The sequence below is a fragment of the Narcine bancroftii genome, chromosome 1 (assembly GCF_036971445.1).
Source record: "Narcine bancroftii isolate sNarBan1 chromosome 1, sNarBan1.hap1, whole genome shotgun sequence".
Classification (NCBI taxonomy): Eukaryota; Metazoa; Chordata; class Chondrichthyes; order Torpediniformes; family Narcinidae; genus Narcine; species Narcine bancroftii.
Window position 1 is genome coordinate 398,891,681 of NC_091469.1, and position 144,179 is coordinate 399,035,859.

General features: G+C 41.7%; 2 long non-coding RNA genes across 4 annotated transcripts; one reads left to right on the top strand and one right to left on the bottom strand.

The window, feature by feature from the left end:
• Positions 1–11,043: 11,043 nt before the first annotated feature.
• On the bottom strand, positions 11,044–90,253 carry LOC138751460 (uncharacterized). Its single transcript, XR_011349953.1, has 3 exons — positions 90,161–90,253; positions 87,099–87,258; positions 11,044–11,342 (listed from the first exon to the last, which is right to left on the bottom strand). It is a non-coding gene; the product is annotated as an uncharacterized lncRNA (long non-coding RNA).
• LOC138751461 (uncharacterized) lies at positions 83,017–105,613 on the top strand. 3 transcript variants are annotated; one of them, XR_011349954.1, is made up of 3 exons: positions 83,017–83,110; positions 97,951–98,024; positions 104,649–105,613. It is a non-coding gene; the product is annotated as an uncharacterized lncRNA (long non-coding RNA). The 3 variants fall into 3 exon arrangements; XR_011349956.1 differs by lacking the exon at positions 83,017–83,110 and adding an exon at positions 83,634–83,756; XR_011349957.1 differs by lacking the exon at positions 83,017–83,110 and adding an exon at positions 97,449–97,518.
• The last annotated feature ends 38,566 nt before the right edge of the window (positions 105,614–144,179 follow it).

Here is a 144,179-nt window from a genome sequence, read left to right on the forward strand (position 1 = left end):
GACAATGAGATAGACAACAGACACGCCAAGGCAAATAGTGCGTTTGGAAGACTACAAAAAAGAGTCTGGAAAAACAACCACCTGAAGAAACACACAAAGATCAGCGTGTACAGAGCCATTGTCATACCCACACTCCTGTTCGGCTCCGAATCATGGGTCCTCTACCGGCATCACCTACGGTTCCTAGAACGCTTCAATCAGCGCTGTCTCCGCTCCATCCTCAACATTCATTGGAGTGACTTCATCACCAACATCGAAGTACTCGAGCTGGCAGAGTCCGCAAGCATCAAATCCATGCTGCTGAAGACCCAACTGCGCTGGGTGGGTCACATCTCCAGAATGGAGGACCATCACCTTCCCAAGATCGTGTTATATGGCGAGCTCTTCACTGGCCACCGAAACAGAGGTGCATCAAAGAAGAGGTACAATGACTGTTTAAAGAAATCTCTTGGTGCCTGCCACATTGACCACTGCCAGTGGGCTGATATCGCCTCCAACCGTGCATCTTGGCACCTCACAGTTTGGCGAGCAGCAACCTCCTTTGAAGAAGACCGCAGAGCCCACCTCACTGACAAAAGACAAAAGAGGAAAAACCCAACACCAAACCCCAACCAACGAATTTTCCCTTGCAACCGCTGCAACTGTGCCTGCCTGTCCCACATCGGACTTGTCAGTCACCAACGGGCCTGCAGCAGACGTGAACATACCCCTCCATAAATCTTCGTCTACGAAGCAAAGCCAAAGAAAGATGAAGAAGATTGGCAGCCGATCGGGTGGGGCTTAGTCCATTCAAGTCAGTAGGTTGACAGCCAGCCAGATGTTGCCTTGTCCTCCAGTGCTCTTCTTCAGGTACACAGGTTGCCCCTTGCAGTAGGCTAGTGGTGTATCACCACAGTGGCACAGGTTTCAATTGAAGGAATCAGCTTCTGCCATGTTGCAAGTAAAATTTAAATTTAAATTCACACCAGTACCCATGTCAGGAGCATAAAATATAAGATCATAAGACATAGCAGGAGAAATAGGCTGCCATCTGGGGCTGAGTGGGTGGATGGATCAGCTCATGATTAGAATGAGCAGAGCAGACGCAATGGGCCAATGGGCCTACTTCTGCTTTTATCTCCTGTGATCCCTCTCAACATTCAAAATTCTTCAATGAGATATACATTCCTTCTCCTAAATTTCAACAAGTATTGGCAAAGTGCTGTCAAATGCTCCAGCTATGATGATCCTTGTGGTCCTAGAATCCTCCTTATGAACTGCCTCTTCACATCTTTTCTTAAATGAGGAGCTCACAATACTCCAAGTGAGATCTGACCAATCATGCACAGTATATCCCCATGCATTGTTCCCTAGAACACTAGTTTTTGTGCATTCTTGGGAGTGGCTAGACAGGGATGCCTATCTCCAGCATTGCCCCAACTTCTCTCACCATCCTCTGATTTCACTCCTGACCCAACATCCCTCCCAAACACTAGAGTACCTAACCACGATCTGCTTTCCCCGATTGCTCTCCCTGAATTGATATTGCCTGTCTTCGATTCCCCCTATGGATGTCATTGGATCTGTATTTGGCTCCTCCCATTGAAAAAAAAAGTTATTTGGAAGGTTGAAGATATAAATCTCATTCTTGAGATGCAATCCCTATACATGTGCTCATGGTCCATGCCAGTGTTGCAAGATTCTGATATTATGTTAAAACCTAGTTCCCACCTGCTCCTTCAAGGGGACCTAAGATCTTTCAATATCTGGCATCATTGCATGGCGATTTATGGGATTTTGCTCTCCACAAATTATCTTCAATGCTTCCTTCCATACCTATTGATTGCACTCCAACAAAAGCATTGCAGTGGCTGTAACACATTTTGGAATGTCCTGCATTTATGAATGATGCTACACGAATAGAAATTATTTCTTGCTGCTGCTATGATAATCAATGATTTCAGAGTTGAGTTTTTTCCTGTACTTGTTTGGATTTTATATCGTTGCACTTCCTGTCAGGGAAACTAATCAAAATTAGCCTTTTGTTTTCTCCATTCCTTGTACAGAAGTATTGTGAATATTCTAAATAATCAAAAGCTTTGGCAATTGACACTAGAATTCAAATTTGGATTGGTTATATGGCATATTACACAAGTGGTTCTTTAACTTTCTCGCAGGTTTGTTGTTTCATTAGTGGCATAATTTATTATACAGAGAGTTCTTGATTTCTTTTCAACAATAGGCTTAGGGAAGTCACTGAGATAAAGAATGGAAAACAGCTGAACTAATATCTGCAGGACGTTCAAGTCATTAAATGCAGGTGCTTCAATGATCTATGTCACTTCAGAGATAGATGTTAATTCAGCTGTCTGTACATTGTGAGATTTACTAACTTTTCTAAATCATTTTCTGAAGAATGTCATGACTGTTTGGCATTTCAACCAAAATATTTAGACAAAAGCATTTAAGACAGTGAAAAACCAAACCTCAGGGATCTGGCAGACCAAAGATTTATTTCCTGAATGCACTGACTAGTCTTAGAAAGTATTAATCTGGTCAGAGTTCTCAGTATTAATTTTTATTTAATCTCTTGATTTTAATGCCTTTGACAGTTAAATTGCTTTTGACCATTTATTCCCTTGAAAAAATGAGGCATTTGGAAAAAAATAACTTTTAGATCAGCTCACTTCAAGAGAAATAAATCATGAAGAATCATTTGTTGTGAAACAAGAAGAACATAGGGACCCCAGGGAGCTGTGCTTGAAGGAGGAATTAGTCACAGTTGACCAATGTTTTCTGTGAGTGTATTTCCACTTTGAGAATTAGAGCACAAATCTGCAATTATCTTTTGATTTAAGTTTATCAAAACTGCACCTATCAAAGTACTCAGGATAATAATTAAAGCTACTCAAGGATAGTCATAGGAGGTGAGAATGTTATGAAGAATATTCAACACAAATCTGGCCATTTATTATAATTGGTCCATGTTAATTTCTATAATACAAATCTATGTCCTCTTGTATCTCTTCATCTAAGCATATCATCATAATCTTCCAGTCCTTTCTCTCTCATATTTATCTCAGTTCATGCTTATTCATCTATGCTCTCCTTTGTAATTCCTGCCACATTTCACATTCTAAACATTCTCCAAGTAAGAAAGTTCTTTCAGAAGTTTCCTTTGTAGTATAAATAAATAATTTGCACATACACCCTGAGCTTTGGTCTTCCATTCACCCGTAAATGTCTTTTCTACCTCTTGAAATCATTTTATAATTCAGACCCCTATTAATTAATCTCTAACTTTTAAAAAGAAAAAGACATTGAGCACATTCAATCCCTGTTGATAGATAAAACCTTCCAGCATTGGTATCGCCATAGTGTGTTCTATTTGTAATCTCTGTAATATCATCACATACATTTTTTTTCTGATTATAGATACCAGAACATGCATGTGTGTAGTTTGGCCAAGATTCTGTACAAGTACAGCATAAATTCTTTACTTTTCTGAACCCTAGTATTTGATTTACTTCTTTAATACATGAAGTTGCAAAACTATTTGTGGTTGTTATTTATCTGTACCCCCTTAATCCTGTTAAAATACTACACTCAACAACACTAATATGCACAAAAATAATTTGCTAAATAAAATTTGTATGTATATTAGCCGCATTTTCACATACAAAGGGGTTGTAAGTAAAAATAATTAATCAGAATCAATTCCTAATTAGTTTATAATAAAATCTTCAACTGTGGCTCCATTTAATTATATTATTCATACTGATTAAAAGAGACATTGTCCTCGGCTGTCAGTTCTACATAACCCGCTTTGTTATTACCAGCCATATTTTTATTAGTCAAAGATAATTTGGTGCACTTGATGACTAGAATTAGTCCATGCAGCGAGTTAGGTGACCCCAGAGGAACAAAAAGGAATGTGCAAATTTAAATTAAAAAAAAAACAGATTCCACATAAATCTTTCTAATACAATAGCACTATCTCATTCTATAAAATCAAAATGAAGAAAGATTGTAGTTAGGTTGTGAGTAACTCACAGTGAAGGAGGAAACTTTTCTTTAGTTCTGTCGATTATTTTGTATTTGACTATTGTAACCTTTAAGACTGGAGATTTCCCCAATGTGAGGAGCTTTGGTAGTATTATACTTAGTTCCTGGTTTGTAAACCAGGAGGTTATGAATTTGGAATCATTTTGGAACTGTAAGGAAAGGGAAAAAAAATGCCAGGACAAACACATACAAACATCTAAAAGAAATTGAAGATTCTTCCTGCATGTGTTCTGTAGTTGGATGGCTTGTGCATTATTGCAAAGGAAACCTGATACTGACAGGGTGAATGGGTTAAGAGGTATCCCAGGACCCAAAGAAAATAGTGTGTTTAGCAGTTTCTTGCCAAAATGTTAGAATATCCAGATGTGATGACATCATTTGGAATTATATTCCTGTCTAAACATAACTTGCTGGCATCTGAATTTTCAATTGTGAATACATACATATTTTCACCTGGAACATGAGTCTTGGAGAACACAGTCTTCGAATAGATTTTAATTATTTAATTTAATTCCTCATATGGGCAATAACAGCATGCATCATCGAGCTTGCTTTCATTTATTACAGATGATGTAGTGGATTGTTCAGTGCAGATTTTCTAATTTTAGGAACATGTTATGAGTGTATTATTGGGGATCTGCTGACCTGTTTCAGGCCTCTGCTTTAACTCTGTTATTCACTCCATAAATGCAGCCTGGATCATTGACTTTCTGTTTTCATGTACTGTATATGCTGCCCAATTGTACAAGAAGCATTATTATGAAAGTATAATAAAATGTAAAATATAATTCCATTGCTTCAAATGGAGAACCTCATTGTCAAGAGAATATATTAGAAGTCTGGGCATATATTGAGCTTAGTTTTATGACCTTTAATTTGAGTGGTAGGGAGTTCATTCAAAGCACTTTTGAAATTCTGATATACGGGATATATGCACTCAGGTATATGGACAAAAAAAAAATTCTCAGCTTATATAAAAGGACATTAATGTGCATTGCTCCTTCCAGAAAATTTTAAAGGTCACAGTGTCTTCTGCACTCAAGCTCTGGGTAGCTGTCGTTGTCAAGACATTCTGGTTGAAGAACACTGGTTTGTGAAATCCAATCTGTTATTATCTTTCAATAACTGTCGGTAAATATTTGTCAATGACAGTGTTATTTACAATCTATAGTCGAATAGGAACACCTCAAACCTAAAGAGTGTATGTGGATTCATTGGCTTGGATATTTATGGGATAAATAAGGACCATCTTGTGATAGTATAGGATCCAATCACCACTATATATTTGCATATAGTGATGATGATTGGCTGAGAGCTGTAGCCACACCTACTGGCCATGTCATAAAGGGCTGCACCTAACCAGATTCAGGTCAGTCTAGACTATACTACACTCCAGTCTTTTGTTAATAAAAGCCTTGGTTTGAGTCAACAAGCCTTTGAGTCATTCGATGCGCTACACATCTGTTATGTGGAACTTGGGGGGGTGAGTTAGTGTACTGATACAGGAATGCTTTTGGGAAATTTAAAAAAAAATAGCTTACTGTCAGGTCAAATTTAATGGCAGGAGAAATTATTTTATGTTACCTCTTTTATCTCCACTGCATCCAGGCAAGACTGTACAGCAAGCAGGGAAGTACAGAGGTAATGTGAGTGGTATCATTGGTTGGGAATGGGAGATGGCACAGAAGGATGGATGGTCATGCAGGCAGAGGGTGAAGGCTGTAGGATCTTCAGTGCAATTAGCAGAAAACTGATCTCTGCTGAGAAGGTATCTAATATTGGTGGGGAAAACTGGAAATCTTCAGCAGTTATTGGGGAAAATAAGGCCAAGTGAAACAAATGATCTATCACTAACCATTGTTTGTTTATTTCAAGGGGAGGGGATTGGAGCTGGTGTTAAAATCTTTCTGACAGATTATTCACAATAGGTAGAACAGGAACTTTCACTGATTCCTCTTTATATCTCCTTTCCTCATTAAATGAAGCTCTTTATTAGCAGCTCATCTATTGTCAACTCGGTTGAAATCAGCCTTTTACAATTTCTTAGTCTTTTCATTTCCAATTGCCATCTTGATATACACCATTTTAACTTCTCACTCCTCTCATCCATGCTAACCTCGTCCTGCCTGAAGTTGCACTCCACTTACTTTGCACCAATTTCAACCCCCATCATTAAAACCTGCCTTTGTAGTTTGGCAGACAAGCATCTACCTCGCAGATGGCAGCTCTTGGACACTTCCTTGTACTACCCCTAGACCATGATCCAATCAATTGGAATTGCTGCTAGGTAGAGTTGAGTCTGCATGACTACACCAACTTGCCTGAAGTGAGGAGGCAGCTGAACATCAATTAATTGATAGATTTATGTTGACTGGGAGAAGATGACTTGAGCAGAGGGAGGCCTTTGTGAGTATTAATCATGAACTTTGTATTATAGTCCACCCAATAGCTGAGCTTGAATCCAAATGCATTACAGTATTGGCATTTTATTTGGAGAGCAACTACCTGAAGCCTATCTCCAGCATCACACTCTATGAGAGGACCCCCTAAATTATACTCGAGCAGGACTCGCATGTGAAATAATGCTCCAATGAGAGTAGTCAATGTTTTTGTTCAACCAAAGGTCTAAAATGAAACAGCATTCAGATGTACATTCTACACTTTGGAGACCATTGTGCATCTGGATATGTGTCTATATCCAGGGGGAAAATTATAGATTTTGTCAATTACTTGATGAGTATCTAAGAGAGTTCAGAAATCCATACATATTCCATACATATAATTCCATACATATAATGCACACAGATATTCTGCTTATTATTATTTTGAAAGGTTCAGGATGAAAACATCAGTTGAACAAATTGTGGCTTGACAAGAGAAAGACATTTTTGTTGTGAAAATTAAAGTGATACAGGCAAAGCCCTGGGAACTATTGAAACACCAAGCATAGGGTAAATAGATGACAACTCCAAATTTTGTAATTTAAGTGGAAACTAGACAGCTGTGAATATAATTTCGGTGAGCAATCATGCTCTTGTGTGATAAAAGAAAGGTTTATGCTCTCAGGACTGTTGGTTTGTTTATCGATCATGTTTGGCGGCAGAGGAAAGAATCCTTCAAAGAAATAAACGTTTTGTCAACACAGTCAACTACCATGGATTTTTGTTGGTGTAATATTTATTTTATTCTTTGTTCTAGGCTTACTCGATAGGCATCCTGAGATCAGACAAATAGTTTCTTTTTTTTTTAAATCAACATTTTCCTAAGGAACATGAGATAAAATATAATTTAAAAATAGAGGTAAACTTTTGTTTCTTTCCATTCATGCATAATTATTAAAGAAATTCAGAATTTACTGGGGACTAACTGAAGACCAATCTTTGTCAGGTAAACAGGGAAGAATGTAGATGCTGTGATTTTAGTGCAATACACAATAGTACCATAGAAGCTCAACGGTTCACGTAGCATCTGTAGGAAGCAAAGTCTAACCACGGTTTCGGGCCTAAACCCTTCATCTCTTCATCAGCTTAGACCCCAAACATGTTTATGTTCAGGCCATGTTCATCTGCAGGACCGAAAATAAAAGTCAACTAAACCAGCTAATAGAGTTGGAGAAGAAAGTCAAGCAAATGAAGTTTTGATTGTGACATTGCAATATATATAATCTCATCAGATGAAGTAATGATTTTTTTTTAAAAGCAATGGAGATACAAGGCACAAATGGAAACCTCACCAGAAATGGAGCAACAGAAATCAAAACTTAAGTATTTTTGTGATTAGCTTTAGTTGTATCTAAGATATGTCTGATTCTTACTTGGAAATCTGATTTGGTGTAGGGAAGGCAAAGGTGGCATACTGAAATGATATCTTGTATCCCTCTTGAAAAGATGACATAATTTAAGGGATAAATATCATTTTCTTTTTGAAAGTATGAAGCGCCTATTTGCAAATTGTTGGTTTGAAAATATGAGCTCTCAATCCGTTCTAGTGATGATTCTTGGTTTCACAGCTGTAAAGTTGAATTATATACATAATTGGTGATCTCTTTCTTTTAATGGGTAATTGTAGGGGGAGGAGAGTGGGGAGGTAGGGGAGGAAGGGGGGGTTGTTTTTTAATATATACACATATTGTCCACATATTATTTTTATATGTACTTTGTAATTGAATGTAATTGTGGTTTTAAACTTTTAAAATAAAGTATTTTTAAAAAAAAACAAGAGAAATATGTGAACTCTGAAATTTAAACAAAAATGCTGACAAAATACAAATGCAAAAAAACCCTTATGATGAAGAAGAGATTCCTTTCCCAGTGCCTCATCAATTCCCATTTCCAAGACCTCTCGCATATCCTGAAGATATTGTCTCCCATCGTCCATCTGCCTCTGTTCTCCAATCATTGTTAAGCCTGCATTACCCTGTCACTTTATAAAGAAAAACAAAAGAGTAGGACATGGTCTTAAATTACTAAAATCACCATTCAGTGGGCTTGTGATAGCACAGATCTATCACCAATATATATAGTATATATAGTTACAGTATCTAGACTGTGCTTACAGCGATTGGCTGAGAGCTAAGCCACGCCTACTGTCTGGGCCTTAAAGGGTTGTGTCCCTAGCCAGATTGGATCATTTTGGACTGGTCGGCCACCTGTGAAGAGCTCCTGTCTTTTGCTAATAAAAGCCTTGGTTTGGATCAACAAATCTTTGATTCTTTCGACGAGCTCTACAGGGCTACAATGTAATAAGAAAGAAATGACATTTCTGTTAAGCTTGGTTACATTTAAGTTTTAAAGCAATGGCACCATATTCTGCATGGGGAGAGTTAAAGCTTGAGACAATTCTGCATTCAGTTTCACTGCTTTTGGCCATTTTTTTCAAAAAAGATGCACAATTTTTCACTGTCAGAAGTGAGATGTAATAAATAAAACTTGTAAGTTCATTTTTGAACAAACAGAGCTCCATAGATTTTTGTTACCAAAAGAAAGAAATAATTCCAAAGGGATTTCTGTGCAGTCAGATTTCAAGGAATTTGGCCATTTGACATTAAAATTATGTAAGTCTCAATTTAAAGAGCTGGACAGAATGCTTTGCTGGATCAACCATTACAAATTGAAAGATCTTAATCTATCACAAGGATGCTTGGAGGTATTTTATCCAGTTAACCCTCTTTATTATAATCTCATGGAGCCGATTAGTATGGGGACTGCTAGGATACATCTTATTCATGCTTGATCTTTTTGTTTGACAATGTGGAGCTCTTCTCTGGGTCAGACAAATCATTTTAATGAAGTTTTTCCAACAGTATACAGATGATAACATATCCCAATTCATAGAATATTCACGGGTTAACCAGCCTATGGTCATTTTCACAAATTATTCACACTTCCTAGTCATTGAAAGGTGACTTTGGTTCATGCATTGTATGGCTGATCTGCTCAACATTTTGAGTTCATTGCCAATAAAAACGTGGGCTGTATGAATTGGTTAAAGTAATGGACTCTCATCTGAAAGAAATGGATTGTCTGTGGCATTTGGCTTTTTCATGGATTTTTAAAAAAATCATTCCTTGCTGCAATGTCTGTGTGAAGCAAGGAAGAATATGCAAATATATCCTCCCCATTGCTGAAGGACATTTTTTTGGTGTATTTCTGTCTGGTCTAGACAAAATTACATCATGGCCTTCAACAGAAAAATATGACTGAAATGTACGTCTCAGAAAAATAATATATCTCCTTGACCTATCTGAGTGTTTGAAGATGATGGTGAGTGTTTATTGTCATATAAATCAGTGCAATATACAGATGCAATGAAATTTTTGCTCTCTACAGCAACATAGGTATATAAATCATACTAATAAACAAAAAGTATAAATTAAATTAAAATACATTGCACCTCAAGATAAAAACAATTAATAATTTTTGTAACTGTGCAAAAAATAAATGTGCTGTTTTAATAGAGCAGACAGATTTTTTTCTGGTAGTATGGGGAATATGGAGAGGCTCAAGAGTCTGATAGCTGTTTGGGTGGTTTATTTCTCTAAAAGACAAGTTCATCCACACAATCCGTTCATGGTAGAGAAAAGCTTATTTTCTAAAATGTAACATAATGTCCAATTATTATTCAAGTGAATGCGTCTAGACATATTTAATCTGTAGCTACTGGTAATTAATGATTTCACTGCCTGAATAATCAATATTGTCTTCTGTTCTTTGAAAATCTTGATGAAGCAACTTTTTAACTGGAGTTGTCTCTGTGTACTCAGACCTCGTTTTCAAAGCATGTAATTTGATAATTGTGACACTGTCATAGCAGAGGGATTAGAGTTCTATGGCACATTGGAACTACTGCTTGTTCAACCCTGCTCTTTCTTTTCTGCCTATTCATATGTTTATCCAATTTTCTTGAAACAAAATTGTGTAGAAGGTGATTTTCTGAATAAATCCCAGTGATGGGAAACTTCAGTACAGAATAGAAAATTGTGTGCAAGCTGCTGAGTATATTCTCTGGTGATGACCTATTGGCACTGCCTCAATTTATGATAAAGCTGTATGGTGGGAATCGGATACTTGTTTTTGGACCCATGTTCCCCAGACCCTTTTTGTGATCAAAGTCCTTCTGATTTATCCCTTTACTCTTCTGAAGAGCATGCTGACCAAAAGTTACCACAATTTAATTTAATAATCAGATTAAAAATTCTTTCAATACTTATTCTCTCAAATCTTCCTCAATGATAAAAATCTTCATAAATGTAAGTGATTCTTTTCATAAGAATAAAACTTGATCTTTTTTCTTTGTATTCACAGCATCTTTTCATCTTTAAATTTAAATTTAGACATACAGTATTTTTTTTCCATGGGTATACAGTTTAGCATTTCACCATGCCATCTACATAATACTAAATCAGTGTCCAATTTCCAGGAAACAACTGTACATTTCTGGCAACTGCCAACACAATTTTAAAAAATTCCCTTTGAAATCAATCCAGTTTTAAATCTACAATTTAAAAAAATAAATATGATTTATTTTAATTTGGTTTCCATAAATGCAAAAGATTGGTGTTATAACTTTATATTTAAATCAATTGGTACAATATGGCTTGAGTTGGTCACTTCCTGGCCTCATCTTCTCTTAATTTTTATATTTTATATTTAGCAGATATGGTTGTAGTCATAGAGATCAATATAATTAGGTGATAATTTACTTATAATAAAATCCAGTATGGTTTATATAATTAGTCATTTGCTTTTTCTTCTTTTCTATTTTCTTTCTTCCTTTTCCTTGGTTTTCTTGAGGGTTTTCTGTGTGGGAGAGAAGGGTGGGGGAGGGGGTGGTGTGGAAAACATTAAAATAGCATGTATTGATTTTGACATAATAATTTGGCTATGTCTGTATTTTTTAACATGTCAATAAAATAAAATTTGAAAAAAAAAATTAGACATAACAGGCCCTATCAGCCCACAAGCCCATGACACCCAATTAATCTACATCCTGGTATGTTTTGAATGGTAGGAGGAAACTGGAGCCCCTGGAGAAAACCCACGCAGATCCGGGGAGAACATATCAACTCACAGACAGCACGGGATTCAAATCCCCGATCCCGATCGTTGGCACTGTAATAGCATTGCACTAAATGCTCCACTAACCATGCCACCCTTTGGATTCCCTTTACTGTAATAGAGGTGCTGAGGACAAAATACAATATCACTCTGCCTCAAAATAAAATCCCTTTATTTAATTGAATCTAATGCACACCCAAGTACGTTATGTGAGGAAGACAAGTATCTGCAGGACTGCTTTGAATCACAGTGGACTGGATCACATTCAAGGACTCATCCTTAGACTTGAAGAAATATGCAACATGTGCCACCGACTTCATAAAGACCTGAGTGGAAGAGTTTGTGCCCACATGCAGGTATGGGGATTTCAACAACCAGTAGAGTTGGGTGAATCAGAGGATTCGCAACTTGCTGAGGGCAAGATCAAGGGCATTTAAGGTTGGGGATTCAGATCGCTACAAGAAATCCAGGTACCACCTGTGGAAGGTGATCTCTGAAGCAGTGGCAATTCTGGAGGAAACTAGAGACAGATACATACCATGCAGGTCATTACAACCTACAAAGTGAGGGGGAACACCATAGATGGCTGTGATGCTCATTATCTGATGAGCTGAACAATTTCTATGCCCACTTCAAGAAGAATAACACATCAGTGCCTATGAGAATCCCTTCCAAAGGTTGAGGATCCTGTGATATCTGTCTCCGAGACCGATGTCAGAACATCATTCAAGAAGTGTTAGGTCTGCTTTGTTCATGAATGAGTGAGACAAACACCAGACTGAGTCGAAATCAGGGTTCTTTGTTCTTTATTACCGGATTGTAACACTTGCGACTAACGATGTTAGTCGGAGAATGCATTCTGCCGTTATCAGCAAAATGGTGATTTTTTATACCCTTGGATACGTGCTTAGAACATCATCATATCATTACTTGTCCAATGACTAAAACTGTTGCTATCCTTTCCCTGCTAGCTTCCTGCCTCTCAATCCATCAATGTCTCTCTTATCTTGTAAGTACAAGGATGCATTCACATCTTGTTACAGCCCTGTACAGGGTAACTCCTTACACATTCCCATCTCATGATGTTTTACCTTACAGAAGGTAAACCCTTGCAAGGTGTTGGGTCCTAACGGCATACCTGGCAAGATACTGAAAATCTGTGCCAACCAACCAGCAGGAGTGTTCACAGGCATTAAAAGGGCATTAATCATCTCAATGCCCAAGAAGAATAGGGTGAGCTGCCTCAATGACTATTATCCAGTAGCACTAATGTGATGAAATGCTTTGAGAGGTTGATCATAGACAGAATTAACATGTTCCTAAGCAAAGTACTGGACCCACTGCAATTTTCCTATTGTCACAATCGCTCCACAGAAGATGCAATGTTGTTGTCTCTCCACTCAGCTCTGGATCACTTAGAAAACAGCAACTTATACATACGTCTGCTCTTCATCTTCTACAACTCAGCCTTCAACACCATTATTCCCTCAGTGCTGGTCCACAAGCTTCAAACCCTGGTCCTCTGTAGCTCCCTCTGCAACTGGATCATTCACTTCCTCATCGAAAGACCGCAATCAGTATAAATTGAAAACAATGTCTCCTCCTCACTGACAATCAACACAGGTGCACCCCACGGATGTATGCTTAGCCCACTACTCTACTCACTAAACACCCATGACTCTGTGGCCAGGCACAATTCAAATGCTATTCACAAATTTGCTGATGTCACCATAGTTGTCAGAAGAATCACAAACAGCAATGCGGGAGCATACAGGAGGGAGATAGATCTGCTCATTGAGTGGTGTCACATCAACAACCTTGCACTCAACATTAGCAAAACCAGAGATGAATGTCAACCAGGAGGAAGTCAGGAGAACCCAAACCAGTCCTCATCGAGGGCTCAGCAGTGGAGAAGGTCAAAAACCAAATTTCTGAGTGTCAACATCTCTGAGGATCTGTCCTGGAGCCTTCCTGTCGATGCAATCATGAAGCTTATAAGCGGCAATATGTTTTGAGATGTTTGAAGAGATTTGGTATGTCACCAAATAATCTCATAAACTTCTACAGGTGTACTGTGGAGAGAATTCTGGCTGGTTGCATCACTGTTTGCTATGGAGGTGCCAATGCTCGGGACAAGAAAAAACTCCAAAGGGTTGCTAACTCAGCCTATGACATCACAGGCCCAGACTTCACCCCATCAAGGCCATCTACCTGAGGCAGTGTCTTAAGAAAATGGCCTCTATCTTCAAGGACCCCCACCAACCAGGTCGTGCTCTCTTCACTCTGTTAGCATCAGGAAAAAGATAAAGGAAGGATAGTTTCTTCCGTGCTGCTATCAGACTCCTGAATAATCAGTAAACTAAAGACACTGCCTTACATTGACTATTCGTGCACTATTTTTATTTATTGTTGGAAGGTGATTCATATGAATATTTACACTATGACGTTACTGCAAAACAATGAATTTGTGACTTGTTCATGACAATAAATATTGATTCTTATTATTTAATCCTAACTCAAGGTACACTCACTTTCTTCTGCACTGTAATGTTTATATCCATATATATATCCATATATATAGATATATATATAGATATATATCTATATATATATAGATATATATTAGCTGGGTCATGAAGGTGCAGGCTCGCACAGAGCTGAGAGCCCTGAAAAAAGTGCGAGTATTGCCACCCGTCCAGGCTAACATCACAATGTTCCAAGGGCAGCAAAGTATCCTGGGGGTTGTGCTTATAAGCTCACATGGGAGTTCCAGTAAAATCCATTAAACCAACTTCTGTGTCTTTGTTCATGACCAAAAAAAACACATACATCATAATTGAGTATCATAATTTAATACTCAATCCTGCCTCTTTTTTGCCAGCTCCTCTTTATTGCTACATCATAATTTTTTTCTTGGCTTGGCTTCTCGAACGAAGATTTATGGAGGGGGTAAATGTCCACGTCAGCTGCAGGCTCGTTTGTGGCTGACAAGTCTGATGCGGGACAGGCAGACACGGTTGCTACATCATAATACAACATGCCTAATTGCACCTGCAGCTCTTGAATTTGTTTAATTTTCCATTCATATTTAATTTTTTTTAAAATTAGATCTACATCACCTTAATAGGGCCATCCAGCCCATGAGCTCATGCCACCCAAATACACCCATGTGAGCATTAACCAACTAACCCCATATGTTTTTGTAGCGTGGAAAAAACCTAGAGCACCTGAAAGAAACCAGACACACATTTCTGTAGAATAACTGTTAATATATCTTGGAGATTCTTGAACTGTCTCCTCACCCAGTCCTAAGTAAAATAGCACTATTTCTTGTTCTATTACTATCTATTTCTCCAATCCTAGACATATGGAGTGCAAAGGAAATAAAAACTCTGGACTGCTGGTGACTGGGAGTTGACTGTTTTAATAAAGGATGCCTTGCCAGTTGTGTCTTCATGATGTGCCTCATTAGGTAACAGCACCAGACTGCCAATGGAAAATACAGCTCTGAAATCCATATTGTCATACCAGCCAACAACAGTGACTTCTACAACAATATATTGTTATGAGGCAAGAGGACCCCAAAACCCAGCAGCAATAGAAACTCATCAAGACAAATGGTTACTTAAACAAAAGTTGCTTTTAATTATCTTTAAACATGAAAACAGGATCAAACTTTAACTTATTTCTATTAACTTAACTAACCTAACTTAACCCCCTTCTAATTCTAAGCGCACGTGAATGTAATGTGTATGTAAGTTCAGAAAAGTTATTTGATTTATAGTCCAATCTCACTTCTCATTCCCCCAAGTTCACTGTTTGCATATAATTCTTATACTGTGCACAGATTTTAACATTTATGAATTTCACCAGGATTTGGTGTTTGAAAATTAAATGGCTATTGCTCAGGAAGGTTCTTGTCGGTTTTCAGAGAGAGATTTCCTGTTCACTGGACACCCACCACTGATTCATTGTAATCAGCCACTTCAGTGTTTTGCCGAAGAAACTTGCCCCATCAGCGTTCTCTAGATGATAGCCTCTTTCTTTCAGGTCACCACAGACTTCCTTTTTGTTTCCATTATTTCAAGTGAAATATTAGACAGCCAGTCCTCTCCTCTTGTATGAACCACAATGGCTGTGATAAGGCTGAACTAAGCACTCACAACCCATCTTCCAAATGGGGATTTTCCACAAGCTTTCTGCTGCTGACTGTAAAACTCCAGAACTGAATTCTTGCTCATGTTCTCTCTCTGAGAGAGAGAAAGCCTGTTTTTCCTCACAGTGAGAGAGAGAGTGAGAGAGAGAGAGAGAGAGAGAGAGAGAGAGAGAAAGGCTCTTTTTCTCTGAGAGAGAGAGAGAGAGAAAGAGAGAGAGAGCCTGTTTTTTTATCTCTCTCTCTCTCTGCTAGCCAAAACCATATGTCCCTCTTAGAACAGCAAGTTCCTCTCCAGACAGTCTGTGGCTCCGACGAGTTCTTTCATCTGTTGCCTTTTTGTAAACAACAATCCATTAGTAAAGTCTCTTGGGCTCTCTCCAAAGCTTTTGTAAAGGCTCTTGAAGCCGGACTGTCTAGCTTGAGCAGAGCTCCAGTATTTTAAATGAGATCTGTTTTGAAGTGTTTGTATGTGACCTACACTAAAAAAAAACTGCCCCAATTTATCTCCCAAAAACATATCTATATACAATACAAAGACAACATAATCTGTCACAATATCTAAAGTTATTGCAGATGACTTCATGCTGTGTACTGGTGAACCTCAGGACTGTGCTCAACCCCCTCCTATTCATGCTACTGACTCACAACTGCAATACCAGATCCAGCTCCAACATTATCATCATTTTACAGATGACATGAGATTCGTTCACCTCATCAGCAACAACGATGAGTCACCGACAGAGAAGAATTGAAAAATTTCATGATATGGTATGAGAATAACAAAATGAGTGGACAAGACAAAGGGAATGATTATGGACTTCAGGAGGGCCAGGCAAGATCACCATCCTCTGCATATTAATAGATTGGTAGTGAAGAGAATTGAGAGAACCTCAATCTTTGGAGTGCACTTAAGTATTTTGAACACACAACCTTCCCTAACATGTCAGGAAGAATAGAGAGTGTAACTTGGGTGGCATATGTCCTTTAATAAACTGGCAGCTTTCCCAGGCAGCAGAGGTATAGGAGCTAAATTTGCACAATGTCCTGAACTGAGTTCACAAATCTCAGCACTTATAGATTTAGACATACTCCACGGTAACAGGCCATTTTGGCCCACCTAATTAACCTACACCCCCTCCCCCTGTATGTTTTGAATGGTGGGAGGAAACTGGAGCCCCTGGATAAAACTCACACAGACATGGGGAGAAAGTACAGACTCCTTACAGACGGTGTGGGATTCGAACCCCAGTCCTGATCGCTGGATCTGTAAAGGTGTTGCACTAACCGCTACCCCAACTGTGTCACCCACTTTCTTGCAATCTTGGGAAGAGCAAGTTCTGTACTAAACTATGATGCAACCAGGCAGAATACTTTCTACAGAGCATACAAAAACATTGGTAAGAAGAAATGAGAGCATGCCAAATTTTCCTTAGGCTTCTATAGATGCCAAATTAAATGTCAAATATAGGAGAAGATATATTTAACATGAGGGGAGAATGTTTAAAAGAGATTTGTGTTGCAAGTTTTTTTTTACACCGAGAAAGGCAGGTGTACAGAATGCACTGCCAGTGGTAGTGGTGGAAGTAGACATGATCGTAAAATTCAAGGCACTTGTTAATAGATACCACTGTATATGTATATTACACGTTTCTTACCCGGGCTGGAGGGGTCTGCCTCCCCTCCTAGGTCGGACCATACATGGTCGCAAATCACCTGTGGACATGGCCTAGGTAAGTTTAATTGGGTTCTCTAACTACCTCTGAGGTAGGTCAGGGACCCGATTGGATTCTGATGGGGTTGACCGAGTCACATCCTATCTTACTGCTGTGTAACTGGGGTGTAAAATGTAAAAAGCGAGGGGGAGGCGGCGGCCCCGACCTCGGTAGAGTGAGGCAGGCGGAGGCCCCGGTCCGGGCAGAAAGAAGGAGGCGGCGGCCCCGGTCCGGGCACAGGGAAGGCGGCGGCGGGCCCGGCCCCAGTCTGAGCAGAAGGTAGGCAGCGGTGGCCCCGATCCAGGAAAAAGCGAGGGGGAGGCGGCAGCCCCGGCCTCGGTAGAGCGAAGCAGGCGGAGGCCCCGGTCCGGGCAGAAAGAAGGAGGCAGCGGCTCCGGTCCGGGCAGAAGCGAGGGGGAGGCGGAGGCGAAGGCCACTCCAATATAAAACCTACGACCCAAGGAACTCACTGCCATGTCCCAGCTTGCTTGGCCATGGCACACGAACCATGGGTGTAAAGGGTGGGGCCAGTACTGTGCACACTGCACTCCACCTAAAAGCTCCTTTGCGCAGGCCCGAGGACATGTCCACGTCCTCCTCCTCCACGTCCTCCCCCTCAAAAGATGCTCACAAACTCAAACTAGCATGCTGGAACATCAGAACCATGCTCGACAAGGCTGACAGCCACCGACCTGAATGTCGGTCTGCCCTCATCGCATATGAACTCCTCAGACTTGACATCGATATAGCCGCTCTCCGTGAAGTCCGCCTTGCAGATGTAGGCAGCCTCCAAGAACGCGGCGTGGGCTACACACTCTACTGGTCTGGCAAGCCTACGGATGAATGACGCCTGTCTGGTGAAGGCTTCATGGTCAAGAACTCCATTGCCTCCAAATTCGAAAATCTCCCGATAGGCCACTCGGACCGAATCATGTCCATGCGACTCCCCCTTCAAAACAAGCGTCGCATCACCCTCATCAGTGTCTATGCTCAAACCCTCCAGGCGGAACCAGCAGATAAGGACAAGTTCTACACTGATCTGCGCAACCTCATTCAACGCACCCCTACAGCCGACAAGGTTATCATCCTTGGCGACTTCAACGCTCGCGTCGGCAAAGACTCAGAAACCTGGCCAGGAATCCTGGGCAAGCATGGTGTCGGCAAGTGCAACGACAACTGGCGCATCCTGTTGGAGCTCTGCGCAAAACAGCGGCTTGTCATTACAAACCCCCTTTTTCAGCAGAGGGACAGCCTGAAGACTACCTGGATACATCCCCGATCCAAACACTGGCACCTCCTGGACTAGGTCCTGGTGCGAGAAAGAGACAAACGAGATGTGCTCCACACCAGGGTCATGCCCAGCATGGAATGCCACACTGACCACCGGCTGGTTCGCTGCAAGCTCAAGCTTCACTTCAAGCCAAAGTCCAGGAACAGTAAAGCCCCCAGAAAGAGATTCAATGTTGGAAACTTGCAGTCAGACGAAGTGAGAGAAAACTTCCAGGCAAACCTCAAAGCAAAGCTCAAGGAAGCAATCCGCCTCACGGACTCGTCCCCTGAAACCCTCTGGGATCAGCTGAAGACTGCCATACTGCAATCCACTGAAGAGGTTCTGGGCTTCTCCTCCAGGAAAAACGATGACTGGTTCGACGAAAACAACCAGGAAATCCAGGAGCTGCTGGCAAAGAAGTGAGCTGCCCACCAGGCTCACCTTGCAAAGCCGTCCTGGCCAGAGAAGAAACGAGCCTTCCGTCGCGCATGCAGCCATCTTCAGCGCAAACTCCGGGAGATCCAAAATAAGTGGTGGACTAGCCTCGCCAAACGAACCCAGCTCAGCGCGGATATTGGCGGCTTCAGGGGTTTTTACGAGGCTCTAAAGGCTGTGTACGGCCCCTCACCCCAAGTCCAAAGTCCGCTGCGCAGCTCAAACAGCAAAATCCTCCTCAGCGACAAGATCTCCATCCTCAACCAATGATCAGAACACTTCCAATCTCTTTTCAGTGCCAAACGCTCAGTCCAAGAATCCGCCCTGCTCCAGCTCCCTCAACGCTAGAGCTGGATGAGGTCCTCACCCGGGAAGAGATATATAAGGCAATTGAACAACTGAAAAGTAGCAAAGCAGCAGGTATGGATGGAATCCCCCCAGAGGTCTGGAAGGCTGGCAGTAAAATTCTGCTTGCCAAACTGCATAAGTTTTTAAGCTCTGCTGGGACCAAGGAAAGCTGCCTCAGGACCTTCGTGATGCCATCATCATCACCTTGTACACAAACAAAAGCGAGAAATCAGACTGCTCAAACTACAGGGGAATCACGCTGCCCTCCATTGCAAGAAAAATCTTCGCTAGGATTCTCCTAAATAGAATAATACCTAGTGTCGCTGAAAATGTTCTCCCAGAATCACAGTGCGGCTTTCGCGCAGAGGAACTACTGACATGGTCTTTGCCCTCAGACAGCTCCAAGAAAAGTGCAGAGAACAAAACAAAGGAGTCTACATCACCTTTGTTGACCTCACCAAAGCTTTCGACACCGTGAGTAGGAAAGGGCTTTGGCAAATACTAGGGCGCTTCGGATGCCCCCCAAAGTTCCTCAACATGGTTATCCAACTGCACAAAAACCAACAAGATCGGGTCAGATACAGCAATGAACTCTCTGAACCCTTCTCCATTAACAATGGCGTGAAGCAAGGCTGCGTTCTCGCACCAATCCTCTTTTCAATCTTCTTCAGCATGATACTGAAATAAGCCATGAAAGACTTCAACAATGAAAACGCTGTTTACATCCGGTACAGCACGGATGGCAATCTCTACAATCTGAGGTGCCTGCCAGCTCACACCATGACACAAGAGCAACTCGTCCGTGAATTACTCTTTGCAGACGATGCTGCTTTAGTTGCCCATTCAGAGCCAGCTCTTCAGCGCTTGACGTCCTGTTTTGCAGAAACTGCCAAAATGTTTGGCCTGGAAGTCAGCCTGAAGAAAACTGAGGTCCTCCATCAGCCAGCTTCCCACCATGACTACCAGCACCCCCACATCTCCATTGTGCACACAAAACTCAAAACGGTCAACTAGATTACCTATCTCGGCTGCACCATTTTATCGGATGCAAGGATCGACAACGAGATAGACAACGAGATAGACAACAGACCAAGGCAAATAGCGCCTTTGGAAGACTACACAAAAGAGTCTGGAAAAACAACCAACTGAAAAACCTCACAAAGATAAGCGTATACAGAGCCGTTGTCATACCCACACTCCTGTTCAGCTCCAAATCATGGGTCCTCTACCGACATCACCTACGGCTCCTAGAACGCTTCCACCAGCGTTGTCTCCGCTCCATCCTCAACATTCATTGGAGCGACTTCATCTCCAACATCGAAGTACTCGAGATGGCAGAGGCCGATAGCATCGAATCCACGCTGCTGAAGATCAAACTGCGCTGGGTAGGTCACGTCTCCAGAATGGAGGACCATCGCCTTCCCAAGATTGTGTTATATGGCGAGCTCTCCACTGACCACCGATACAGAGGTGCACCAAAGAAGAGGTACAAGGACTGCCTAAAGAAATCTCTTGGTGACTGCCACATTGACCACCGCCAGCGGGCTGATATCGCCTCAAACCGTGCATCTTGGCGCCTCACAGTTCGGCGGGCAGCAACCTCCTTTGAAGAAGACCGCAGAGCCCACCTCACTGACAAAAGACAAAGGAGGAAAAACCCAACACCGAACCCCAACCCACCAATTTTCCCTTGCAATCGCTGCAACCGTGTCTGCCTGTCCCGCATCGGACTTGTCAGCCACAAACGAGCCTGCAGCTGACGTGGACATTACCCCTCCATAAATCTTCATCCGTGAAGCCAAGCCAAAGAAAGAAAAGATATGTATATTAGTAAATGGAAGGATCTAGGTCATATACAGGCAGAAGAGATTTAATTTAATTTGGCACCATGTTCAGCACTTTCGGCTGAAGGACCTATTCCTGTGTTGTTTTATTTTTTGAGGAAGTAGAGTCATTGATTAATTTTCTTGTGGTTCGACGAGGGCAGGTAGTTGGAGATATCCACTCCTAGGAACTTGAAGCTCTCCAAAAACTTCACCTCAGCAGCAGAAAGGGGTGTGTGCCCACCTCGCACCTCACTCTGAAGGTTCCTCTTGCCTTTCACTCTCCCTCCAATTCAATCTCTTCCAATTGTGCTCTCATTTCGGATTATTTCTGCCTCTTGAGCACCCCAATTCTTCAGTAATAGCCTTGCCTTTATCTACCAAAGCCCTATGTCCTGGAGTTCCCTTCATCAACATCTCACCTTTATTACCTCCCTTTCCTTTTTCAAGTTCATTGTTGCTGATTAAACTAATATTAGGTTGTCTCAATCCTCTTCGATTGTGTATGGGCTCTTAAAATGACTGCAGAAAAGTGCTTGGTCCCTTTCGAAATTTTATATTCCTGAATTGGTACAGATGCATTTCATTGTCTTTGCACAGACGAGCTGCTCAGCTTTCATCATTAGTCATTCTGAACGTGAAGAATAGCAACTAACCTGAAATTTGAGATCAAACATGTAAAGGAAACCAAAATATATCTTTCAAACAACATTGTTGTTCGTTAAGGATAGTTTTTTTTCAATAAATGGTCCTAACTTTATAATAACACAGATCAATCAATCATAGGTAGTTGCTTGAGAATGTGGGTATCTGTACATGTAAAAATATAAAAACTGAAGTATAGTATTTAATTGCTTAAGCCTGTTTTTAACCTCAATGAGATCAAAGATGATCTGTGTAATAACTTTATGCAAGTGCTTTTGTCTCTTATCTCTCATGAACAATATTCTTGCAAGTCTCAAATCTACAATTAACAATTGGCCCAGCATTGATTTCCATTTGTAGCAGAGAGCTTCAAACATCAACCACTTTTGATTGCAAAAGTGCTTGCGTTATTAGGATTATATCCAGGATTTATGCAGGAGCCGGAGATCAAACTAACATTCAATGCCCTGCAGCTGTTGATGCACCATCAATTACTCCAAAAGACTAGATGTTATATCGGAACTGAGAGGCTTTTATTAACAACAGAATGGAGGCCAATCCATGCTGTTCGACTGTCCTGAACTGAGGAGGGAGCTGTGGCACAGTCACCTTTATTCAGGGGTCTGTGGGTGGAGCCCGAAGAACAGTCAGCAAGGGGCATGTCAAGACAAACTATAACAAGTACTAACACAGCCAAAACATATATACAATGGTTTACCACAGTTGTGCCACTCCAACACACTTTTCACAATACAATGGAATCGCTAAGCTATAGATTCTCAGTGGCTGTTTTGGTTTTGACCTTTCAAACAGTCATTTGTTTCCTGCAAACCTGAATGAAGATTGTTCAAGGTCAATCCCAGGTGTGGCTCATCATTAACAATACAATGAAAGGTCACCTTTTAGTGGGTAAGTGTTCTGACTATTTTACTGAGTCATTTTCATGAATAACTTATTATTGTTTACTCCCAGCCATCGACACTATTTTGTGAATATGGCACAAGGTTTGCAAACTAATGTTTTGGTATAAAGCACACTGTGGATGTGTGACTTGTAGTTAGCAAGGGCAGTGCATGATCTATTAACTTCCCACATGTTGTCAATTGACCTTTAATTAGCTAGATCTTGTCCAGTGATGCTGGTTATGTGTGTTATCATCATTTTCAGTCACCGCCCCCTATATGATGGATTAAAACTCTGAGTGTGGTGAATCTATGGAATTTGTTGGTGGGGATGGCTGTGGAGTCCAAGATATTGATATTTAATGAAGAGGTACGTAGGTTATTGATGAGAAAGGAAATCAAGGTTTATGGGGAGAAGATGGGAGAATGGGATTGAAAAGAATAGAAAATCAGCCATGGTGGGGTGGACTTGGTCTAATTTTGTTCCTATGTCTTATGGTGCTATATTTTCCCATGTATCAACTGTATCATGTCTGTGCATGCCTTGAGACAAATTGAATCAGAGAAAGGTTGATGGCTAAATTTTCTGCCCCAGTCAGGTCTGCTATAATAGAGTAACCTGCTACTGTACCAATATAAATTTCTGCAGCCTGGGTCATTGATTTGTGCTTTTTTTCATAAAAGCTTGTTGTTTTCCACCATGCCCTCTGGAATTGTAAATGCTATAAAAGATCTGCTCTATGTTGCTGCTGTGCGGGTAATTTTCTGTTTGACAAATTTGCTTTCATTGTTACTTTTGCAATGGCAACACTGTTCTTTATGTGGTTCAGAGTTTAGACCTATATGCTCTCACCATATATACTGCTTTAATAAAAAAACACAAAATGCTGGAAACAGAAGGTCAGGTAGCACTTGGGGAAAGTGAACTAGTCAAAGAGCATTTGTCAGAACTAGGAAAAGAAGAAAACAAGTTCATTTGATGAAGAACAGAACTAGATGGTGAGAGGAACTCAGTGGGTCAAGCAGCATCTGCTGTGGCAGAAGGTGTAAGTAAATGTTTGGCATTGAGACCATGCATCAGGACTGAAATGGAAGAGGAATGATTGCTGCATGTAATCCCACATAGAAAGGGAGGAAGAGGGGAAGCTATGACCTGTTATGGGATGGTAGTCGAGCTGGCTGGAATGGTACAGAATGGTTTATGGGGTGAAAAGTGAGGACCAAGGGGACTGCTTTGCTGCTCTACACATAATTTGTTGGAGAAAGTCAATGTGTATCTATTGGGGTGGGGGATGGAAAATTTCCTTCAGTCTCTATTCACTTCCATCTCCACCAGGAAGGTCGTCTGGCATTCCAATTCTTTTTAGAGATAAGAGTCAACCAGTTCCCCTGCATGAACATTCTCATCAGCTTGGCAGAATTTTTCCATACCCTCAACAGCTTTACTTCTGACATCTCTCACTTTCTGCAGATCAAATATTTAGCCATAGGTATTTGCATATGCATCAGCTCAGCTGTGCCTGTCTTTTTTCTGCATCCATGGAACAGTCTTTGATTCAAGCCTATTCGGGCACACACCCTCACTCTTTCACTGATACATCAACAACTATATTGGTGTTGTCTCCTGTACTTGCGCAAAACTAGTCAATTTTATCATCTTTGCCATTGATTTCTCCCATCGCCAATTTCTCTTCTACCCCATATGCTGTTCCTTCCTAGGGAGGAGTACTTGGGCTTCCTCAAGCAACAAACAAACAAACCTATTAACTAGGCCACTGTTTAAGAATTCATGAGAAGTCTAATGACTGGATAAAATCTTTAATGGAAAAATATAGTTGCTGACTCTCTCTTCTGTTCTTTCATTCCTCAGGCTGAGCTTGCAACTCTGCACCATTTTAAGTCACTGTGAATTGAAATAATCCTTCAATTTTTCTTCCAAATGGAACACTTTTGATTCTCTGTGCATCTACCAGATTAGTAAGCATGTAATAGATCACAGACCCAATCTCTGATAGTCTTCTAATGTTTGCTGGTAGTAGGGTTCAACACCTGCATAGTTTCAATGTGACCCTTTACTTTGAGGATATGTTTAGCAGTGAAACATTTCCTTTCTGCACACTCACTGTGAAGGACTCACATTTGATTGACACAGACTATGATTTGGAGCATGCTACAGCATTCAGGACAAAGAGCATGCACATTCCTTGGAAGTCAGTAGCTGACACATATCAGATGGCTGTAAAGCTGGCTAAACACACTCCTGTTATTTCTTTAAAAAAATTGGAACTACTTGTAGAATAGAACCGCACATTACAGGCACTTCAGGCCTTGCTGTTAACCTGACCTATATAAAAATACTCCATTTTGACCCATCCCAACCCCACAGCCTATAACATTTTTTTTACATTCATGTTCCTATCCAAGACCCTTTTAAATGTCCCTATTGTGCCAGCCTCCACCACCACCCCCAGCATTCATTCCAGGCACCCAATAATCTCATGTATTAAACAAAAACTTGCCTCCACTCACCTTACTTAAACAGATGTCCATTGCCATTGCCTCCCAGGGGAAAAGGTGTTGGCAGTCCACCCTGTCTATGTCTCTTGTAATTTTATACACCTCTATAAAGTCACCCTTCATTCCTGTCACTCTGAAGAGAAAAGTTTGAGCTTAGACAACCTTTCTTCATAAGACGTGTTCTCCACTCCTGGTGACCTCGTGGTAAATCTCCTCTGCACCCTCTCTGAAGCATCCATATCTTTCCTATAATAGCGTGACCAGAACTGAACACAATTATTTAAGTCTGAACTAACCAGAGTTTTATAAAGCTGCAACATTACCTTGCACTTGTTGAACTTGATTCCTCTGCAGTGAACTGGGATTCACTGGTATTGTGTTGTACTGATGGTTAGCTCTGCCTCCATCTGCTCACTTATAACCCTGGTTTCCCGCCTAAACCAGAACTCTTCTGAAGACTACTGTTGTAAGCCAATAAAAGTGTTTGTTCTCCCTCCAGTCGTGAGAGCTATTATTCATGCTACAATTCTATTGGCTTATTCCCTAACAAAGGAAGCGCAACTCAAGCCAGGTATAATACTGATAGACCCTCTGTCACCCAATGTGGCTAAGGAGTTCACATACTGGCTAGACTGCTTCCAGGCCTACCTGAATGTGACCAGAGACATCTTCCACACCGATGAACTCAGGAGGTCCGCACTTGTTTCAAGGGTACGAACGAAAGGGTATGCAGTCATTAGGGACTGTTCTATGTATGATGCTGCTATCGAGGCGTTGAAGGCTAGGTACCTGAAGTCACAAAACAAGGTCCTAGCAAGGCACTGACTCGCTTTGCATTGCCAGTGGCCAGGAGAGACCATTGATGATAACTTACTGGATCTGTGGACGCTTACCAAAAAGTGCAGGTATGAAGCAGCTACAGGCTGCTTTCATGAAGAACAGTTCCGTGACACTCTAGTCGCAGGGGTCCGCTCGAGGTACATGAGGAAGTGACTGCTTGAGTCAGGAAAGAAGGACCTGGCGAGCAATATCCGGCTGGCCAAATCGCTGGAACATGCCAAGCTTGAGACCAATGACCTCACAGCCAGTGAGCTCACTCACCCAGGTAACCCCTTCCAAGGACCGGCTGCTCGCGCTACCTTAGCCCTAACAGCTGCCGCTTCCCATGCTAGGGAAGGCTTTTTCTGCTGTGAGCCAACATCCCCAATCTCGCTGCCTGGCTAAAGACTATGTGTTCCAGCTGTGGCAAGAAAGGGCATTACTAACAGGGTTTCTATCTTCCAGAGGCAGATGGACAGAATGGTGGATGCATATGGGTTGAAGGCTACCTTCCCCTACCTCGATAATGTCACCATCTGTGGCAGTACCCTGGAAGATCATGACGCCAACCTCCAGAGTTTTCTCCATGCGGTAAAAGCCCTGAACCTCACTTATAACTCCGATGAGTGCATGTTCAGGACTAAACAACTGGCTCTACTTGGCTACATGGTGGAGAATGACATCATTGGCCTGACCCCGATAGGATGTGCCTCTTAATAGAGCTCCTCATCCCCAGGACCACAAAGACTTTGAGGAAATGCCTGGGGTTTTTCTCATATTATGCCCAGTGGATCCCTCAATACGCTGATAAGGTTCACCCTCTTTTACAAGGCACTAATTTCCCCCTCTTGGCTGAAGCCCAAATGGACTTTGACTACCTCGGCAACCACACTGCAAAAGCTGGCATGTACGCGGTGGACGAGAATGTACCTTTCCAAGTGGAAAGTGGCACTTTGGACATAGCCCTGGCTGCTACCCTCAACCAGGCAGGAAGGCTAGGTGCATTTTTTTTTTGCGGACATTACAAAGCCACGAGCTCCAAAACACATCAGTGGAAAAGGAGGCTCAAGCCGTTGCAGAAGCCACAAGGCACTGGAGACACTACCTGGCTGGTAGAAGATTTACACTCCTCACTGACCAGCGCTTGGTCACATTCACGTTCAATAATGTCAAGAGGGGAAAAATCAAGAACGACAAGATAGCTGCGTGAAGGATAGAGCTCTTCACCTACAATTATGACATTGCCTATCATCCAGGAGCCTTTAATGACCCTCCAGATGCCTTATCCAGAGAAAGCTGTGCCTCTGCACACATAGGCCGACTGTGATCTCTATATAATGAGGTCTGCCATGAAGGGGTCACTCGCATGGCTCATTTTGTTAAGGTGCACAATCTACCCTACTCCATGGAAGACATCAGGTAAGTGACCAGGTTCTGCCAGGTCTGCATAGATTGCAAGCTGCACTTCTGCCACCCTTCAAAGGCACACCTGATCAAGTAATCCAAGCCCTTCGAATGGCTCAGTGTCGATTTTAAGGGACCTTTCCCCTCCATGAATGGGAACACCTTCTTCTCAATCATTGATGAGTATTCCTGCTTCCTGTTCACCATTCCATGTCCAGAAATGTCCACTTCATCAGTCATAAAGGCCCTAGATTCCATTTTCGCCCTCTATATACATAGTGACAGGGGCTCATCCTTTATGAGAGACGAGCTACATCAGTACCTGCTGGTGAGGGGCATCTGTCCAGCAGGACCACTAGCCACAACATCTGGGGGAACAGGCAGGTTGAAAAGCAGAATGCCAAGGTCTGGAAGGCTGTCAAACTGGCCCTGAAGTCAAAAGGCCTTCCAGACTCACACTGGCAGGAAGTCCTCCTTATGGCACTCCATTCCATCTGGTCGCTACTATGTACTGAAGCCAACGCTACTCCTCACAAGCTCCTATTCACTTTCGAGATAAGTCACCATCGGGAACTACACTCCCAACTTGGCTCACCATTTCCAGTCCAGTCCTTCTCAGGAAGCACGTGAGGAGAAGCAAGACCGACCCCCTGGTGGACATGGCAATCCCACGAACATCTATGTGGAGTACCTGGATGGCAGGGAGGACACTGTCTCCATCAGGGACCTGGCACCTTCTGGAACAGAGGGTCCATTGCCTCATTTGCCCTGCGAACCATGGAGTTCATTCATGCCATGCCCCATCAAGGCCTTGGGGGATCCGGTTCAGGAGGAATGTGCATCTGCCTCCACCATTGAGCCAGAGACCCAGCCTGCCTCTCCTCACTCACAAGGGGACCAGGAGTCCAAGGCTCCCCGGTGCCAAGGTGCTAGACCAGTATCTCCAGACCTCCTGACTGCTTAAATCTGTAAATTTATAAATTACTGTATATTTTTCAACCATTTTTTTTCTTAACCCATGTTCTCTGTCTTCATTCACAGACCCTAAATTCTGCAGGAAGGGGTGAACACAGTGAACTGGGATTCACTGGTAGTGTGTTGTGCTGATGGCTGGCCACACTTCTTGGCTCAGCCCCCATCTGCTCACATATAACCCTGGTTTCCTGCCTAAACCTGGGACCCTTCTGAAGACTATTGTGAGACCCTACCCTCAGTTATAAGCTAATAAAAGTGTTTGTTCTCCCTCCAGTCTTGAGAGCTTTTATTCACACTACATCCCCCGAATAGTGCAGGCCAGCACACCATATGCCTTCTTAACCACCCTTCAACTTGTGTGGTAACCTTGAGAGATCAATAGATGGACCCCAAAATCCCTTTGTTCTTCCACTTTTAAGTATTCTCTCATTAATTATGTACTCAGCCTTCAAGTTCAATCTACAAAAGTACATCACTTTACACTTAGCTGGATTGAACTTCATCTGCCACTTCTCCTCAACTCTGCATCCCAACTCTGCATCCTCTCTCTATATCCTGATCCTGTTGTAACCTTTGACAATCTTCTACACTATCCACAACACCTACAAACTTTGTACCATCTGGAAACTAACTGATGTCCTCTTCTGCCTTTATCTAATTTTTTCAGAAAAAAATCATAAAGAACAGGGGTCCCACAATGTCCCTGTAGAATGTCACTGGACACCAACCTCCAGGCAGAATACATTCCATCTATTACCACCATCTACTTTCTGTGCACAAGCCAATCCTAAATCCTCTCAGCCAAGTTTCTATGGATTCCATGATTCATATCTTAGGAGCAGAGACAGGCTATATGACCCTGCATTTTCATAGCTAATCCTAATACAATTTTTCTGCCCACTCCCCATACCCCTAATCTCTTCTAATAGTCATTAATCTGTTGATATCGGGATTCAATACCATCAATAATGTAGCCTCCATAAGCTAAAAGTGTAGAGAATTTGAATCTTCTGGGTAATGCTATTTCTATTTATTTCAGCAATACAGGTAGATGATTCACAATTTATTTTCATATTGATCCTTAGCTTTAAGCTCCTTAGCTAGGTTAAAGCTTCTTCCTACATCTTTGTCAACAAATTCTCTGAGTATTTTGTAGGTCGGCAATGTAAACACTCTTATTCCTCTGGAGAGCAGAGTCCTCAGCTTCTCAGTCTCCCTTCATAGGGCAAACCTCCATCTCAAGAACCTGATATTTTTCTCAAAACTGGAGGACATTTAGCCAATCATGTCCATGTTGGTTTCCAGTGGAGAAATCTCATTAATTCCCTTCGCCTTTTCCTTATTTTGCGGTCTTGCTGCAAGTTAGTCTTGCTCACACATGCCCATCAGTTCCCCTTTGATTCTTTTAGCCACTACTTTAAACTGAGAAGTTAGATCCAGTAGCCATTTCACCACTTTTGGATGGAGATCTGAGCAGCCAAGAGTAAACCCACGTGGTCGTGGAGAGGTAAACAAGAAAATCAGCCAATGCTGAAGTGCAATGCAGTGCACAAGATTGGGGTAGATATTCTGTAGTTCACTCAGCATTCAGAGGAATTAAAAGGCTGTTGACGTTTCTTGCCTGATCACATCTTCAGGAGTCCTGAAAATCAGGCAGATGTCTGAATTTTTTTTAAAGTGGGGAAGGGGTGGGGAAGGAGCACAGGTAGTTGCAGGTGGGAGGGTAGAGGAGAAAATAGCTCCGAGAGGGCAGAGGGTCAAGAAGGACAGTTCTCTGTTAGTAGAAGGAAGGGAAGGATTGGCGAGCTGGAGGAGACCGGAATAGAGAAAGAGAGAGACCAGGTGTGAGGGTTAATGGAAATTGGAGGATGCTATTTGATTCCATTTGATTGGAGACTGCCAAGATGGAATATAAGGGGTTGTTCCTCCAATTTGTGGGTGGTCTCAACCTGGCAGTACATGAGGCTTTGGACAGACATGTCAGTGAGGCAACGGGGTGTGGAACTGAAGTGGTCAGGTACTGGGAGGACCTTGCTGTTGCAGTAGACAGAGCAAAGGTGCTCAACAAAGCAATCATCTAGGCTGCATCTAGTCTCTGATGTAGAGGAGGCTGCACTGGTAGGACCGGATGCAGTAGATCAGTGGTTCTCAACCTTTCTCTTTCCACTCACATTACCACTTTAAATAATCTCTATGCCATCGGTGGTCTATGATTAGTAAGGGATGGCTTACAGTAGTATAGACCCAATTGTTACTGAAATATTTCACCTGAGAAAAAATTGTCATTGGCCCATTTCCTTTGGAGTTGTGAAACCATTCACATAATGAGTCAATTAGGTACATTAAAACAGTGGTTTTCAAACTTTTTCTTTCCACTCACATACCATACCACCTTAAGCCATCCCTTACTAATCACAGAACACCTTTGGTATAGGGAATATTTAAAATAGTATGTGAATGGAAAGAAAAAGCTTCAGAAGCACTGTAGTAGATGATTCTTACAGATTCTCAAGTGAAGTGTTGTTTCACTTGGAAGGACTGCTTGGGGGCCCAAATAGTTGTGAGTGAAGAGGTACAAGTCCAAGTCTAGCACTTCTTGCAGTCAAGGGTCAATGGTGAAAAGGGATGAGTGGACAAGGGAGTTGTAGAGGGAATAAAGTGGAGAGGAAGGGGGTGGGGGAAGAAGTTTCTGGTGAAGGATCCTCTTGTAGGTGGAGGAATTAGTGGGGAATGGTGTATTTGTACTGCATGGACACAGAGAAAATGTGCAAACCTTGCACAAGTAATGCCTAAGGTCAGTATTGAGCCTCAGTACTTATAGCTGTGAAGCAGCAGCACCATCTCTGTTGTCGTAATGGATCTTTGAAACACACTCTTTAAGGAGTGTGTCTTCTTTCTGAAAGGGGATCAAAGTTGTCACAATACTTCAGAAGTTTCCTCCTCCAGGTATTCTCTAATTGTAGTTGGATATTCCTACTGTTGTACTTAAATCTTCTTGCAACTAATACTGTTTGCATCCAATGGCTGGCTGCACAGTATGTTCTTTGGCTTGGCTTCGCGGACGAAGATTTATGGAGGGGGTAAAAAGTCCACGTCAGCTGCAGGCTCGTTTGTGGCTGACAAGTCCGATGCGGGACAGGCAGACACGATTGCAGCGGTTGCAGGGGAAAATTGGTGGGTTGGGGTTGGGTGTTGGGTTTTTCCTCCTTTGCCTTTTGTCAGTGAGGTAGGCTCTGCGGTCTTCTTCAAAGGAGGTTGCTGCCCGCCAAACTGTGAGGCGCCAAGATGCACGGTTTGAGGTGATATCAGCCCACTGGCGGTGGTCAATGTGGCAGGCACCAAGAGATTTCTTTAGGCAGTCCTTGTACCTTTTCTTTGGTGCACCTCTGTCACGGTGGCCAGTGGAGAGCTCGCCATATAACACGATCTTGGGAAGGCGATGGTCCTCCATTCTGGAGACGTGACCCATCCAGCGCAGCTGGATCTTCAGCAGCGTGGACTCGATGCTGTCGACCTCTGCCATCTCGAGTACTTCGACGTTAGGGATGTAAGCGCTCCAATGGATGTTGAGGATGGAGCGGAGACAACGCTGGTGGAAGCGTTCTAGGAGCCGTAGGTGGTGCCGGTAGAGGACCCATGATTCGGAGCCGAACAGGAGTGTGGGTATGACAACGGCTCTGTATACGCTTATCTTTGTGAGGTTTTTCAGTTGGTTGTTTTTCCAGACTCTTTTGTGTAGTCTTCCAAAGGCGCTATTTGCCTTGGCGAGTCTGTTGTCTATCTCATTGTCGATCCTTGCATCTGATGAAATGTTAATCGATGTATAAACACATTGTTCCCCTATTGTCCTAGCAGGTCATTGCTCACTCACTCAGCTTGTCACTATCTCCTTGAAACTTTTTTTGCATTCTCATTATTGAGTCCTTCTCAGCTTCATATAATTTGTAAACTTGGAATTATTACATTTGATCCACTTTGGCAAATATTTTTCAGATTGTGAACAGCTGTGACCCAAGCCTATGATACTCAACTAGTCTCAGCCTGGCCAATGGACTTTTTTAAAAATCTGCAGATGCTGGGGTCCACTGATCTATAGGAAGTAAAAGGCAACCAACGTTTCGGGTTTGAGTCCCTTCGTCAGGCATTGGCATTTGGGGAAAAAAAGTGAATAATAAGGTGGGGCGTTAATAGCGACCTACAATTTCCATTAATTCCTTCCCCAGTCTCTCTCTTTCCATACACCTGTCTCTTTTTTCCAGCTCCACAGCCTTCCCTTCCTTCTCCTATCCAAGAGCGACCCTTCTTCACCCTCTGCTCTGTCACCTCAGCTTCTTCCTTTTCTTCCCTCCCAATTGTATCCAACTATTATTTTTTATCTGTTAGCCTATGATCCTCCCCTTCCCTATCCTCCCTCCTCTCCTCCTTCCCTCCTTCCACCTTTTAATTCAGACTGTCTTTCCTGATTCCTGGTGAAGGACTCAGGCACAAAACGTTGGTTACACTTTAGTTTGTATGGATACTGCGTGTTTTGCTGAGTTTCTTTAGCTCTTTTGTGTATTGCATGCAGCTTGACAATCTGAAAATAGTCATGTTTTCCTGGTCTTTGCTTTCTGTCTGTTAACCAACTTACAAACCATGCTTCAATTTTATTCTCTGCTTGTATGCTCTAACATTGTTGTCCAACCACCTAAGTGGAATCTTAAGGGAATCGTCCTGGTGCTCCCCCATCTATTTGTATCAGATACATATTCATAGTGTACAAATTAATCCAAAATAATTTCCCTTCCATAAATCCCTGTGACTTTACTCAATCATATTATTTTCTGAGTACCTTTGTATCTCTATTATATTTGCTGGATCAGAGAAAACAAATTATTTAGTGAATTGGGCACCAAAAGTCAAGATTACTTTTTCTCTGCAGGTCTTCCAGAATCAGTTTATTTCAGGGCAATTGCTTTGCCCTCAGATATCTTTCTCTCACGGTCCTGCTCCTGTTCATTTGTGCCCTGTGATGGATCCCATCCAACCTGTTACCTTTGGTTGTAATATATCGCTATTCTTTGTTAAGCTATCCCATCCTTTCCAGAGTCATAAGCTGGACCGAGAAAAAGAGACGAGCAAAATGAGAGAATATGTTAGAAAATGGCAGTGGATAAGCAGCAAAATTTTTCAGAGCTATGCTGTCTAATGACAGGACTCCAGCATGAGATGGATCACCTATTAATGTTGTCTCCAGTTGATCCTTGAATGTCTGGTATTTCATTATATCATCTTCCCTCTTAGAGAGGGCTCTAAAGGATACAAATGGATGGGTGAAAGTTACCAGGCAAAAAGAAATTAATTATTACTCATGTTGACAGCAATGAGGGTGTGATTAGAACAAAATGGTGCACAGTTCCTCTATTCCTGAGAAAATAAAAAAAGATTTGAATGATTAAGAAGTTCTGTGCCACTATAAAAACAGAGCCAGGTCCTATACATTGATATGACGGCACAAATGAAGTCTAGTCTTGAGAGCTGTGTTGCACATGTCTAGGTATGGTTTATCTTGCTACTCAAGGAGAAGGCAGTCAAGCTGCAACCCCTCTGCTGCTTCTCTGTCATCATGGCCCTGAAAATAGATTTTGTAGCAGTGATCTCAGAAAACATTAACATCAGTCGTAGAAGAGTGAAAGGGTACTTTGCCATATGAGTCATTTCACAATGGTGCCAGCTGAATTGTAAATTCTCATCTGGTTGTCATAAAGATTTTTTTTATGGTGCAAACCCATATTAAGGGGAGGCAAGGCAAGTAGTGTAGTAGTGCTGCTTGGCGCCATGATGTCAAACATCTGCACCGAGAAGGGAAAGAGGCCTATACCCAAAATGGAGACTTAAGAGCAGGTAACAGCGCTGGTGGAGATCTGTTCAAAGCTGTCTTAGGACTCAGGCAGATCTCCTACGCAACATAATTAACCATATTAACTATATGATTTTAAAAATCGCACTCTTGGGTTGCAGACTGACGACATCATCATGATGTCATCAGCTCACCCCTGCTCAGCTGCTTTCAGCGGCATTGCCTTCATGGAGGAGGTGGATCGACCTCACTCCGCCTCTGAGTGTACCCCCCCTAGGCGTATTGGAATTCGTCTGCTGAATCTGCCCTTGGAATTTTCTTCAAGATAAGTGAAGTGATGTAAGGGCAGAGAATATCTGCCTTTACATTTGCTTATTTTTTCCACTATAAAAAAGGCCTATGGTTGGAAACACACGGGCAACGAGCCAGTGAGATAAAAATTAGTCCGAGAAATGGCTTAAGCTTCAAATGGATGACATCCAAGGGGACACATGGAGGGTGTCTTGATGAAGGTTTTTGGCCTGAAATGTTGACAATTCCTTTTCCACCACTGATGCTGAATTTCTACATTGATTTGCTTAACATTGGTCACAAGCTGCGTTTATACAGTTCATACAAGCTTAAAAATAACTGATGTGAAATATTAATTTTATTTTTTTAATCACTGCCTGACATTCTGATTATTTCCAATATTTTATGCCTCTATATCAAAGAGCATGCCTGAAGTCAAGCAAACAATCTCAGAATATTTATATTGATAGTAGATACTCAAAAAAAATATGCACAGTTTATGTTCTGTCAGTCAAGTCATTTTTGAGGTACAGTGAGGTGAGTACTTTATTTTTGAGATACAATACTCATTTAGCTTAGTGGAATAGAGGATTTGATGATACAAATTAGACAGAAGGTTCATCATGAATGTGTTTTATGACTCCTTGCTATTGCCATGGTCTTTTGCAGGCATGCAACTAATAATATTGAGCTAGCCTTGCTTGTAGCCAGCTATTACTATTTCTGCAGTTAGCAAATGGACTTCAGGTGAAGGTAAGCAAGCCCCTGCACATGAGATCATCTTTCCGATTTGTTGTCAGAAGAGCTTTTCAAGTTCAAGTTAATTATCATCCGATTGTGTCTCTGATCAGAGATATTTGGGAATTTTTAAATAAAACCTAAATTAAAATTTTTTAAATAACCTGATGAAATGAAAAGTTAATAATGGTAATTCGTTAAAAGCTCAGTGAAGTGAAGAACAAATGACAAATTTGTCATTGACATGAATGGAACTTTGCTGGTTGTACCATACATCACTGATGTAAAGCGAGGGGCCAGATATAAAATGTATCTTGCTCCTCAGCTCAGCAACTTATTAAATGCTCTCTGACTCCAGCAGCATGATAAGTATAGCGGTTAGTGCAACGCTGTTACAGGACCATTAATCGGGACTGAGGTTCAAATCCCGCACTGACTGTAAGGAGTTTGTACATTCTCCCCGTGTCTGTGTGGGTTTTCCCCGGGGGCTCTGGTTTCCTTCCACCGTTCAAAAAAATGTACAAGGTGGTTGTAAGTTAATTGGGTGTAATTGAGCGGCACGGGCTGATGGGCCGAAATAGCTTGTTAGTTACTGTATGTCTAAAATTAAATTTAAATTCAAGCACAGAATGAAAACTCAGTTGTGTTTTCCAGCATAATCCTTACCTCTTCACCGCAGTGCACAAGTATGGGAACCCAGAACAAACTGCTGCTGCTCTGCAGCTCAACACTGATGTGTGATTGAACCATCAGAAGTGTGGTCATACCTTGCCCATTCCTCAGATCCACCCACAGTAGACGAGCCCTCTGGTCTGTCCTGCCTGAGCACAGTTGTGATATTTTCCCTGTCAGGCAATGTCATCCCCTTGTGTATGAAGCAATGGAAGCCTGGAACATTGAGTTGCCAGTCCTGCCCCTCCTGCAACCAAGTTTCACTAATAGCCATTATGTCATAACTCCACGGAGGGGATTGGCTGATGTAAGTAATGGGGCTTAGATGTTTTAAAAGGGACAGCATGGAAGGTAAAAGAAGGGGCAGTAGTATTGCTGGTCAGGGAAAGTATCACAGCTGCAGAAATGATGCTGTGGAGTGAGCATCTACTGAGTCAGTGTGGGTGAAAGTCAGAAATAAGAAGGCACCAAACTCTGTATTGGAAGTAGTCTTTCGGCTTCCAAATATCCCTCAGAACACTGTGGAACAGATAAATAAGCAGATTTTGGAATGCTGCAGAAATAACGTGGTTGTTGTCATGAGAGACTTCAACTTCCCAAAATTTGACTGATACCTCCTTACTGCAAGAGGGATAGATGGGGTAGAATTTGTCAAAATGGTAAAGTGTTTAATTAGGGAAGGGCTAATTATGATGGAGTGAAACAAGAAATAGGGAGAATAAATTGGGAACAGATGTTCTTGGCAGAAAGCAGAGAAGTAATGTGAAAGGTGTTTTGGGATGACTTGAGTGGGGTTCTGGATAGGTTTGTTCCACTGAGAGTGAAAGGAAGGTAGGATAAGGACACCGTGGTTGGCAAAATAGGTGAAGCAGCTGGTAAAGAGGAAGAACGAACCATACATTAGATTTAGGAAGCAAAAAAAAGGCTCAAGAGAATTATATGGTATTTCAGAAGGAATTTAAGAAAGATCTTAAGAAAGATCTTTGAAGAGCTAGAAGGGGACATAAGAAGGCCTTGGCAAGTAGGATTAAGAAAATCTGAATGTAATCTCTGCTTACATGAAGAACAGAAGATTGATGAGAGTGAAGGACAGGGTCGACACCAAGGGGGGACATCCACAGGCATTGCCTCCCATTCGAGGTGCTGTACCACCATATGGTCACAGCTATCATTCGCCATCAGACCCACCCCCGCCCATATCGCGTGTGGGTCAAGCATCACTAGCATCTAGCTTGACCCACACTTGCGACTCTCCACCCGCCGCAGGCTGTATCACTTGCGTGCATCAAGCGTAACTAGTAGCTAATGAGCCTTGATGCCATAAAAGCTGAGCTCTTTGCACCTACATTGGAGAGGAGCATATGATGATAACAGCAACCCAACCTTCCCCCGCTGAGTGTGGTTATAAGCTTTGCACTGTTCCCCCCTCTAACACGCTAATGCCCCCTCAAACATTAATTCTGGCATCAACTCTGGTGAAGGATGAAGGATGCAAAATGTGCCTGGAAGCGGAGGAGGTTGGTGAAGGCCTATCTGCATACTTTGCTTCAGTATTCACCAGAAAAAAGGAACTGGATCAAGGTGAGGTCAGAATTAAATAAGTATGTTGAGATTTAGAAAGAGGAAGTGCTGGACCATTAGGTTTGATAAGTTCCTTGGATCTGTCGAGAGATACCCAAAGGGAAGAAAGAGTTTTCTTGGGCATTGCATATGATATTTACGTCCTCCTTGGCCACACAGGAGATGCTGGAGGATGGGAGAATGGCAAATGTGGCCCCCTTGTTTAGCATTCCAGGAATTATTGACCAATGCGTTTTACATTAGTGGTCAACACATGATTGAAAGTCTTCTTAATGGCAGGGTTTACAAGCATTTAGAGAAGTATAGTCTCCTCAGGGATAGTTACTGTTGCTTTGTGAGGGGAAGGCCATGCCTCACGAGCTTAATTGAGTTTTTTGATGAAGTAACAAAATAAATTGAGGAAGATAGGGTAGTAGATGTGGAGTATTTGGACTTTAGTTAGGCATTTGTCATGGTCACCCAAGAGATATTCAGTGAGAAAGTTATGAGGCATGTGATCCATGGAACATCAGCTGTTTGGATTCAGAATCAGTTTTACAAAGTTTAGAGGTGATATAGATAGTGTTGAAGGGTGTTGTAGTTTATAACAAGATATAGACTGGTTGCTAAGGATTCCTTGGAGGATTTAATCCAAGGAATGTTTGCTTGTGGAAAGTAAAAATGTGTTTTTTTTTTCCTTTCCCTTTATGAAGATTTTAGAGGCAAATCATGTGACGCTGAGTGGTTGGAGGAGAATTAAATCGGTTGAGACATTTCCATTGTGACTTAAACTCTCACTCTGCAATAAGATTATCATGGTGACCTAGTTCTCAGAACTTGGATTGCAATGACTTACATGATACAATACTTTAATTGTAATAATTGTTACATGAGTAGTTCCAATCTTGATTTAATTGGGGAAACCTTTTTGGATTAGATCTTGTGCCAGACTTAAGATATGAATTTTTGTCCTTGCTAGGGAAAGTTCCAATATTTCAATCCATAAGTACTCATGATCTTAAAAGCAAGAGAGGGAGATGGATAAGAAAATAAATATCTCTCCTAATGTCTAATCTTCTCACTCTCAGAAGCCAGGAGCAATTATGTAAACATTCCTGCTTCAGATCCTAAATTTTAATATCATGTGGTTTGCTATTGGTTCTCATTTGTTTACGTGTAATCTCGGGCAGCTTTTATGTCCCCATGTTGCTTGGAAAGAGCAAAATTTCTGTTCCTAATTGGTCTTCAGTTGTTCAACAGTTCTTGCTGTAAATCTCTGTGGATGTGTCCCAGGTGATGAACGGAGTCTGGTTGTGATAACTAAATGGTTGAAAACTTGACAGCACGTTTTGCCTGATTGGATGTATAGAATTTCCAGATGGGAAATGGGGCAGGGTGTTGGATGGTGATATCCATGTGTCAGAAGATTTGGGGTCATTTAAGGAGAGGGCCAAGACTGAAAGGGTACTTGAAGAGTGAGTATGTGGAATAAACTGCCAGAAGAAGTGGCAGAGGTGGTTATAATTATACATTATAAATAGTAATTAGGTGGATGAATCAAAACTATTTAGAGTGATAGGTGCTAAATGAAAGCAAATTGCACGAGCTCAGGGAAACAACTTGGTGAGTTAGGATGAAGGTTATGATTCTTCTAAAATAATGGAAAAACATTCATTGTATGAATGTGAGGGGAGGTTTATTGGAATATTGGGAGAAATGATTACAAGGTAAATTTGAGGGGAATGAACCATCAAGGTGCAGATGATTTTTCATCCCACATAAAGTATATGTTTTGGTACCTTCTCCCCTATTTTAACCTGGTCCAGTCTGGTTTTTCCCTTATTTGATAAAAATCTGATAGCTATCTTAATTGTGCTGCTCTATAATAATTCTTAAAGTTTGGTAGCTGTAGGCCCCCTTGTTTGTACCATTCTGTTAATTTATCTAGCGCTATCCTCGGTTTCTCCCCTTTCCATAAGAATTTCCTTATTATTTTCTTTAGCTCCTTGAAGAATTTCTCTGTTGAGGGAATTGGTAATGATTGAAATAGGTATTGTATCCTTGGGAAGATATCCATTTTAATGCAATTTACCCTTCCTATCAGTGTTGGTGGTAAATCTTTCCAATGTTCTAAGTCATCTTGTAATTTCTTCATTAATGGCTGATAACTTAATTTGTTTAGATGGTCTAGATTATTATCTAGTCTAATACCTAGGTATCGGATTGCTTATGTTTGCCATTTAAATGGTGATTCTTTCTTAAACTTTGTGAAATCCGCATTATTCATTGGCATTGCTTCACTTTTATTTGCGTTGATCTTGTACCCCGATATTTCTCCACATTCCTTCAATTTCTTATGTAATTCTTTTATTGATAATTCTGGTTCTGTTAAGTATACTATGATGTCATCTGCAAATAGACTGATTTTATATTCCTTGCCTTTTATTTTATTTTCTGTTCTTATCAGTTCTGCCAAGGGTTCTATAGCTAAAGTGAACAGTGAGGGAGATAGTGGACAAGTCCAATATAAGAAGTAAAGAATTAGGCCTCAAGTTGGATGAAGCTCAAAAAAGATTTATTATGATAGCCTTAGCTGTAGCAAAAAAATGTATAATGTCAACCTGGAAATCAGAAGAGAGTCTGAGAGTACAGCAATGGTACATAGAAATGAATAAATGTATTCCATTGGGGAAAAAAATAAAGTCACAGTATTCGAACAAATTTGGGAACCGTACACGGAACACAACAGAGAGGCCCTACCGTGGACCTCCACGGAATGAGAAGAAGAAATGAACTGACTCAATGTGTAAAAGTAGATGACACAATTTTCTTGTTTATTTTCATTGTGTGATGACATTGTTTAATGGGTTTATTGTATTGTATATGTTGAATGTTTAGTGGGTAGGGAGGGGGGAAAAGGAGAGAAAATGACACTGTGTATATTCAAGAGGGAAATGTTTGTGTGTATTTTGATTAATATGGTTCATAGTGTGAAAAATTAAAAATTAAAAAAAATTTAAAAAGGTGCAGATGATTTATTTCTGCATTGTATAGAAATACAGAAATTCCTAACAAACTACATCTGCTCTTTTTTTAAGCCTTCACTGAATTCTAGCGATTTCATAAGTATATTGACAGCTATAATTTAAAAGAGTAGATTGGAAATTTCACAGTAGGCTGCACTAAGTGTAAAGATCTCCAAGGCTTGTGGTGAAGCATCAGGCATTAACTTACTCAGCAGCATGCACATAAATAAACAGAATTTGGCGTTAATCTTATTCTCATTCAGTCTGGTGTCCATATCATCAAACTGACAATATAATTTTCTGTGTGTGAAATTGGCCAATATATTACTTCAAGATATGGTGGAAGGAATCCGATTTTGTAGAAACTTTTCTTGAGTATATATTCTTCATTGAAGATTGCCATAAATAATTTAATTCATCAGTAAATTTGAGTTATATCAGTTATCATTATAGATCTACATTATGCTTTCTTTTAGCCTGGGAACTTTTGGGTGGGGTTGTGATCGAAACCTCCACCAAATATCCGTGAAACCACAAACCTAGGAAAAGCATATTTATAAATTTCAAACCTAATATTTACGCAGTAGCACATTGTGCCAAAATGGCTCAAAACATTCTACAGAGGGAGTCTGATCTTGTGAGGAAATGTTGCTATTTCTCCATCAACTGGTTCAGGATTCCAAGTGAAATGCCTCACGGCAGCAGTGAATCTAATTGGGACTGAACACGCAAAACTGGATTGGGGGAAATCTTCTCTTTGAACTTGGACCAAGTAAACCTAGTGCAGGAAAAGTAAATCAATCAGCTGCAGAAAGGTAGAATGTTGTGGAGGGACTGTCTACTGAGTCAATGTGGTTTGAAGTCAGAAACCGGAAGGGAGTGATCACTGTATTGGGAGTTCACTGTGGGCCCCCAACTAGCGCTCTGGACACTGAGGAACAGATAGTTAAGCAGAATTTGGAATGGTGCATAAATAAACTTCTAAAGTAGCAGTTAGCACAACAACTTTACAGCACCAGCGATTGGGACCATGCTTAGAATCCTGTGCTGTCTCTAAGAAGTTTAAATTTAAAATTTAAATTCAGACATACAGCAATGATAACAGGCCATTTTGGTCCATGTATCAGTGCTACCCAATTTACACTCCATTCCCCATGTACGTTTCGAATAGTGGGAGGAAACCGAAGCACCCAGGGAAAACCCATGCAGAGACAGGGAGAATATACAAACTCCTTACAGACTGCGCAGGATTAACCTCGGTCCCAATTGCTGGTGCTGTTAAGGCACTGTGCCAACTGCTACAGCAACTGTGCCACTCTGTGTGGGTTTTCCCTGGGGACTCTGGTTTCCTCCCCACCATTTGAAATGTACCAAGGGTGTAAGTTAATTGGGTGGCATGGGCCGAAATGGTCTGTTACCATGCTATATGTCTAAATTTATAACAAGGTCATTGTTATGGGAGATTTCAACTTCCCAAATATTAACTGGCACTTCCTTACTGCAAGAGGGATAGATGGGATAAAATCTGTTAGATGCATCCAAGAAGGATTCCTGATACAGTATGTGGAAAAGCGACTAGAGGATCTTGTACTGGGTAATGAACCTTGTCAGGTGACAGCTGACCTCTGTGGGAGAGCATTTTGGTGAAATTGTCCATAACTCTCTAACCTTTAGCATAGTTGTGGATGAGGATAGTAGACAAAATGGTCGAGTTCAATTGGGGAAGGGCTAATTATGACCAGATTAGGCAGGAACTGGGGTGACTAAATTGGGAACAGATTGGGTTCTGGATAAGTTTGTCCCATTGAGACAGGGAAAAGCTGTCTCAATGGTGACAAAAGAGGAAGAAGGAAGCATGCGTTAGATTTAGGAAGCAAAAGGTCTCATGAGAATTATATGGTTGCAAGGAAAGAGCTTAAATGATTTTGGAGAGCTGGAAGCAAGTAGGATTAAAGAGAACCTTAAGACGTTCTACACATACATGAAGAACAGGGGAATGACAAGTGATGGTAAGGCTCCTTAAGATTAAAGGAGGAAGAGGAGAGGGACCTTGGTCAATGTGAGGTCAGCATAGAACAATGATTCTCAACCTTTTTCTTACCAAGGTGGTATGTGGGTGGTAAGAAAAGATTTGAAAACCACTGTTTTAATCATACCTATTTGACTTGTAATGTGCATAGTTTCATAACTCCAAAGGAAATGGGCTAATGATAATTTTTCTCAATCAAAATATTTCAGTAATAATTGGATCTAGAGCAGTGATCTTAACCTTTCCTTTTTGCTCACAAACCATCTTAAGCAATTCCTTACTAATCACAGAGCACTAATGGCATAGGGATTACTTAAAGTGGTATATGTGGAAAGGCAAAAGGTTGAGAACTACTGGTATAAAATAAGCTTATGTGCTAGAGCATGTTCAAGTTAAGAAAGAGGAAGTGCTGGATCTTCTCAAAAATGTTAGGACTTTTAAGTCCCTAGGACCAGCTGAGATATACCTCAGATTACTACAAGTGTGGGAAGAGATTACTGTGACATTGGCAATGATCTTTGTATCCTGCCTGACCATAGGGATTGAAGCAAAGGTTTGGAGAGTGGCAAATGAGGTCCCCTTTTTTTTTTAAAAAAAAAAGGTAATTTGGAGAATCCTGGGAATTATAGACTAATGAGTCTTGTGGCACTGGTGGGCCAACTATTGGAGAGGATTCTTTGGGACAGGATTTATGAACATTTAGAGAAGATTAGTTTTCTCAGGGATAATTAGCATGGCTGTGAGAGGCATAGTTTGTGCCTCAAGCCTAATTGAGTTTTTGAGAAAGTAACAAAAAAAATTGATGAAAATAGATGTGGTGTATATGGATTTTACAGGTTCTCTCATGGTAGTCTCATTCAGAAAGCCATGAGGCACGAGGTCCATGGAACCCTGGCTACGTGGATTCAAAGTTAGTTTGCCTGCAGAAAGTAGAGGGTAGTAGTTGAAATGTATTTTGCCTGGAGCACAGTGACTATTGGTGTTCTGGGACCCCAACTCTTTGTGATTTTTATTTAAAAAAAAAACCTGGATGGAGAACTAAAGGGATGGGTCAGTAAGTTTTCAGATGATACAAAGTTAGAGGTGTTGTTGATAATGTAGAATGTTGTCATAAGTTAAAACAGGATATAGACAGGATGCAGAGTTGGTTGAAAAAAGTGGCCGATGGCGTTCAATCCAGATAAATAGGAAGGGATGTATTTTGGAAGATCAAGCTTAAATGGTTAATGGCAGGGAAATTAACAGCATGGAAGGACAGAGGGACCTTGCAATCCAAATACATAGATCTCTCAAGGTTTCCGCACATGTTGATAGGGGATTGAGTTCAAGAGTCTTGAGGTAATGTTGCAGTTCTAGGAAACTCTGGTTAGGCCACACTTAGAATATTCAATTCTAGTCACTTTATTACAGGAAGGATGTGGAAGATATGGACAGGGTACAGAGGAGATTTACCAAGAAATTGCCTGGATTGGAAAACACACCTTATGCAAGGTCTCTTTGGAGTGAAGAAAGATGATAGTGGATTTAATAGAGGTCTACAGGATTATGAGAGAGAGAGATAGACAGACATTCAGTGTATTTGCAGGGAGTCTGCTTCTTTTCCCCATACTGTTAGGAGTGATGAGCATTGCTAAAGGCCACTCTTTAGCAGACAAATGAAAATGTTGTGTTTTATCACAATTTTTATATTATTACTTCACAATAAAATAAATTTTGGTCTTGAAAATAGGTTTGCAACTCTTTCCCCCCCCCACCCCCACCCCACTTTTTTTTCCTGCGGGGAAAGTTGCAAACACCAGAGGACATCTGAACAAGGTCAGGGGAGGAAAGTTTTGGGGAGATGTCAGGGGTAAGTATTTTTTTCTCAGTAGTGGGTGCCTGAAATGCATTGCCAGGTGGGCGGTGGAGGCTGGGATAATACGGACATTTAAAAGACTCTTAGACAGGCACAGGGTGTGAGGAAAGGGAATGTTTTGTTTTTTGAGTAGGTTTATGCAGGTCAGCACAACATCAAGGGCTGAATGTGTTGTAATGTTCTATGTTCTTCTCAAAAAGGAGGAATGATTGAGGGTCAAAAGTAAGTGTAAGATCTCCTGTATTTTTTTAAATTAATTGAATTAGTTAATGTTCATGAAGAAAAACCAGTTATGGTTTTGTCCTTTACTGTTAGCATTTTTTTTTAGTTTTATTAATGTTTTTAATTGTTTCTGACCATTTTAGAATGCCAGAAACATTGTTACACTTTCAGAGTTTGTGACATCTGACAGCCAGGTAGGCTGCAGGTTGGGGGTATTTACTTGATTGTCTAAATTTTATCAGCTTTCCTAGGTCCCTGCAATCCAGCTGCATCATCACATAAGGGGCTTCAGGTCATGCAAGACGTAACTGCTGCTTGCACACAGTCTTCAAATTTGGAAATAAAGTCCACAATAGCAGAATGTCAAAAAATTAAGCTTGTAGGTACCCAGTGGATCATCTCTGCAGTATTGGTCCAATAAACATTTGTAGTGCAGAGATTATCAAATATCTGCATCAGCAACGTTCCTGAACAGTCAAGAGATGAATCACTTATCTTCGTTGGTATAGGTTGAAAGGGGAATGTTGCCCTGGACCAGCACTCTTTATCATTATGTACACAAAATTCATTTTAAGTCCTTCAATAAAGATATTGATTGATAACAATTATGGATCAACAAGACAGGCTAAATGACATTGCTTATTTGAATGAAAATAAAATGTTCTGCTTTCCCTCTTTTATTTCCATTAAATTACTTCCCTCTTCTACTGAAGGTGTTGATATTTTGTCCATTACTTCTTTATCATCTGTTACCTAATTTGATGGAGAATTCCTTCTTGCGGGACTGAAGACAATGAAATTTTATCAGTCAGTTGTCCATGAGGCATTATAACTCATCTAATAAACTTTTAAGTGAATGATGAACAATTAGAGCAGGCTCTTGTACAGAGAAACCTGAGAATGTTCATCAATGAATTGCAAAAAAAATCAATTTGCAGGCGCAGTAGGTAAACAAGAAGGGAAATGGGATATTGACTTTCATTGCTGGAGGAATTGAATTTAAGAGTTTTTTCTTCTGCTGCAATTATGCAGGGTACTGCTGAGGCATGTTGATGGTAAGTAACTAAGAAAAATGTATCAAATGAAACATTATTTTTTGGCTCTTATCTCAGTCCTCTCTTTATTGTTTGAAACAACATGATAGAAGCCAATTTCAGCCTTTGACACCCATTCTGTCCAATTAACCTACTTAGTATTATCTGAATATACAAGTTCATCTCAATGAAACAAGGTCATCGGTGCAAAACCTCCAAACATGCATAATAGACATAACACACATACAGACAAATGTTATATATGCAATATGTATATAAATATACAATTAAAAAATTGTTAAATAAATAGTAGTCTCACAGAGTTTGTATGAGCAGTTGCAGAGCAGTCTCAATGCCCATGGGAGAAATCTGTGTCTCAACCTCATGGTTCTGGCTTTGATACTTCTGAATCTCTTTCCAGATGGGAATAGAGGGAAGATGCTGTGTGGTGGGGGGGGTGATAGGGGTCCTCAACTATTTTGTGAGCCCTCCTCTTCAGGCAACGATCCCGGTAGATCATTTCAGTGGTGGAAAGGTAGAGTCCAGTGATCATCTTTGATACTCTTATGGTCCTCTGGATTGACCTCTGATCCAATGGTCTACAGCAACTGTACCACACTGAGTTACAGCTGGCCAAGACTAGAGCTCCTGTAGAATGTTGACAGAATTGCCTGCCTCATTCTTCTCAGGATGTGCTGTTGCACCTTCCTGACAAATGAGGAAATATTATGTGTCCAGGATAGGTCATTAATTAAGTGGGTTCTGAGGATCTTGGGTAAACCTTCTATACTCCTTCCACTACCAAGGTATTAATGATTTTCTCTGTGGTTTTCTCTGTTCCTGCTGAAGTCCACAATTATCTCTTTTGTCTTGTCCACATTTAGACTCGAGTTGTTATTATCACTCTATTTCATGAGATTTTCCATCTTTTCTCTATAGCGTGACACATCGTTGTCACTGATGAGGTCAGCTTCTGTTGTATAAAATCTATAACCCAGAAAATAATTTTGCAAAGTAATGTCATCTGTTAAGATTTCATAGAATCCTAACTTGGGTTTGCTTTGACAGTAGCCAGAAGGAAATTAATTTGAAACTAGATTATTCTGCATTTGATATTTTCACATTATCAAACTGAATACTCAAAGATTCTAACTTTAATAATTTGCAAGTGAGAGCAATAAAATCTGACTCCTTATCTCTGTAGCACATTCAAGTTGGGAAGTTTTTTAAAAAAAAAGGAAAACTAACTCATTCTTTCAGCATCCAGCTGGCTGCTTCTCAATCAATGACCAATTCACAGTATAATCAAGTTCATTTATCCTCTATGCAACTCTCTGGAAGAAATTTGTGAAAGTTGAAACAAAAGTAGTGAATAGCGCTACTTACCAATTTTCTCCCGGACTACAATCCCATGCAGGATTATGCTCGAGAACCACATGTAGGAAGGCTGCAGCAGCGTGAAGTTCAATGAAGAGAAATACATTTGTAGCTCCATCTCCTGACATCTAAGAATCATTTACTATATACAGTCGGTTTGGGGTTTAGTTAAAGGTGGCAAAATCTTGTATTAGATTGATTAGCTAGGTCAAAGGAGATGTATTGGAGATGAGGTCTTTTTTCTAATTAGGAGAGTGAAAAATCTTAGACAAAACTGTGCTTTCTGGACAACAGTGTTGGATGGAAAATCAGTGTACAGCTGAGATGAATGTTTTCTTTGCTCTTTGTATCTGATGTCACTAATGAAAATACTGAGTTTAAATTGGTGATGGACCATGCTGTGATTAAAACTGAATCAGAATGCCACTGCAGAAAATATTTTTGACTTGAACTATGACTCTTGTACAGTTTAAGCTATTAGTTTGATGACATTCACAAAAATGGCATTGTACTCAACAAAAGACATGTTTATATATTAGAATATTTCCAAAGTCTGGAGAAACCATGAAGTTTGCATCTTTAGCAAGGGGAATTAAAACACCAATAAGTTAGTGCAGTTGAATGTAACTACCTAAAATATTGTATTCAAAAACAGGCCATTAGACCAGGTGTTCTATGGATGTGGACTTTGCTCCATTCTTCAATTTATTTTTCTCATCCAACTCCATCAGCATGACCTTTCCTCCCTTCACCATCACATCTTTATCTGGACTTCCCTTTGTTACATGAAATCTGCCTTCAGGAGAATGAATCTAAAGAAAACATCTGATATGGCCAGAGTATCCGGCCAAGTACTGAAAACCTATGCTGACCAACTGGCTAGTGTATTCACTGATACCTTTAGCATCTCACTCTGACAAGGTGTGCTACCCATCTGTTTTAATAGGCTTCAATCATTCCAGTTCCCAAGAAGATTGTGGTAGCCTGTCTAAAAAAAAAGACCAATCAGTGGCATTTTCATCCACAGTGATGGAATATTTTGAGAGGCTAGTGTCGAAGCATATCAGCTCCTGTCCGAGCAGAGATATGTATCCATTCTAATTTGCCTACCACAGCAATGGATTTATGGCAGATGCCATCTCACTAGCACAACAGAAAGCCCTGAGACACCTGGACAGCACAGATGCATACATCAGGATGCTCTTTGTTGTCTGCAGTTCACCATTTAACACCAGCATCCCCTCAAAATTAATAAGAAAATCCAAGACCTGGGCCTCAAATAACCCACTGTGCAATTGGATCCTGAACTTCCTCATCACCAGAGCCCTATCTGTGTGATTGGTAAGAACGTCTCTTCCGCAATCTTAGCTCCCTGTTCAACTTTCTTTACAACTATGTATGCGTAGCTCAGTATGACAAAAACATTATTTAAAAATTTGCTGATTATACCACAGTAGTGGGATGTATAAAAAGGGCTGATTGAAAACTTGGCTGAATGGTGTATTAACAACAACCTCACACTCAATGTCACCAAAACCAAGGAGCTGATTTTGGACTTTAGGAGAGGAAAATCCAGTGATCATTGCGAGATCAAAGGTAGAGAGGGTGAGCAAATTTAAATTTCTGGGAGTCACTATCTTGGAGGACTTTTCCTGGACCCATCATATTAATGGCATTATGAGGAAAGCACATTGGCGCCTCTATTTCCTCAGGAGTTTGGTATGTCATCGGAAACCTTGGCAAACTTCTACAGGTATGCTTTGGAAAATGTGTTGACTGGCTGCATCGTGGCCTGGTATGTGGCCACCAAAACCTCTGGGCAGAAAGCCCTGCAAAAGCTGGTGGACACAGCCCAGTACATCACAGGCAAAACTCTCCCCACTACTGAGAACATCTTCATGGAATGCTACTGTTGGATAACAACAGCAATCATCAAAGTATACACTCCACCCAGGACATGCTCGGTTCTCGCTGCTGCCATCAGGAAAATGGTACAGGTGCCACAGGACTCATAACTCTAGGTTCCAGAATAATTGTACCCCTCAACCATCAAACTCCAGAACAACAAAGTGAATCAGATTTAAGGACTCTTACTTTGCTCATTATTGATTACCAAATTTTTTTTTCTGTTTTTGCACAGTCAGTTTGTTTACATTTCTTTATTTTGTATATATTTCTGTCTTCTTGAGCACAGTTTACAGCTATTGATAATTAGAAATTCTGTCAGGCCTCCGGGAAAAAGAATCTGAGTTGGATGTGATGTTACAGTATGAATGTAATCTGACAAAATATTTGAACTCTGAACTTTGAGGCATTCAATCATTTCCTGCAGTGTTGAGCTCCACATTATCACTGCTCTCTGAATAAAAAAGTTCCTACTGAATCCCTTCTTAGTTGATTACCTAATATTTATGGTTCCCAATTTTTTCTTACTGTGTCAAAATTTAAATTGATCATAATGTTGACAACCATTAGGTTGTTGTTTAATCGTCAGGTGGCATATCTGACTGTCATTAATGACATGAATTGTGTAGATGGTACATTGACATTATCAAATATACAAAGAAAGGAATAAAGGGACAGCCAAGTTCTCAAACTGCTGCGGTTTCCCAGAGAATATCATAGGTTAGCTGATTGATCATGTCCAAATTAATGAAAATATAGACTGAGAGGTAATATATATTGATAGGAAAAGAAAACAAAATGCATTTTTGAAGTAAATCTTTGAATCACCTTCCATTGTCTCACAAAACTCATCAATTTGGGAAGAAAAACAGCTCAAGCTTTGTTTTCCTGTGTGCCCAAAACCTGTGCAGACAATGGTAATTAAATTGAGACCATATTAGTTTTCCACACTGAAAGAAGTTGATTAATATGATAATTAAACACACAGGGGAAACTAAAAACAACCAGACATCACCATCTTCAACTTGTTAGTGATGGATGGCTTGCCACTTCATTAGATGCATACAACTCCAAAAGCACTTCAGTGGCTTGACACTATCCAAGACAATGTAATCTTCTGATACATGACAGATACTGGGGGCATTCATTTAAGGTGCAAGGGGGAAAGTTGGAAGGAGATGTGGAAGGTAAGTTTCTTTTACACAAAGGTGCCTGGAACACCTGGGGGGTGGGGGGGGCACAGTTGGCATAGTGGTTACCTTTACAGTACCAGCGGTTGGGTCCAGGGTTCGAATCAGGTGCTGTCTGTAAGGAGCTTGTATATGTAGGTTTTCCCTCTGGGCTCCTGTTTCCTCCCTTCATTTGAAACAGTGTATAGTTTGATTGGGTGTGTATTAGGCAGCGCAGACTCATGGGCCAAAATGGCCTGTATGTCAATATTCTAAAAACAAATAAAAATTACTTTAATTTTTTTTAAATTAAAAACAGACGACCAAGAATAGTGGAAGAAGCAGATACTGTATGACAGTACCATCTGAAATGTCTCTAGACAAAACACAGGAGTTTGCAGGGAATGAAGGGCGTGTGGAATGCCAGGAATAGATCTTGTGCAGGCAGAAATGATTTAATGCCATTTAGCATCATGTTCCACATAGATATTGTGGGCCAATGGGCCTGGACCAGTGCTGAATGCTATGGCAAGAATTTCAACTGTCTACTTTTGACAGAGTGTACAATTAGTCTCCAGGTGTATTCAGATGAAGAAGAGAACATAGCAGATCAAATACATCATTTACAGCTGACTGCACATTTCAAAAGCAATGATTGAGTAAGATAATTAAAATCCAATGGAAAGGTGTCTATATTGTTTACACAAATGATGCAAAACTACACTTGGAAATGCTATTGTACAAATGTGAGATAATTTTTAACAATACCTACATTGGCATTCATGGTTACAAGTAAAACATGCATCAAGCTTGTTGGCAAATCAATATGTTGTAAGCTCAGACCTTCATCAGACATAGAATTCCATGTGGAAGGAGCACTAGACCAGAGGAAAAGAAAACCTCAATGAAATATTTTACTCAAGATTGACCAGATGTTTGGAGATCTATTAGTTTACAAGAGCACAACTTTGAAGCTGATGTTCAAAAAAGCTCATTGTCATGGTGCAATATTTTTATCCAGAGACAGTGAGAATCAAGTTCTTAAGGAAACAAATTTTAATTATTCTTTGTGATATTCATTGGTTCCCCAACGTGAGATCCCATATGCGCATGCACAGCCATTACATCTGTTGACTTGTGAAGAGCAGCACGTGTTTTTGGCGTGGGAGCAAAAGTGTTGAGTCAGTGGGGAATCGCATTAGAGCGATCCCAAAAGAACGCTAAATTAGTGGGCCTGCAGGAGCATAGCCCTGAGGGAGATCGCAGGAGTGCCATCCACAAAATAGAATCAAACCCCCGAACGAGCCCTCCAGAGAAGGAGGGGAGTGGTTAAAAATTCCGGGACTGCCGGTGGGAGGTTTCCGGGTCCCAATGAGGGGAGGCTCTGATGTAGCCCTCCAGAGACCGGAGAAGATCCGGGACAACCAACAGGAAGTTCCCGGGTCTTGATGAGCCTGAGCCAAACTTAACACATCGGGAAGTGAAGCTGGCGAGAATAATCAGAAAAAGCCTGAAGAAGGGCGTGGACTCTGCACGACAGGCACCCACTTGATCGGGATCTGAGAGTAGGCTTGCCAGAGAGCAGAGGCCTCGACCAGTAATGAAATTGTAAGTTGCCTGGACAAATTAGAGGAACTGGTGACGGCCATGGTGAGCAGGGGGAGGACTTTAATGATTATACATGGGAAGATGATGAAGGGCCATTAATGGAGGCTGAGTCACCCAAATCCTCATACACTGCTCAGGCCAGCCAGGACGAGAATATACCAGCTATTGCCGTAAAGTTTGCAGTATCAAAGGGAATCGGCCAACCGCTAGAGGATGATATCGCAGGGTCTATAACATATATGGTGTCGAATGCTTTTCAGGACACAGTACTAGAAGTACCCCTGCCCTGTTAACTGCCCTCTGTTGGAGGTGCCTAAGATAAACCCCATGATATGGGACAATTTGAAGGTCCCCGCAAGGGCAAAAAACATAAAATTGCAAAGACTACAGGGGTCACTGGTTAAAGGTATCACTGCATTCATACAAACGCTCTCACATGATTTATCAGAGACCCAACAAGATGCTCTAGGGCTGTTATCCCATGTGAACTATGAACTTAATCCCTTCAGGAAGGAGCTGATTAAGCCCACCTAAATGTAAGATACGCTCATTTGTGCAGACCATCTAACCCTGTAACAAAATTTTTATTTGGTGATGATCTCAGCAAACAGGTGAAAGATTTGAATGAGCAGCAGAAGACAGCGGCTGGTGTGGTCAGAGGTTCAAGAGCACAGGCAAGAGACCCTGTTATGTTTCACCCCTATCATAGTTATGCGGGGGAATTTAAGCGGGTTATCTGAGGTGGTTTCCCACTCCAAGTGGCTACAGACAGCAGGTCTTTTTTAGGGCAACGCCCTCTGTGGAGACAGCGGCAGCAGAATTTTCCTGCTCAAAGTGCTTTGCAGAGGTGGGCCCAGAATGCACCAGCCTGCTGACAAGGCAGATCGAGGGAGTGAATACTATGTATTTACAGTTGAGTGCGTTTGATAATTACAAGGCTTTAAAGGATAGCGGTTGATTAATACTATTCTATGATAGATGATGTAATATGTCCACTGTTGCTTCTATTCAGCAGACAATAAAGGGGTATAAAATCGAATTTGACCCACAGAAATCCCCCTCCGATAAGGAGGAAGGGTCTATGTACATATGTGTGCAGTTTGCAACTGACGCAGGCTGTACATGCTGATATCATGGCGTTAAAAAGGAAAAACGGAATTGAATAATGTAGCCATGAAAAACATGAATTTGTATCAAACATCTTCACGCAACCTAAAAGAAGTGGCGGCACTAGAGTGATACTGGATCTATCGGATCTTAACAAATATGTCTTGTACAGGCATTTTAAAATGCATAACATATATTCTGTGATGCCGATGTTACATAAGGGCTATTGCATGGCCTCGATAGATTTGCAAGATGCATATTATTCAATCACAATCTGCCCACAGCACAGGAAGTTCTTAAAATCTTCCTGGAAGGGAGAGCTATGGCAGTATAAGGCTAGGCTGATGGGCTGAGCTCAGCACCCAGCACATTTACTAAGTTACTGAAGCTATTGTTTGCCAAGCTCAAGAAAGAGGGGGACATGGTAATGGGTTACCTAGACAATATTCTTATCGTGGGCAGATCGTTCGAGGAAACAAAAAGGGTACTAGCAGCTACCTTGAGATTATTAAGCTATGTGGGGTTTCTCATGCATCCCAAGAAATCTGTGTTACTGCCTACCAAGTGGTTAAAATTCCTCGGCTTCATTATTGATATCGAAGACATGAGACTTACCCTGCCAGAGGTTAAAGCAGCAGAGGGTTCATGACAGAGAATCGTCCCTCCATATGAAAGGTCACCAGGTTGATTGGGAAACTGGTGGTGGCTTTCCTGTTGGTACAACATGGCCCGCTAAATTATAGGTTCCTGGAAAGGGACAAAATATCAGCTCTTAAGGCAGCTAGGACACATTTTGACAGGTCCATAAGGCTAACTAGAGAGGCCAGATCCAACCTGGTATGGTGGATCAACCACATCTCGCAGGCTTACCCGAGGATCGAAATCAGAAAGGTTGACCTGGAGATCAGGTCAGATGCCAGTGGTGAAGGTTGGGGAGCTATGAAACTAAAGGTCTCTATTGGAGGCAGATGGACAGACAGGGAGGCCTCTAAATCAGGTATTAATTATTTAGAAATGCTAGCGTGGTTTCTAGCACTGAAGTCTTTCTGTGTGAGGAACCTGACATTCATGTACTGCTGAGGCTGGATAACACTTCAGCAGTGGCGTACCTCAATAATATGGGAGGTCTCAAATCTCCTTTCTGTAACAAGGTAGCCCTTGAGACTTGGCACTGGTACATTAAAATAAAAATTTGGATTACTCCCGCCTACCTGCCAGGTTGGATTAACTTACAGGCAGACCTGATGTCCAGAAAATTCAATGATAGCACTGAGTGGATTCTGGGTAAGAAATATTTTAAATTGCTAGCAGGCACCTTTGGCATGCTGGAGATCGATTTGTTTGGATCCAGGCTTAATGCCCAGGTTCTGAGGTTTGTGTCCTGGCTACCGGATTCCCAAGCGGAGGCCATTGACTCCTTTACTGTAGACTGATCAAAATTTAACTTTTATGCGTTTCCCCTGTTTGCCTTGGTGGCGAAATGCCTGAATAAGATACAGGAAGATGGTACCTCGGGATTGATGGTAGTGCCAAATGGCCTTCCCAATGTTGGTTCCCTGTAATGCTTAGGCTTATGGTGGGGAGTCTTTTGGTATTCACAAAAAACAAAGGTCTGCTAATCCAACCGGTGTCAAAGATATCTCATCCATTGCTTCACTCAAGTCTGTTAGATTGCAGACCGATTATAAACACTCTGCAGCCTAGAACTCTGGACATACTATGGGCATCTTGGAGAAAGTCTACTCAAAATCAGTATGCCTCATATGTGGGGAAATGGAAAAAGTACTGTGCACAAATCGGACTATCGGAGGCATACTGACTTTTCTAACCGATATGTTCTATGTGCAGGGGGCCAGTTACAGCGCAGTGAATACGGCAAAGAGTCCATCGGCTGCTTTCTTGATGCTCTAGGACTCTGAGCATGAGATGATGAACCATCCCCTGATCAAAAGATTTATAAGAGGAGTGTGCGCCCCTTTGCACAAACACACTTGCATCCTCTGGTATCCTGACATAAGGAAAGTTGGGATTTAAAGATTATTTTGGACTATCTAAAGCTATTGTCACCAACTTCCAGTTTGGATTTACATAGCCTGTCCAGAGGGCACAAACTTTGTCTCACCTTCATATGGATCATACAGACATTTTGAAACATAACAGGCAAGGGAGAAATGGGACAGAATTTTCATTGTATGGATACGGGGAAAATGAAAGATTATGTGTGTTGGATTGTTTAAAAAGATACGTTGTATGTACAAAACAATTAAAGAGGTATTTCTCATTTAGTCTCGTATGTTATAAAAAACCGCATCAGCTGGTTACTCATCAGACATTGGCCAGATGCTCAGAGAGGTCATGAGAGTGGCTGGAGTGGATATTTCTCAGTTTGGGTCCCATTCAACTAGAGTCACAGTGACCTCAGCAGCTATATTTTGTCAGGCGGGATGGAGCAATGAGAGAACCTTTAATAGGTCTACAATAAACCTTTAAACTCAAAGGGGGCGAGTTTCACGGCTTCCAAGCTACACGTGGCAGATTGAACAAGACCACGGGAAGGGGTCACATTGAACTGATTATGGTCTGTCGGACAACCTCAAGGGGATAAGCCACTGAGCTACAAACTCTTGGTGAACCAACGTATATTGTGAAAAATAATGAGGAGTTAAACAAGCACTTACCTGTGCGAAGTTTGATGATTATTATTCGAGCAATGGGAGTTGGTGAGTCAACGTGCCCACCTAAAATAAACATGTTCACTCACAGGTTCATGTTATGGTTGGTTTGTTTAATTTAGCACATTTAAGTTCAGTGGCTTCTCCCTTCTGGACTGTAAAGGAATTGGTGCGCATGCGCAGATGGGATCTCACACTGACTCACCAACTCCCATTATTCGAATAATAATCATCAAACTTTGCACAGTTAAGTGCTCATTTAACTTTTCATTTTACACAGATAATCAATTGAATATGGTATATGGTTTGTGAAATGGAAAACCTTTGTCATCCAGTAGTCACATTGTGTGTGTTGATCAATTACAGATGTCAGAATGGACTGTAAGAAAATTAAGGTATCATGTAGGATAGTTAGTTCACACAGGCAACACATCAGGCCTGTAAAATCCAGTGTGGCTCAAAACTCGTGTGTACATCACACGGTCACCATCATGGACTTTAAAGGGCCTTCTTGTCTGCAAAGTAAACCAATACCACCACGTCACATTTTGTCCTTTCTGGTCAACAGCAATCCAGCATGACATTTTCAAATGGAGGTTCCCTATCTTATTAACTTTGTTAAATGTTTAGAATTCATCACAAAGTTAGATAGTGATGCCCATTTGATTGATAATTTTGCCTTTGAGCTACAGATGTGGTGAAATACAACATGGTACATTGGTCTGAGCTGTATTCAAGCAGAAGACCATTATGAGGTGGTTCTGGGGTACACCAAGGGGTACTATGAACTGAGATTGCATTGGGAAAATCAATGACTTTGTCCTGCCACTCTGGCAGCAGCTCGGGGCAAAGAGGCCTTTGGGTGTTCAAGCAGGTCTCCAGCTGGAACCTAATTTCTGCGTAATAAGACTGTTTAGGGAAGCAGGCTCACAAATCTATCTTAACAAAACCTTGATATTCCAATGAACCAGGTGGAATGGCAGTTGCACTGCTCGACCTCTTATAATCCAAAGTTTCATGATCAAATATAGAACAAGGCTGAAACTACAAGTTATTGACACACTCAGCACTTACTTTGAAGTTGCTTTCACAAACCCAAGGCTAAGAGTACAAGCACCTGCTGAAGGTCAAAGATCAAAGAGCATTGAGTTGTAAACAACCTCTAGGGTTTGTTGTGACTGCCAGTCAATGAGAGGAAACTGAGGGAGCAAAGGGAAATGAAAAGGGGACCATGGGAACAAAAATATTCAGCTTCAGGATTGATAGCAACCTGGGGAAAGCAATGGCTGGAAGAATAACAGTGCTTTCCAGACTGGCAGAGAAAACGAAATCTGAGTTTATACTCGTAAGGCCTTTATGGAAATAATTGTGCTTACAAGAACCTGCCATCAGTGCTAACACAATAGGTCTGGTGGTTGCCAGTAATTAAAAGAGGAAACAGCAGTGTTCAGTCAGGAAAATAATCGTCACATTAAGTGAATTACAAAGGAAACCCTGCAGCCCTCACACAACCTTACAAAGAGCTTTTTTGTTACCATAAATATATAGATCACTTAGTGTGTCTCTTGTCTGGTTCTTTCTGTATGTTGTTTGTTATTGCAGTAATTTGGCAAGCATTTATATTTTTAGAGGAGGCACTGCACTTGGCAGCCTTCATAAGCAAGAATGAAAAACAAGGGAAGTTAGAAAGACAGCAAACGGCTGACAATTTTTCGTATTTACTTCTCTTCCTCTGGAGCATTTCTCTTTCTTGCTCCAAGCTATTGCAATTGCCCTCTTTTCCAAAGTCATCCATTGAACCATTTCAGTCTGTCCACAATGTCGCTGCCAGCATTTTGTCAGCACTTTCGGGTGAGCAGCCGCCCTAATTGTTCCATTTTCTCCCCTCATCTACCTTGCCCTCTGGGTTAGTTGCAGTTATTTTCTGCTGAAACAGCGCAACACCATTCCCTGAGTTGAGACACTACAAGCTGAAGATAGTGGCATCTGGCAGGAGAGAGAACCAGATGCTGAAGAAACTCAATGGTTCAGGCAGCATCTGCAGAGAAAAATTAATAATTGACATTTTGGGTTAGTGGTCCAGGAGGGTGGAATGAGGAAAGGTAGAGGAAGAGGGGGAGGCTAAGACAGGGGCTGACAAGTGAGTGGTGGATCTAGGTGGAGTGATGGGCTGATGGGGGAGGGGGATTTGGCAGGATTGGGAATGTGGGAAAAAGCCAACCATTTACAGGAGCTTTGCAGGTCAGGCAGCATCTGTGGAGGAAAAGGACATTTTGGGCCCAAAGCCCGCCTCCTCACTCTCCCCACCTGATTCCACCTGCCCATCCTCCTTTCCACCTTGGCCCACCTGTCACCTTCATTGCTTCTCCTCTTCCCTTTATTCTGGTGATCCTTTCTCTCTGCTCTCAGACCTGACAAAGTGAATCAACCCAAAATGTTGATGACTACATTCCCTCCACAGATGTTGCCTGACCTGCTGAGTTCCTCCACTAGCTTTTTTTTGTTTTGCTATTCCCTAAATCTCTGCTAACTCCAACAATCAGTCTTATTGAGACAAAGAAGGAGGCTATACTCCCTATTTTATTTATATCATGCAGTGCATTTTCACTTTATATACCCATCAGTTCCCTTTGGCACTTATCTACCTACATTAGGTGCCATCTACAAGAGCTAATTAACCTACCATAGAACATTAGAACATAGAACAGGCCTTTTGGCTCTTCTAGTCTGTGCCAAACTATTATTCTGCCTAGTCCAACCAATCTGTGCCTAGTTCCACTACCTGTACCCAGTCCATAGCCATCCATACCCCTCCCATCCATATGCCTGTCAAACTCTTATTACATGTTAAAATTGAGCCTGCATTTACTACTTCAGCTCCAGCTTGTTCCACACTACCACCATGCTCTGTGTGAAGAAGTTGTCCTTAATGTTTCCCCGAAACTTTTCCCCTTTCACCCTTAGCCATTGCGATGTAATGAGAGACCAAAACACATTGGGAAGATAAGAAACTCAAGAGAGAATATGCAAGATCCACGCAGAGAACACACAGAAATTGAGTTCACATCCATGGAATTGTGAGGCAAGAGTATCAATGATATTCCACCTGAGTATCTTTCTCCCTCTGTATCTCTCTTGATCACAATATGGCACTTGGTATACCACTCTCAAGTGATGATGCAGTTGAGCTAACCCTTTCCATCTCTACACATGTGCCACCACACTCTGGCACATATCATTATCATTGATATCCTTTTACATGGAACATAGAACAGTTCAGCAGAAGAACAGGTTCTCTGCTTAATATTGCCCTTCTTTGATATGGAGTTCATAATGTACTTCTGACATGTTTTCCACACTAAAGGCCTTATTCTTTTAAAAAAAACTGTGATCTTACTATGTCACCTGGAAAGCAATAAATACAAACACTGAATCTGAAAAAAAACAAAAAAATCTGGAACACTCAGTAGTCAGGCAGTATTTATACAAAAGCAGGCAGAGTGAATGCTTCAGGGTGAACTGTTAAGACTGCTTCCACCCCCCCTCCCCCCTCCCCCAAGGATGTTGGCTGACCTGTTGCGTGTTCCCAGCATTTTCAGTTTTGTTTCCGCAGCTTATTTTGTTTTTTTTTGCTTTCAAGATTACACATATCAGTTATAGTATCCTTAAGTGGCAAATGAGTAAGTTTCATCATGGTTTTATTATTGCTTAATGGAAATTATAAAGCCATTATGGCTTTCAATTTTTTCCTGTAAGTTAACATCAAAAGTGCCATTAAGTGAAAATAAGTATGGATGATAAAAATCATTTTCTTGGAGTAAACATCACTCCATGTATCACTGGCACAAAACAGGAAGAAGAATAATGTATAAAGGAATGTTGGTGGGTTAGCTATAAATATTAGGCAGGATTTCCACATAGTTTAGATTTAAAGTCCTGAATAATTATATCTACATCAACTAAGATCTGTAGGACAATCCCCTTCAAGTTGCCAGTCAAATAGGTTCATAGCAAACATGGACATGAATTTTACCAGAGCTGATGAACACAACTGTCACTTAAATGACACCTTTGATGTAGCAAACTATCCCCAAAAGTGCCAGCAGCCCTGAGGGGGGGATGACTGATTCTACTGTTGAAGTGGTAAACTTTAGAACAAGTTTAGAGACCGAGAGGGATGCAGTATGATAATGGAATTCAACGAATGCTCTTGTGAGCATGAAATGAAACAGATGAAAGCTCTGTCATAATTATGAGTAGAGGATGGTAGATGGGGAAAGCAGGCACTGACAGTAAACCCGACGGTGAATGCAGCACGAGTTCCTCTCATTCTAATATTTTTAAAGTGCATGCTCCCCTTTATATTGGGAATGCTTACCATCTGTTAGGGGAAGCCCACAAATAACAGGACAATACAAAAGGGACACTGTCAGTATAATCCTTCCATCCATTTTCTTTCCCTTTACATCTAGGATTCATGAAAGGATTACTGAAACAACTGTGTCAGTCAATAATGCAAATTAAATTCCCATTCAAATCTCAATTTAGCCTTAAATATTTGTGATTGAGACAATCTGTTCTCTGTTTATCACCTGAGATTAAATGTTAACACACAGTGTTGTATCTCTCCAATGTTAATCTAATGCAGGCTTGGAGTGAGATATAAATTGTCACACTGACTTAATTTCAATTTTACTTTAGTCATCTCCCTAATGATGTGTTTACTAAGTTAATTTGGATCTGGGATCACATTCTAGCTCATTAGAACACTTGGATCAAAGTAACTTAGTCAGAAGAATGGAATTTCAAGTCATTACAGTCAAGATGACTTGAAACTGAAAATAAAAAAACCAAATATTGATACAATTACTTTTACAAGGCTATGTAGTAAAGATTATTCTTTTTTTGGTTATAGCTATATATGCCGTCTTGTAGCGTTTGAATTATGCAGGCGTGGAGAAGAACAACACGCATACCAAAGCCTTGAAGTCGAGACTGGTTTATTGCACTGGCCATCGCATTTATACGGGCCCCAGGCACTAACATCAGGACCCTGCATCATCACAGCGCCGGCCTAGGATTGGCACAGTTCCCCATCTTCCTGCCATACAGGAGGTCACCTGGGACGACGGCAGGTGTCACCCCAAGTCCGCGTGGTTGCCGCGTATGTTGGCCATTTTGTGGTCCGGTCTGCATCTCTGTGCGTGGGCCACTGCATGACCCTTTCCCCAGAACCAGTGATCGGGCTGTTGTCCACTGACTTGGGCAGTCTGCCCTTGTGTCGCGGGGAAGAGGTGGAGACCGACTAGTTGCAATCCAGATATGCCAGTTTCAGGCGGTTGACAGTAAAAGTCTTCTCCTTATTGCTGATGTCAAGGTTGAAAGTGGACCTGTTGCCCCTGATGACCCTATAGTGCCCCTCGTAGGGTTGTTGGGCCGGCCAGTGTGCGCCCCTTTGCACAAACATACTGACGTGTCTTTAAGTCCCTGAGGATGTTATGTTTGGGATAGCTGTGTGGTCGGGTTGCTGTGGGACCAAGGACCCCAGTTTTAACTGTAAGTTCTCAAGGTTGGCCGCGGGGTCATCTGGGCATTTGTCGTGGGCCAAGAACTCCCCCAGAATGATTAAGGGTGTGCTTTAGACCATCTCCGCAACTGAGGTGTTGAAGTCTTCCTTCGGCATGGTGCGAGTTCCCAGAGGTCTGGATGGAGAACCTGTTGGCTTCCCTCAGCGCTGGGCCCTGCTTGCTGTTGCAGGTGTCGAGTCCTGTGGAGGGTGGGACACTTATTTCAGACACCAGTGTGGACCAGGAAATGCCTGCCAGACAAAGAGTCCCAAAAGTAGAGGAGGCTATCATGTGGACTAACCACTGCAGCCATCAACGATGGTTGGCCAGGGAGTTTCCCGGAAATCCGCAGGGTGGACGGCATCGATTGGCCTCTGCACTCCATCACTGATGATAGTAGCAGAATTGTCCTGGGGCATTAGCTTGCCTCTCCACTGGTCTTTGTCTCTCAGGTGGCTTGCCATGGGATCCTTCTTCACTCTCCAAAACATGTCCTCCTGGGCTGCAACCCTTTGAGAATCGCTGAAGTCCTCGTCTATGAGCAAGAGTCGGATATCCTTAGGCAGCTAGTCCAGAAAGATCTGCTCGAAGAGCAGGCAAGGTTTGTGGCCCTCAGGCAAAGCAAGCATCTTGTTTATTAGGGCAGACGAGGACCTCTTCCCTAATCCATCCATATGTAGCAATCAGGTGGCATGCTCGGGCCGGGAGAGCCCAAAAGTGCAGGTTAACAGCACTTTGAGGGCTGCTTATTTGCCTTGCTCCGGAGTCTGCTGTAGGAAGTCTATGACCTTTGCTGATGTGTCTTGATCAAGAACGCTCATGACATAGAGGTAGTGGGTGTTGGTGGTGACAATATGTCAAAGCTGGAACTGGGCCTTGTCCTGCTTGAACCACACATGTCTGCGGCATAAAAAATGTTGGGAGCCTGAGTGAGACCACGTGGATGGTCACTGGCTTCGCCTGGTCTGTCACCTTCGGGTTCAACTGCCGGGATCACCAATGTAGCATTCACACTATGCGAGCGTAAAGAAGAATGACACGCACAGGCCTTGAAGTTGAGACTGGTTTATTGCTTTGATCATTGCATTTATATGGCCCTAGGTGCTGATGACATGGCTTAGTGTCACTGGAACGCCGGCCTAGGATTTTCTAGCATTCCCACCACAGTCTCCATCTTCCCGCTATGCGGGAGGTCACCTGGGACGACGGCCCATGTCACTTCCAGGTCCGTGTGGTTGTTGCTTTCATCAGCCATTTTGGGGGCCGGTCTGTGTCTTTGTGTGCAGGCCACTACAGTCTATTATTAGTTGAAATCCTGAATACCCACTGTAATATTACTGAAGGGCACAAATAGCCAAATGGCATGATAATTAAAGAGTTAACTACAAGCTTCTTTTCATCACTTATAGCACACAAGAAACTTTTTAATGTAAGGCTTTGTAGGCTTTGTAGGTCACGTATAAATCATGTGAAAAGTATCAGAAGCTTGAACTGGGAATAATCCACTTGTCCACCCACCTAAGTTTCCGCCTTCTGAAACCACACATAACTGCACTAATTCTTTGAGGAGACCTATAATCTTGTTAGCCACATGTGAAACAAACCAATTTAGTGATTTTACCAGTGAAGAAATTTATGGCTTAGGAACAGGTCACTTAGTTCACCGCAATCATGGTACTTTTCAATAAGTTTGGCTTGCAGGTTTGTCATCCACAGGTTCTCTTCTCATCTCCACATCAATCATTTTACTTGTAAAAAAGCTGTTGTTTTTAGACACACAGCAGAGTAACGGCCTTCCAGTCCACGTCTAATAACACCCAATTGAACTATAACCCCTCCCCCCACCCCCTGTACGTCTTGAACAGAAACCGGATCACATGGAGAAAACTCACACAGACTTGGGGAGAATGTAAACTCCTTACAGACAGTGTCAGATTCAAACCCGGGATGCTGGCACTGTAAGTTTTATGCTAGCTGCTGTGCTAACCATGTTGTCCATCTGCACTAACCGTGCCACTCAGTTGTTGCAGAACTGTTTAACTCTCAAATGGATTGCATTTGCTACCATCAAATTCATGGGAATCCATGGAAATTGCAAAGATTTCCTTAGTGTCTCCATTTTCACCTCTTTCAAAATCTTGAGAAGCAGGATCATGAGGTCTTGAAAATTTATTGTCTTTTAATCTCATTAGCATAATTAAAATACTTTTTAAAATTAATGCTATACTCTTTCTGTTGACCATTAACACCAGATTTGTTCTTCTCCATTATTTTGGGATGTTTATTTGTGTTCTGTGAAAGCAGACAGCATTTTATTTTCCATTTTCTCTGTCATTTTCTTCTATCTCAATATCCAGTGTAATTCTCGTCTGCCAAGGAGGTGCCCACATGAACTTTTGATAAATGCTTCCTTTTTATATATCTGTGGAAGCTGGTACAGTTTGCTTTTATGTTTCTTTCTGGATTAGTATGTTTTTTTTTCTTTTCCTTGTCAATACTTGTTCGGCCTTTACTGAATTCTGAAAAAAATTCCAGCTATTGAGGTTATTTAGCAAAGTTAAAAACTTTTTTCCTTTGATTTAATACCAATTTAATTTCCATTCTTCCTGATGAGCTTTTGTACCTCAAGAGAAAATAGATTTGTTGTTAACTATGTGTTAATTATTTAAATATTGGCCGGAAATTTCAAAAAGTAATAACAGGCAGTTCAATTTAGTCAACTCCTGCCCAGAACAGTTTTCATTGTTTATATTAAAGACATCCTATTTCAGATTGAATCAAATGACTTATACTCATGTAAAATCCTACCATATTACAATTCCCATTCTCTGAAAGCCTCTCAATTATCTAATTAATACACAGTAAAATAAACTGGTTAGCACCTTAAAAGTCTGACCTTGTAAACCATCTATTGGACACAAAATTAATTCATCTTTATTGTTACTTTGGTTTAGCCAGTCTATTTAAAATTTAAATCACCTTTGATTAATTATGTTCATTACATTCAGCTCTACTTTTTTCTGGATTATACTCTGCCTGACTTTACCTCCATTGCTTGTGGTGTGCAGCTCTGTTTAGTGATTTTCCAAGCCAAGTTTCCCTCCCCCCTCCCCTCTTTTCCCACCCTTTATTATCAGAACTTCTCTTCTGATTTTTTGTTTTGGCTTTCTCTTCCAGAAGCTATACTTCAGACCTACCTTGCCATTACATCTCTGAAGCGGCCAGTGGATTGTGCCCATTTATTTTATTTCTGCCACTTATTGATCTACTTTGTTTTGAATGGTGCATAGTCATTCATGACTTAGAATTTGTTTGTGTCTCTGATGTTAAGTGGAGATGTATTGTTATACTTACTTTCTCACATTTCCTGATACATTCTGGCTATTACTCATTCTTTCTGCACTTCACTCTTGTTTGTCCTTTGGCTTTAACTGTGTAAATTCTCCCCCACTAGAAACCTCCCACCACCACTTAGTTTACAGCCTTATCTATGTCCTTACCTTGATATGTATTAAAGCTAAATACAGAAAAGTGTGGGAGAAAATCAGCAGATGATGCAGCATTCTTCATTGCAAAGATATGTAACCAACGTTTTGGGCCTAGCCCTACGTCTGAGCTCAGACCTAAAATGTTGCTTATGTATATTTGCCATAAAGGACCTTACATGACCTGCTGAGTTTCTCCAGCATTCTTGAGTATTAAAATCAGAGCCTCTGCAAAGTTTCAACGTGCATTAAATCTAAAATTAAAACTTTTGACATGAAATTCAGAAAAGTTCCATTAAGGGTGTGTGATTCTAGTCATCAGTCCATCTCCCTTTGTGAAGCCATAAATTGTAAAGAAAATGCGAGGATGCAGTTGGTTCAGTAGATAGTGCTCCTGCCTTATAGCTCAGTAATTCTGGTTCAATCCTGACCTCCAGTGCTATTCTTTTATTACCACGTGGATTTCCTCTGAGTGCTCTAAATAACTCCAACATCCTTAAAAACATGCTGGTGTGGCGGCGCACATCACAATGCAGGCGAACCAGCTCCGCATTTGTCACGGGTGAGGCAGCTGAGCAGACGCATCAAGATGGCACCGCCGGGTTTTGCTTCCCTCGTGATCAAAGGGATCGCACAGGAACACTTGGCAGTGTCATTACGCCACCACCCACGCAGAGGCAGGACTTGCCGGCCGCCTTGAAAGGCGCAGCGTGGGCTTTTCAAATTAAACCGTTGCAAGCAAAACTGACTCACAGTGTGTAGTCTTGTTCTTTTGCTCCCTCTCTGTAGCTACCACTACAGTTGGTGAACCCCAACGAACCCAAACAATTCTGGACTCTACATCATGGACACTGCAACAGTCAACGCAGTAGCCATGAAATTACTGACTTTCTGGATGCTTCACCCATGCACTTCGTTCAGGCAAGCGGAAGCGCAATTCCACCTCCGACTCGACAATGTTCTATCATGTCAAGAGACCGCAATCAGGGTGGACAACCTGATACACGAACCCCCGGAGGAAGGTAAATACCCAGCTCTCAAGAAGCTCCTCTTAAGTGTTTTCGGCCTGTCCAGATGACAGCTCGTCTAGGAGACAGAGCACCATCTGTCCTCATGGATGAAATGCTCATGCTAGCAGAGGGCCACTAGCCGTGCCTCATGTTTGAGCAGGCTTTCCGAGAGCAGATGCCAGATGACATACAGCTGCTGTTAGCGGACGAGGATTTCTCCAACCCACGCAAGGTCATGGCCAGAGCAGACATCCTGTGGCACACAAAATTTGAAAATGTGTCCGCCATGAACCAGATAACATGTCCCCACCCTAACCGAGCACAACCCCACCCCAGCAAGCTAGCAGAGGCACCAAACACTAACTGGTATCGTTATCACCAACACTGGGGAGCACAGGCATGAAAATGCAGGCAACCCTGCTCGTTTCCGGAAAACGGAGAGCCCCAGCCACTGCTAATGGCCACAGCGGCTGGCCACATCAATAGCCTTTTGCACTTCCCCTACAAGGTTAGTGGCCAATGGTTCCTGGTTGACACAGGTGCCAAACTCAGCATCATCCCACCAACCACACTAAAGGCACAAATGCGTCCACAAGACCCCACGCTCCAGATGGCAAACCACACCACCATCAAAATCTTCGGGTTGCGCAACATGCAAATACAGCTCGGCAACGAAAAGTTCTGGTGGAATTTCACACTGGCTGTGGTGGACACATCACTGACTTCCTTCAGGTGCACAGCTTTCTGTTGGATATGAAAGCCACGTGCCTAGTGAATGCCCGGACCTTCCAAACCGTCCAACTCAAAGCTACTATCGCCTGCAACCCAGAAGTGGCCACAGTGAGCGTCCCTAAAGATGAGTATAGCCACCTCCTGGATGAATTACCGGCTATTCTCAAACCGTAATTCACTTCCACCATGCCACTGCATAGAGTGCTACACCACATACTGACCCAAGGCCCCCTTCTCCACGTCAAAGCCAGGAAGCTTCCCCCAGACAAACTGCAGTTGGCCAAAGAGGAATTTTCTTGAATGCAAGAGTTGGGAATAATCCACAGGTCTGACATTCCATGGGCGTCCCCACTACACATGGTCCATAAATCCTTAGGCAGGTGGCCGTCCTGTGGGGATTACTGCCGCCTTAATGACTCCACCACACCCGACTACTACCCAGTCCCACGCATGCATGAGTTCATCGCCAACCTTCACTGCGCAAAAGTGTTCTCCAAAGGTGATTTGGTGCATGGCTATCACCTAATCCCCATCCACCTGGACAAGATTGGTAAGATGGCCATTATCACCCCATTCAGACTTTTCAAATTCCTCTTGGTCTCAAGGACGCAATGCAAACATTTCAGTGCTTGATGGACGCGGTGGGCAGAGACTTGGACTTTATGCGCATCTACTTGGATGACATACAAATTGCGAGCAAGGTCCACTAGGAGCACAAAGACCATCTCCGCAGACTCTTCACTCGCCTGTCGGAATTTGGATTCACGATCAACATGGAAAAGTGCTGATTTGGAAAAGACTCCATGCATTTCTTGGGCCACACTATCACTGCAAACAGGGTGGCACCATCAGCAGAAAAGGTCGCAGCCATATGCCAGTTCACATGCCCCAACACACTCAAAAGTCTCCAGGAATTCATGGGGATGGTTAGCTTCTACAACCAATTTATCCTGGGGTCAGCTAGCATCATGAGACCACTGTTTGTCATGAGATAGCCGCCAAAAGCAAAACCTTGCATGGACAGAGGAGGCCTTTCACCACAATGTCACCTTGTTGGTTCACCCCAGATCAGATGTACCCATGGCACTCAGCATGGATACATCAGCGACAGCCATCGGAGACATCCTTGAGCAATCCTACGAAGGTCAGTGGAGGCCACTGGCCTTTTCAGCCATCACCTGCGCCCTCTTAAATACCGTGTGTTCAACAGGGAGCTCCTGGCACTTTACCTGGCTATCTGGCACTTTCATTATTTTCTGCAGGGCAGGTCATTCACGGTTTTGACGGACCACAAACCCCTCATCCACTCCTTCGCCATGGCCAAGGACCCCTGGTCAAAGCGTCAACAACGCCACCTATCCTATATATCCGATTTCACCACTGCCATCCGGCATCTCTCCGGCAAGGACAATTTCGTGGCTGACACACTCTCCCGGCCCGCCATCCAGTCCTTATCCCTCAGACTGGACTACTCCCAGCTGGTGCAGGCGCCAAAAGAGGATGAGGAAACAGCCATCACCGGCCTCTGCTTCGAAGACTTCAGTCTGCCGGACAGCCCTGACATGCTTCGTGTGATGTCTCCACTGGCGCACTGCATCTGTTAGTGCCACAACAATGGAGGCACCAAGTTTTCAAGGCTGTTCGTGACCTTGCACACCATCTATAAAAAACACAACCAGTATGGTAGCGCAGAGGTTTGTGTGGCACGGCCTGAGAAAACAAGTCATGCAGATGGCTCGCAATTGCACCCAGTGTCAAGCATCCATTGTCCACTGTCATCAAGACCCAAGGCCATCAATTCAACCCTCTGAAGAGGCAGTTCGAACTGACATGTATACATGTCAACTTCATGGGGCCCACTGCCCATCTCCCACAATGCCCAGTACCTCTTCACAGTAATAGAGCACACCATGAGATGGCCGGAAGCCATCCCTTTACAAGACACCTCAACTGATTCCTGTGCCAGGACACTGCTCGCACAATGGATTGCGAGGTTTGGGGTACAAGTCCACATAACCACCGACAGAGGGGTGCAGTTCACGTCCGCACTGTTGACACTGCTTGCAACGCTCCTGGGCATCAAGCTGCACCGCACCGCCGCCTATCACCCACAGTCCAACGGACTCGTCAAATGTTTCCACCACCACATGAAGTCACCCCTCATGGCCCATTTAAATGCCCCCAATTGGGCAGATGAGCTCCCCTAGGTCCTACTGGGCATCAGAATGGCATCTAAAGAGGATTTACAGGCATCCTCAGTGAAATTGGTGTATGGCGCCCCACTAACCCTGCCAGGCGATTTCTTCCCACCGTCTCGGGTTTCAGACACCGAGGGAAATGCATCGTTACAGGACCTACGGGACAGGTTCGCATCTTTTGCACCCCCACCAACCCTCATACAACAGATGCCGGCCTGCATCCATCCCCAAAGACTCATCAACTGCAGACTTTGTATTCGTCCACCACGGCCCGCATTTCACCCCCCTCCAATGACCTTATGAAGGCCCGTACAAGGTCCTGCACAACTCAGGCATAACTTTCACACTGGACACTGGGGGAAGGAACTGTTCACAGCAGATAGGCTGAAACTGGTACATCTGGAGTTCAGCTAGCAGATCGTACCAGCACAGCCAAAATGCCGGGGGCAACCTCCTAAAGGCATGGTCCCACAGTGCTCAGGGACAACGGGACACTAAAGCTGGTTCTGGGGGAGGGGTTGTGTGGCGGCGCATATCACAATGCAGGTGAACTGGGTTCGTGTTTGTCACGGCCGTGGCAGTGGAGCAGCTGCGTCAAGATGGCACCGCCGCCGGGTTTTGCTTCCCTTGTGGTCAGAGGGGCCAAGCACGCGTACTCGGCTGCCTCGTTACGTCACCACCCACGCAGAAGCGGGACTTGCCGGCCACCTTTTAAGGTGCAGCATGGGCTTTTCAAATTAAACCTTTGGAAGCGAAAATGGCTCACAGTGTGTAGTCTCCTTCTTTCACTCCTTCTCTGCAGCTATCTCTATCTTCATTCTTTGGCTTGGCTTCGCGGACGAAGATTTATGGAGGGGGTAAAAAGTCCACGTCAGCTGCAGGCTCGTTTGTGGCTGACAAGTCCGATGCGGGACAGGCAGACACGATTGCAGCGGTTGCAAGGGAAAATTGGTTGGTTGGGGTTGGGTGTTGGGTTTTTCCTCCTTTGCCTTTTGTCAGTGAGGTGGGCTCTGCGGTCTTCTTCAAAGGAGGTTGCTGCCCGCCAAACTGTGAGGCGCCAAGATGCACGGTTTGAGGCATTATCAGCCCACTGGCGGTGGTCAATGTGGCAGGCACCAAGAGATTTCTTTAGGCAGTCCTTGTACCTTTTCTTTGGTGCACCTCTGTCACGGTGGCCAGTGGAGAGCTCGCCATATAATACGATCTTGGGAAGGCGATGGTCCTCCATTCTGGAGACGTGACCCATCCAGCGCAGCTGGATCTTCAGCAGCGTGGACTCGATGCTGTCGACCTCTGCCATCTCGAGTACTTCGACGTTTGGGGTGTAAGCGCTCCAATGGATGTTGAGGATGGAACGGAGACAATGCTGGTGGAAGCGTTCTAGGAGCCGTAGGTGGTGCCGGTAGAGGACCCATGATTCGGAGCCGAACAGGAGTGTGGGTATGACAACGGCTCTGTATACGCTTATCTTTGTGAGGTTTTTCAGTTGGTTGTTTTTCCAGACTCTTTTGTGTAGTCTTCCAAAGGCGCTATTTGCCTTGGCGAGTCTGTTGTCTATCTCATTGTCGATCCTTGCATCTGATGAAATGGTGCAGCCGAGATAGGTAAACTGGTTGACCGTTTTGAGTTTTGTGTGCCCGATGGAGATGTGGGGGGGCTGGTAGTCATGGTGGGGAGCTGGCTGATGGAGGACCTCAGTTTTCTTCAGGCTGACTTCCAGGCCAAACATTTTGGCAGTTTCCGCAAAGCAGGACGTCAAGCGCTGAAGAGCTGGCTCTGAATGGGCAACTAAAGCGGCATCATCTGCAAAGAGTAGTTCACGGACAAGTTTCTCTTGTGTCTTGGTGTGAGCTTGCAGGCGCCTCAGATTGAAGAGACTGCCATCCGTGCGGTACCGGATGTAAACAGCGTCTTCTTCTACATCACCTTTGTTGACCTCACCAAAGCCTTCGACACCGTGAGCAGGAAAGGGCTTTGGCAAATACTAGAGCGCATCGGATGTCCCCCAAAGTTCCTCAACATGATTATCCAACTGCACGAAAACCAACAAGGTCGGGTCAGATACAGCAATGAGCTCTCTGAACCCTTCTCCATTAACAATGGCGTGAAGCAAGGCTGTGTTCTCGCACCAACCCTCTTTTCAATCTTCTTCAGCATGATGCTGAACCAAGCCATGAAAGCTATCTCTATACTGGTAAGTTAATTCATCACTCTATATTGCCTGCAGCCTAGGGAAGTGACAGATAAATGAGGAGCATGTGAGCAAAGACAAGTTTATAAGGAAATGTAGGGGGGATGAACCTGATGGGAATGCTGTGGGAGCTAATATGCACCATAATCCAAATGCTGTCCTTCTCCGTCATGAGGTGAAACAAATATAATGTGTAAACAAAGAGAAACTGGAGGGACATAGCATATCTGGCAGCATCAATGGAGAGAAATGGTTAATCAGCATTTCAAGTTAGGAACCTCTATCAGTGACGCCTCACCTGCTGAGCCTTTTCACCCTTTCTTTGTTCACTCTCTTTTTTGTTTCTCCTTCTTGTTTTGGTGGTTATGCTGGGGCTAATGCCTTCTTTGTGTGCCTTTACAGTAGGCAAAAATTGGCAGATTTTGTGCTTTATGTACAAGACAATAAAGGAATCTTGAGGCTGCAGTATTTGTGCTTCTCTTAGCAAATATAATTCTCTGCAAATACATTATTTCTTAATAAGATTCTAATTAAAAATACATCAATTCAGGTAATGCAAAATCTGATACCTTGATATCAAGTAAGAGTATTGCATTCAAAATGAGATCATACATAATTGATACTTTTGAAAGATCTATTGTGATTCAAAGATAAGTTTGATATATTTTGATGTAGCCGTTCAGCAGAAACAATGAAGATGGGCAGTTCCTTGTGGGTCCCCTAAACAAGTTAGCATCAGATCAAGCCTGTTGTTTCCTGCCTGTTTTCAGCTAGATATCTTGGCAAAGCAGCTGGAAACCTCATTAGCATTTAAAACTCAGAGACAGGTGATGATGTAATGATCAACAAAATAATTGTGTCAGTATGGCTACCATGAGTTCCTGGTCCCTTTCACAGCGATTGAGGAGGATCTGATAAAGAGCAGAGCACTTTAAATGGTCTCTCTACTCAGATGCTACATAAATTGTTGAGCATTTTTGGCATGTTCTGCTTTTATTGAATTGTGTTGGGTTTTAGTAAATGTGTTGCTTGTCTTCAATTGGTGTCGGGGGTGGTGAAGGCAGTGACATCAGAGGAGACAGCATGATCCTCAAACACTTGCTGTCTCTGCAGGGACTTTCTCCATTGGCAAAATGGTGAGGGAATATGGCAACTCCGACTGCCTTGGAATGAACTGCTTTGTGGAAAACAGCAGACCAACAGCATAGGAAGGAGTAGCAAAGGTGCAACAGCTAGAGGCAAAATAACAAGATTTACATGTGGTTTCAAGTATCTATTCCTTTCCAATGGATCTTATTATTTCTTTGGCTTGGCTTCGCGGACGAAGATTTATGGAGGGGGTAAATGTCCACGTCAGCTGCAGGCTCGTTTGTGGCTGACAAGTCCGATGCGGGACAGGCAGACACGTTTGCAGCGGTTGCAGGGGAAAATTGGTTGGTTGGGGTTGGGTGTTGGGTTTTTCCTCCTTTGCCTTTTGTCAGTGAGGTGTGCTCTGCGGTCTTCTTCAAAGGAGGTTGCTGCCCGCCGAACTGTGAGGCGCCAAGATGCACGGTTTGAGGCGATATCAGCCCACTGGCGGTGGTCAATGTGGCAGGCACCAAGAGATTTCTTTAGGCAGTCCTTGTACCTTTTCTTTGGTGCACCTCTGTCACGGTGGCCAGTGGAGAGCTCGCCATATAACACGATCTTGGGAAGGCGATGGTCCTCCATTCTGGAGACATGACCCACCCAGCGCAGCTGGATCTTCAGCAGCGTGGACTCGATGCTGTCGACCTCTGCCATCTCGAGTACTTTGACGTTAGGGATGAAAGTGCTCCAATTAATGTTGAGGATCGAGCGGAGACAACGCTGGTGGAAGCGTTCTAGGAGCCGTAGGTAATGCCGGTAGAGGACCCATGATTCGGAGCCGAACAGGAGTGTGGGTATGACAACGGCTCTGTATACGCTTATCTTTGTGAGGTTTTTCAGTTGGTTATTTTTCCAGACTCTTTTGTGTAGTCTTCCAAAGGCGCTATTTGCCTTGGTGAGTCTGTTGTCTATCTCGTTGTCGTTCCTTGCATCTGATGAAATGGTGCAGCCGAGATAGGTAAACTGGTTGACCGTTTTGAGTTTTGTGTGCCCGATCTTATAAACAGAGGAAAACATGTACACATTTCTCTGAGAGGCCAGGTTTCGGTTCCTTTGGGAGCCTAAGAGTGAGCTGCATCAATTCTTAGGCTAATCCCTTCTGATACTATCATCACCTGTTGTAGTCAAGGTTGGTAGAGATTCAATTCATTTGTCTACACTGCTCATTATCAAGAATCACAAGGTCTTCCTATACATTTACTAATAAAAGGTGCCTGATCCTCAGCAGCCTGGAGTGCATTTTTGGGCCTGCTTTCCTGTTAGCTACTGTAACTTGGTAATCTTGCCGGAGAATTCCATCACTAATTCTCTTTGAAAGATTATAACCTGCAAGATTACAGGTCTGGAGATAGGAAGTTAGGGCAATTTAAATATCCTATTTTTGTGGCTGACTTAGAATGTTTCTATCATGTAAATTTTGTCCTTTCTAGGATTCTATGAATATTTAGATTACCATTTTACTGTCACACAAATTCTACTTACTGCGCACAGGTGTCAGCATTTGGTAGCCTATCTAGAATTTCCTATCTAGAATTTCTATTAGCTGTTTCCTTGAGAAAATTGATCCATTGAAGTTAATATAATTTTCAATCAGTGGGGATAGGACATAAACTATCTCATTGATCAAGTTGACAAGTTGATTTTTGAGGTGTCTTTTCACCTCCTCTCACATTAGTTTATTGATTTACTCTGGGCCAATCAAGTTAATGTATGTGTGTGTGTGTGTGTGTGTGTGTGTGTGTGTGTGTGTGTGTGTGTGTGTGTGTGTGTGTGTGTGTGTGTGTGTGTGTGTGTGTGTGTGTGTGTGTGTGTGTGTGAGAGAGAGAAAGAGAAAATGAGAATGCTATGAGCTGTTCCCACATTCAGAGACAAAGATGTTAGTGCTGGAAGATCAACAATGCACTTTGGACTGCCCGAATCCATTGATCGCTCAGTGCAACAGGTTATCCATAAGTGAATGCTGCTTCTTGGCACAGTGTAGACAGCAGGAGTATATGATGAGTGACACACTGAAGTTTAGTGCAGCCAACACAAAGGCACTGTGAGGAAGGGTGCAATCTAAAGTCCTCCCAATGCTGGACATGGGAAGGGCTGGTCTTGTGAAAGGGTCTCTCAAACACTTGAAGAGTGTATCTTCCAGAGGCCACACAAATGGTATTGGTGCCTCATCTGCAGAACCCACTCACATTATAAATGTATAGATCTTTTAACATGAATGTATAGATTGCACAACACTGTGAATGCAAAGAAAGCCAAGGTCTGTTTTTATGTTTCTTATATAGCTTTATGTACTTAAGAAAATATAATTCTATAATTGATTTTGGCAGGACTATCAAAATGGCACAAGCCAGAAAGACTGTGGCTTCCAGGGTGCTTGCATATGTACCTACCCAACTAAGTTTTAATTTAAGATGCACAAGAGGGCAGAAATACTGGAATCTGAAGCCAAATATAATCTGCTGGAGGAATGTAGACAAACAGCATCCGTGGGGAGAAAAGGAATGGCCATTGTTTTGCATCAAAGCAACCCCATATTGATACTGGGGAAATGTAGCAGTTCGTGGAAGAGGACCAGGTGGGATGGGTGGAACAGGGACCTCATGTGGGATTAGTGAAGGAGGTATTACATTTCCCCAATTTCAATAAAGGGCTTTAGCTACAAACACTCACTGTTCCACCCGCCACCCACCCCCCCACCCCACCCCCCCACACCCCTCCCCCACCCCCCCCCCCCACCCCCTACTGATGCTGCTTGACCTGCTAAATTCCTCCAGCAGATTGTTTGCCAAAAGACTCAATTTACATTGGACATGAACATCATTCCAACAATAGCCTTATGTTAGCACTCAGGTTGATATGGCAAAGTTAAAGACTCAGAATTTAGCCTCTTTTAATCCACTACTACAATACTGCTGCAAATGCATTAGAAATTCTGATCAAACTGCTCTGGGAAATCCCAGCATTTTCTTCATTATAGCCTTATATATAAGAGGGAGGCATGATGATGTGGTTTAATTTAGTTTACACTCTGGTAAATACTTGTGAACAAATACATTTCTACTCCAGCAGTTCCCTTTGTGGATTAAACAAAGTCTATCTCCCAGGGGTAATCACCATCTGATGTTCTTGTTTTTCAAGAATATTTGTTGCTGTCTCTAATTGCACTTCTGTTATTACAGTTGACTATAATTGTTCAAGACATTGAGTGACAATAATATAATTTGCAATTGAATACTCCTGGTTGCATCCAACACACAAATAATGACAACACAGGAATGGAAATGTAACTGCAAATGCATTTGTGTGAATTAACATTAGCACAAATCTGCGCCATATGTTTGGCTCATTTACATACAAGGAAGCTTCAGGGTAATCACTTCAGACCAGAATATGGCTCTTGATTGATTGATTGTTACCATAAAACTAATTTCCTTTCCTGGAACTAGTACAATCTGCAACTCAATCCTATTCAATTCAGGAAATGATTGACTCAAGTCATTATTTTCATTGTCTCAAATAATCCTTTGTTCAGAAATTCTATGCATCTTAACATAATGATGATGGCAATGATTTCAAATCTCTCGTAAGCATCATTTTAATCTCTGGATTTATTCCTGGTGTTGTTTTGGACTCCACGATGGCTGTGGATGGAAGGGAAGCAGGTTTTCTTGGAAACCCAAAACCAGAATATCCCAATTCCCAGGCTTCAGTAGTATACTTCAAGTCCACCCTCATGAAACAGGAATACACAGATAGCTGCTGGAAAAATGAGTGGCTTCATTCAGCACATTGTAGTGTAGGACATTCTGAATACATCTTGTGACAACTAAATAGGCAGTTCGGACAGTAGAGAGATGAAATAACCCTCTTTTTCTTTGCACCTCTTGACAGTTCCACTCCAGATCTTGAGTGTAAAAGTCTGGGCCAATTAAATCGAGACAGTTAAGATTTAGCTGGACAGTGTTATTTCAAATTGAACTATAACAGCAAAGAAGCGAGCTGCCCACCAGGCTCACCTTACAAAGCCGTCCTGTCCAGAGAAGAAACAAGCCTTCCGTCGCGCATGCAGCCATCTTCAGCGCAAACTCCGGGAGATCCAAAATGAGTGGTGGACTAGCCTCGCCAAACGAACACAGCTCAGCGCGGACATTGGCGACTTCAGGGGTTTCTACGAGGCTCTAAAGGCTGTGTACGGCCCCTCACCCCAAGTCCAAAGCCCGCTGCGCAGCTCAGACGGCAAAGTCCTCCTCAGCGACAAGATCTCCATCCTCAACCGATGGTCAGAACACTTCCAATCTCTTTTCAGTACCAACCGCTCAGTCCAAGATTCCGCCCTGCTCCAGCTCCCTCAACAGCCCCTAAGGCTAGAGCTGGATGAGGTTCCCACCCTGGATGAGACATATAAGGCAATCGAACAACTGAAAAGTGGCAAAGCAGCAGGTATGGATGGAATCCCCCCAGAAGTCTGGAAGGCTGGCGGCAAAACTCTGCATGCCAAACTGCATGAGTTTTTCAAGCTTTGTTGGGACCAAGGTAAACTGCCTCAGGATCTTCGTGATGCCACCATCATCACCCTGTACAAAAACAAAGGCGAGAAATCAGACTGCTCAAACTACAGGGGAATCACGTTGCTCTCCATTGCAGGCAAAATCTTCGCTAGGATTCTACTAAATAGAATAATACCTAGTGTCGCTGAGAATATTCTCCCAGAATCACAGTGCGGCTTTCGCGCAAACAGAGGAACCACTGACATGGTCTTTGCCCTCAGACAGCTCCAAGAAAAGTGCAGAGAACAAAACAAAGGACTCTACATCACCTTTGTTGACCTCACCAAAGCCTTCGACACCGTGAGCAGGAAAGGGCTTTGGCAAATACTAGAGCGCATCGGATGTCCCCCAAAGTTCCTCAACATGATTATCCAACTGCACGAAAACCAACAAGGTCGGGTCAGATACAGCAATGAGCTCTCTGAACCCTTCTCCATTAACAATGGCGTGAAGCAAGGCTGTGTTCTCGCACCAACCCTCTTTTCAATCTTCTTCAGCATGATGCTGAACCAAGCCATGAAAGACCCCAACAATGAAGACGCTGTTTACATCCGGTACCGCACGGATGGCAGTCTCTTCAATCTGAGGCGCCTGCAAGCTCACACCAAGACACAAGAGAAACTTGTCCGTGAACTACTCTTTGCAGATGATGCCGCTTTAGTTGCCCATTCAGAGCCAGCTCTTCAGCGCTTGACGTCCTGCTTTGCGGAAACTGCCAAAATGTTTGGCCTGGAAGTCAGCCTGAAGAAAACTGAGGTCCTCCATCAGCCAGCTCCCCACCATGACTACCAGCCCCCCCACATCTCCATCGGGCACACAAAACTCAAAACGGTCAACCAGTTTACCTATCTCGGCTGCACCATTTCATCAGATGCAAGGATCGACAATGAGATAGACAACAGACTCGCCAAGGCAAATAGCGCCTTTGGAAGACTACACAAAAGAGTCTGGAAAAACAACCAACTGAAAAACCTCACAAAGATAAGCGTATACAGAGCCGTTGTCATACCCACACTCCTGTTCGGCTCCGAATCATGGATCCTCTACCGGCACCACCTACGGCTCCTAGAACGCTTCCACCAGCGTTGTCTCCGCTCCATCCTCAACATCCATTGGAGCGCTCACACCCCTAACGTCGAGGTACTCGAGATGGCAGAGGTCGACAGCATCGAGTCCACGCTGCTGAAGATCCAGCTGCGCTGGATGGGTCACGTCTCCAGAATGGAGGACCATCGCCTTCCCAAGATCGTATTATATGGCGAGCTCTCCACTGGCCACCGTGACAGAGGTGCACCAAAGAAAAGGTACAAGGACTGCCTAAAGAAATCTCTTGGTGCCTGCCACATTGACCACCGCCAGTGGGCTGATAACGCCTCAAACCGTGCATCTTGGCGCCTCACAGTTTGGCGGGAAGCAGCCTCCTTTGAAGAAGACCGCAGAGCCTACCTCACTGACAAAAGACAAAGGAGGAAAAACCCAACACCCAACCCCAACCAACCAATTTTCCCTTGCAACCGCTGCAATCGTGTCTGCCTGTCCCGCATCGGACTGGTCAGCCACAAACGAGCCTGCAGCTGACGTGGACTTTTTACCCCCTCCATAAATCTTCGTCCGCGAAGCCAAGCCAAAGAAAAAAAGATAACAGCAGTCCTCTAACTTTAATTTGGAAACTTTATATTTTTCTTGAGGCTCTGTCTGCCCTCTCATTTGGTTTTAAAATGTCTTTTGACATTATTTCAAAGCAAAATATAGATGTTATTCCTGGAAGTATTGCCAATATCTATCACTAACTTTTAAAAAACGTACTGTAAGAGTACTGATTAGCTGGTCTTTCTCACACCACATTTAATGGGAGAAGTTGTGCCTACATTGGTTGTAATGCCTCTCACGTTACAACTGTGATTACATTTCAAAGGTACTTTATTATGATATATTTTGGAACCTCATATGGAAAACATGTTGCGTAGAAAATAAATATTTGTTGACTGCACTCCACCCTTATATTTAGATTCATTCTGACCACCAACTTGGCACGACTTTTGTGATTCATTTGAAGGCTCAGATGTTTAACAAACTGGTGCACTATTTAATCCATAAAGGTAGTGATCTGTACTCTTTGGAAAGCAGTCAGAGAAACCACAGTTATTCCCAAGTAAAAAAAGGGAAATTTAACCATAATTTCTGCTCCTAATCTATGTTCACTGATTCAGATCATATATGGAAGCAAATTAGGCACAAATTGGAAATAACTTCAATAGCTTATGTTAAGAGAATACATATCTGGGCACATCTGCGATGCCACATGTTAAGAGAGAACACAACAGGAAACTGCCATAATGCCTCATGCATTTTAACAGGCCAGCTGAAGTGAAACAAGCTTACAGCCACAATTGATTGGCTGAATAGATTATCAACACTTAAAAACTGGCACTTTGAGAAACAACCAGATGGATGACATACCTGAGGCCAACCAATGCCTGTGATGAAGACTGAATGAATGAATGAAGCGGCTTCATTCATTCATTCAAAATGGAGACAAGAAGAATGCACAGATGCAGTAAAAGTCTTTCTTGCTGCAGCTTTGCAGGTACATAATTAACATGTAAGACACCACACAAAAAAAAGCAAGATAATAAATAAAGAAATATTCCTTAGAGGTACCAAAACGCACATTTGTCTGCATGAGCTAGTACTTTCTGAGAGGAAGGGGCACAAATGGTGATTAAAAGAATTGGCACTTTTTGTGACTTTAAGGGTAAGTTGGCTGAAGGCAAAGTGTGAGGATCTAGAAATGTATTTAAACAAACACCACATCTCACTGTGAATTGGTTAGAACACTCATTTTACTGCATATAATGATTTCCAAAGAACACCAATAAAAATTCTAAGTAATGCTGAAAAATTGTAATTGATTGAAATGTATTGAACAAATGTCAGCCTTTAACAAAGTGAAGAGATTGTCAGTAAAATGCCATACTACTACACAATAAATAGCTACAGGCGATTAGCTGCTGCAAAGTTTCATTAACCATCTAGTTCTCTGCCATCAAGTTCATGTTAGCATTTCCTGATTGCAAGATGATAATAGGATAGCACTGGTTCACATGGCAGATACAAGCCCATTTCATACCTGTAAGTGATCCTAGGAATTAACATCCAATCGGCCTTTGAAGTCTCTAGTGTGAAAAGAAAATCTTCGCAATGCCAGGGTCAGGTAACGTCATCTTATGCCAGGATAGATGGCCTCAACCCCTAGTACAATCCCTGGCGTCTGCAGATGCTGTTGTTGCAATCAGGCAAGTGTAGAATGGGAAAATGCCTTGTGGGATCCCAAGTTTTTCCATGTTTAGAAATGTGAAGGAATAAAAATTAAAATGAATGAATAAACTTTGCCATGGGAAAGATGCAGCAGGAGAGAGAGAGAGAGAGAGAGAGAGAGAGAGAGAGAGAGAGAGAGAGAGAGAGAGAGGAAATAAATAGCAATAGCAGACAATTTTTAAACAGCGTGGGAAAATTGGTAGTGCTATAGCACACAATTTATAAAGTCCGTGGGGTAAAAGTGATGGTGGTCCTGACTTCACAGAATGCCGAGTGGCTGAGAAACCCCTCTATGACTGCTCCATGCATTCAACCGTGCACACATCCCTTTTCTCTGCCACACAGAATTATGGGAGAGCAGGTCTGCCATTGCTTTTCCATGGTATTTATAAATCGTATGTGATAGTACTACCAACTGTTCTACACTGTATAAATTGTGCGCTATAGCTCTACCAACTTTCCCACGCTTTAAAAAAATTGCTATTGCTTCTTATTGCTAGCACTTTCCTATGGTCCCTTATAAATGTTTATATAGGTCAGCACAACAACAACAACAGGGGCTAAAGGGCTCATACTTTGCTGTACATAAAGCTTAATTATAATTGGGCATGATTAATTTTGTTCAAATATAAGATCATAATATATTGATCAGGATTTAGGGCATCACCAGTAGAAGGTAAGACAGTCCTAACCCTGGGGATGGTTCTTTGCAAGTGTGAAAGTATTCACTGTCCCAGTTAGGAGTGGTCAAGTGTGAAAAGCCAAACCCCCATTCCTATCCTGGGACATTGAAAGGCCGATTACTAATGGGCTTTCTATCTTCCAGAGGTAGATCGACAGAATGTTCGATGAGTATGGGTTGAAGGGTACCTTCCTCTACCTCGATAACATCACCATCTGTGGCCATACCTTGGAAGACCATGATGCCAACCTTCAGAGTTTTCTTCATGCAGCAAAAGCCCTGAACCTCACTTATATCTCTAACAAGTGTATGTTCAGGAATAAACATCTGGATACCCTTGGCTATATGGTGGAGAATGACATCATTGGCCCCAAACCCGATAAGATGCGCCCCTTGTTAGAATTCCCTGTTCCCATGACCACAAAGGCTTTGAGGATTGGGGTTTTTCTCATATTACGCCCAGTGGATCCCTCAATATGTTTGACCTCTCTTAAAAGCCACTTCTTTTCCTCTCTCAGCCAATGCCAAATGGCTTTTAACTATCTCAGAAACCACATTGCGAAAGCCGCCATGCACATGGTGGATGAGAATATACATTTCTAGGTGGAAAGCAATGCTACGGACATGGCCCTGGCCACTACCCTCAACCAGGCGGACAGGCCAGTTGCATTTTTTCCCTTGGATATTGCAAGGCTACGCGCTCCGAAACCCCTATGGAAAAGGAGGCTCAAGACATTGTAGAAGCCGTGAAGGACTGGAGGCACCTGGCTGGGAGGAAATTTCCGCTCCTCACTGACCAGCACTCAGTCGCATTCATGTTTAATAACGTCAAGTGGGGAAAAATCAAGAATGACAAGATTGCTAGATGGAGGATCGAGCTCTCCACCTACAATTATGACATTAGCTATTGACCAGGAGCCCTTAATTATCCTCCAGATGTCTTATCCAGAGGAAGCATGCCTCTGCATACACTGGCCAACTGCGGTCTCTACATAATGAGCTCTGCCATCCAGGGGTTACCCACATGGCTCATTTTGTCAAGGTGCGCAATCTGCCCTACTCCATGGAAGATGTCAGGGAAATGACCAGGTCTTGCCAGCTCTGTGCAGAGTGAAATCTGCACTTCTACCGCCTCTCAAAGGCGCACCTGATTAAGTCATCCAGGCCCTTCAAATGGCTCAGTGTCAATTTTAAGAGACCTCTCCCCTCCATGAATGGGAACACTTTCTTCCTCTCTGTCATGGATGAATAATCCTGTTTCCTGTTCACCATCCCATGTCCAGACATGTCCACTTCGTCAGTCATCAAGCCCCTAGATTCCATTTTTGCCATGTTCGGGTATACTGGTTATACACATATTGACTGGGGTTCATCTTTTATGAGTGAAGAGCTATATCAGTATCTTCTGGCAAGGGACATCACATCCAGCAGGACTACTAGCTACAACCCTTTGGGGAATGGGCAGGTTGAAGAGGAAAATGCCACAGTCTGGAAGGCTATCAAACTAGCCCTGAAGTCAAAGGCCTTCCAGACTCACGCAGGCTGGAAGTTCTTCCTATGGCGCTCTATTCAATCTGGACACTACTATGTACAGCGACTAATGCTACTCCTCACAAGCTCCTATTTAATTTTGAGAGAAAGTTAGCATCGGGAAGTACACTCCTGGTCTAGTCCTTCTCAGGAAGCACATGAGAAGAAACAAGGCCAATGCCCTGGTTGAAAGGGTGAAATTGCTCCATGCCAATCCCACATATTCCTATGTGGAGTATCCAGATGGCAGTGAGGACACCATCTCCATCAGGGATCTGGCACCCGCTGGAACAATTGCCTCAAGACCCCTACGAGCCGCAGAGTTAATTCTCGCTACTCCCAATCAGGGCATGAGGGGATCTGGTACAGGAATTTTTTTTCTGTATCAATGTTTTTTGTCTTCATCCACAGACCCTAAATTCTGCAGGAAGGGGTGAATGCAGTAAACTGATATTCGCTGGTGGTGTGTTGTACTGATAACTGGCTCTACCTCCCAACTCTGCCCCATCTACCCATAATAACCTTGTTTCATGCCTAAACCCTGAGCCCTTCTGAAGACCACTGTAAAATCCTACCCTCAGTTATAAGCTAATAAAAGCTTATGTTCTCCCTCTGGTTGTGAGAGTTTTTATTCACGCTACAATCAGTCACTCTTGAACCAAGAAAATGGGTGAAGCAAATCATCATCTGGCCTGGTTAATGGCTTAAGAAATATTTTCATCAGAATCTCTTTATCTAAAATGCCTGGAGCAAGAGTAGATTACAAAAAAGCAGTGAGTTAGTTAAGGCCACAGAAAACAAAAAAAAGTGGTTTCTATGCCCACAGAACATTCTGCACACCTGTGTCAGTGAATGTGAAGCACTCAGCTTGATACCCTGCCAATGGAAAGGCATTTGTGGAGAAAAAAAGACCAGAAAGTGTATGTGGAAGAAGCCGACAAGTTAACAAACTGACTTGACTATTTCCTCGTTATTTCAGAAGCAAGCAATTCCAATTCATTCACAGAAGAAGGTAAAGTACAGTTAAATTGTTCAAACATGAATTAAATATTTTTAGCATGCCACAGAACTTGGCAAAAACTACTTGGAAAACTGTGAGGGTAATTTTTAACTTTGTTCCTTTGAAGGTCAGCCTCATGCATCAGAAGAATAAAGATTTCAACATTTATCTTTTTTAATTGAATGTAAATAGTTGGAAAATTATTAATAGGATCTCCAGAAATTCTGAATGCACCTAACAAGAACGCAAATCCAGAAACTTATCTTTAATTGATAAATGGTAAGGTACAATCATGGCACACAACCATACTAGGATTTACTTCAAAAATGAGATGAAACTCTTGAATCCATTTGCAGACATTTACTTTAAGCAACTTGTAATTAACATTATTGACTCTCCAGTGACCCAAACACTAGAGTTAAAAGGAGCAATGAGAGAGCAACAAATAAACCAGAGGCAAATTTAATGTTACTTGAACCACTCCTCCTCCTTGTTTCCTTCTCTTTATTCTCCCCCAACCTCCCTAACTGCCTGTTACCTGTGCTTACTGTAATGATAGTGTTCGTGGTTGCAATGCAACTAGCAACGCCTTAAGGATTATAGCTCCCGTTTGACTACATTTGGCTGCCAGCAGAGGGTTGACACAGAGCAAAAGACAGTAAGTAAGATCTGTAATGGAGGCTTGCAGCCTCATGGCATGCCTCATGTGCTGTTTACAATATCTTTAAAGTAAAGAAACTTTTCCTTCATCCATGTGTTGTCTAAGAAATCACACATACAAATACAAGATGAAACACTTACCTTCCTCGAGCACCCCACTCGCTTCCCTTCCTTCCTCCCATCAGAATGGATCTATCTCATCCCCTTCACCCCATCAACTCTTGGCTCCTTTGTTTTCTTCCTTTTCCCACCTGTATTCACCTATCAGCTTGTGCTCCTTGAGCCCCCCCCCCCATTTTATTTGAGTATTCTCTCATTCTAGCAATCCTTGATGAAAGATTTTTGACCCCAAAAAATTGACTGTCTATTGCTTTCCCTTGATACTGCCTGAGTCGCTGAGTGTGTACACAGGAGCTAAGGAATTCCTTTAGATTCATTTGAACACGATAGAACTCAGCTGGTCACACAGGCAAACATCTTCCCATAGTTCCTCCTGAACATGACAAATCACCCAGGATTTATCTCTGGAGTAGTTGAAGTGCAAAGTGGATGACCACATTTTGTGGGAGGTGCTGACTGGAGCCTGGAAATCACAGCATTTATTCAAATGAGGCTTGAAATTGAATCGCAAGTGGTCTCGGGTCTTTTGTACATCCATTAGCCCAGAGATTTTGAGGCTGTTTTCTGTAACTGTATAATTAAATATTTGCTTGGATATTTCTACAGCCTTTCAAAAAGAGCTTTCACACACAAACATTGATAATAGCACAGTTAAAATCTTCTGAGGATATATCGGCTGTTCTAAAGATATTTCAGTCATTCCCTCACATACCTATCCATATGGAATAAAGAAATTTGATTACAACTGTAGCAGGAGCTACATTTGAAGTATTTTGAACAGCTTTTGGCCTTATTATACTTGGTTTGAAGGCACTTCAAAGAAAGTTTACCAGGTTAATTCCCAAGATGTCTTATGGGAAAAGTTTGAGTGTGTAGGGGTTTTATTCAGGATTCAGAGGAATGAGCAGCAAATCTCAGTGAAACATGAGAGATTCCAAAGTGCTTGGCAGAGGAGATGCTGACATAATGTTTCTTCAGTTGGAGGCCCACAGAACAAGGTTTAGTTTCAGAATGGGAGTTCAAGCAGAGACTGGAGACCACAGCACCAGTGGTGAAGATGGTCAAGGTGTGGTCGAGGGAGGCGGAGGAGCGTCTGCAGGACTGCTTTAAATCAGTGGACTGGAACTCATCCATAGTTTCAAAAGGGTATAAATCTTCCCAGTACTCAAGAAAAGTAGTGTGGGCTGCCTCACCTGAACTGCACTAACTTCTGCTGTGACGAAATGCTTTGAGAGGCTGGTCATGGCCAGAATTAACACGTACCTAAATTAAAATCTGGACGCACTGCAATTCACCTGTCATCACAATTGCTCCACAGCAGATGCAATATAGCTGGCTCTCCATTCAGCTCTGCATCACCTTGAAAACAGCAATTCATACATACTGCTGCTCTTTGTCAACTATAGCTCAGCCTTCAATACCATTATCACTCAGTGCTGGTCAAGGAGCTACAAATTCTAGGTCTCTGTACCCCACTCTGCAACTGGATCCTTGATTTTCTCATCAGAAATTGAAACAATGTCTCCTCCTCAGCACAGGTGCACCCCAAGGATGCGTGCTCAGCCCACTACTCTACTTGTTATACACCCATGACTGTGTGGTCAGGCACAATTCCAATGTCATCTACAAGTTTGCCGATGACACCATAGTTGCTGGTAGAATCACAAACAGCAATAATGAAACATACAGGAGGGAGATTGATCAGCTCTTTGAATGGGATACAACAACCTTGTGCTCAATGACAGCAAAACCAAAGAGATGATTGTGAACTTCAGGAAGAAGTCGGGGAACATGACCCAGTCCGAATCAAGGGCTCAACAGTGGAGAGGGTCAAGAACTTCATTTTCTTGGATATCAACAACTCCAAGGATCTGTCTTGGAGCATCCACGTTGTTGTAATCATAAAGAAGGCTCACCAGTGGCTGTACTTTGTGGGTTGTCTGAGGCGGTTGGGTACGTCACCGAATATTCTAGTAAATCTCTACAGGTGTACTGTGAAAAGCATTCTGGTTGGTTACATCACTGCCCAATATGGAGATGCCAACTCCCAGGACAAGAGTAAATCCCAGAGGGTTGTTTACTTGACTTGTGACATCACAAGCACCAGACTTCACTCCATCGAGGATATCTGCATGAGCCACTGTCTTTAAAAAAAGCAGTCTCTATCCTCAAAGACCCCCACCACCCAGGTCATGTCCTCGTCACTCTGCTACCATCGGGGAAAAGATGCAAGAGCCTAAAGACGAGCATTCAGTGCCTCAAGGACAGCTTCTTCCCCATTGCCATCAGATTCCTGAATAATCAATGAACCAAAGACACGGCCTTACTTTTTGTGCTCTATTATTGTTATTATTATTTTATTTTATGTTTTATAGTGATGTCGTAAGATGGTTATAATATGTTTGTTTGCTCTATGATGCTTCCGCAAAATAATGAATTTCATGACTTGTTCATGTCAATAAATCCTGATTCTGATTTCAGTGCAGATGACGGTCATGAACCTTTAGATCTTCTAGTCCATATATCCATGAAGGACAAACCTTTGAATATATTCAAAGCTGAGAAAGAGTTTTGCATAGTAGGATTGTCAAGGTTATGGGGAACAGATGCAGGTGGAATTGAGGCCAAGATCAGAACTGATTGCCTAGAATGCTATAGAATCTGCCTAAATGTAATGGCAAGTGAATATAGGGGTGGATTTGGCTTTAGAGATATAGCACAGAAACTGGCCCTTCTGGCCCACAAGATCATGCTGCCCATGTGACAAATTAATCTACTAACTCTGTACATCATTGGAGAGTAGGAGGAAACCCAAGCACTCAGAAGAAACCGATGCAGGTCACGCGGAGAACATACAAACAGTGTCGGTTTCGAACCTGGATCGCTGGTGCTTTAATAGCGTCGTGCTAACTACTATGCTAATGACGCCTCAGGATTAAGCCTAGAGCCATAAATCTCCTCCTCCAAATCCATGAGGCATCGTCTGCTTGTCAATTCAATGCATTCACTCAGTTAAATATAATCAAAACAAAATAACCGCATGCATGGGTTATTCAGTCCCTTGCTCCTGCTCTGTCACCCAATAAAATTACAGCTGAATTTTCACATCAATGGCACTTTCCTGCACTATTTGTGTTCTGCTTGATACCCCCAATAGCAACAATTTTTAAAAAAATGTTTAGATTTGGCATAATTGGCCAAAATCTATTGCCATACTCACCTTTTAAACAATAATGGTTTTGAGTTGAGCTGTATAGTCATTTTCTGTCAGAAACTGTAATTCTCAAAATTGTTTCATGGAAGGTAATTGTGATCCAATGAAATGCCATCAGAAGTTCAAAGTCCTCTTGGCCTCTTCACTGGCTGGAATCTTTTACTGCCTGTTGGATCATTCACATTGACAAAGGAGGTCAAGCTTATGTTATTGGACAGCTTCCATTTGTGGTACAAACTGTTCAAATTGTGAGTTCAAGACAGCTTAAAAGTAAATTGGATCCTCTGAAGACAGTAATTATACTAATGCAAAGTGGATACCTGACAGCATGAGCTACCCCATGAGTACTTCAACCTACTTTTTAAAAAATTACTAGGCATTGTCACTGATATGGAAACTGAATTTTGTTGCAGCAATTTTATTAGTTTCCTTTGGGATATTAGTGGAGGGACTAGCATTTGTGCTCTGTATTGTGAATCTAATCCCATAATGTTGCGATGCCGTAGTTCTAAAAGTTTTATCCCAGTGGTAAAGGAAATGAGGTAATTTTACTTTTATTGGGGTCACCTCCACCTTGTGCATGTGCAGCTTAATATGGCTGAAGCACTGAAGTGACTGATTTCTGACACAAGTTGCCAATGCTATCCCAGTACACATGTTGATGATTAAATATTCTCTATATTTTTGAGGATGCGTCCCATCCAATCCATTACAGAAAGGAAGACATGCTAAAACTGAGATTTGAATCAAGAAAAGCACCATGGGAAGCCAAACTCCATGTGGCAGTTTATATATTTTCTTTGGCTTGACTTCGCCGTCGAAGATTTATGGAGGGGGTAAAAGTCCACGTCAGCTGCAGGCTCGTTTATGGCTGACAAGTCTGATGCGGGACAGGCAGACACAGTTGCAGCGGCTGCAGGGGAAAATTGGTTGGTTGGGGTTGAGTGTTGGGTTTTTCCTCCTTTGCCTTTTGTCAGTGAGGTGGGCTCTGTGGTCTTCTTCAAAGGAGGTTGCTGCCCGCTGAACTGTGAGGCGCCAAGATGCACGGTTTGAGGCGATATCAGCCCACTGGCGGTGGTCAATGTGGCAGGCACCAAGAGATTTCTTTAGGCAGTCCTTGTACCTTTTCTTTGGTGCACCTCTGTCATGGTGGCCAGTGGAGAGCTCGCCATATAACACAATCTTGGGAAGGCGATGGTCCTCCATTCTGGAGATGTGACCCACCCAGCGCAGCTGGAACTTCAGCAGCGTGGATTCGATGCTGTCGGCCTCTGCCATCTCGAGTACTTCAATGTTGGAGATGAAGTCGCTCCAATGAATGTTGAGGATGGAGCGGAGACAACGCTGGTGGAAGCGTTCTAGGAGCCGTAGATGATGCCGGTAGAGGATCCATGATTCGGAGCCAAACAGGAGTGTGGGTATGACAACAGCTCTGTATACGCTAATCTTTGTGAGGTTTTTCAGTTGGTTGTTTTTCCAGATTCTTTTGTGTAGTCTTCCAAAGGCGCTATTTGCCTTGGCGAGTCTGTTGTCTATCTCGTTGTCGATCCTTGCATCGGATGAAATGGTGCAGCCGAGATAGGTAAACTGGTTGACCATTTTGAGTTCAGTGTGCCCGATGGAGATATGGGGGGGCTGGTAGTCATGGTGGGGAGCTGGCTGATGGAGGACCTCCGTTTCCTTCGGGCTGACTTCCAGGCCAAACATTTTGGCAGCTTCCGCAAAACAGGACGTCAAGCGCTGAAGAGCTGGCTCTGAATGGGCAACTAAAGCGGCATCATCTGCAAAGAGTAGTTCACGGACAAGTTTCTCTTGTGTCTTGGTGTGAGCTTGCAGGCGCCTCAGATTGAAGAGACTGCCATCCGTGCGGTACCGGATGTAAACCGCGTCTTCATTGTTGAGGTCTTTCATGGCTTGGTTCAGCATCATGCTGAAGAAGATTGAAAAGAGGGTTGGTGCAAGAACGCAGCCTTGCTTCACGCCATTGTTAATGGAGAAGGGTTCAGAGAGCTCATTGCTGTACCTGCCCCGACCTTGTTGGTTTTCATGCAGTTGGATAACCATGTTATATATATATATATATATATATATATATATATATATATATATAAGTCCCGCATCGGACTTGTCAGCCACAAACGAGCCTTCAGCTGACGTAGACATTTACCCCCTCCATAAATCTTCGTCCGCGAAGCCAAGCCAAAGAAGATATATATATATATATATATATATATATATAGGAGCCCATGTTTTGGATTTAGGCTTTCATTGTGGGTATATCAGCAATTGCTACATAATATTACATGCTACACATTGTGGAAGGTTGATTTCCACTACCCACCAGACCCCGCCTCCCAATCTTTTCCAGGGAAAATAGCATTCAAATTTATAACCCAAATCATTAGAAGTGGATTTCCGTATGCACACAGTATTATTATCAATTTTGGTGCATTTACACAGCATATTTCTCTACTGACTAAAGTTGGTTATTAAAAAAAATGGAACCAGTGTTCCTGGAAATGATACAAGAGCTCTTATTACTTCAGGATATTGGCAACCTTTGAGCAACTAAGCAAGCTGGATAATAAAAAAAAACAGAGCATGTTGAAGAAATAAACAGAAACCTTGGGAGAGTCAAGCCTAATTATTCTTGCATAAATGCAAAAGAACTGAGAGAGTAGTCTTGAGATTATGAAAGTGCAGTGCACTTTTTGAAGGGAAGTAGCAATCAACGATAGTGCCAGTTTTTTGTTTTGATCTCCAGAGAATGTTTTAGGTGGAAAATTAAATTTGATGATCTCTGAAGAACAGCCCCTGACCTCAAAATGGCTCTGCTCCTTGAACTCATTATTAATTCACGACTCGCCTTCGTTCATTACCCTCCAGCTGGCGGAGCTGAAATTGGAATCTCGGAGTGGGCTATATTGCTTCATAGGTATTTCGAATTTTTCAATAATGTTGATGTTTTTGCTAAGTATCGGGTGGCATAGGTCGAGGTAAATCAGGAAGAATTCAGGCAGAAAAGCAATTTTTGAGATGTCAGCTTTCTTGCTTTTACCTTGACTCACCTTGCTCTAAGTTTATCGACTTGCTTTGCCAGATTTTATCACCTGTTTTTGTAGTCTGTTGTACCTGAGAATCATTCCAAATTGCAGCTTCCTACACCTGAATAATATAGATACCAACAAATTGACGTCATTGGTGGTTTAATTTGACCACTAGGCTAACAAAATTATTTTTACCAATTCAAATTTTCATAAATTGAACATAACTGCTCAGTACCACTTCTACTATCTTTCTGATAACATCTGGAGAGTTCAAATTCCATGACATTCAGATAAGAGCCAGAGAACATTAGCTGACATGCCATGGAATTTTGAATTATTTAGAAGCAACAATAATAAATCTGTCAGATAATGTTTGCGTTGAATATAAACCAGCTTCGATTTGACATCTCTTTTATATTTAATTCTATTTTTTCAGCTTTTTTTTTCTTTTATTATCTGGAAGTAATGGATATTTTCTCAGAACGTTGATTAATTTTTATTTAAAAAATAGATTCTCTTCAGAAAATTTGATACAAGAAATAAATTCTTTCTCTGGTTCATATATTCACTGTGTTGCCAGATTAATTCATTTGTCATGTCATCAAGTTAATACATTCTATGTATGAAGCACAATGCCATACAAGTGGTCTCTTTGAACAATGCACAATCCAAGTGTTTGGAGTGGCTCCTCAGTGCCCAATGGAGGTAGGTCCTTGGATTGCAGTCTTTCCTTATGAAGCATTAGTGTTGGCTTCAGTAAGCTGCATTCCATCCCTTAACAGTTGCATCATCAGCTTGGAATGTGTCATTTTGCCACATTCACTTGCGGGCATCCCATTGTGCGGGAAGACAGGCAGACCGATTGTACCTTCCTCCAAGCAGCAGTAAAGCACAAAAGTTTGCAGATACCATGAGAATTACCATCATCTAATAGCAGCCCTTGATTCTGGTCTTGGTGTTCAGCCTTGGAAACAGCAAGTGGATCAGATAATCCTCTGATCGTGACCAGTTCTATGAAGTCCTTGACTCAGCACATTCAACGTACAATGCACCAAACCTAAGGTCATCAGGCCAGTTCATAGCTTCCAACCAGAAATAAGGATTAATCAATTAAGAAGACTAAAGAGAGTGGCAAATGCTAGAGACCTGGCCTAAAAGGCAGAGACAATGTTTCATGTTGACATTTCACCAGAACTGTGGAAAGTTAGAAAGCAAACCTGTTTTAAGTTTCAGAGAAGGGCCAGGGGTGGGAAAAGCAATGGATTTGTAGTGGAAATCATGGGAGACTGAGTGACACAAGAGTGGTGGTGCCAACTGAGTGCTGGTGAAGGCTTGCTAACTGCAGCTGATCTGTTTGAGGGAGGGGTAAGTAATAAGAAATGAGAGTCTCTATGGATGGCAGAGAGATGAAGGAAAGATTCATTGTGTTTTTCATGATATCAAAGTGGCTGCAAAAGGACTACAGCCAAATGGGTATTTTTGAATGTAGTCAATGTTGTAAAATAACGTGCCAGTTAACAGATACTTTCCTTTGTACTGATTTGGATAAAAGGATTAAAAAAAATAGCCTGGCCTCTGCTAGCCTTCCTTGAAATGTAAGAGATACAGTATTTAAAAAAAAATAAAATGATGGAGATACTCAACAGGTCCGATCACATCTGCAGGAAGATGAACAGAAATAATGTTTCAGATCAAAGCCCCTTCATCAGAACTGATGAGGAAGATGATGGAAACATTATCACTGTTTCTCTTCCCATAGATGTGGCCTGATCTCCTGGAAACTTCCAGAATTTTGTGTTTTTTAGTTTTTTTTAATCAAATGAAACAATCAGACTACAAACACACTGGCTCATGCTCACATTTCGGACTCCAAATCCAGCTCCCGAGGCTTTATGAGGCATTGGTTTTCATGCTTGTGTCACCAGCCCATGGGCACAGAGAGCCACTGAGATCTGATTACTTATTTCTATCACAAAGTGGCATGTCTGTGACCACCAAGCAAGCTCAGGGTGAATCTACATCTCTGTTCCATGTTGGATTTTACAGTCATTACAAGACTAGAACAATGGAACGTTGTGCCCATTGTTACAGTGTTAAAGAAACTAATTAAAATGTTTAATTTGTTTTTTTAAAGAAAACCTTATGTTGTGGGTGGGTTGACTCTACCATCCTATTCAACATTCCAGGAAAAGAAGCAGAACTGATATTTTGTATTCATTATCCTCTTGAGTTTTCGTGACCTTTCAGACCTTTCAGTTATTGAGTGTTGAGCAGACAAATGTTTAAACCTATGAACTCTGCCATCAATATTTGCCCTATTAAAGAACTGGAATAATGTCACTGCATCAAAGGCTCTGCATTTCTTAAAAGGGCAAAATCTACAAGAAAATGTATCATCATAAAAATCACATTTTACTGCAATACTGTGTCCGTTGAAGATCTTGAATGGAACATTACAATTTTTTCACCTAAAAAATTCTTTCAAAATGATGTTCCTTTAACCAGCAGCAATGCAATGGCATTATTAATAATATGAAATAAAGCTGAGACATTAGCCTAATAATATACTTCTCTGTACAATGAAGTTGTGTTGAATAATGTAGTAAATATAGGTGGGGTTGAATGAATTAAGCTGCTTGACTCATGACTATACAAACTGACGTTCCAGGTGGTCCATATTACAATAATAGACCCACTACAATTATTGTCATATCCGTTAATCTAGAACAGTATATGAACAGATAGATTATATGTGCATTCGATTAAATGCTGAAGCAAGATTAAAATAAGCAGCCCTTGCAGAATAAATAAGAGAGTACATTAAATTATCATTTGAATGTGATGCTTCCAGCAGTCACCTTATCTGCTATAAACATGTTCAGGCTTTTACTTAGAGAATGAACACTTGGTGAGATTTGAAAGGACTGCTTGAAAGAGATTCATGAGGGTTAAGTCGTTGCAAAGACTTTGGCAAGTGGGCAATGAGAAGTAGATTCTGTAGGTGTAAAGTTTGTTGAGGAGATGTCTGATCCATTTCGAAATCTTGACCTCTTTAATGAACAAATTGGCGAGTTGTGATGCAGTGATTGAAAGTGGCTGGGAAGGACAGAACGACAATAGCATACTTTATGGGGGCTGAAGAAAATACTAAAGGTGAAGTGGTGAAGGGAGTGAGGAAATTACAAAGAATGAAACCAGGGCCCTTATATCCTTTGAAGGCCTTCAAGTCTTGAAAGCTATCAATCTCTGTTTTGAATGAATAAAGCAACTGAGCTTTCATAGTCAGCTGAAGTAATAATTACAGTGGTGCACCACAATTTTAGTGAAGAAATTTCTCCTCATCTCAGTTCAAGATAGCCTACCCCTTATTCTTAAATTGCCATCCTGATTCTTGACTAATGTATCATGCGATGCATCTAGTCAGTCCAGCTCTTTAAGAATTATGTATGTTTTGATAAAGTGAATTGTCACATTCTTTTAAACTCTAGGGCGGCATGGCTAGTGTAGTGATTAGTGCAATGCTTATTGCTGTGCCAGTGACCCAGGTTCAAATCCGGCGCCGTCTGTAAGGAGTTTGTACATTCCCCCTGTGTCTGCGTGGTTCCCTCCAGCTGCCATAATTTCCTCCCACCCTTCAAAGGTTAAGGGAGATGTACGTAAATCAGGGTATTTGGGTGGCACGATCTCATGGGCCGGAAGGGCCAGATACCATGCTGTATGCTTACATTAAATCAAAATTACACATTGTCCCAGTCCATTCAGTCTCTCCTCATTTCACAAATACACCGTGTTTTCTTCACACCATAATAAAAAAATGTGATAGCATTAACTTTAAAAAAACACCTAGCATAATAAATGAAAAATGTATTTTGATTTCCTTTATGTTCATTCTTTGGCTTGGCTTCGCAGACGAAGATTTACAGAGGGGTGATGTCCACGTCAGCTGCAGGCTCGTTTGTGGCTGACAAGTCCGATGCGGGACAGGCAGACATGGTTGTAACGGTTGCAAGGGAAAATTGGTTGGTTGGGGTTGGGTGTTGGGTTTTTCCTCCTTTGTCTTTTGTCAGTGAGGTGGGCTCTGCAGTCTTCTTCAAAGGAGGTTGCTGCCCGCCGAACTGTGAGGCGCCAAGATGCACGGTTTGAGGCGATATCAGCCCACTGGTGGTGGTCAATGTGGCAGGCACCAAGAGATTTCTTTATGCAGTCCTTGTACCTCTTCTTTGGTGTACCTCTGTCTCGGTGGCCAGTGGAGAGCTCGCCATATAGCACGATCTTGGGAAGGCGATGGTCCTCCATTCTGGAGACGTGACCTACCCAGCGCAGTTTGATCTTCAGCAGCGTGGATTCGATGCTGTCTGCCTCTGCCATCTCGAGTACTTCAATGTTGGAGATGAAGTCGCTCCAATGAATGTTGAGGATGGAGCTGAGACAACGCTGATGGAAGCGTTCTAGGAGCCGTAGGTGATGCCGGTAGAGGACCCATGATTCGGAGCCGAACAGGAGTGTGGGTATGACAACGGCTCTGTATACGCTAATCTTTGTGAGGTTTTTCAGTTGGTTGTTTTTCCAGACTCTTTTGTGTAGTTTTCCAAAGGCACTATTTGCCTTGGCGAGTCTGTTGTCTATCTCGTTGTCGATCCTTGCATCGGATGAAATGGTGCAGCCGAGATAGGTAAACTGGTTGACCGTTTTGAGTTCAGTGTGCCCGATGGAGATGTGGGGGGGCTGGTAGTCATGGTGGGGAGCTGGCTGATGGAGGACCTCCGTTTCCTTCGGGCTGACTTCCAGCCCAAACATTTTGGCAGTTTCCGCAAAACAGGACGTCAAGCGCTGAAGAGCTGGCTCTGAATGGGCAACTAAAGCGGCATTACAATGTTCATTACATTGAGCTTAAATGTATGATCTCTGATTATTTAATAGTGAAAATAATGTTTTTCTGTTTGCTATCTGAAACTCTTGAATCTGTACACTTGTAAATTTACTCTTAATTATGCTTTACAAAGTGATGATCTCTGTTTCATGTTGCCTCTTTTCTCTTGATATCCTATCTTTTTGGTAAAGGACCAGCCAGGATATCACACTGTGCCATGTTGGATTGTTTTTCAGTGCTTGGGAGTCAGATGCTGTAAACTTTGTGAAGAATATAACAGCTGCTGTTTAGACATTCCTGAGGTTAAGAAACTTGAGATAGTGTTATTCCTTGAATTGATGTGCCTTGTGAAGTGCCCTGTGTTGCACAATAATTTTACAATAAATTGGATATTCTATATGGAATGTTGCTATGCATTAATTTGTGTGCTAAATAATTAATTCCAAAGATGCAATCCTAACATCAGACTGATCTGAAAATCTGAAAATTCAGTGTGGAATAAATAATGCAAGGAAAGGAATATTGAGCCAGGTGAAGTTGGAAATCTGGTAGTGAGCTCATGGATAATATACAGGTTAATGAGGATGTAGTATTGGTTATTTTAAAGAGAATAAAGGTGGATAAATCTCTGGGTCCTGACAAGTTATTTTGTAGGACCCTGAGGGAGATAGAGTACAAATAGTGGAGGCTCTGACAGAAATATTTAAAATGTCATTAGCCATTGGGGAGGTGCTGGAGGATTGGAAAGTAGCTCATGTTGTTCTGTTGTTTAAAAAAAGCTCCAAAAGTAAATGGTAATTACAGGTTTGTGTGTCTGATGTTGGTGGTGGGTAAATTAATGGAGAGTGTTATTAGAGATGGTATATACAATTATTTGGAAAGACAGGTATTGATTAGGAGTAGTTAACATGGTGTTGTATGTGGTAGATCATGTTTAACTTAGAGTTTTTCGAGGAGGTTACTGAGAGGGTTAATGAGGGGAAGGCTGTGGATTTTGTCTAAATGGCCTTTGACAAAGTTCCGCATAAGAGGTTAGTTAGGAAGGTTCAAGTATTAGGAATTAATGTTCAAGTAGTGAAATGGATTCAACAATGGTTGGATGGGTGATGCCAGAGAGTAGTGGTGGAAAATTGTTTGTCAAATTGGAGGCCAGTGACTATTGGAGTTCTGCAGGGATCAGTATGGGTTTCATTGTTGTTTGTCATATATATTAATGATCTAGATGATAGGGTGGTAAATTGAATTAGTAAGTATGCAGATGATGTGAAGATTGGCATTGTTGTGGACAGTGAAGAAGGTTATCAAAACTTGCAGTGGGATATAGGCCAGTTAGAAGAGTGGGCTGGAAGATGGCAGATGGAGTTTAATATTGATAAATGTAAGTTACATTTTGGTAGGACTAATCAACAAAGATCATGCATGTCAAATGGTAGACAAATGAAGAATGCAGTAGGACAAAAGGATTTAGGAATTCTGGTACATAATTCACTGAAAGTTGGGTCACATGTAGATAGGGTGGTGAAGAAAGTATTTGGTATGTTGGCCTTCATAAATCAGAGTATTGAATATAGGAGTTGGGATGTTATGTTGAAGTGTATAAGGCATTGGTGAGGCCAAATTTGTAATATTGAGTGCAGTTTTGTTTGCCGGATGATAGGAAGGATATAAACAGAATAAAATGCAGAGGAGATTTACAAGTTGATTGCCTGCGTTTCAGGGTTTGAGTTACAGGGAAATGTTGAGTAGACTGGGACTTTATTCCCTGGAGCATAGAAGACTGAGGGGTGATTTGATAGAAGTATTTAAAATTATGAGGGGGTCAGATAGAATCAATGTGGACAGGGCTTTTTTCCATCGAGAGTAGGGGAAGATTCAAACAAGAGGACATGGATTGAGATTGAAGGGGGAAAAGTTTAGGGGAAGCATGAGGGCTGGTGGGACTGTGGCATGAGGTTCAGCTGAGGTTGTAGATGCAGGTTCAATTTTAATATTTAAAGAAAAGTTAGATAGGTATACGGATGAGAGAGGTATGGAGGATTATGGGCAAGCTGCAGGCCAATGGGACTGGGTGGGAGAAGGAGTTCAACATGGTCTAGAAGGGCAGAACTGGTCTATTTCTGTGCTCAATTGTTATATGGTTTAAATTAGTTAAAGATGTATTTCTTACAAAGCTGCCTTTGACTTGAAAATATTGCTCAGTAATTGGCACTAGCGGGCCATGGCATATTAAAACGGAAGCCAGGTGGACCTTAGACCAAAGAAGGTTGAGAGCCACTGAATCAAACCTTTTTACCTTGCAACAAAAAGAACAGGGAAATGCATAAAATGCCACGTGAGCAATTCCTCTCTGACCACTCCCTCTAAATGCAATGACTACAATTGCATAGTTTATGAATGTATCCTGAGCACGTTGTAAGGACTTTCAGTGGAAACTGAACATGAGAGTTTAATTATTCCAAGAAATGGCGAAGGAAGTCATATCATATTATACAACTTTTCAATAGAGGAGGTAATTCAGGCCATCTAATCTATGGAATCGCTCAGAATAATTTCATTCTTCCATTTATTTCACTGTAATCCATTCTCTTACAAATGCTTGCCATCAACCCCATTGCTCTTTCACAAGTCACTGACACTATTAACCAAATCGGCATTCCAGTTCAAAGAACTTTTTGTTTGACTAAACTGTTTAATATCATTCCCATTTTGATGGAGGATTTTCAATCTGATACCTTAACTCTCTTTCAATTTCTACAGACGCTGCCATGTCCCTGCTGAATGTTTCAAATATTTTCTGTTTTTATTTTAGTTTCGGAATCTGCAGTTTTATTAAAATCATTGAATAGTGAGGCTTCTGTACAAGAGGGCACTGAGAAATCTCGGCCTATACTCTTCAGATGAATTACAGGTGATCTCTCTGAACCATACAACATTTTTATAGGGCTTCAGTGAAGATGCCGAGATGATGTTGAACCTGATTGAGACGTCATGAAACCAAGGGACATTCTGGATGAGGTGAGAACATTTCTACAACCAGTGGTTCTTTATTCAATAGAACTGTAGAAACTCACTGCTGAATAAAATTAAGATATAAATTGAAAAATATTTGAATATTAAGGGTATCGAGGAATATGGGATTAGTGTACAAAAGGGTAAAAGGTAAGCCACAATCTAGTTAGATGATAGAACTGCTGAAAGCATCTGAATGGTCTACTCATACTTTTTTTTAGGTTTTTATGGCACTGAATTGTAACTCTCAAAGCTCCAACAAACAGCAATGATATTTATTTAATATTAATGATATGGACTGTGGGAATAAATATTGGTTAGGTACTGGATGACTCTTTGATCTTTGAAATAACTCTTCTATATGCCAGGTGGGGTCTCGGTTTTCATCTCTTTCAAAAGAAAACACCCACTTCTTTGCATCACAGTGAGAGAGACAAAATGGGTGGAGAGTATATATAATAAATAGAGAGAGAGAGAGAGAGAGAGAGAGAGAGCAGCTCTTTTTGTGACCCCTGGCTGTGCAGGCAAAGTATTTTTAATAATTTTCAGAGTAGGATTTTGGAAAACATGACAAGCAATGTATGTAGAGAAAACTCTGACAGACAGCAAAAGTATGGAAGCAATTGGATCTTTAAGGAAGTCAGCATCAATTCCTGGGGTACATCTGACTATTACAGTTTTAATCCTTTCTTTGATTGTTTCTTTGATATAATTATGTAACTTTAAAAAGACCCTTTCTGGAAGCTTACAACAATTTTAAAACTCAGTTCTAGATGATCAAAAGGAACATTTCTGCATTACTTCAAAAAAAAGTTTATTTTATATTTTTTTATTTTTTTTATTTACTTGTTATTTGCATCTTTAAGAATAGTCATGATCATGTAAAAGTAAAAAGAAAAACACTTCCTTTTAACATTAGGCCTTTTTACATTGCAGTGTAAAATGAAGATTCCCGGGAAATTTTCCGAGGAACCTTCCCGTGAATCTGTGATGTGAAAAGATCTGCCTGGGAATTTTAAACGGGTCTGCAGCCCGACCTCCCAAACCACCCGCTCTCTGCGGTGAGAAAGGGCAAATGACCAAGCAGAGGAAGCCTTGTGAAATCTGTGCTTAAGTGCTGCGTCACGTAGGTGATTAAAATTAAAAGATTCATACCTCCTGACAACAGCGGGCCACTTCAGCATGTTGTGATGGCAGCACAAGGTGGGATCAATGGCCGTCTGTGTTAACAATAATCCTTCACGTTGCTGGAACCATTCTGTATTTCTCAGAGCAGTTCCAGCTGTGTGAGGAATTATGTGAAACAAAGTCAGCCATTCATCCCTCACTGTGCTGCTGTTGCAATGTGCCAAGGCGCGGTGGTGCGGACTGGTGTCCGACTAACAGACGCCTGGGGTGGAGGAAGTGGACAGCTGGTGGGGAGAGAGAGATGGGAGGGACCGAGCAGGCAGGTGACTGATGGACGGCGGGAGGAACTTACTCTTACTTCTGTGAGTGCATAACGCGCCATTGGTTTGGACTGTGGTGTGAAAGGCCCGGGAGGTCCTGCATTCCGGGAATTTCACCGGGTCAAAGTAGGGTCACTGCTCGGCCAGTGGTGTGAAAAGTCCTATTAGATTAGGCTCAAAAGTAGGTGCTGGGAATGTTCAGCACAAGTACCATTGTTTCTTTAAGTCAGTTCAAACAGTGCAATAAATTTATGGTGTGTACTTAACTGAATTATTTCCGCTACAGGTATGGTAACCACAGTTTTGTATGCTACTATGTCTTCATAAAAATCAATTTATGAGTCGCCAATTTAAGGTCACCTGCTCGGCTTAAATATACCCTGTGCTCCTTAAATGGATGGTGCGTCGTTGAGATATTCTTGTCCTTGCCAAAAAACTCACGTTACCACACAGGTTAATTGGGATTCATGATTTTCCGATGTCACACTGGAGAACATCTGAATAGCTGCTTTCAGGTTTATTCTCCGCCAAGAATGCACCTGCAGAAGTGGATTCAGACCTGTGAAAAGTGCAGCACTGGCCACCTGAAAGGGACAACTGCACGGGAGGCGCCTCGAAGCGCACTCTGGCTCCTGTCCCTTTGGGATGTCAGGGTTGGGGCGGCTGGCGCGAGATGTCAGTGGCTGCCCCAGCGCTGACATCCTGTACCAGCCGCCCCAACGCTGACATCCTGCGCCAGCCCCCCCAGCGCTGACGTCCCACGCTGGCTGCCCCTGCCCTGACGTCTGGTGCCGGGGGGCAGGGGCAGCGAGGAGGGGGGGCTGTCAGGCGTTCGCCAGCTGATTATCATCCCCTGCATTCAGGTGCCTAGGGGGACTTGAGTGCTCCGGTGCTTATCTCTCTCAGTGGAGGGTTAGAAAGTGTGCCTCGGAGGCGCCTCCTGCTCTTTCAGGTGGCCTCCCAACAGCTGCATAGGGGTAGAATATGAGGCTTTATATCAGGGTATTTTGGCCACCTTTAAAGTGCCTAATGTGTGGAGATTAATGGTCCTTAGTCATGCAGAAGGCCTTGCAGGCACCAGGAAAACCACAAAGGGAGAAGGCAAAGCAAATACCAAACATCAAGGCTCAAGGGAATTGATGCATTGCTGCAAGAACTTTTGTGGCCTCTGCGACATGTAGTCAAGTTCATTAAGTTCACCTTCATGTATCATAGTCCAGGGACTGCAATCAATGCTTCATTCACAGCCCAATGCACAAAACCTCCACTGCTCTAAACCTGAGTTGAAATCTGGCACAAAAGAAGTGAAGTGGGAGTAGCAAATCACACGTTTCACTGTGAGCAAAACTACAATGTATGCAAAGCTGTGATCTCACTAGCAAAGTAAAATAAAACAGAATCAGTTTTCAGGGAAGACAGAGTGTTTGGGCTTGATATATATTGCAAATATTTTCAGTTCCCACAGGAAGATACATCAAAGTTCATGGCCAAGGTATCTTTGGCAGCCACTGGGAAAATAGTTCTCACCATGGTCTGATGCAGACATTGAGATCAGTGCATGGTAAATACAGTACTTTACTCTAGCTATCCTTATTGAAATATAGAGGCTTTAAACTTTGTTCTTCACTAAGGTTCACATCAAATTATTCCATGAAATACCTTGGGCCTTGCCTCCAGCTGAGAACTTTTCTTTCCTTCCTACTCCTCCCACTTCAATAGTTGTCTGCACCACCCTGCAAGAGCTCAACTCATTTCCCTGTCAGTCTATACTGAAAGAGGAACACTTGCTGCTTCACGTGACTGTTTATTACAGAAGTGAAATCAGACAAATAGAACATGGAATGCAGAGGAGTGCAGCATAAGAACAGCCCCTTCAGCCTATGAGTCTGTATGGAACACAATGCTCACATCAAACTCTGCTGCTTTAACTTGATAGATATCGCTCCATTCCCATCATAGGTCCATCTGGAAGCCTCTTAAATGATAGCTATTGTATCTTCAGTCCCTGAAACATTTCTCTTTGTAGATTAGCAACTTTACTGAAAGTAGAAAGCATGAAATGTGTGTTGCACTAAAGCAGCAGTCATTAGCCATCCATATCCAACTAACCTACTTGCTATTGATGACACTGTGAAATGACACTGGTCCGGCTGAGCATGGGTTGAGCTACCAGAATTCACCAAGGAGAAGGCTGGACAAACCCAGGTTGTCTTTACTGAAACATCAGAGGCCCAAGAATATTTTATGCAGTTAAGAAAGACTGATAGTCAGAATCCCTCCCCCACCATAAAAATGTCACAGACAAGAGGATAGTAGTTAAAGTGATGGGTGGCGGGGGGGGGGGGGGGGGGGGGGGTTGTTTGAAGAAGATATATGCAGCAAGATAGTGGCAGGTGCCTGGAATGTGCTGCCAGGGGTAGTGGTAAAAGGTATATATATATATATGCCTGCCACATTGACCACCGCCAGTGGGCTGATATCACCTCAAACCATGCATCTTGGCACCTCACAGTTCAGCGGGCAGCAACCTCCTTTGAAGAAGACCGCAGAGCCCACCTCACTGACAAAAGGCAAAGGAGGAAAAACCCAACACCCAACCCCAACCAACCAATTTCCCCTGCAACCAGTGCAACTGTGTCTGCCTGTCCCGCATCGGACTTGTCAGTCACCAACAAGCCTGCAGCTGACGTGGACTTTTACCCCCTCCATAAATCTTCGTCCGCGAAGCCAAGCCAAAGAAGAAGTTTTTCATACACTTGGAAAGTAAGTATTTAGATGCATATGTATAATGCATTTATGTTTATGACATTATCATTCTCCTTATGAATATGAATCATGTACAAGTAGCAGAGTTTTAGTTTAATTTGGTCATCAAGTTCGATGTAGACATCGTGACCTGAAGGGCCTGTTCCTGAGATGTACTGTTCTATGTTCTATTTTCAAATATGTCCTCATTTGAGCATTGGGCTCCACTTTGGCAACAAAGTTTGGATACCAATCAATGTCACAAATGCCTGTTTTACATACTTCTGCCACGGGTTAGCGAACCATCGCAAAGTCCGTCCCAAAGAGCCATACAGTGTTGCATGTACTGTATGTACGTGCTTCAGTTGCCACACTGAAACCAATTTAACACTCTCATGATAAACACAGTCCACTGGAGGAGTTCTGCAAGTCAAACAGCATCAGTGGGAGTAAAAGAATGTTGGGTATCTTAAACCAAAACCCTCCTGTGTGTCTGACAATCTCAGGGCTGCATCAGGAGCTGAATGTTGTATTAAACTGTGATGGTAGCCTTAATTATCTAGTGTTACCTTAGGTCAGTGGTTCTCAACCTTTTTCTTTCCATTAATATACCATTTTAAGTAATCCCTATGCCATTGGTGAATTAGTAAGGGATTTCTTAAGGTGGTATATGGGTGGGAAGGGAAGGCTGAGAACCACCGCTCTAGACCCAATGGTTACTGAAATATGTTGCTTGAGAGAAATTGTCATTGGCCTATTTCCTTTGGAGTTATGAAACCATGCACATAACGAGTCAATTAGCTTCAATTAAAAAAATGGTTTTCAAACTTTTTCTTTCCACACCATACCACCTTAGGCAATCCCTTACTAATCACAGAGCACCTCTGACATAGGGAATACTTATAGTGGTATGTGAGTGGAAAGAAAAAGGTTGAATCATTACATTAGGCCCTTTCATGCCAGCTATAAGCGCGGAGGGAAAACATGAATTTACCTTTCATGGAGCACCCCTAAAAGGCTGCTCCTGTGTCAATTCACATTGAGTGGTGCCTCGTAGCACCCTCTGGACCTAATGGTGGCAGGGCAACTGATGCTGTAGTGCTGCCCCCCCCCCCCCCAAGTTGACATCATTTATACGCACCAATGTGGAAAGAGCCCTATAGTGAATCATGGCAGTTCTGGAGCAGGCAAGACAGATGCTTGTGATGTTTTCAGTCAATCTTAGTATTCAAGCAGAGATCCGGCACATCTTTATTAAGGCCATTAATGGCCCGCACTTGCGTCTCAGGCTGATGATGTCACTGCGACGTCATCAGCCACAGCAGCATCACGCGAGGCAGAGGAGTGTGGCACTCCGCCGATTACTCTTATCCGAAAGGGATTGCAGTCGGCACCTTGAAGTCAGCCACGGCGCATTCAAGAAGGTAAGTTTACATTTGGGCTTTTTCCTTGCATGAAAGGGCCTATTGATTGCTGAGCCTCAAATATGAAGTATTTTGTTAATTGACACTCAGTGATTCCTTGGAACATGTAATTGGTTTGAACTAGCAGAAGCAAGTAAAAAAAAGGCAGAAAGTGAAATGGGGAAACAAGCATTACAATGCAGTCTCCCAATGCTCAACACTCACAGACAACCTTATAAAACGGAGTCTCAAGATGACTAGGAATGATTTCAATTCAGCCATTGAAATACCAGCAATCAGAACATGAAGAATTGACTAATATATTGGCCTTTGTTGGCATTAAGTTAAAAAAAAAGTTTTAAAGAATCTTGAAGTAAACCCACCACTAATCGAATAGCGTTTGGAATGTATCCACTTTGAGCAGTTACTGTACTTTAATGAAAACCTACTAAAAATCATTTATTTGATTTGATTTGAAATTATAGATAGGGCACACACATGCCATTCATTTCATCTAGTTACTGTTGACATTTATATGATTATGTCATACACATTGTACAATGTACATCAAAATTCTTACTTGCTACAGATGAACAGGTACTTGCAGAGAGAAAAAAAATTAGAATAGTGAACTAATTGAATTAAATGAAGCAATAAGCTCAAAAGATAATCAGCCATTTTCAGCGGGGTTATAAGGCCCTCCACAGTATATTTAAGGGGGGGGGGCACAGAATAAAATTATAAATATTTTTTACGTCTTTTATGTAGTCAGTAGGAGAGAAGTATGGAAGAAATCAACCAAAATTGACTGCTTCACAGGGCAAGGGGCCCACAAATTTTAAGCAGAATTGAGCCAAAAAGAAGGTTGAGAATGGCTGAGCTAGACATACAGTAAATGCAAGAGCAAAACAAAGTGATACGAAAACGTGCAGAGGCATCTTTTGTGCTGTTGGAGTAATTCAACATTAGCATAGCAAGTGACTGATAGCTGTTGGAAAGAAACTGTTTTTGAACCTAGAGGTACTGGTTTTCAGGCTTCTGGACCTTCTGTCTGAAGATGGCAACAAGTACAGATTGCGACTAAGGTGATGGGGATCCTTGAGGATGTTTGCTGATTTTTTTAAGACAGCACCTTACACAGACGTCTGCAATGGATGGAAGGTCAGAGCCTGTGATGTTCCTGGCATTGTTTGGTACATTCTGCTGCCTTCTACATTCCTGGACACTTGAATTGACAAACCATGTGATGATGCAACCAGTCTGTATACTTTCTACAGTGGACCCAATCTCCTCAGATTCCTCTGAAAGTAAAGGCATCGCTGTGACTTTGCCTTGATGTGCTGGCTCCTTTCGCTACTTGCCTTAATTTTATCCACTGTGTTCCAAGTGTTTATCTCACTTCTCTCAATTGCATCTACTCTGTGCCTTCCTCACAAGTTTCATATTCACACTCACAACTTTCTGCTTCCTAAAGTTGCCTCTAAAATTTTTGATTTCTTGTTGTCATTGATGTCCAGTTACATACATTTCATAATGTCAGTTTTCTGCTCAATAACTTATCAGTCCTAACTTGAAAGACTAAAGGATTCAACCAGCACAGCCTTTTCTGATGCATATATTTCTGCTATCTTTATGATTGGAATTGAATGAATTATTATTCATTGCATTATAATATCTCTATTTTTCAATAATATCTTTAAACTAATAAACTCCAGTGGTTGGTTTGCATTTTCATGACCTTGTTAATCTGCCTTGTTACTGTCTGTGCTTTTATATCCTTTTATATCATTTTATAATCTTTTTCCATCCTTATTAGAAACTAACTTTCCAAGTATTGTACTATGTGACCACATTATCTTTCTTACCAACATGTAACCTTCACTCTTATCTAGGTTGAAATTCATTTGCCTATTACATCTAACTTTGCAGATTTTAATGTCTTTTAGTTTGCAGAAGTCTTTTTGATATGAACCAACTCAGTATCATCTGCAAATGTAATTTCAAGCTTAATTAAAATTTTAATTAAATGTAATCTCAGCTCATTCTTGATTAAATATAAAATTATGTTTTTTAAAAAGCAAGTATTAAAGCATATTACCCCTGTAAATATGTGTGTAGTTATTTGATTATTTCAAGTCCTAAAGCCCCAGAATTTCACATGTTTGGTCAACATTTCTCCTGAGATGCATAAATTACATCTGTTCCTTTCGAAAACCAAATCATGGGCCTCAAGGGATAATCAATCATTGTTTGTAGACAAACAAAAAGAATCGGCTTCATTGAATTCAATCTTCAGTTCAATTAAAACTAGCTACTTGATGTGAAACCAAAATAAACATTATTCCTTGAAGTGAAAATAATACATGGTAACTTGAGGTATTTATTTCAATGCTTTCCCTTCATAGGGAAAGTACACTCTCATTTACCACAAAGCATTCACTCTAAATGGGAAAGGTCTTCACCTAGATCAGGGGTTCGCAAATACATTGTGTGGAGATGGAGTTCGTGTTGATGTAAAACACTGTAGAATTTAGTTGTGCTTTTCAGGGAAGTTCTCTCCCATTCAGGCAAAATGAAGAGCTTCAGATACTTTCCAAAGAATGATTTTATCTTGTTAATGGAATCATACTTTTTTTTCCATGAAAGCAAAGCAAAGGATTTCACTAATATAACAAGTGGCTCTTTGTGTAGTGCAAAAAAGTCTGAATATTTATGGAAGATGTTAATTCTTTGAATGATACATCACAAATGATATATTAACATTAGCGAACTCTGAAGGGCAACATTTAGATAACTCCAACATTAAATTTAAGAAAAAACAATGCATTCATTATTGAGATCTGGAGCTAATTCTGCTTTATTCAAAACAAATTGAATCATGTCAAAATTAAAGAAAAGCATCCAACAGTGGAGGAGTCAAAATGGGTGAATGTTTATGCAGCACTGAGGAAAGTATGTTGATATTATGCAGAAAATGCACCAGTAGCTGAACCCTTTAGCCTCACTCTGCAGCATGCAACAGCCTGTTATACAACTCCTGAGAGAAATGATGTACGCGTGGAATGTGCCAACACTTGTTCTTCTACTCTTTACACCACATTCTATGGCTGGAGTCTCAGGCTGTGTCAGAAGGTATGAAATTCAGGAATACTTGCACAACTCCCTTATCCAGTGTTTGAAACCCCACTTGGTAATTTTTTTCCCTACCAATTTCAACAGATTTGCCTCAGATAATGAGCTCAAACCTGTTTTGCCTGTTACCTTTCAATTATGCCCATGCTGCTTTCAGATTCCTATAAAACACAAACTCTACATTGATCAGAGCTTATCAATTACTCCAATGACCTGTTTGAAATTGAGATATATTTTATGTAAATTGTACATATGAAAACTTCTGGAAATACATTCTTCAAGATGGATCATCCATTTTTATTTGCTTGAATAAACAGATGGAGAGATTTCTACTGGCAATCTCGTTGAGAATCCTCTGTGGTGTATTTTGAACTACAAAGACATTGAATCTTGCTGATCAGAATATAGGTGAGTTGGGAAAATGAAAGATAGAAATAAGAAAAATTAGAAACTAAAGGAAGGAAAGAATTTAATGCAATGTTTTTTCATGATACCAGAACCTTCAAAATACATCACTTGCCAAAGAAACTATGGTCAGTTTTGTGAAAAAATCAAGGAAAATTGAGGGTGTAGGATTTCCTGTCATAGCTTTGAATTCAAGATTTTCTTCACTTAACACATGCTGAGTTATAAGTTCATGATCAGCAACTGCTCTCTGGGATCTCAACCAGCTGAGCAATTTTAAAGCTCACCTGCATTTCGGCAGGGACAATAGAGGACATCGCAGCAAAGTCTCATTCCGTCCTTGGCTGATGTTCACACAAACTCTTTCCAGTTTAGCCCATTTAACGGCAGTTAGTGACGTACATCCCTTTGGTAATTCTCCTCTTATTCCTCAAGGCTTGGATAGTTTAGAAAATAAAATACTACTTTTCTGGTAAAGATAGGCCACCAGGAGATAAAGATAAACATTTTCCTGGTCTGTTGCTGAGCACATCTCCAGATGGCACATTATACAGGCAGAGAACACATTAAAGACCCTTCCTACCCCAGTCACATCCTCTTCTCTTCAATCTCAGGCAGAAAATACGTGACTTTGAAAACACACACCACCAGATTCAAGGACAATTTCTTCCCCGGTGATATCAGATGATTGAATGAAATTCTCATCAGTAAAATTATGATATCCATGAACTGTTTTAGCTGAACTTTTTTTCTCTGCAATACAATACGCTGCACTTGTTTTATTTTGTACTACAAGGTTACTTAAGTATGTATAAATCTGTCGAAAAAGCACACAAACCTGATAATAATAACCAATTCAATTTAAAAAGTCAAATGGCAGACACACATTAAGTTTGCACTAACCATCAAACATTAGTTTATCCGAATTATACACTAACTCTATTTTATTTTCCCTGCATTTCCTTCAATATCTCCCAGATTCTACCACACCTGCGTGTCAGAAGCAATTTATGATGACCAATTAACCTTCAAATCCACATGCCTAATAGATGGGGGAGTAAAACTGGAGCACGTGGAGGAAATGTATTTACAGGGATAATGAGCAAATTGATAAACCAGCACAGGATGGAAGCCAGGTTACTGGAGCTGTGTCGCAGCTGCTTTACAAGTCATTCCACTATTCTGTCCCAAATTTACTAAACAGTGTCAGATTCGAGTGTATTGGTGGAAGAATAGTTGGGATTAGTCAGCGAGTTGGTTACAGATTTGTAATGAAAGTCACCAATTGCTTGCACGGTCTAGATAGACATACTATGACCACAAGCTCATCTTAGCTATTCTACCAAAACACTATGACAAAATGAATAGTCTGATGAGTTCCTCAATGTGACAATATTTAACAATACTTTTAAAAGAAAATAAAAGCAGTACGTAAGATTATTCAGTGAAGTTGATAGAATAGTTTTACCAAGTTTAACTTTCCATGTGGTTATTTTCTGACAGATTTGTGAGAAATGGCTGCCTTCTAATTATTCTGGTGTGCTAAGAAAAAACCTCAGGGTTGTGGTCTTCTCAGACATCTGCTTTCTGTCACTTCATCCGACAGACATTCATTAAAATAATAGCCAGCAGCTGACATGCAGCAGAAAATTATATGGTATTTCAAAAAGCCCAAATGCAGCTGAAGCCTGCGGAAGCTTGGTTGTGTCTTTCAGGTTAAAGTATGATTGGGACTGAGGGAATGACAGATGCACTGCCAGATTAGCCTTGCCATATTTTGCTCAATCCAAAACTGAGCTGGGACAGGAAATGGAATCAGGGCTTAAATTATCTACTTCACTGTTATTAAAATTCACAAAAAAAACTAATGATCATTGCAGTTATTAAGGAATCCATCACAATACAAATAGACAAGAGGAAAATCAAACATTTGTGTAAAGGGAAGAATTTACTGTGGAAAGTCTCTGGCTGTTCTGTTGGACTCTCACAATAAGTGAGAGGATAAGTGGAACAATCTTGGCATTGATCCACTTTGATCAACAGGTAACTTTACAAGTTATTTATGTTGGGTATAAGACCGCCCTCTGGTGGACATCAATGATGTCACCCTTCCATATATTAGAACCCTGTGTGTCAGTAGCCATGTTAGTCTAATACCATAGAAGTAAAGGATGAGAAAGCATCATATCTCCAAGTCTTAATTGTGTGAGTGCATAAACAACAATTTGGGCTGAAATTTCTACACCATTGGCTTTATTAGCTTAAGTGAGTTTATGCTGTAGCTAAAAGTGGTTCCACCCAAGAATTCAGGTCAAGATCACAGGACAGACCTGGAGTGAACTAAACTGGTCACCCCCACAAATAAATCAATTTTAAAAGTCATGATGTAAAGCAGTTTTCAATTAATTATTGCCAAGTTTTACTACAGCAATGTCTAATACTGTCTCAGAACTATTGGGTGATCCAAAGATTTGCTACGAGGCTCCCCCTTCCATGCAAGGGGAATATTTCCCCTTGACTGATACCATTTCATTTGACCAGGAAATTCAGCCATGCTCCAAACCTGCCAAAGCTGTACCTGTTACGAACTAACTGACCCATTAGTCCTAACACAGGAACAGCAATGGAAGTTTTGCCAGACATTGGTAAATTCAAAATAATAGTTTTTTTATTAAACTATTAATCACATAACAGTTCTCACTTAACTCTAAACTTACCTAACTCTAAACTTAAACCCCACTATGCATGAATGTATCTATATAAATGTGTGTGTGTGTGTGTGTGTGTGTGTGTGTGTGTGTGTGTGTGTGTGTGTGTGTGTGTGTGTGTGTGTGTGTATTAAAGTCCAAACTATTTCAGATTAAACTTGAGTCTGAAATGTTAGTTTTAAGGCCCAGTATTTTAGACTTGTTGAACTTGGTCTATTAAATTGTAGTTCAGAAGTGATTATGAAATATCATTATTTTAAATTGTTGCTTAAAGCAGTAATGTTAACTGATTAAATCCTTAGACTGTCTAAATTCACAAATCTTGTTGAGCTATTTTCCCAGGAAGAGATTTCTTCATAAATTCTCACACTGGTAATCTTCAACTCCCTGTTAGCCTCTTAAAAGTTCTGGAGTTTCTTTTCTTTTTGAACCTGCACTCTTTACTTCTAAAGGAGCAGTTGGGAAGTGGTCTCCCTTCCAAAAGCCACTTATTTCTATTGTTCCCTATTGTTTTGGATTATATAATACCAACTATTCTGGTCACTGTAATTCAACTCTTTGTTTCACAAAGGTATAACACTGGGTGTGTCCCATGCGGACTCACCTTCTCCTATTCAGGCTATTATGATATAGTACAGACTAGTATCTCTCTCTCTTTCTGGAGATTACTGTTTTACTCCTGTGCGAGCCACACGGACTTCTTCTCAACTCCTTTTTACCCTGCCTTTTCACAAAGGACAGGTTTAATTCTCCTCCCTGTGCTCCAACAAAATATCCTCCAGCCTTCTTTCTCCTGCCTCTCTTGCCATGTGACCTGGCGTCACAGAGCTTCAGTCTGTTTTGCAAAACCTCTCCTGTTCCAACATTTGATTTTGCAATGTCTGGTGTAATGGAGTATATATATTTGGGAGAATTTGGTAAAATTAAAGTAGGTTACATACATACACACATTTTAAAACAGAACGTATTTGAAATATTGAAGAATTCATATTCAGGAACATTGCAAAAACTATGGAGAATGCTATGCACATTTCACAAGTAGGTGCTATTTGAAATGATGTCATGAAATGAATAGATCATTGTCTTGGAGGAGACAAACTGGCTGTTTGCAAGTACCTACAGAGTGCTCAAAGGTCACTCCTGGGTTTTGTTTATCTAAGACAACAGATAGGAGAAGGATAACTCCTGTTTTTGCTGAAGAAGGTTGGGGTGTTTGCAAGTGAGAGAGTCACATGGGCTTCCTGGCAGTTGAAGAGAGAGAGAAACAGAAAGTTCCAGAGTGGCAGATGGCTGAAAGTGCTATCTGTCTGATGTTTCTCTTGGAATAAGTGAAACAGAAAGGAACTGTGTGATAGCCTGAAAGAAAGAGGTTACCATCTGGAGAACCCTGATGGGGAAAGTTTCATCAGTGAGACATTGAGATGACTAATGGTGGTACCTCAGGTGTGGAAATCCTGGAACAACAAATCTCTCTCTGCAAATCCTACAAAAACCTTCCTGAGTGGTAAACATTTACCTTTCAAGCAGCAAAGCCTGGTGAATTTTATACATGTTAAATTCTGTGCACAGTACAAGAATTGCCTGCAACCAGACAACTTGGAAGAAGGAGAAGTGAGATTGAACTGTGAAACAAAGAACTTTTCTTAAATTTACACACACACATCATATACACGTGGTTAGAATTAGAAGGGGGTTAATTTGGGATAGTTAAGTTAATAGAGGTAAGTTAAAAATTGATTCTATTTTCATGTTTAAAGGTAATTAAAAACAACTTTTGTTTAAGTAACTACTTGTCTTGGTGAATGTCTATTGCTGCTGGGTTTTGGGGTCCTTTGGGCTCATAACAGGGGCACCCATCACTCAAATGGATCTGGGGTTTGCAGCACTGCCAGCACAAGGCTGAATGTATCCAAAACCCTTCCCTTTAGGGCCTATCTCACTGACCTGGAGACTAGGTGGAGACCTGCTGGCCACTCAAGTCTCTGCTGGTTGCGGAGACTAGCCGGGTCTCTGGGAAGTTGCCAATAAATCAAACATGTTCGATTTTTCTGGAGACTTTTTCCAGTCTCCAGCAGGTTTCCGCGATGTCTCCATCAGGCGCGGCAATTAATGTTGTTCGCAACTGGGGAAGATGTCTCTGCGACCTCTCTGCGGCATTGACGCAACATCTCCGTGGCATCACCGGGACCTCTCTGCGACGTCTCCACGACGTTGCTGCGACCTGCTGGAGACCAAGGAGACTGAGGAGAGGTCGCGGCGATGCCATGGAGACGTCTCCCCAGTTGCGGACAACATTAGTCGCCACGACTGATGGAGACGTCACCCTAGCGTCGCCTTGGTGAGAACGCAAGCTGTGTTTTGGTCACCCGAGTTGCCGTGACTGATCAGTCGCGGTGACATCTCCGCCAATGAGATACTACTGTTAAAGCACACATTGTCCTGACATCCATTGTGATTCATCTTAATTCCATTATTAGCGTATATGTTATACTCGGTGTTTCCAAACAAACATCTTCACAAGATGAGAGAAAGGAATGGAAGTAGGACATTCGGCCCATTGAATCTGCTCTTGTTCTGTCCTAGTGTCATAGTATTTGCCAAATGTACTGTGGTGTGTGTACCCCTGTAACCAAGCCCATTATATAACCTAAGATAATATAATTCCACGTTAACTTCAAATATTTAGTGTGCCATTCATTTAACCTCCACTTGCCTAAAAGGTCAGATTACTGGCCTTGCCCTCACCATTCATGGCACTAGGCTTCTGCCTGAAGAGATAGATGTGAAAAGTGGCAATTTTTTAAAGATTCCAACATGAAAATTCCTTTGAGTACACATCTAAATATTAACATTAAAAAATGACTTTACCGGTCACCTGCGCAGCTCTTACATCCAGATCGTTGATGAATTATCTTTCATGATGTTCTCACCTGATCATCTTGAAACTCCCACAAGATTTCTAGTGGGTTAGTTCAATGAAGTCATGCAGGACATCTCTGATGACACCCAGCCATCTTTGGGATGATAAAGAACAATCTTTATGATCCCTACAAGAATATTTCCCCTTGACTGATGCCAAGTTTATGGACTCCTGACAGTGCATGTTTTTAATCTGAGGAAATGGCCCAGACTTCAGTGATGACAAAATGGAATGGCGAATGAGTGGCCTCATTTTGAGCTACCCAAAAAGTCTTGGATGGATAAAAGTAACTGACTCAACATTGTAAGCTCTATTTGGAATTGGAAGTGAGGAGTTAATTATTTGCTATTTAAAGCTGGATACTATTCTAACCTGGACACACCTCAGTGCAATGGAAAGGCCTATAAATGCCACCAATAGAGAAGTTGGAGTGAGTGTTGGAGCAAGCACGTCCTAGATGAGAACTAACAAATTTCCTGACCCAAATATTTTGGGAAATGAACTGTTGTTTTTATTTTTAAATAAGTGGATCGGGGGAGCCCTTGAATTGTTGTTGATTGTTCAATGAATGTCCCACAATTGTTTTTTGATTAATGATCTGCTAAAATATCAACAGATGAGGGCAAAATAAAACAAATATTGCTTTATCTTTTACTACAAATCCCAATTCCACCATACATGTATCTGAATGAAGGTGTTGCTTAATTAAAATGTTCTGAAAACAAACCTAGAATGGATGGGTCTCTTAAGGTTTCTTCAGGTGCATTCTCTGCCAAGAATGCGCCTGCAGAAGCGGATTCAGACCTGTGGAATGGTCGTTCGGGTGGCAGTGCTGAAAGCGCAGTGCTGGCCATCTGAAAAGGGACAACTTCACGGGAGGCACCTCAGACCACACTCTGGCTCCTGTTCCTTTGGGCTGTCAGGGTTGGGATGGCTGGCTGTCATAGCTGGGAGAGCCGGCACGGGCTATCAACGAGGGGACGTCCCCACACTTATACCACTGCTCCGCTCTCTCCCCACAGCCCTATATCAGTCCTCACACTGTGGGGCAGCCGGCGCGGGCTGTCAGTGTGGGGGCGTCCCACCCACACCGCTATATCAGTCCCTGCACTGACAGCCCATGCTGGCTGCCCCTGCCCTGACATCCCAGACCGGGGGGTCAGGGCAGCTGGGAGGGGGGCCCTCGCCAGCTGACTGTCATCCCCTTAGCAGCCGCTTTCAGGCGGCTGCATTCAGGTGCCGGGGGGACCTCAGTGCTCCGGCGATTATCCCTCCCGGATGAGGGTTACAAAGTTTGCCTCGCATGCGCCTTCAAGTGGCCTCCCGACAGCTTCATACGGTCATAATATTTTTCCTTTACATCAGGGGATTTTGGTCACATGAAAGTGCCTTCAGAGTCTCAAAGATATCCATAAATATCTGGTTTAAAGGGGAGATCAAACAATCAATGATTTGGGTCAAGTTATCAATGCTGCCCAATTTGTTCTAGTCATTTATGTTAACAAAGGTCCTGTACCTCTCTGACGATGTGCTGAGAGCTGGCCCCAAGAATATGCTGAACTTACAAAGTAGTTTGGACACTACTGTGGTAAGGCAGAAAATTAATTCCATTGCCTTTATTTGGAAAATATGGAAAATGCTATGTTATCACATGGCATTTAGGACTCATTACCACTAATTTCAAAAGATTATCTTGATATTAGATGTATAATCTATTGTATTAAATGTAATTCACCTCTCAGTGGTTTAAATTGTCTGAATAGAGGAGCTGGTTCACATATTTTAAAATCAGGGGAACCAGTTTTGACAATGGGAATTATTTAAGTCTCCAAGCAGACTGCTTGGAGTGAATGGATGACAAGTTCCAGTGAATAGTCACCACTATGTACATGGAAGATTTGGGCCTTCCTCTGTCCTTTCCAACACTTTAAAGTCAATTGTTTAACTTTAAAAAAAAGTCAACAAATGAACAAGAACTGTAGTTTCAGCAGATTTTACTTTACTCGGATGATTGAATTGTTTATTGTCATGTTTATTAAGATAGAGTAAAAGCTTTGTTCTGCATTGTATCCAGGTAAGACCACTCGTACAGTAGGTAGTGCAATTATAAACAAAAATCTAAACTACAGTAAAGGAACTGGTACAGTACGTTTCCAAATAACCGAAAACCAATCAACTGAAATTCCAAATATCCATAAGGATTTTTTCAGATGAGACATGATGTCACAATTTGGAAAAAAAAGTTGAAAAGAAATTTACCCATCGTGCTCAAGTAAGGATACATGGAATCAGTTTTACAAAGGAGATATTTGTCCACAGGTTACACATTGAGGGAAAGGACAGCATTGATTATTTATTTATAAATTGCCATTTGTTTTTGTCATGAGTTACTGCAGCTTTGTGATAAATTGCTTTGTGACATTCTCAGAATTTGAATTGAATACCATGCTCTCTTCCCACTGGCCCACCCAAGCTGTGCTCTCTCCTCACTCAGCTGAGCCGCTCACTCTATCAAATACCTTTTTAACGGGGTCACTTAAATTCTTCTGGAGGGCAATCCTTGTGCAATCTCCTACCACTTACAGATGGGGTGAGACCTCAGGCTCCCAGGCAGGAATGGGGACCTCGGGCTCCTGGGCAGGATCGGCGACTGCATGGGGAGGTGTTGAGGATCGGTGACAGCCGATACAAGCATTTTCCCCATGCTACTGGGCTGCTTTAGAGTAAATTCCTGAATATCCAAAAAATCCACTTATCCGAGAAAGGTCCAGTCCCAAGCATTTTGGATAATCAGAAATGTACTATATTGCAATAAATCAAATAGTTAATCCAGTTCATTCAACTGATGGAGAAAACTATTTGAACCCTAGTGTTCGTCTGCATCTCAGAGCAACTCTTAGTTCACATATGTTTCTGTGTTCTCCTTCTTTGAAAGAGATGCATATATTATTTATAATTATATGCTATTCATAAAACTATCCCTCATTTCCCTATCCATCTTTCTGCATCTTCTTGCATTGACATTACTGTAAACAACATCATTATTTATTCAAGGTATGATGGTACTTCAGATACTGGAATTAACTAAGACATTAACTTAATCATGTATCTCAACATCCAAGCATGTACATGAAGACCAGTGAATGCAATAACGGGCACTCTTACCTTCTATTGTAAATTGCATGCCCACAGGCCCTAAAGGGTGATAGTTTCTTTAATTGCTGTCAAATAAGTTATTTTCCAAATTTTCTCTGTCACATTTTTCTGCGACCCAAAGGCAGGCTGATTTTTGTGTTGCGGTCTTTAAGATTGGAAAGACTTGGTTATAGGAGTAATGGATTTCTTCTGACATTTTATCAAAATCCACCCACATAAATAGTGTATTTAAAATTGTTCTGTGAAATTCCCATTAATAATTAACCCTCCAAAGGCCGCAGTCGGGTAGGTTGAGTTTGTCCTGTGTTCAATTTTGTGTCAGTTATACTTGTTACCTGAACCAAAACAATGTGTGCCTGAAGACATGTTGTTGCCATCCTATTATGTGTCCAGTGTTTTGCAACAGTTTTTTTTATATCATTACAGAAAATTAGGATGTGAAGTATTTTTAGTATTATGCGAGCTTGAAACACTGCAGCCATAAAAGAATGGTGGAATGTGTTGCACTTGAATGGATTTGAAAATTTATCGGGGTTTTAACAGCGTTCCACTTTCTTTTAAGAGTTAACATTTTACAGTATTTTGTAACTACTGCACATGAAGTCACAGTCCTTTTATAAACCAATGTTCTGGATCTTCACATTAGCAGCATCCAGATATTTATTAATTTGTTGATCATGACAGAATAATTATAGGGAGAAATCCAAAATCTATTCAGCTTGCAAAGTTCAACAAGGTTTGATCTTCAACAGTAATTCTCATATGACCTTAGAACCATAGAACAGTACAACACAGTAACAGGACCTCTGGTCCATCTAGTCCAAGACAAACTATTATTCTGTTTATCATAGCTCTCCATGCTCCTCCCATTCATGTACCTATCCAAATTTTTATTAAATATTGAAATCATATCCATATTCACCACTTCAGCTGGCAGCTTGTTCCACATTCTCACCACTCCCTTTATTTCCCCTTATGCTCCATTTAATCATTTCACCTTTCAGACTTAACCCATGTCCTCTCGTCTTCAACCTCTTCCTCACCTTCTGTCTTTTAAAGCTCTTCCTCTACTTTGCAGGTAAGAAGAATGGTCAATGTGAAGAAGTGCTGAGGCCTGGAACATCAACTGCCCTATTGAATTCCTTGAATGCTGTGCGATCTGTTGAATTCCTCCAACACTTTCTGTACCTCATCATGGTTGGTGTATTTTTCTTTCTCTAGACTACATCCTGTGGTTTTCCCTTATCCTCTCCTTTTTTTACAATTAATACTACTTTTCTCATAATACATAATGTGCAAATCATAGTAAGTTATTTGATCCAGTGATTATTTTCTATCTTCATCTAGTCCTCAAGTTATTGACTACCAATAGACTGTGATAGGCTCTATCAATAACCACAGAGGCAACGGCTGCAGGAACAATAGGCTTCAATGCACGCAAGACTTTGGCTGGCCCAGAACTGCCGGAAAGGGGAAGGTATGGCCAGGGCAAAAGGGGAGGAGACTTAAGGGATGAGTCATTAGTGGGCGGGCCAGCCTCATATATACAGTAACTGCTAGGGGCTATACAATGGAGGAAAACATATCAGTACACTGACAATCAGATATTTGGTAATAAGACACTAATTATCCTTGAAGGATAGGTCAATTTTGCTCTGTTTCCTGATCAATATTTTTTTTTCTCTGCAGCACTAATTAAGTAACTACTGTGGAGCTAACAAAAGCACAGAGAGGAGTTGAGCTCTGAGGTCATGAAAGCTGGGCAGAGTGGGCAAGGTTATCAGAGATGAGGCCATTTTTATAAGGGAGAAGAAAGGGGTGGAATTAGTGTAAAGAATGCAGACATTTGAAATCTGAAATATGAAAATGTGGAAGCAGTCAGCAAACAAATGGCATCAGTGAGGAAATAAAGTGTTGTTGTTTCAGATCAAGGACCTTCAGCGGAACTGGAAAAGTGAGGACAAATGCTTATTTTAAATTGTACATATTGGAGAGAGTAGAAGGGACATGGAAAATGTCACCGTTAGGGTGATGCCTAAAATTGTCAGGTAATGATTATTTTTTTTAAAAGTGGTTTGGAACAGAGGAGCGGTATTCGAATTGGAAGAGAAATTTCAAAATCCTGTTTCAACCCATTAGGACAAGCAACATCCCCCCTCAGTTCCCCTCTAACTCTTACTTCTTACCTTAACCTTAAATACCTGGTCCGAGACACCCATGGGGAACATCTGCCCTTCCTACCTTTGTAGAACTCCCCTTTGACAAGTGTATCTCTTTTTTAAACAAGAAGATCAATACTGTTTCACACATTCTATTGCTTCCATATCATTGCTGAAAGACATTGTTTCTCCTGTACTCAAATTGGTGATAAAAGACTTTGTCTGGCGAATTGCTTGTTGAACATGTATCTTGGTTTTCTCTGGCTTGTGCACACATCAAGACTGCTCTGTCTCTCAATTTTGTTCTGTTCTGTTTTGTTTACTGAAGTGCATTATTTCATATTTTCCCACATTAGATTTCACTTGCCATATTATTGCCCACTTACTCACATGTCTATTTCCCCCTGATGCCTTTTACATCCTCGATAGACCGTCTCATAAATTATTAGTGCAGATCATGATTGACTGGGGCCCATGCACACATCTTTGTGATCCCTCCATTAGGGCAGCCTGCCAACCTGAGAAAGATGTGTTTAACCCCACTCTTTGCATTCTGCCCAAAAAATAATTCTCAGCCAATATCAAGATATTACTCCCAAGACAACGTGTTCTGTGGCCAACCTTCTGTGAGGGATAATTTAGCGAACTTTCTGAAAATCCAAATACTGGTTCTCTCTCATCTTTGCTTCCAGTCGTAATTTCAAAGAACTCCAGTAGATTGGACAAATGTGATTTTCATTTCATAAATCTACTTGAACTCTTCTCAATCTTTTTTATATTATCAAGAGAATAGTAAAAACACAATGCTGGATAAACTCAGCTGGTTAAACGGTGTGCTTTATATAGCAAAGATAAAGATAGATAACCAATGTTTCAGACTTGAGCCCTTCATATTGGCAGGTGTCCAAACAAAAAGATAAATGGGGGGGGGGGGGGTGGGGAGGGATGGGGGAGGAGAGTACAGTCCCAAAAGCAGGATGTAGTAGGTGGTTAAGGAAGGAGGGGCACAGCAGCAAGCAGAGGGAGGAGGGATGGCTCTGTGAATACAGATGGAAGGGGGTGGAGAGCGTAGGGAAATAAGAAAATAAGACAAGGGGAAAGGGAAGGCAAGGAGAATGGAAAGTAGCTTTGCAGAAACATATTCTTAGTGAGCTGTTTGAGGAGATTTAGTGTGTCTTCAAAGACATTTGAAAACTTCTGAAGGTGTACCCTGGAGAGCATTCTAGCTGGTTGTGTCACTGTTTGGTATGGAGGTGTCAATGCTCAGGATGGGAAAAAAAACCTTCAGAGGGTTGTTAACTTGGCTCAAGGCATCACGGGCACTAGTCTTCACTCCACTGAGGACATCTATAAGAGGTGGTGTCTTAAGAAAGTAGCCTCTATCCTCAAGGACCCCTGCCATCCAGGCAACATCCTCCTCACTCTGCTACCATCAGGAAAAAGGAACAGGAGCCTAAAGATGAGCACTCGGTGGCACAAGGACAGCTTCTTCCCCGCTGCCATCACATTCCTGAATGATCGATGAACTAAAGGCACTGCCTTACTTTGACTTTTTGTGTACATTTTTAATTTTTGTAAGGTGATTTATATGAATGTTTGCACTGTGATACTACCACAAAACAATGAATTTTGTGACTTGTTCATGACAATCATTTCTGATTCTGAAACCGGAGAAGTCCATGTTAATGCCATCCGTTTGGAGAGTGCGCAGATGGAAAATTAAGTGTGGTTCCTCCATTGTATGGCTGATCTTGATGGGATAATACAAGGCTATGGATGGACAACCATTTCAGTTATGCATCCCACTCCCATCCTGACATGTCTGTCCATGGTCTCATGTACTATCCCATCATGACCACCCATAAATTGGAGGCACGACACCTAATTTTCCATCTGGATTGCATTAACAGCGACTTCTCTGGTTTCTGCTAAACTCCTTTCTCCCTCAATTCCCTTCCCTCTGTCTTCTTTTCCTCAGCTCTCTGTCCCCTTCCCTCTCTATTCATGTAGCCATCCCTCCTCCCCTTGCTTGCTGATGTGCCCTCCCTCCCTTCTCCACCTATTACCTCCTGCCTATGTGACCATGATCGTGGTCCTCCACCTTTTCCTTTTCATTTTAACACCTGCCAAATTGTTTCCATAACTTAAAAAAGGGCTCAAGCCTGAAACTTTGGTTATGTATTTTTTATTTGCTGAGTTTTTTTTTACTTCAACCATGGTGTCTACAGATTTTTGTGTTTTACCTTTGCTATAGAAAAGTCTCCCCTCTCCAATCGGAATTTATATCTTAATTCACTGTGGTCAACCATGCCATACTTTACTAAAGTTCCTCCCCTTCATCCCAAGAAATCATAATTTGTACACTTACCTGAAGAAAAGCAGAGATTTAGAACATAGACCATAGAACAGAAGAGCACAGTACAGCACTTCAGCTCAAAATATTCCAACCCATATAAACATGCTCCATGATCAATCTAAAGTTTTAGATTCTAACCCTCCCTCCCTCCCTCACAGCCCATAACCCACTAGTTTTATTACATCTATGTGGCTACCCAAGAGTCTTTTAAATGCCGATTTCATCAGGTCCACACAGTTGAGATTTTACATCAAAACTGTTTTGCTCTCTAGGGTGGTTGTTGCATTGCCTGCAGCATTAATTAAAGTACAAGGGAGTGCTTCTTTTTTATCTGGCTAATATTTATCCCACTACTTATCTTAAATGCTCATTATCAAGTCTTTACTCTTTTATTCTTTGTTGGCCATTGCCAAGACTCCTACATTACGGCAAGTAATATTATGACAAAAAAAATAAGGATCTGTTGATTCACACTGGATAGTTTGGTAGAAATATTCAAGGTACCTCATTAAATTATAACATTAAATACAAGCATACCTACTTTGTAGCTCATTTATGTCTCATCTCTGCACACTACCATAAGGAGATGTTTCAACCTGCCATCACAGAGACTACTCACCAAGGAGTTTACGCTCATCGAGTTAAAGCATTTTAACTCCACAGAACCTTCAATTCAACATGTCCATGCTAAATTGTACAGATAAAACAATCCCTTTTGCTTGCATTTGGCCAATAATCTTATGAATCATTCCCATTCTTGTACCTATCTAAATGTCTTTTAAGCATTTTATTTGCACTTGCCTCAACCACTTCCTTTGACAGCTCATTCACATTCCCAACATCCGATATGTTAAAAAATGCCCCTCGGGTCATTTTTAAATTTTTCTCCTTTCACATTGAATCTATAATTCCTAGATTTTGATTGCCCTACATTAGGGGGAGAAACAATGTCTGTTTGTCTTATCTATGTTCTCATGATTTTAATTTCTCCTGAATATGCACTATTTTGCTGGGGGTATGGGAGACCACAGTAGCCCTGTTTTGAGACCATGGACTGGAGCTATTTTAGGGAGGTGGCCATCAGGGCTAACCAGAAATCATGGTTGGATCCAAAGGTCTGGGCCATTCTCAGAGCTCATGATGCTGCCTTCAGGACAGGAGATAGGATGGCACTAAGATCAGCCAGGGCTGAACTCTCTCATGCACTCTGGAAGGCAAAGCAGAAGTATGCAGAGCATCCACAAATAGCTGGGTGACACCGGCAACACAAGGTCCTTGTGGCAAGGGATCAAAGTCATAACCTATCACTTCAACCTTGTGAGTCAAAGACAACACTGGCTCCCTTCCAGACAGGCTGAACATCTTCTACGTGCTGTTCAATGAGAAGAACAGGACGACACCGTAGAAAGCTCCATGTCCCACTAATGAACACAGCCCCCCCGCACAACTACAGCTGATGTGAGGAGAATCCTAACCAGGGTGAAACCACACAGTAGCGGGACATGCAACATACCTGGTCTGGTACTGAAGGACTGCGCAGACTGAATGATGGAGGTCTTTACAGACATCCTCAACACCTCACTACAGCAGTCCGTCATCCCCGTTGGTCTCAAGACAATCACTTTAATCCTGGTACCAAAGAGAGCAACAGTAACAGGCATTAAATGACTACCAGCCTGTGACACTGAACTCCACCATTATGAAATACTTAGATCCATCATCTGGTGGTAGTTCACATCAAAACACACCTACCAGAGATGCTGGACCCATTTTTATTAACCTATAGAAGAAACTATTTCACTGATGATACTATAGCCTTCTCCCTCCATTCCATCCTGACCCACCTGGAGAACAACTACTTATACATGAGGCTGCTGTTCATCGATTTCAACTCACATTTAATATGATTATTTCCCAGAGGCTGATGGAGAAGCTGTTCTCAGTGGGACTCAATGCTCCTCTCTGTAACTGGATCCTGGACTTTCTCATGGAAAATCCACAGTCTGTCCTGGTTGGGAGAAGAATGTTAAGCACTGTCACACTGAGTACTGGTTCATGTCAGGGCTGTGTGCTCAGCCCACTCCTGTTCTTGCTACTAACCCATGGCTGCATCACCAAATCCAGCTCCAACAGAGTCATCAAGTTTACAGATGACATTACAGTTGTTGGTCTCATCAGCAACAACAATGAATTGTGCTACAGAGATGGAAAATCTTGTGATTTGGTGTGAAAATAACAACATGAATCTCAATGTGGACAAGACGAAGGAGATGGTCGTGAATTTCAAGAGGACTAGGAATAACCACCCTCCACTACTCATCAATAACTCCGTACTGAAGAGAGCAGAGAACACCAAGTTTCTTGCAGTCCTCTTAATAAGTGAACTATCATGAATTCACAACTCCTCACTTGTCAGGAAGGTGCAACAGTGAATGCACTTCCTGAGAAGACAGAAGCAGGCAAGTCTACTGCCCACCATCATTTCATCTTTCTACTGGAGCTCTATCAAGAGCATCCTGAGCTGCTGTATCAGGGTCTAGTACGGTTGCTGTAGAGAATTTTCCACAGCAATCAACATGACCATAATGGTGGCAGAAAGGATCATTGGGCTCTACCTCCCCCCCCAATCGAAGTGATCTATAGGTATTGTTGTCTGAATAGGGAGTGCAAAATCATTGAAGATCCCTTCCACCCTGCTCAAAGCATCTTTCAGCTACACCTACCAAGAAAGAGATGCAGGAGTATCAGAGCCAGCACCACCAGGCTGACAAACAGCTTCTTTCCAGGGGCAGTGAGAATGCTGAATGACCAAAGGAACTGCTCACATTAACCGGCTAATTTACCTGTGTCTGGGCTACAATCCAGAGTAGTTACCTTTGCTCTCCTTATTCCCAGCAGAGCTATCCTTATGAGATAGAAGGATGTTGTCCCTTCTACACATACCCAATGGTTATTTGATGTGATGGCATGCTTGACTCTGGGGAAAACATTAGTTGCTCTATTAATATAATGAACCTCAATTTTCTAAATTTATGGGGTCCTTTCCTTAATTATTTTCAGAATTTGAAAGATTATTGGATCCCATTTTATGGTTTGGTTGTCCTTTCTTTCGTTCATTAATTGAACATGTATGTTTTATCATAACTTCACAAGGAAAGGGTTAGATTTATTAGAATAGAATTTGTTTTATGTACATTTTGGGTTTTTTTGGCACTTTCATAGGTTGTTTACAGCTATTTGTTAAAATATATGTTTACTTGGTTGGATATTTATTCTTGATATTACCTCTGTATAAAAGTCAATAAAAATAGGGTTTTCATTACTTTGAAGCCAAGCATTAATTATCATATAATTGGATGATCCATGAGTAGAATGATTGTAAAAATAGAACTGAATATAGAAACCTACTGCAACAATTTCTCCCGTTTTTTTTTAAACCTCTCCATTGTCTAAACACTTGCTGCTTCATGATCATAGAAATGGTATAGTAACGGTATAGCAATGGTATGGCAGCGGTATAGTTTATCATGCACTCAGGTACAATGTGCATATGTGCCAAATGTCTTATTTTTGCTACAAAAAACAGCTTCAATTGTCACATTAAAGCACCAAGTGTGAATAGAAATAATGAACATAAAAGATAGATAGATGGTAAATATTCATTTACAGTTCATTCAAGGAAAAAGTGTTGTTTCAAGAGTGCAAACAGGTCTTTTAGCCATGTTGGAGGGGTTGATGATGAGGATAGGAATGGAGCTTCAAGAGCCTCATAGCCATGAAAAAAAGTTGAGAAGCGAGACTTCAGATGTATCTCCTGACTACTTGAAAGTAGCAACTTTTTCGATAAATACTTATCATCAAGTCTGTCCCTGTATCAGTCCAAGTAAAGATGATTTCGGCAGGGACCTTCAAGATTCCAAAATTCCGAAGAGAAACAGTGAGAGTAGTGGAATATCTGAGCAGTCTGCTGCTTGTGACGGGGGTTGTACAAAATTGAATTGATAGCTTTGTGGATGTGCAAGTGTTTGTAGGTGGGCCTGTTGAACGTACCAATTCTGTTGTCGTTTAATAGAGCAAAGAACATGAAGCAGCACAGGGGCAGGCCCTACATTCCTCAAATCTGTGTCAAACATGATGCCAAATTAAACTAACCCCACCTTCCTGCAAGTGGCCTCAATCTCTCCCTGTTCCCTGCCCATTCATGTATCTGTCTAAATACCTTATGCATTACATCAACAAACACCACCTCTTCTGGCAGCATGTTCTGAGCACCTACCAGGCACTTCTGTACGTAAAACTTTTATACGGATATTTACCTGACCTCTTCGGCAGGAACCTGGTTGGAAGTCACCTGCCAATCAAAGTGAGAGCCACCTAGGGCATTATAATTGGTTCTCCTTGATATCTTATCTCACATAGGCACACCTGAGCTGCCATCAAGCCGGCTTCAGCCCACCACATGGAGCAACTTGATCTCTTTTTCACCTGGGAACAAACCCCTGCTCCACTTCAGGTTGCAAACTGTGGGCAACACTGGAGAATCAATTGTAAGATGAGTGCCAGTAAAGGGTGAGGTTTGCAGTAGCACAAACATGAGGAAGACTGCTGTGTCTTACTTTTTGTCGTTTGAAGTTAGTTATTCTTTATAATTAATCAGGGTGTCATGCCTGCTAGTGAACAAGGGTTGTCGGGAATTTTTAATTTAATCCTTGCAAATTGGAACAGATCCACATTCCCACACAGACAGGAGCCAAGATGCTTCAACTTCAGCTTGTCAAAACAGTTCATCACTGTGGATATGGTTGCCACTAGTCAGTAGTCATTCAGGCAGGTTACAACACTCTCTTTGGGCATTGATATGATTAAGACTGATTTGAAACAGACATTGCATCTTCATGTCAGTCCAAAGAGGTCTGCTGTAGTACATAGAAAATAAGAGTAGGACTGGACCTTTTGTGTCTGATGCTTCTTTTTTCCCCCCCCCAATATTCCTCGACCCCTTCAGCATTTAAAAAAAAAAATATATATTCTGAATTACATTTAATGACTTGGCGTTCACTACCTTCTGGGGTAGGCAATTCCACTGGTTCACTGCCGTGAACTAATTTCTCCTGAATTAAATGACATCCTGTACATAAGAGAAACAAAAATTTCAGATGCTGGAATCATGGGGAACAAAGAGAAGCTAGAGCTTCTCAATGGGACAGGCGGCACCCATGGAGAGAAATGGTCAATCGGTGTTTTGGATTTAGGCCCATTATTTAGACTAAAGTGGGAATAGGAAATATCAAGCATAAAAAAAGGGAGGAGGGAGAGGAACTAATTGGGGAGGGGACAAGAAAAAAATACTGTACTGCTGTGGGTGAGGTGGAGAAACAAAGGGAATGGGGTATGAAGAAAGATTTGAGAGAAAAAAGAACACACAGAGACAAACAGTGGAGTCAAATAGAGATTGTTTTTTAAAAAAAAAATTGGATAATTTAATATTCATGCCATTGGATTCATATTTGTTCAGGGGTGAAAATTATTTGTTGTTCCTCAGTCTTACATTTATCCTCAGCCTGGCAATGGATAAGGCCAAGGACAGAAAGATCCATATGGGAATGGTGAGGAAAATTAAAATGGTTGGTAACTGGGAGGTCCTTCATGATTCTATAAAATTCTGAGCTACCTAGAATGCAGAATCTTTGGAAAAATCTGCTATTTAATTAGAAATGCGGAAAACTCTTCAAGTCATAGTGACAGTAAAGCAAATTTGCTGAACAGATAACAACATCTGGAGGCAAATCCATAGACCTTAGTGTCTCAGAAGGGACTTCCATTTGCTTCTCTTTCTTCCTTACTGAAAGGGTGCCAGCCAATACTAATGGCACCTCTTTGTCTGTCTTATTCCAGACAAAAGTAAATTTTGTATAATATTATATTTTATGTATTAGTACGTGACAATAAAAGAATCATGAATCTTGAAAGATTAGGACTTTGAGCTGTCCTTTGCTGCTGCAGTTGAAGAGGTCTTCAAAAGAAATTTTCCCGTTGCTTCTCCACATGATGTCCACCCTCTGAAATCACCAGGGAGAAGATCAGTGACTTTGTGGGCATACTTTAGTGACCCATTTTTATTGCTGCTAGCAGATCCGCACACTGATGCTGCAGCTACTGATAGTCTAACTTCATAGCATAAAACAGACAATTATGAAACTACTGCTGACTAAACTTTTAAGAAGTAAAATAGAAAAGAGGAATAAAAGCCATATCTTCCCAAAGAAACCTTAAAAGAAGCCAAAATGAAATAATTCTACATTTAGGTTACAACATGATATTAATAATTATTGAGCCCTGAAGCTACCTTTCACACCATTTGCATCGCTTTCATCTTTCATTGAGGGAACTCTGCAATTCACTTTCTTTGATTCCTGATTTGCATAATAAAAGAGAAACAGTGAGCAATTTTGGCACTGTTTCAAGATGATTCACTTCCTGCAGGAGCAATGTCACAACCATTAGCAGTGATGTTCCATTCCAATATAAATGATTGATGCATTTGCTATTTAGGTACCTTCAATAAAAAGCAAAATTAAAAGTAGAGGTGATCTGATGAGATTATAAGATTCTGTGTTCCAGATTCAAGATATCTTTCCTGTTTCTAAAATTGGCTCTTGAACGGATCTCTCATGCATAAAAACCCAACTCATTGTGACGTTGCTCTGTTTTAACTACATTTTTCTCTTTAACGATACATTTTACTATTTAATTTTATTTTGTACTGATGTATGGATTGATTTGCCTGGATGGCACACAAAACACAGAAGTTCACTGTAACATATGACAATATTAATCAATTCAAATCAATTGATTTCAGTTCTTAAATTTTCAGAATAAGTGGGTACCACTTAATTAGTTAAATGAAAATAAGGGACTAATAGCCTCGTGGGAGGGTTTACTAGTGTTGATTCAAGGGGTATAAACTAGATTTGCTGAGGAATGGGAAACAGAGTGCCAGAGCAGATAGAGGAATGGAGGAAGGAAAAGATGATGTAAACACTGCATATAACATTAGAAGTCAACAATTGTAGGCATTAGAAATATTCTCATGTGCATCTATTTCAATGCGAGGAGTATTGTATCACAGGCAGATGAGCTTATAGCATGTATTGGCATGTGGAATTATGATATTGTGGCAGGAGAGGCAGGACTGGCAGCTCAATGTTCCAGACTTCCATTGCTTCAGACACGATAGAACAGGGGTGATGAAAGGGGAAGAAGTGGCATTAGGGAAAATATCACAGCTATGCTCAGGCAGGACAGAACAGAGATCTTGTCTAATGAGACTATATGGATGGAGCTGAGGAATGGGAAAGGTATGACCACATTCATGGGGTTATATTATAGATCACTCAATAGACAACGAAAATTGGAAGAGCAAATCCATAGAAAGATAGCACACAGCTGCAGGAAACATAAGGTTGCGATAGTAGGAGATTTTAATATTCCACATATTGATTGGAACTCCCATACCATAACATGGCTGGATGGTTTGGAGTTTGTCAGATGTGTTCAGGTGAGTTTTCTAAATCAATATTTCGAGGTACCAACTGGAGAGAATGCAAAATTGAATCTCCTGCTAGGGATTGAGGCAGGAAAAGTGTCAGAAGTATGTGTAGAGGAACATTCGGGTTCATTGATCATAATGCCATTAATTTCAAGTTAATTAGGAGGATACATCTGGGCCTCACATGAGATTCTAAATTGGAGAAGGGGCAATTTCGAGGTGTTACGAGCCCAAAGGACCCCAAAACCCAACAGCAATAGACATTCACCAAAAGTTATTTTTAATCAACTTTAAACATGAAAATAGAATTAAATTTAACTTAACTCTATACTTAACTAACCCAAATTAACCTCCTTCTAATTCTAAGTGCACATGTATGTAATGTGTGTGTAAATTTCAGAAAAGTTCTTTGGTTCACAGTTCAATCTCACTTCTTCTTTCAAGTTCCCTGGATGTAGGCAATTCTTACACTGTGTACAGAATTTAACACCAGGCTTTGGTGCTTTAAAGGTAAATGTTTACCACTCAGAAAGGTTCTTGTCGGGTTTGCAGAGAGAGTTTTGTTGTTCCAGGATTTCCACAACTGAGGTACCACCATTAGTCACCTCAATGTCTTGCAGATGGTTCCATGGTAACTTCTTTATTCAAGTTACCACAGAGTTTCATTTCTCTTATTCCAAGAGAAACATCAGAAAGATAACACTTCCAGCCATCCACTGCTCTGGAACTTTGTTTCCAACCAGCTCTTCCTGGCTTACACTGTTCAGCTGCTTTAGTGTCATACACACTAGCTGACTGAGAGAGCTTCTCTTCTCTCTCTCCAACTGAAACTTCCAGCAAAAACATGTGACTTACTCACTTGCAAAACCCTCACCTTCTTCAGCAAACAACAGAAGTTCTTTCTTCTGCTAAAGCGGTTGTTAGATAAACAAAAACCCAGAGGTGACCTTGTAAGCACCCTGCAGAAAGGTACTTGTAGCTGTCCTGGCTCCAGTTCATTCATTTTATGGACGTCAGTTCAATTAACACCTACTTGTGAAATGTGTTTACATTCTCCAGAGATCTTCAATATTTCTTCAGACTTTTAAATAAGATCTATTTTAAAATATGTGTATGTATGTAACCTACTCCAAATCTAACCAAATTTCTCCCAAATATTACCAAATTCTCCCAAAATATTTATCCATTACAGAGGAAATGAGAAAGGGTCTAGAATGTGAGGATTAGGATAAATTGTTTTCGGCATGCATATGCAAGGTAAGTAGAAAAACTTTAATGATGAAATTTTTAGAGTACAGAGTTTGTATGTTCCTGTCAAGATTAAAGGCAAAGTTAGCAGGCATGGGTAACTTTGTTTTCAAGGGATACTGGGGATCTGGTTTGGAAGAGAGAGATAGTGGGTATAGGCAACATGGAGTAAATGAGATACTTAAAGAGTATACGAAATGCAAGAAAATCATCAAGAAAGAAATCAGGAAGGCTAAAAGAAGACATGAGGATGCTTCGGAAGACAATGTGATGGAATATCCTAAGGGTTTCAACAGATATATTAGAGCAAAAGGACAGTAAGGGAAAAAATTGGTCCCTTTGAAAGATCAGAGTGGTCAGCTTTATATGAAGCAAAAAGAGATGGGGGAGATCTTAATGTATTTAAAAAAAAATCAGTATTCACTCAGGAAATAGGCAGAGCCGTGGGAAGTAAAGAAAACAAGTCATAAGGTAAAAAAAAAACCCAATACAGATTAAAGAGGAGGAAAGCAAATAAGGGTGAATAAATCTCCAGGGCCTGACAAGATATTCTCTCAGACCTTGAGGGAGGCTAGTGTAGAAATTGAAGGGGCTCGTATTTAAAATATCCTCAGCGACAGGTGTGGTGCTGTAGGATTGGAGGGTAGGTCATGCTGTTCTGTTGTTTGTAAATGTCTCCAAAAGTAACCCTGGAAATTATAGACGGGTGAGCCTGATGTCAGTAGTAAGTAAACTACAAGAAAGATATAGAAATATTTGAATAGTAAGGGATGATTAGGGATAGTCAACATGGCTTTTATTTTGCATGGTCGGTCATGTTTAACTAATCTGATAGTTTTTTGAGGAGGTTAACAGGAAAGTTGTTGGAGGGAAGACTGTGCACGTATGTGGACAAGATCTCACTTGGGAGGTTAGTCTGGAAGGTTCAGACACTTGGAATTCATGGTGAGGTAGTAAACTGGATTTGAATTGGCTATGCGGGAAAAGCCAGAGAGTGGTGGTGGATGATTGCTTCTCAGAATGGAGACCTGTGACTAGTGGTGTGCCTCAGAGATTGGTGCTGGGACATTGTAGTTTGTCTTCTATATCAATGGTCTGGATGATAATGCGGTAAATTCTATCTGCAAGTTTGCAGATGGCACAAAGATAAGAGGTGCTGTGGACAAGGAGCGAGGTTTTCAAATTTTGCAGAGGGATCTAAACCAGCTGGAAAAATGGGCTAAAAATTGGCAGATAGAATTTAATGCAGACAAGTATGAAATCTTGCATTTTGGAAGGACAAACCAAGAAAGGACTTGCACTGTAAATGGTAGGGCACTGAGGAGTGTAGTAGAACAGAAGGATCTGGGAATACAGATGCATAATTCCCTGAATGCGGTGTGACAGATGGAAAGGGTTGTAAAAAAAGTTTTTGGCATAAATTAAAGCTTTTGAGAGTTTCATAAATCAATGTATTGAGTACAGGTACAGTTACATGATCCTTTATCCAGACATCTAAAATCTGGAAAGCTCCAAAATTTGGCAAGTGGGGACCATCGGTTGGGGGTGGCGGCTGAGGGACCGCAGCCGGGAGAGACTGCCGGGGGAGGTGGCCGGGCGACTGGCGGTCAGGGGACCGGCAGCCGGGCGAGCAAGCGACTGGCCATCGGGGGAGGCGGCCGGGTGACTGGAATGGGGTGGGGTTGGATACGGCAGCACAATTCGGGTGCTGTTCCCCAAGTGTTCCGCATAAAGGATCATTTACCTGTATTGGGATGTTATGGTAAAGTTGTACAACACATTGGTGAGGCCAAATTTGGAGTATTGTTTGCAATTTTGGTCCCCTATCTACAGAAAGGATATCAATAAGATAGAAAGAGTGCAGAGATATACTAGGATGTTGCCTGGAATTCAGGAACTCTGTTACAGGGAAAGATTAAACAAATTAGGACTTTATTTTCTGGAGAGTAGAAGAACGATGGGAAATTTGACAGAGGTATTTAAAATTGAGGGAAATAGACAAAGTAAATATAAGTAGGGCTTTTCCACTGATGAGATACAAACTAGAGGACATGGGTTAAGGGTGACAGAGGAAAAGTTTGGCGGAATATTAGGGGGAACTTCATAGAGAGTGGTGGGAATGTGGAATGAGCTGCCAGCTGAAGTGGTGAATGCAGGCTCAATTTTAACATTCAAGAAGAATTTGGACTGGTACATGGATGGGAGAGGTATGGAGGGCTATGGACTGGATGCAGATCAGTGGGACTAAGCAGAAAAATGGATCAACACAGACTAGAAGGGTTTGTTTCTGTGTTGTAATGTTTTATGTTTCTCCTTCTTCTTTGGCTTGGCTTCACGGACGAAGATTTAAGGAGGGGGTAAAAGTCCACGTCAGCTGCAGGCTCGTTTGTGGCTGACAAGTCCGATGAGGGACAGGCAGACACGGTTGCAGCGGCTGCAGGGGAAAATTGGTTGGTTGGGGTTGGGTGTTGGGTTTTTCCTCCTTTGCCTTTTATCAGTGAGGTGGGCTCTGCAGTCTTCTTCAAAGGAGGTTGCTGCCCGCCAAACTGTGAGGCGCCAAGATGCACGGTTTGAGGCGATATCAGCCCACTGGCGGTGGTCAATGTGGCAGGCACCAAGAGATTTCTTTAGGCAGTCCTTGTACATTTTCTTTGGTGCACCTCTGTCACGGTGGCCAGTGGAGAGCTCGCCATATAACATGATCTTGGGAAGGCGATGGTCCTCCATTCTGGAGACGTGACCCATCCAGCGCAGCTGGATCTTCAGCAGCGTGGACTCGATGCTGTTGACCTCTGCCATCTCGAGTACTTCGACGTTAGGGATGAAAGCGCTCCAATGGATGTTGAGGATGGAGCGGAGACAACGCTGGTGAAAGCGTTCTAGGAGCCGTAGGTGATGCCGGTAGAGGACCCATGATTCGGAGCCGAACAGGAGTGTGGGTATGACAACGGCTCTGTACACGCTTATCTTTGCGAGGTTTTTCAGTTGGTTGTTTTTCCAGACTCTTTTGTGTAGTCTTCCAAAGGCGCTATTTGCCTTGTCGCTATTTAATTTCCACTGAAGCATGCAGAAAACAGTTTTATATTATATGGCTGAGCAATGCCATTTGGAAAATACAGTCTGAGTTATGAATTATTTAATGACCCAGCACTATTGAATATGACTAATTTGTCATTATTGCCTGGTGGTGCTTCTGATATTAAAAAAAAACTTTTGGAATGGCCATAAAACATCAAATGCAGCAAGGTGAGTGCTTAATTATTTTTAAAACAAAGGGTGACCAATTATTTGATTTTGATCATTTTGAACTCGGATTTTATGATTCATATATTAATGTCCTTCTAAGTGTAAACTCTGTCCTTTATTCCTCACCTTGTGGTGTTATCAATGCACACCAGGCATAATTAATAGGGCCATACAATAGGACTGCTAATTGCATAATGCTTTCTAATTCATTTTTATCAAAACTATTCCTGGATTCCAAGTTTTAAGGAGAGACGACACAATTTATAAGGTAAGTATGATTTTATCAAGACGGTAATGGGAATTTACAGTATTGATAGGGATATCTAGGAGTCACAAACTTTGGGCAGAGTATAAATGCTAAAGGCAGGTCTTTCATGTTTGTCATATGGAAAAGGTGGCTTGCGGGGTGAATGAGGCTATTGAGGGAAAGTTTGAATAGGAAATGTTTAAAAAGAAAATTTTTACTGATTTGATATTTGATATCTGCCATTCACACAGCAATTACATCAAACTCAGTCGAACACATGACATTTCCGTTGATAGAACAATATACTCAAAAGTGAATTGCACTGCAGTCCCCTGTCTGTGGAAAACAATTTAACAAGCTTTCACAATCACTTTCTGCTGGCAACCAAAACCTGGAGCATAATGAATGACATTTCAACCTTTTCAGATTACCTCACCTATCCAAACTGCAGTTGGTGTTATTTCCTGTTGCTCATTCACTTTCCACGAAATCTGTGATGCACCAAGCAGATGAGAACATAAATTACACAATAAAGCTATTATACTTTGGCAAAGGTTGGAAGAGCAACTCTATTTTCCAACAAAATAAAATCACAGCAGTTCCATCAATAGGAGGTATTCAATAACAAAACTTTATTTTAAATTGAGCTTTTGCTTATATTATTGCAAATTCATATATAATAGCACACATTTCTGGTTTCCTTTCCTGAGAGAGGGTGAACTGGCTTTGGAGTTGGTGTAGAGGAGGTTCATTAGGTTGATTCTTCAAATAATGAGGATAGAATGGGGGAGAGATTGAGTTGTATGGGACTTTTTGAAATTTAGAAGAATAGGAGGAGATGTTATAGAAATAAAATTATGAAGGGAATAGATAAGATAAAGGCAGCTTTCCTTGGTCCCAGCAGAGCTTGAAAAACTCATGCAGTTTGGCATGCAGAGTTTTGCCGCCAGCCTTCCAGACCTCTGGGGAGGATTCCATCCATACCTGCTGCTTTGCCATTTTTCAGTTGTTCAATTGCCTTAAATGTCTCTTCCCAGGTGGGGACCTCATCCACCTCTAGCCTTAAGGGCTGTTGAGGGAGCTGGAGCAGGGCGGATTCTTGGACTGAGCGGTTGGCACTGAAAAGAGATTGGAAGTGTTCTGACCATCGGTCACTCCTATTCGGCTCCGAATCATGGGTCCTCTACCGGCATCACCTACGGCTCCTAGAACGCTTTCACCAACGTTGTCTCCGCGCCATCCTTAACATTCATTGGAGAGACTTCATCACCAACATCGAAGTACTCGAGATGGCAGAGGCCGACAGCATCGAATCCATGCTCCTGAAGATCCAACTGCGCTGGATAGGTCACATCTCCAGAATGGAGGACCATCACCTTCCCAAGATCGTGTTATATGGCGAGCTCTCCACTGGCCACCGAGGTGCACCAAAGAAGAGGTACAAGGACTGCCTAAAGAAATCTCTTGGTGCCTGCCACATTGACCACCGCCAGTGGGCTGATATCGCCTCAAACCGTGCATCTTGGCGCCTCACAGTTCGGCAGGCAGCAACCTCCTTTGAAGAAGACTGACAAAAGACAAAGGAGGAAAAACCCAACACCCAGCCCCAACCAACCAATTTTCCCTTGCAATCGCTGCAACCGTGTCTGCCTGTCCCGCATTGGACTTGTCAGCCACAACTGAGCCTGCAGCTGACGTGGACATTACCCCTCCATAAATCTTCGTCTGCGAACCCAAGCCAAAGAAGGAAAAGAAAGAAGATAAGATAGAACAGTAAAGTTTCTTTTCCCCACTGGTGGGGGACCAAAGTGAGGGAACATAGTTTCAAGATTCAGGACAGTAAATTTAATAGATATTAGGAGGAACTATTTTTCCCAACAAGTGGTGAATTTGTGGAATTTTATGCCAAGCGAAACATGAAAGTCTACCTTATTAAATACATTTAAGGAAGCTGGTCAGATTTTTGCATAGTAAGGAAATTAAGGGTTAGGAGGAAAGCCAGGTAGATGGAACTGACTCCACATCCTGTTCAGCCATGAACTTAGAACTCTAGAACAGAAACAGAACTTTCAGCCCTTCTGGTCAGTACCAAGCTATTATTCTGCCAAGTCCCATTGAACTGCACCTGGATCATATCCCTCCATACCACTCCCATTCATATACCAGTCCAAATTTTTCTTCAGAATCAAAATTGAGCCTGCATTTACACATTTCCACCACTCTGTGTGAAAAAAAGTTCCCTTTAAACTTTTCCCCTTTCATCCTTAATCCATGCCTTCTAGATTTTAATGAGGGAGCAGGAATGAGATAGATCAGCTGGTTGAGTACCATCATAACAACAACCTTGCATTCAACATTAGCAAAACTAAGGATCTGATTTTGGACTCAGGAGGGGTTTAAACAGAGGAACATGAACCGGTCCTGATCGAGTTGTCAGCAATGGAAAGGGTTAAGATCTTCAAATTTCTGGGTGTCAACATCTCTCAAGTTCTATCCGGCAGCTATACTTCAGGACAAATTTAAGGAGATTTGGTTTGTCACTGAAGACTCTTGCAAATTTCTACATGTGAACTGTGGAGATCATTCTGATTTGTTGCATCACTGTCTGTTATGGAGGTGCCAATGCACAGGACAGATAAAGGGTACAGAGAGTTGTGAACTCAGTACAGCAAAATTAAGGAAGTGGAAGTTTTAGATCTCTTAAAAATTGTGGGAAGTGAGAGAAGAGATAGTTAGGGCAGTAGCTAAGATATTTGAATCCTCTTTGGTCACAGGGGACGTGCCAGAGGATTGGAAAAGGCAAATGTAGTCCCCTTCTCTGGCTTTAAGCCTTCTCCCTCCTCTTGGACACATTGATTGGCCAGCTACCCACTCTACCTTTTTATTTCCAATTGCCACTGAAACATCAACCATCTCAACTTCTACATTCCCCTCTCCCATTCTAATCTCATTTTTTTCTGAACCCTCAGCCTTCCAATCTCTCTGCAACAATCCAAACCTCACCATCAAACCCACAGACAAGGGTGGCAGTCTTGCAGTCTGGCATACAGATTCTACCTTGCTGAGGCCAGACAACATCCCTCAGACACCTCCTCCAACTTACCCATTCCACAGCACCCTACCACAGCTCATCAAGCTACCATCCCCATCATCATCACCACATCTGGTCACCCCTCTCCTAACCTCTTTTCCTTCCCCACACTGCTCAGCTCAACATTTTACCAATCATACATAAACCCAGTCATCCAGGTAGACCCATTGTTTCCACTTGCTCTTGCCTCACTGAACTAGCTTAATCTTTCCTTGACTATCTTTTCTATCCTATTTCAATTCCTCACCACCTACATCAGCAATACCTCAGATGCCCTCCATCTCTTCAATGACTTCAAATTTCCTGAACTGGAGCACCACATTTTTACTATGGATGTCCAATCCCTTTATACCTCCATCCCCATGCAAAAGATCTCAAAGCACTTTGCTTCTTTCTGGCCTGACCAATCACCCACTATCATCACCCTCTTCTCCTCCTCCTGGCAGAACTTGTCCTCACTCTAAACATCTTCTCGTTTGACTCATCTCACTTCCTTCAAATTAAAAGAGTACCCACTTCTCCATTTCCTACTCATCTGCCCTGGCTTCCTTGCGCATAGATATAACAAACAGAATTCTCCTTGTCCTTACCTCCCACCCCCAGCCTCTGCACCCAACATTATCCTGCAGAATTTTCAACATTTACAACAGGATCACTCAACTAGACACATCTTCACCTCCCCTCCCCCTTCTATAGAGGCTGCTACATCCATGCACTCATCCCTCCTACTAATTCCTCCTCCTCCCACCTTCCCCTATGACCAAAGGAGGTACCATACTTGCACCCACACCTCCTCCTCCCTCACCACAGTTCTGGGACCCAAACAGACCTTTCAAATGAAGTAACACTTCACTTGTGTATCCATGGGAGTGATCTACTGCACCCAATGCACCACTTGCAGCCTTCTCTACATTGGAGAGACTGGGCGCAGACTGGGACATTGTTTCACTGAGCACCTTTGCTCCGTCTGCATCAGTGACAGGGTCCTCCCAGCAGCCAACCATTTCAGTTCTGAGTCCCACTCCCATCCTGACATGTCTGTCCATGGCCTCTTGTACTATCCCACCAAAACCTCCCATAAATTAGAGGAACACCACCAGATTTTTCATCTGGGTACTCTCTTTCCAGAGGACAGTAACATCAACTGCTCTTGTTTCTGCTATCCTACACAGCTTTCTTCACCCACCTTGTTTCACTCGGCTCACCACTCCCTTCCCTCTCTATTCACCTATCCATCCCACTTCCTCTACTTGCTGCTGTGCCCTCCCTCTCTTCTCCACCTATTACCTCCTGTCTTCAGGACCATGCTCCTATCCACACCCCTCACCTTTTTATTCAGATGACTGGCAAAATTTTTCCATACCTTGATGAAAGGCTCAAGCCTGAAACATCAACTATGCATCTTTATCTTTGCTATATAAAGGACACTGTTCGACTTGCTGAGTTTCTCCAGCATTATGTTTTTACTTTAACCAGTGTCTACTGACTTTTGTATTTTACTATTAAAGTCCATGTACACACAATCCATGGCTTTTCCTTCATCCACATCCCTGGTAATTTCTTGAAAAACTCTATAAGATTGGATAAACATCTACTTCATTTGTTCCTTTTTGCCAATACTTGCTAAAAATACCCTCTTCTTCTTAACTAGATCCTTAATTTCCTTCAAAAAACAAGGTTCCCTATGTCTGACATTCTGACAGGAAAATACAAACTCTAAACTCTGAAAAATTCATCTTTGAAGGTCTTTCATTACCAAGCACATCTTTGCTAGAAAACAACCTACCCCAATACATACTTTCTTGATCTTTTCTCCTTTCCTCTAAATTGTCCTGGGGACTAGAGCTATACTTATCTATAATTATCATGAACATAATGGCATTATGATCACTGGACTCAAAGTATTCTTCTGCACACATTTCCATCACCTGCCCGGTGTCTTTCCCTAATCAGAGATCCAATATTTCACTCTCTCCAGTTGTCAGCTCTATATTATTGATTTAGAAAACTTTCCTGAACTCATTTGACAAACTCCAAACCCACCCAACCTTTTTGACAATATTGGAATCTCAGTCGATATGTGGAAAATTAAAGTGACCTACTATCACAACTGTGATCATACCTTTCTCATTCTGCAGCTCCACCCAAATGGCCTCAGTAAACAAGCCCTCTGACTGAGCACAGCTGTGATATTTTCCCTAACGAGCAATGGCACTCCTCCCCCTTTCATTTCCCACCAAACCCCCCCCCAGTTCTATTGCAAAAAAGCAACAGAAATCCAGATCACTGAGCTCCTAGTCCTGCCCCTCCTGCAACCAATTTTACTAATGGCCACAATATCATAATTCCACATGTCAATCCATGCTCTAAGATCACCTGTCTTTCCTACAATACTGCTTGTATTGAAGAAGACACACCTCAGAATATTTTTACCACCATGCATGTTCTTTTGATTCCTGTCTTTGTATGCAGACTTAACATAATATTTTTTATACTTCCATTTCACTATCTGCACTGCCATCTGGTTCCTAACCCCTGCAAATCTAATTTAGACCTCCTTCCCCCCTACCTGGTGTAGCATTAGCAAGCCTAACCCACAGGGATATTAATCCGTCTCCAGCTCAGATGCAAACCATTGCTCCAGTAAAGGTGCCACCTTCCCTGGAAGAGAGTCCAATGATCCAGAAATCTGAACCTCCCTCCATTCTTTAGTCATGTGTTAAGATGCATTATCCTCCTACTTCTAACCTCACTAGCATGTGGAATGGGTAGCAGTCCCAAGATCACAATCCTTTGGTCCAGTCCATTAACTTAGTATCTAACTCCCTAAACTCTCTTTGCAGAACCTCATCATCATTCCTGCACATGATGTTGGTCCCTACGTAGTCCACGACATCTGGCTGCTTACCCTTATCTTGATAATATGGTGAGCTTAATCTGTGATTTCCTAGACCCTGGGACTAGGGAGGCAACAAATCATCCAGGATTTTGTATCTCTTCCACAGAACATCTCATCTGTTCCCTAACTATTTAATCCCCTCTCACAATAGCTCATCTCTTCTCCTCCCTTCCCTTCTTAGTGGCAGGGCCAGGCTCCATGCCAGAGACCTGACCACCATGGTAAATTGTCCCCCTCAACAGTATCTAAAAGAGTATACTTTTTGAACGATGGACCAAGCTCGAATGGCCAGATGTCCTGCTCTTGCTTCTATTTCTTATGAATGCCCTTAAATTCAGTTAATTTTATCATTTTGGACCAAAGATGAGTTGACAATCAAACTTTGGAAGGAATAAAGCTTCCTGTCCTTTCCGAGCACAACTTGTTAGTACAACCAGACCCCTCACAATGACTTTGTCTTTGACATGCCCGAACAAATCTTTCAGTTTGAGGGTAAATAGGGACAGAAAGTAAGTGCTGGTCTTGCTTGTAGTACTTATATCCAATGAACAAATAAATACATTTTAAGAAGCTAAATGTAGCATTGATACCCTGCAGGGGTACAATCTGTTTGTGCCTTCTATTAAGTGACCAAAGTTTTACTTAATCTGTCATCTTAGATACAGTAGCTATTCCATTGTATTGAACATCAGAACCAAGCCCACGATCCCAAATATTCAGTGATTGAGCAAAGAATGGAAAGTGTGGCCTTGAGATCAAGTGCAGACCTTCTGTTCCCAATTGCAAAATTTCAGATTTCCTTGATTTTTTTTGACTCACCGCTTTCTCCAAATGGTTGTTTGCTGAATTTGTCCAGTTAAAAGGGAGCAAGTATAGTTCACCAGCTTCAAAGCTTCTTTTTTTTTAATAGGGGCCTTTCATAGAAATTACATTTCTAAAGCACATGTTTCCCTTATTCAGTTTACAACCCAAATGAGAACCTGGCTAGGCCCCAAATTGTCCAGAGTAATAAATCATTCCTTAAAACTGCTCATTTGGGCCTTAATAAGAGTGAAGAAAAAGGGTGTTTGAAGCAAAAAGCTGGAGAAAATTAGCAGGTCAAACAGTGTACTTTATATAGCAAAGAGAAAGATGCATAACCAACATTTTGGGCTCTCCCTTCACAGAGCCATTCCCCCCTCCCTCTGCTTGCTGATGTCCCACCTTTCCTTATCCAACTATTACCTCCTGTCTGTGGCACTGTGCTCCTCCCTCTGCCTCTCCCCCCCAACCCCCCAATATTTTGTTTGGGTGCTTGCCTACATTTTGCTCATACTTTGATGAAGGGTGCAAGCCTGAAACATTGGTTATCCTTGCTGTATAAAGTACGCTGTTTGACTTGCTGAGTTTCCCCAGAATTGTGTTTTTACTTCAATTAGAGCATTTGCAGACTTTACTCCTCCCCTCCCAAAGGGTGTTTGAAATCTATAGCTGGAGCTGAGGAATGGTTGAGGTGAGAAGTTATTTATTTATTTGTAAAGATAATTTAAGCATTATAATGGCATTTAATAAATGTCAAGAGTTTTGTGTAAATAGCATGAATAACATTGTGACAGTTGTGCCCTGAACCTACTTAGATAATAATTTTGTGATTTTAATACACATTATTTTTAATTGGGACTATGAACTAGCCCATTAAATAAAATTGTGCAATGATTGAAACCACATTTAGCTACCATAACTCCCTTTCAATTAAATGCCAAAATTTGCTGCATATTTACGAGTAATTCACCTGCTGTCGGTCCATATTGGGAATGCCAGACAAATCTTCAGTATGCCAAGTATCCTTGTCACCGGCATTTAGTCAAACATTTTGGACCATATTGCTGCACTTTAACAACATTTCTTTGATGGCTAGGAAAATCACATGAAAAAATGATAGCTTTGGAGCAAAGTTGAGTAGTAGCTCATTCTAGAAGGAATTCCCAATTTGATGAAATTTACTGCTCTCTGCTTGCCTGTGGCAAGATGCTATATTTCAGCTTTCCTTGTACCTGTAGCTGTCTGGAGTTGGGAATGGAATGTTAATTGTAGGGCATCTGTTTGGCTTTGGTCTGTTTTTAAAAAAAAAAAATCTGCCCATAAAGGGGAAAGAATTTATAGTAATGCAGAATGGAATTTGGGTGCCTTTGAGCTTCATGGCATCAATGGAAGAAGTACATTTAGTTTGTGTCAGGCAAAAATGGTACAGAGCCCCAAAAAAGTCTTCAAATGCTGAGGTTGCTTCAGGTAAGAGTCAGATTCAGTGCAGCTGTGGCTAAAATGAACCCGTTATGTTTGATTCTTTTTAGTGAGTTTATAGCTCAGGAGAGTTATTCACACTGCGAGGGAAGAGGTGGCAGAGATGGTAGTGAGTGCCAAGAACTGCATCAAACAGACCTGAATTAAGATGAAAAAGGTATTCATCACTGAGATAATCTGCTCTGATGAAGTAGCCCATTTCTCCTTGAAGGACAAAATAAGCAGACCATGAACTATTTCTCTGCACTTTTTCAATAGTCTGTGACCTCTACACAGATCTCCAACTCCTTTATGGCCCACTCACACATGCAGCTATCCCACCGTTTGCTACTTAAAACTGCAGAAACACATTAGTATGCCCAGAGAGTTCCTGAACAAAAATCTGTATGTGTTCTTTTATGAAGAGTGTGTGGGATGGACATCTGGATGTTATTTCATGATCTTCAACCACTCAATATGACTCCATTACTTCCAGGAAAGAGAAACTCATAAGGGAAGTAATCCAACAAATTTCAACCCTCTGTTCATTTGAGAAAAGCATGCTTCAACACTTAAGAAGAGAAAACATAGAGGGCATGGAAATGTTTTTCTCATACTCAGTACCATTACTATAATTTAGCTGTGTTTTTTTAAATTAGTTTCCATGTTCTTAGCCATTCACTGAATCAAGTCATAAATACATATTGCAGGCCTGCCCTCAGAAGCAGCATTGCATTTGTTCTGTGACCTCGCTGATTCACCTCATGTCCAATTAAAATGGAAGAATTCCACAGCTCCATCACTCACTCCACTCATCACAACCACTGGCATAGATATATCCTCTCAATGGGTTTAATTGGTGTGGAGGGTGCACAGGGTAAATGAAGTGTGTTTATATCTTTTAAAATTTGACTGCAAAAGCATAGCCTTTATAGGCAACAATGTCCAGCACAATAACTGTGGCAAACTCTCAGAGCTATACAGGCAAATCCCACTTTAATTCATTCCAATTTTTATTCGCTTAAGACAAATTCACATTGTGATTAATAGAATCAATGGGAATAATTACAATGAATTCCCATCCTTTCAGATCATCCATCAAGACTTGTAGAAATGTGATTTATAAACAACTTTTTAGCTGCATGTAATGCCAAAACTGTTAAGGTTAATAAAAATAATTATGATACATTACTTACAATTTTGCAAAACTATTTCCACCACTTCCTCATTCAACTTGAGATGCTGTGATTTATCTTGCGACATGGTGACACGTACATCATAATTTCATAATTAGTGAGGCATATAATTTTTTTCCACAAATACCTACTTGCAAAATTATGGAGCTAGCTGGGTAAGAGTGGTGCAAGTGTACATGAGAGTGTGTATTTATGATTACACATTATGATTATGAACACAGCTCGAATCATATCAACGAGTTTGCTGACTACACGGCCATGGTGAGCCTTATTAATAAGAATGATGAGTCAGCGTACAAAGATGCGGTGCAGTCACTAATAGACTGGTGCACAGCCAACAACCTGTATCTGAACATTAATAAAACAAAAGAGATGGCTGTTGAATTCAAGAGGGCCTGAGGGGACCATGCTTCGTTGACCATTGGCAGCTCCACCATTGAGGTCTTCAAGAGTGTTAAGTTCCTTGGAGTGCACTTGGTGGAGAACCTCACATGGTCCCTTAACACCAGCTTCATACCCAGAAGTGCATCTACTTCCTGCAAAGGATGAGGAAAGTTCATCTCCCACCCTCCATCCTCACTACATGCTATAGAGGATGTATCGAGAGCGTCCTGTCCAACTGCATTACTGCCTTGTTTTGAAGCTCTACCTCCTTGGACCCCAACACTTTGCAGAGGATAGTGAAATCAGCAGAAAAGATCATTGGGGTCTCTCTATCTACCTTGAAGGATATCCACAACACCTGATGCAGGTGAAAGTCAATAAACATTGTGAATGACTCCACACACCCCTCAAAATAACTGTTCTCCCTTCTGCCATCTGGTAGGAGGTACTGCAGCACTTGGGCCCTTACATCTAAATCGGGCAACTGCTTTTTACCCCAAGCCATCAGACTCCTGAACTCACAGAACATTTCGGGATAGGGTACTATGAACTGCTACTGTATAAGTATTAATATGTTAATGTGTTTAACTTTTAATCTAACTTATATTTCTGTAAATATGCTCTGTAGTCCTGAAGAAATGCTATTTCACCTTTACTGTGCGAGGATGGCATGAATGATAAATAAAGGTGACTTGACTTGATTCAATAGATAAGTAACACTTACTGTCCTTGCTCAAGTACCCCAAAATTGAGTGCATATCCTGTTGGTGCACACAAACAACAAAATATAAAACAACATCACAGTAAAACAATACAATAGTCATTGCTTGATAGTGTTCAGTTCATGTATAGCTTTGGGGTAAAAAACTGTTTTTAAGGATGTTTGTCCATGATTTAATGGACCTAAAACATCTACTGGAGGGCAGCAGATCAAACAGATGATGACCAGGGTGGTAAAGGTTCTTCAGGATTTTGGCTGCTCTACTGAGGCAGTGAGATCTGTATAAATCTTCAAAAGAGGGCAGTGCGCAGCTGATAATCTTCTGGGCTGTTCTGATGACCTTCTGAAGGTCGCTCTTGTTTGTTGCTGAGATGTTGGCAAATAATATAAGAACGCAATAGGCCAGCACACTCTCGATGGAGCAGCAATAAAGAGATACCAGTAGTTTCTCCTGCAGTTTGACCTTCTTAAGGATCCTCAGGACATGGAGTTGTTGCTGTAATGGTATTGGTTGTCCAAGAAAGATTTTCAGCAAAGTGTGTACCCAGAAACCTGAAAGCAGTGACTATTGACTTGACCTGATTGTCAATAATGCATTGTGATCAGTCATCGCTGCATTGACAGATGGTCGGATCCTTTCCAGAGGGAAGAGACACTTTGAAATTATTCAAATTATAAGCAAGAAGGAGATAGAGAGGGAGAGAGAGAGCAAGTAATCAAATAGCTGTGGCCCCAGTTATTTGCAAGGCTCAGTGAATTCTGCCTTCGGTTCTTTCCCAAGCGCAGTGAGCAGAAAGACAACCAGCAAACCTTGACAGAATTTGCAGACATTCAGGAATGGTCTCTTCACAATGATCTTTTTCTTCTTTCTTGATGTAAAAAGTCTTCT